Source organism: Solea senegalensis, linkage group LG1, assembly GCF_019176455.1.
Source record: "Solea senegalensis isolate Sse05_10M linkage group LG1, IFAPA_SoseM_1, whole genome shotgun sequence".
In the NCBI taxonomy this organism is placed as follows: domain Eukaryota; kingdom Metazoa; phylum Chordata; class Actinopteri; order Pleuronectiformes; family Soleidae; genus Solea; species Solea senegalensis.
Genome location: NC_058021.1, coordinates 7,619,712 through 7,743,932, shown reverse-complemented (window position 1 = coordinate 7,743,932; position 124,221 = coordinate 7,619,712). Strand labels below are relative to the sequence as shown.

General features: G+C 40.1%; 13 protein-coding genes across 21 annotated transcripts; 9 read left to right on the top strand and 4 right to left on the bottom strand.

The window, feature by feature from the left end:
• Positions 1 to 2,733: 2,733 nt before the first annotated feature.
• Positions 2,734 to 8,546, top strand: LOC122777934 (phosphatidylinositol 3-kinase regulatory subunit gamma-like). Its single transcript, XM_044039444.1, has 10 exons — positions 2,734 to 3,093; positions 4,839 to 4,950; positions 5,060 to 5,158; positions 5,270 to 5,450; positions 5,572 to 5,688; positions 5,819 to 5,961; positions 6,073 to 6,249; positions 6,342 to 6,416; positions 6,536 to 6,706; positions 6,818 to 8,546. The coding sequence occupies exons 1-10, from the start codon at positions 3,039 to 3,041 to the stop codon at positions 7,089 to 7,091; spliced, it is 1,404 nt and encodes a 467-aa protein (XP_043895379.1). The 5' UTR covers positions 2,734 to 3,038; the 3' UTR covers positions 7,092 to 8,546.
• A 5,745-nt stretch (positions 8,547 to 14,291) lies between these two features.
• Positions 14,292 to 20,260, top strand: LOC122784369 (intracisternal A particle-promoted polypeptide). 4 transcript variants are annotated; one of them, XM_044049886.1, is made up of 11 exons: positions 14,295 to 14,378; positions 14,746 to 14,752; positions 14,802 to 15,167; positions 15,263 to 15,474; positions 15,687 to 15,906; positions 16,041 to 16,196; positions 16,297 to 16,464; positions 16,551 to 16,688; positions 17,191 to 17,313; positions 17,430 to 17,650; positions 18,136 to 20,260. In XM_044049886.1, the coding sequence occupies exons 3-11, from the start codon at positions 14,819 to 14,821 to the stop codon at positions 18,358 to 18,360; spliced, it is 1,812 nt and encodes a 603-aa protein (XP_043905821.1). In that variant the 5' UTR covers positions 14,295 to 14,378; positions 14,746 to 14,752; positions 14,802 to 14,818; the 3' UTR covers positions 18,361 to 20,260. The 4 variants fall into 4 exon arrangements, with proteins under 4 accessions (XP_043905585.1, XP_043905821.1, XP_043905667.1 ...); XM_044049650.1 differs by having other exon boundaries at positions 14,292 to 14,378; positions 14,746 to 15,167; XM_044049809.1 differs by lacking the exon at positions 14,746 to 14,752 and having other exon boundaries at positions 14,296 to 14,378; positions 14,762 to 15,167.
• Positions 20,198 to 21,399, bottom strand: LOC122784910 (transmembrane protein 69-like). Of its 2 annotated transcripts, none has more exons than XM_044050465.1 (3): positions 21,232 to 21,399; positions 21,067 to 21,116; positions 20,198 to 20,950 (listed from the first exon to the last, which is right to left on the bottom strand). In XM_044050465.1, the coding sequence occupies exons 2-3, from the start codon at positions 21,103 to 21,105 to the stop codon at positions 20,258 to 20,260; spliced, it is 732 nt and encodes a 243-aa protein (XP_043906400.1). In that variant the 5' UTR covers positions 21,106 to 21,116; positions 21,232 to 21,399; the 3' UTR covers positions 20,198 to 20,257. The 2 variants fall into 2 exon arrangements, with proteins under 2 accessions (XP_043906400.1, XP_043906315.1); XM_044050380.1 differs by having other exon boundaries at positions 21,067 to 21,111; positions 21,216 to 21,398.
• Positions 21,400 to 21,616: 217 nt separating this feature from the next.
• Positions 21,617 to 35,290, top strand: gpbp1l1 (GC-rich promoter binding protein 1-like 1). Of its 3 annotated transcripts, none has more exons than XM_044050255.1 (12): positions 21,617 to 21,671; positions 23,484 to 24,820; positions 25,350 to 25,464; positions 27,632 to 27,761; positions 29,973 to 30,301; positions 30,642 to 30,717; positions 30,822 to 31,018; positions 32,297 to 32,440; positions 33,208 to 33,363; positions 34,121 to 34,245; positions 34,401 to 34,503; positions 34,661 to 35,290. In XM_044050255.1, the coding sequence occupies exons 3-12, from the start codon at positions 25,405 to 25,407 to the stop codon at positions 34,832 to 34,834; spliced, it is 1,494 nt and encodes a 497-aa protein (XP_043906190.1). In that variant the 5' UTR covers positions 21,617 to 21,671; positions 23,484 to 24,820; positions 25,350 to 25,404; the 3' UTR covers positions 34,835 to 35,290. The 3 variants fall into 3 exon arrangements, with proteins under 3 accessions (XP_043906190.1, XP_043906104.1, XP_043906024.1); XM_044050169.1 differs by lacking the exon at positions 21,617 to 21,671 and adding an exon at positions 21,678 to 21,824; XM_044050089.1 differs by lacking the exon at positions 21,617 to 21,671 and adding an exon at positions 21,860 to 21,935.
• A 1,255-nt stretch (positions 35,291 to 36,545) lies between these two features.
• On the bottom strand, positions 36,546 to 41,114 carry LOC122784634 (histone-binding protein N1/N2-like). The gene is made up of 14 exons (XM_044049974.1): positions 41,013 to 41,114; positions 40,756 to 40,862; positions 40,223 to 40,303; positions 40,000 to 40,103; positions 39,590 to 39,910; positions 39,387 to 39,469; positions 39,220 to 39,305; positions 39,052 to 39,125; positions 38,704 to 38,892; positions 38,438 to 38,610; positions 37,744 to 37,815; positions 37,590 to 37,667; positions 37,350 to 37,504; positions 36,546 to 36,812 (listed from the first exon to the last, which is right to left on the bottom strand). Exons 2-14 carry the CDS (start codon positions 40,854 to 40,856, stop codon positions 36,806 to 36,808), a joined length of 1,524 nt encoding a protein of 507 aa, XP_043905909.1. The 5' UTR covers positions 40,857 to 40,862; positions 41,013 to 41,114; the 3' UTR covers positions 36,546 to 36,805.
• A 3,260-nt stretch (positions 41,115 to 44,374) lies between these two features.
• Positions 44,375 to 48,228, top strand: prdx1 (peroxiredoxin 1). Its single transcript, XM_044033527.1, has 6 exons — positions 44,375 to 44,455; positions 45,785 to 45,906; positions 46,099 to 46,252; positions 46,525 to 46,647; positions 46,877 to 47,007; positions 47,791 to 48,228. Exons 2-6 carry the CDS (start codon positions 45,801 to 45,803, stop codon positions 47,871 to 47,873), a joined length of 597 nt encoding a protein of 198 aa, XP_043889462.1. The 5' UTR covers positions 44,375 to 44,455; positions 45,785 to 45,800; the 3' UTR covers positions 47,874 to 48,228.
• An 80-nt stretch (positions 48,229 to 48,308) lies between these two features.
• Positions 48,309 to 52,004, top strand: zte38 (zebrafish testis-expressed 38). The gene is made up of 14 exons (XM_044033542.1): positions 48,309 to 49,021; positions 49,244 to 49,388; positions 49,606 to 49,669; positions 49,751 to 49,787; positions 49,876 to 49,896; positions 49,992 to 50,018; positions 50,096 to 50,163; positions 50,253 to 50,401; positions 50,503 to 50,717; positions 50,810 to 50,878; positions 50,993 to 51,061; positions 51,145 to 51,193; positions 51,272 to 51,312; positions 51,947 to 52,004. The coding sequence occupies exons 1-14, from the start codon at positions 48,971 to 48,973 to the stop codon at positions 51,989 to 51,991; spliced, it is 1,050 nt and encodes a 349-aa protein (XP_043889477.1). The 5' UTR covers positions 48,309 to 48,970; the 3' UTR covers positions 51,992 to 52,004.
• Positions 52,005 to 52,014: 10 nt separating this feature from the next.
• aldh9a1b (aldehyde dehydrogenase 9 family, member A1b) lies at positions 52,015 to 58,865 on the bottom strand. Of its 2 annotated transcripts, none has more exons than XM_044033515.1 (12): positions 58,789 to 58,865; positions 58,375 to 58,593; positions 56,885 to 57,030; positions 56,467 to 56,596; positions 55,810 to 55,944; positions 54,949 to 55,145; positions 54,637 to 54,777; positions 54,354 to 54,542; positions 54,172 to 54,259; positions 53,858 to 53,999; positions 52,995 to 53,107; positions 52,015 to 52,752 (listed from the first exon to the last, which is right to left on the bottom strand). In XM_044033515.1, exons 2-12 carry the CDS (start codon positions 58,571 to 58,573, stop codon positions 52,658 to 52,660), a joined length of 1,575 nt encoding a protein of 524 aa, XP_043889450.1. In that variant the 5' UTR covers positions 58,574 to 58,593; positions 58,789 to 58,865; the 3' UTR covers positions 52,015 to 52,657. The 2 variants fall into 2 exon arrangements, with proteins under 2 accessions (XP_043889450.1, XP_043889441.1); XM_044033506.1 differs by lacking the exon at positions 58,789 to 58,865 and adding an exon at positions 58,717 to 58,782.
• A 203-nt stretch (positions 58,866 to 59,068) lies between these two features.
• Positions 59,069 to 64,464, top strand: uck2b (uridine-cytidine kinase 2b). The gene is made up of 7 exons (XM_044045797.1): positions 59,069 to 59,202; positions 60,984 to 61,143; positions 61,935 to 62,031; positions 62,193 to 62,335; positions 62,532 to 62,629; positions 62,801 to 62,849; positions 63,060 to 64,464. Exons 1-7 carry the CDS (start codon positions 59,098 to 59,100, stop codon positions 63,194 to 63,196), a joined length of 789 nt encoding a protein of 262 aa, XP_043901732.1. The 5' UTR covers positions 59,069 to 59,097; the 3' UTR covers positions 63,197 to 64,464.
• Positions 64,465 to 64,731: 267 nt separating this feature from the next.
• On the top strand, positions 64,732 to 66,954 carry czib (CXXC motif containing zinc binding protein). The gene is made up of 8 exons (XM_044031192.1): positions 64,732 to 64,815; positions 64,906 to 64,989; positions 65,377 to 65,433; positions 65,544 to 65,625; positions 65,704 to 65,735; positions 66,056 to 66,133; positions 66,442 to 66,507; positions 66,668 to 66,954. Exons 1-8 carry the CDS (start codon positions 64,810 to 64,812, stop codon positions 66,743 to 66,745), a joined length of 483 nt encoding a protein of 160 aa, XP_043887127.1. The 5' UTR covers positions 64,732 to 64,809; the 3' UTR covers positions 66,746 to 66,954.
• Positions 66,955 to 67,740: 786 nt separating this feature from the next.
• On the top strand, positions 67,741 to 81,493 carry scp2a (sterol carrier protein 2a). Its single transcript, XM_044031178.1, has 16 exons — positions 67,741 to 67,957; positions 69,229 to 69,286; positions 69,416 to 69,487; positions 69,576 to 69,707; positions 70,295 to 70,359; positions 70,904 to 71,030; positions 71,150 to 71,213; positions 71,314 to 71,400; positions 71,540 to 71,690; positions 72,860 to 73,007; positions 73,720 to 73,827; positions 77,094 to 77,247; positions 77,385 to 77,481; positions 77,869 to 77,998; positions 79,218 to 79,297; positions 80,912 to 81,493. The coding sequence occupies exons 1-16, from the start codon at positions 67,904 to 67,906 to the stop codon at positions 81,005 to 81,007; spliced, it is 1,623 nt and encodes a 540-aa protein (XP_043887113.1). The 5' UTR covers positions 67,741 to 67,903; the 3' UTR covers positions 81,008 to 81,493.
• A 3,870-nt stretch (positions 81,494 to 85,363) lies between these two features.
• On the bottom strand, positions 85,364 to 107,074 carry slc1a7a (solute carrier family 1 member 7a). Its single transcript, XM_044043177.1, has 11 exons — positions 106,575 to 107,074; positions 102,944 to 103,023; positions 96,382 to 96,597; positions 93,270 to 93,312; positions 92,669 to 92,900; positions 91,821 to 91,920; positions 91,182 to 91,415; positions 90,778 to 90,972; positions 87,575 to 87,709; positions 87,146 to 87,245; positions 85,364 to 86,392 (listed from the first exon to the last, which is right to left on the bottom strand). Exons 1-11 carry the CDS (start codon positions 106,713 to 106,715, stop codon positions 86,126 to 86,128), a joined length of 1,743 nt encoding a protein of 580 aa, XP_043899112.1. The 5' UTR covers positions 106,716 to 107,074; the 3' UTR covers positions 85,364 to 86,125.
• Positions 107,075 to 116,549: 9,475 nt separating this feature from the next.
• Positions 116,550 to 119,187, top strand: LOC122776377 (protein shisa-like-2A). 2 transcript variants are annotated; one of them, XM_044036881.1, is made up of 4 exons: positions 116,550 to 116,895; positions 117,906 to 118,042; positions 118,211 to 118,374; positions 118,842 to 119,187. In XM_044036881.1, exons 1-4 carry the CDS (start codon positions 116,714 to 116,716, stop codon positions 118,893 to 118,895), a joined length of 537 nt encoding a protein of 178 aa, XP_043892816.1. In that variant the 5' UTR covers positions 116,550 to 116,713; the 3' UTR covers positions 118,896 to 119,187. The 2 variants fall into 2 exon arrangements, with proteins under 2 accessions (XP_043892816.1, XP_043892826.1); XM_044036891.1 differs by having other exon boundaries at positions 118,211 to 119,187.
• The last annotated feature ends 5,034 nt before the right edge of the window (positions 119,188 to 124,221 follow it).

Below are 124,221 nucleotides of genomic sequence, written 5' to 3'. Positions count from 1 at the left end.
ACTCATCACTGAGTTCATGTTAAACAAAAGGAACGACACTGAACTAATGAATCTCTGACACAAATAAACTATCCTGGTTTGTACATGTATTCATACTTTTCCCAATTCTTTTTTTTGTTGCACTTCCTGGACAAGAGTAATTACACATATGTCCCAAAAACCAACACCTCTATATAATAGCTCCTCTTGCTTGACAGATCAGTGGCCGAAATGTTATCCTCACAGAATTAGGGTTTAATTGTTATCTGCATTTAGTGCACTAAATAATCTGTTGATTATTTTAAAACTTATGCAGAGTTTCCCAGCACTCTGCTGGTGGATATCAAGATGAGTCACATCAGCTAGCAGGCAGCTGGCAGGCCTTCAATATAAGCCTATCCTGTTAATCTTACGATTAGCCTACACTGATCCCATCAGGACTGCCTGGATCTGGGGTGCAGAGCCTACAAGCTTATCCTGCAAGTTGACCCTCCCATGCTCAGGCCACTACATGCTCCCAGCTCACATGGGGCACACAAGCAAATACGCGGCATACCCCAAACGTATCAGCTTTTTCCAAATGCAGATCATCTCGACAACTCATCCCCGAAACAAAGCCCGGAGATTGGAGCTCAACATGCCAGTGCCATGCTGTACCCCCGCTCACTAACATGTCTGGAGCCCTGACATGATGCTGTTGTGTTTCAAGAGAGTGGAGGTGGTGGTGAAATGTGTCACAGAGGTCTTACCAAGAAGTTAGGGGGGGCAGAATCCGTGCTCTTCTGACACCGGGGCAGGATTAGCTTGGGCCAAGTGACATGCCGTGACACGTCTCTAGGCTTCTTCAGGTACAAACACATGTGCAAACACAACCATATAAATACAAACATGTCATTTGGTGGATGTAATGCCTAAAAGAGACCTGTGAACATTGATTGTCTTTTGCTAAAATTGCTTATAATCTTCTTTAGTGTCTATTTCTGTAATTACCCACGCACACAGCTGAACACTAATGCCATGTTTCTATCATGGTACAGTTTGGTTTGTTACAGGACGGTACAGCCCTCGGTCAGCCTTGCGTTTCGACTGAGAACAATACCTTTACCTGGTAGGCGGGGTGTACGCTGTGCTCAACGGCCATGTCAGCGAGATACGTAGCGTGACGTTGTACCAGTGCTCCGACAGCGACAACAACAACAATGGAGGACTTTCAGTTTGCGGCTTTTTTCTCAACAAGACAAAGTCAAACTCTGTATGAGAATCTTCTTCTGTCGCAGGGGAGTGACGCTTTTTTGTCGCCCAATCTGCTGACTGTCGTGGATCTAGCTCTATTCGAACTGTACCATACGATTTCTCTGGTATTCCAAGGGAAGGGCACAGAAAAATTGAATGGTCGGGGCCATTTATTTTGGTAGTATTCCTAATGGAAACGCAAAAATATGCACGCCGTACAATACTGAAACAAACCATTGCACTCAGTGGAAACACACCATCACAATCCTTTTGCTCTCTTGCTATAGTTTGCTCCTTTGTAGCAGTTACCAAAGTACTTTTCATGGACACTGAGTGGATGCAGGAAAGACTCATCTTACTGATGAGAAAAAGGAATGCCGGAGGCAATTACATCTCCTGACTCCCTGTCCTTGGGTCAAAAGGGGAGCAGCCATAAACGCTTGGACACCAACAGAGACAGACCTCTGACCATGCAGACCTTGTTTCACTCTCCCTGCAGCCACAAATGTGAGCTGGTGGAGGAGCCGTTGGTTGTTTAAATTTACAGCACAATGCCATCCTGTCTCAAGTACTAACAATGATGCATGTATTCAATCAACATGATCATATAAGGGGGAAAAAAATGCTACTCGTGTGGCCATTTCCACCACATTTTGATGGAAAAACTATTAAATAAACATTTCTTTCTGCCCTACATTCATCTTCGAGGCGCTGATGAGTCTACAGGTGTTAACACACCTGCTATTGCCTATTGTGTCTTCAACCCGATGATCTCAGCGCTGCAATAATTATGAGTGGTGGCAGTCAAGATGTCATTTTTGTTGCTAAACATGTTAGACAAGCTCAACAAGAATTTAATACACGCTTGCCAACTCGGCAGGCTACTTTGTTGCCTCTCAAACAAAAGAGTCTATGCATGGTGCGTTCTGGGTGCCAAACACCTGAACACAGTTTAATTACCATAAAACATAAAGCATGATGTCATTTTATTGCAACCTCGTCACTCTACGGCACAGAAGAAGTGACAGGAACAGGAACGTGCTTTAACTCTTTTTTTCTACTGTTATTATTATTATTATTATTATTATTATAATTATTATTATTATTATAAATCCATGTACAGCATACAGCTAGATCGTGTTATTTTTTTATGGTGCAAGTTAATAGACCAGGTTTTTCTTTTCCATTCACGGAATTTTTCTGCTATTACTGTACAGCCAGAGGAGAGTTGAATGAAACGACCCGGAATGTACTATTATAAGTTAGGGGGGGTTCTGATGAAAGATACACGACAGAACTGTACACGAAGAAGAACAAAAATGAATGATTATTTCACATATTCAACAGATGCATTTTGTCTACGGTTCACACGTGCAATGTAAAGTTGGCTGTGTGCGCTTTACATGACAAATAATCCAAGAGGAAAAAAGAACACCCCCCCTCCCTTACTGTAGCAGCAGTTTGGACTGTACCAAGATGACGAGAACAGCCCTTTAAAGTCGCTCTACTTCCGAGATGAAGTAAAGTAGAGCTCCAGTGCAGAGACAATACACGCACTGACAATCGATGCGCCTGAAGAAGGAAAAAAAGTCATTACAATCCCCAATTATACAGGCTATGTTGAGGGGAGACATTTGGATACCGGGATTTTTTCTGGACTCGGATGCGAAGGAGTTTGCTTTGTGTCCAGATCTATGTAGGACGTGGCGTCTGCGAATGCACTGAACAGCCTAAACTAGGTCCATGTAACATACGTGCATTGTTTCTTTTTTTATTTTGTGCGCAACGACAACAACATCAACCTGGAATACTCTTGTGAAACAGGAATGGTGTTTCCTCCTGAAGGCTTATTCTACATCGAAATGGATCAAGCGCCACCAGGTAAGTTAGGGTTAAACGCAGCCATTGTCTGTTCTGTGGGGCACGGAATCTGCTTTACTTTAGAATGTAATCATTATCCCTGTGTCGTTTTTGCACATCTTTGCTGCTGGTGTCATCTTATGAACTGTCTGTGATACTAATGGAGAGGTCCTCGGCGCTGCTCTCCCCCCACTGGCAATGCCCAGGCATGCATAGCGCAATTCACTTGCCAATTACGTAATACCTTTCTGTGGATCAGGCGCAGTGGCTTTGCCTCTTTTCTTTTGTCCCGGCGCAGATGACAAAACTCGCACAGAGAAACGCACCGCGGCCGAGCACCTCCTCGCGGTGCAGGACCGGAGACAATGCGGGGCTTTGGCAGCGGTGACACGGCAGTTTGAGAGGAATATAACCGAGGCTGCGTTAATTAGCGCCGCATGAAACGAGCGCTTTGTTCTCCTCCGCAGCCAACCGTGCTTAATTTGTGCGCTAGCTCTGGAAGTAGGCTAGAGGCGAGCAGACGAGACAGCTCGTCTCATGACTTAAACTCCGGCAACTTACGTACACTTTGGTTTTATTATTGACATTTGTCATCTGACCGCGGCGTTATTACACTGTTCGCACGGTCTGTTAATACAGGGCCTGTCATGTCTCACTACAAACAACTGTCTGCGCACAATACGCAAAGTAAATTACGACACGTAAAGTCCACGTACATTAAATGCATCAAAGTAGCCTTTGATTAACTACAATTTATATGGTATTACAACAAAGTTACAACACACATGTATATATTTACATACACACACATTATGTAATGTAAAATATGCATGCCCTCACACACACACACACACCACACTATTTGTCCCTTTTCATTTCATCAGTTCTTTTCATCATTTGCATGCATGGCTCTTGTCTGTGCTGGTATGCGCAAAGTGGGCTTTGGAAGCCAGTAAGAGTTTCTTGGCAGCAGACCGAGAGGGGAAGGTGTGCAGGTTTAATTTTGCTGAGCTCAGGAACCGCAGCTTTTCGTTTTGTGCCTGCCACTGTGCTGCTACACCTGCCTTTTGTTTATTTTAAGGTCAGAAAAAGAGGAGAGCGGATGGTGGGAGAAACCCACATTTTCTCCTCTCTGAGGTGCTCTTGTATTCACTCGAACTGCCTCATGAAAGGCACTTTTGTCCTGCAGTGAAATATATCGCCCTTCACCTCCTCTTGATGCGGTTTGCCCTCCTTTTTCATTTTTAGGAAAACGCTTAGTCCTTTGGCCAGACTCAGATATTTTCTTTTACTTCAGAGGCTGATGGAAAACTTATGAGGACCTGCAAGTGGGCAATGGTTTAAAGAAAGGAGGTGTGGTGCTAAAGGTTCCAAACACACACTTATAGGCAATGTAATCCTTCTTATGCCAAGAGGGACTGTGCCAAGGGTTAGAACCTGGACTTTCTCTACTTTGTTACAGGTAGTTAAACACCTAATAATGAGAATATTTGGTCAAATTAAAACAAAAAAAAACTACCACTCACATCATGTTAATTACTCCTCAAGTGATCTCTGCGAAACATGTCTGGGCTTGTCCCTATAACTTGACAGGCTCCATCAAGTAGGTGTGACAGAGCGTGTGTGCTGGGAGGAGGGGGTTACAGAGGAATTACACCAGTTACAATACTAAACTAGATTTAAAAAAAAAAAAAAACAACTATCATCCTGGTAGTTTAAAAATATTTTTTTTTGCTTTCTTATCATTCTTTCCTTTTTGCTCACAGCTCTCCCTCCCAGGTCATCAAAGCCTTTGTCTTCCACCATGAACAACAACTGCCCCTCAACACCTGAATGTTCACTACAGGATGCTGAATGGTACTGGGGAGACGTCACCAGGTAACTTAATCTTTAAAAGTCACGTGTTTTAAAACAGCACAGTGATAAGAAAGTGTTGCTTGTTTACATATTGGTATAATGTAACTTACGTGAACTGTTTTTTTCTTAGGGATGAGGTCAATGAGAAGCTCCGAGACACACCTGATGGCTCCTTTTTAGTGCGTGACGCATCCACAAAGCTGCAAGGAGACTTTACGCTGACCCTGAGGTAAGCAGCAGGCGCAAAAGACAACCGTCGATTTAATAGCTATCATCTCAGGTTTTGATTTTATTTTACCCCATTTATTTTAATCTGATTTTGGGCGCAACTCTCTTCCAGGAAAGATGGGCACAACCGGCTGATCAAAATTTACCACCACGATGGGAAATACGGCTTCTCTGACCCCCTGACATTCACTTCGGTGGTGGAGCTAATCTTGTACTATCAGCACCATCCGCTCGTAGAATATAACGCCACACTGGATCTGATGCTCACCCATCCTGTGTCCCGCTTCCAGCAGGTGAACTATTATTTTATCTCCCTATCAGTAACATGTTTGAGGTGGGATCATTCAGATTTGTGTTAAATACAGAGCGCAATGAAATGTACCTGATCTGATGAAGTGTACTGTTTGACATCAGGTGAAAGAAGACAGTGTTGATGTCGCTGGACGAAAGCTGAAGGAGGTTCACTGTCAGTACGAAGAGAAGTCGAGGGAGTTTGACTGTCTTTACAAAGCCTTCACAAAGACCTCACAGGTAAAAACTCAGTTTTAAATGACAAAGTTGATTATCTCTGATTTATAGGAAAAATATCAGTTCTGTTTTGTAACAGAAGAATTATCAGTGGGGTTTTTTTTTCTTACTGGATGTATGTGCCATGTTGCAGGAAATACAAATGAAGAGAACGGCAATCGAGGCGTTTAACGAGACAATGCTCATCTTCGAGGAGCAGTGTCGTGAACAGGAGCGCTACGGAGAGGAGTTTGAAATGAACAATCTGTTTGAGGGAGCCGACACAGATCTGGAGAGGTAATTCATGACATCATCAAATATCTCCAAATTTAGTCGAATTTAAGATGCATGCAGACTATTTTCCCTTGAACTCTGGCCAGACTCATGACCTTTACTTTCCACCTCTAGCTTCCTGATAAATTATGATAAGCTGAAGTGTCGTCTTGGGGAGATCTACGACAGTAAAATCCATTTGGAGGAAGACTTGAGAACGCAGGTGGAGGACTACAGAGAGACAGACAGGAAGATAAACAGCCTGCGACCTGATCTCATCCAGCTACGCAACATCAGAGACCAGTATCTGAAGTAAGTGTTGTCAGAATATTGTGTGGTAAATCATTTAAGCGAATTAAAATCATGAGTAGAAATTAAGCATTCCTTTACACTTCTGTTTGCAGTTGGCTTAATCACAAAGGTGTGCGGCAGAAACGCATCAATGACTGGTTGGGGATACAGAGTGACAGCCTCGATGAGTAAGTGCTATTAAATTCTCTCCACAATCTAAGAATGACGAATGTGACCAATTACTTGAACAACAACTGCAGAGATGGCACAGAGGCATTCTTTTTATGGAGACTCTTGTCTTTTCCAGCACATATGTCCTGAAAGGGGATGAGAAGAATTTGCCGCATCAGGATGAGACGAGTTGGTTTGTTGGAGAAATGAGTCGGACGCAAGCTGAGGAGATGCTTGAAGGTAAAGCTCCTGGAACGTTCCTCATCCGCGAAAGCAGCAAACAGGGATGCTACGCCTGCTCTGTTGTGTGAGTATCATTATGGAGAGTGGAGTGAAAAGAAGTAATTGAGAGGAATATTGATCATAGTGTAACTGTGTGGCAGTCGATGACGGGATGTCTTTTTTTCATTTGCTTTAGTGTGAATAAAGAAGTGAAGCATTGCATGATCTACAGCACACCACATGGATATGGCTTTGCTGAGCCCTATGACATCCACTGCTCACTGAAAGACCTTGTCCTGCACTATCGCCTGCACTCTTTAGCGCAACACAATGACGCCCTGGATGTTCGGCTGTCACATCCAGTGCACGCCAAAGCTGCATCCTCACCTTCTCAACATGCAGAGGAACACAAACTCTTACAAACTCCAAAACACACAGCCGGACTCCCGCCTGCAGCTCCAGAAATGTAATCCAACCGAGAGACAAAAGGACATGTTTACTGTATCCTGCGAAAACGACTGCATCGAGGTGCATAGTGTAACATTTTGCACTACGGCGATTCCATCGTTTTTTGTTTTTTTTTTTGTGAATGAGATTTCACAGAATTGAAGTGGGACCGGACTTGAATGTCAGCTTGAACTTTGTTTGTTTGTTTTCAAAAGAGACTGTTTAAGCTTTCAAAAAAAATGTACTTCATTTATTGCTGTTTTGTTTAGTGGACACTTTCTTTGGGGATGTTGACAACCAGAAAATTGCTCACTAATGTCAGGTGCTGCACCTTTGTTTGACTTCAGCTTTTACAAGTTGACTTACTGTTGCTAGAGATGTCCTTTTACCTAGTTAAAATTAATACAGCTATTAAAATTTGATGGATATATACTAGGTTACTACTACTTACTGCATTCGTGAGGGGAGGTAAATGGTGCTGTACACAGGCTGATTCCATCATGGTGGACCAAACCGTTCTTGGCTAAATCCCAGGTGTGAATATGTGAAAGTCTGTGGAACACCTTGACAATTTTCCCCTTTCCTAATAAATAAATATTCATATACAGTGGATACGTATGTAGCATTAACATCCTGTAGAATACCATTGTAAGAGTATATTCAATGTTATACCCATCGACCAAAGCACTTAATAGTGAGCAAATCTACATCCCTGTTTTGTCCGATAACCGCATTTGGGCAAGGGGAGGGCAATTCATGTACACCTGCTGATGTGCTGATCAAAACATAATCTGAAGTACTGTATGTTATATTCTGTTACTCAAAGAAGTATAAGCTTTTTGTATTCTATATATATTTTTTCTATAAACATGCCACAAAATGAAAGCTTGAAGAAAGTGCAATCCAACAGTATTTCTATTGTTGCAATGTATGACGACGATGATGATGGTGGTGAAGGTAATGCTGTTATGAGAGGTTGACATTTGCCACAAAAATGCACTCTCTTTGGTGGTGTCAGTGTGATGTGGCCTCCGATGTTTGTGTGAACTGCCAGAGGTCCGGATGTATCCTGCCTCCATTACTTGAACTGTGGCATTGCTCAAGCTATGAATGTTTTTCATGACATGCAGCCTACATAGCTTAAGAGGAAAGGAATCCATGTTGAACTTGGCACATTTTTCAAGTTTGAGGACAATAGATACTCTGTACAGAGAAACTGTAAAATGTATTTCCGAAGTTGGTTTATGAAAGGAGGGTGATTAAGCCTCTTATAAAAATATAACTCCACTGGGGGACTGAGGAAACTCCTCGGGTGAAGCTAAGCAATGTGAGATCCTGACCTTTTTCTTGCTGAAAGACAATAAACTGATGAGGGTTTTGTCAACCTGCATCATTCATTGCTTTTTATTCACAGTCCAAAGCTGATACTTTGCTCTGTGTCATAATTTAGTGTCACACATAAAACATTTTAGAGGCTATTATGTGTTGTTGTCTTTTTTTTCCAGGTAGGACAAAGACAGAATGACTACCGACTTATTTTAAGGGTAACATCATTTTAGGACAAAAGACAGAATGAGTTACTTCTTTAATTGTACCTTCTCTTAACATAGAAGCACTGAACTTTGATGAGCTTGTTCTCGGAGAAGGAGAGACGGGAGGCAGCGAGGGTGGTGGAGGACAGACTGTGAACAGATGGAAGAGAAAGGAAGCCATAAAAACAATAGCAGGATATGTGCAGGCCCTGTACTCTGCTCTGTCCTGCCCCTGTTGAAGTTTAAATCTACTTCACTGGGAACATGCAAGATTTTGAAACAACTTTTTTTATGGTCCTGTGAAAGGAATGCAGCTCGACTGTAAACATTTGGTACCAGCCAGCTCGAGAGCAGCTTGAGTTTTGTCTCCCAAACTTTATCACACTGTCAGCAACTCTGATAATTTAAAAGAAAAAAGAAAAAAGTGGGTTTCCATCAGCATGTTTCTATGCACATTTTCGATTTGTGCATAAAGCTGGATGGAAATACAGAAACTATCTTGAAGTACCACATAAATGCTTTTATGCCTGAGGGAGTTTAAAAAAAAAGAGCTACCATATCAATGAAACATGAATGCAATGAAAACAGATTTAGTGAACAAAAGAAAAAAAAAAGTCACATTATTGAAACGACGCTCCAGCTTCCGCATTTCAGTGCATTGGAAAAATTGAAGAAAAGGTGGATGAGAGGAAGTATGTGTGGACTGATGAGGAAACCACAGCATTCCTCGACTTAGCGTCAGCAGCAAATGTTACTACAATAATAGACGGGAAGCAGCAGCAAAACGCGGCCATGTATCAGCAGCTACTGCCTCTTTTCTTTATTTGCTTCATCACATCGCACCTTTTTATCCTTCTGTGGTGACCCACACTTACAGATTTTGCTCCATCGTGATGAACCTACTTTCAATATTTGGAGGACAGAAGCATATCACATATTTTCTTTAACTAAAGCTTGAGTTCTATCTACAATATGAGATATGGTGGGTGCTGATGACTGTTGTAAAGATGATGATGACCCTGAGTGACATCACCACTGGCCTTCTGTGACCAGAGTAACAGGTGGCCTCTCTCAACCATCACATGAGGCCTGTGTTAGGTAGGGATTAATGAGGAACAGAAGGCAGGGATGTACTGGTGCAGAGTCTCAGTTCCAGGGCATGGATTACTCCCTCTTACCTGTGTCAGCATAGGGAGCTGGTGGCGGACAGGCGACATGCACGCTCTGCCAGGATGGACCAGATGCTGGGGAGACAGACACATAGGACAGACTGTACCAGCGCTGAGTCACCCTCTGCCTGCATAAGACAACGAGAGAGTGGGTAGAGAAAGTGTGTGGGGGTAGACAGACAGGAAAAGAGGAGGGACAGGAAAAAGTATTCAAAAAAGGGGGGGCATTACTCAAACTCCTGCACAGGATATAAAAAAAATAAAGGCTGAAAAGGTCATGCTGAGCCTTTGCTACATTTCCCTTTTTACCAGAAGCACACTCCTGCCTAGATACACCAACGCTGACACTGCTCACTCTTTTCTCTTTTCCTTTTTTAATGTTCCTTTGCTCCCTGTGTCTGAGTTTAATCTATGTAAAAACCCAACCCCCCACGCCTTTCTTTCCTTTCCCCCCCCCTGACTCATACACACACGGAAACCTTCTCAGCTTTCCTCCTTTTCTTTTTCCTTGCCAACAGGCCTCAGCCATAGAGCTCGCTCGTTTAAATTCATAGTAGTTTAGCTTCATATTTCTCATTTTAAATAAGTCCTGGGCTGGCTGGTGCTGGTGGGAGGAAGGGGGCAGAAGGGGGAGGAGGGTGGGGGACGAATTACCTTTGGAGTCACGCCTAAAACACACACACCAGTGGTTGCACACTTTCAGTAGACGACGAGGTTTTCGCTTTCAGTTTGGCTGCAACCAATCGTCTCCCTCCTTCCCTTCTGTCTCCGTCCGATTCCACCGTCTCCACGCTACGCCTCCAGCCAATGAGAGGCCGGGAATGTGCCGAGCGTCAGCCAATCAGCGGCCAGTTGCTATGTTAGGGGCAGAATCGATAAGAGAGCAATTTTTTTCCCCTCACTCTTTTACTAGTGGCTCACATTATAGCAGTTTTATAGGCTGAAGGCAAGATGCTGTTGCCTGCCAAGCAACATATATCCTACGGACTGAACCATTAAACATAGGAGGGGCACATTTCCCAGATTTTCTTTGAAGACTTTCCCTACACAACCTCATTTAAAAGTCAGTTGATGGCATTTGCTGTATGTATGTGTGTGTGTGTTTGTGTGCGCACAAAACTGAGTCCTTGAGGTCAAGAAATAGCTAATTAACCTGAGAGTGTTTCCAAGCTTGACAGTGTAATGGAAAAGGATGTACATCACCGCAGGTTCACACTGAAAAGGAAGTTTTTACATAAGTTTTTCCATTCCCGCTCCCTTCTCTTGAAGGGCCAATGTGTTAGGATTAGTGGCATCTAATGGTAAGACTGGAGAATAAAAAACAACTCACCCCTGGTGCTTCTCGTTTACCTGCTCACCCTTCGTTTTCCCTTGTATAATATTTCACCAAAATGTGAAAGAGACTGCTATAGAAACATGGTGGAGCAGCACAGGCCTTGCCCAGGGCAAAAGACACAGGGTCAGGGGTTAGGGTTAGGGTTAGAGTAGAAACATTTTTATGATAAAGCAATTATACAAAATGTAAACATGCCAATGGGTAGTAAATTCAATTTCTGCCAATAAACCCTAGTAAATAATGTTGAACATCTGTCCAAATATCTAGGATAACCTAATTATTAAGTGTCTTGGTACTGTTGGACCACACGTCCTTTGGTGACCCAGTTTAATATTGCTGGAGTTTTCTTGCTTCATAAATAAATAGAAAATTACAGTAAACTGCCAAAGCTGAATATAATAGGTGCAATGTATAAGTTGTATAAGTTACAATGATATTTATTGTGGCCTCTCTTCACGCTAATGTAGTGGATGCCTCCAAATCTAAAATGACTGGTCATTTCGTTAAACTTGGTGACAGTGATTGGAGTAAGCAGCTCAGTGAGATGAGAGGTGACACTGAGCCAGCTCTTGTGAGGTGATAACATACTACTGTTTGCTGACAAATTCAGGAGCCTTGCCAGTTAAGAGCCACATCAAAATCCGAATTGCAGCCACCAGCTCAGGCATGGGTGGAAAGTATTCCACTTGTTTGGAACATATAGGGCAACAGGAACGCATTACCACTTCAAAATAATAAATTACGTTTTGGATAAATGCCCAAAAAGTATGCATGAGTTCCTCCTAATTTAACATGAGACACCCCTTATTATGTTGTGCAACCATTCTTCAAGGGAAACATTTTTTTTGCTGTAATAGATGAAGGACCACAGTGTCTGTCAAGCTCTCAGTATCATCGTAGAAGCTCAGCTCTCAAATAGATTAAAAAAGAACCAGCAGGCATGTGGCCAGCAAGGCAATGAAGGCACAGACTCTGACACTGTCTGCAGGACAGATGGCAAGGAAGTTCAAATCAGAAACCAGCTCAGTCTGAAAGCATAATGCTGTATGTACACTGCAGGTGGTGGCCTGAGCCAAGATAAGGGTTACACCTTTCACAGGTCCTGTCAGGTGAAGCTGAAGCCTTGTTTGATTTTAACTGACATATTGCAGTCATGATAACTTTAATACTATTGTATAAGAAGGAACATGTATCATAACCAGGGTATGTAAGAGTTAAAGTTTCAAAATCCCAAACACAGTTGTTTTTTTTTAATTACCTTTGTATGATTTTTGATTTAAAGCCAATGAAAGCACTCGGCAAACTCTGAACTCTACTTATTCCATAAGAACCCTTGAGCTGTCAATTTCACCCCATAATGTTTTTCTTTCCTGGTTAAAAGCAACATATCGCCAGAGGAAAGAGCCCTGATGAAAAAGTCAGACAAACCCTACACTTAAAACAGAACGGCAATTACAGCAACCACTTTCCATAGAATGACCCTCACACCACTTACTTCTTCTGCCTCTACATGGGAGATTCTGCGAGCTACGCAAACAAGGGACGGCTTCCCATCACCATATAGGGAGACATGGTGATCAGTGAAAATAATTATCTTGCTCTTGATGAGCAAAAACATTACCTAGAGGAAAGAATTAGAGACCACAGCCATGCAAAGCAAAAATAAAATATGTCTGTGTCACTTCATTTGAGTTCATTTAAAGTCTTCACCCGCTTATTAAAACCTGTTTTACAAGTGACACCTGCCCCAGCAGTGGTGTAAAGAACAAGAGGCAATGGAAACAAATGACAAATAATTCTTATGAAGCTAGACACAAAAGATAATAACTGTGGAGAACCTGCATGTCCCTCACCAGTGTGTATCATCCCTCAATTGGATAGACATTTTTTGTTGTTGTTGAACTTTAATGAAATGGCAATGAAGCTCTGATCACCTCATGAATGCTAAAAATATGTAGCGTGATAAAAACACACTCAGTCTCTTGTGGAAAGTAAACGAGTCACAAGTGAAAAAAGAGCTTCATTTAAGAATGAATTATACATTTTAATACATCAATAATTTGTTATTCTAGTAAACTTTTGATAAGTATTATATAAAGAGGATCAGTTCTAAATGATATTGCTGTAAATGGCAACAAATATATATATATATATATATATATATATATATATATATATACATATACATATATATGTAGTTTATAAGTTTACTGATTAGGAGATTTGCAGTGAAAATCAAGTGAACAAGACACTTGATAGTGTTGCATTTGTAGTTTTATTTGAAGTGTGCGTTACTGCTTCATGTTCACAAACTACTTGAGTCTCTTTAAACTGAGTGAGCCATTTGTTCAGTTGAGGTGTCCTTCAATGAAACAAGACATACTTAATAATACAGGCCAACAAGAGGGAAATAAGGGTGTAGCTAAAATGGTGGCCAGGTTGACACATGACTATGTCTGAATTATAATGGGCCAGGGTTGGTGGCACCACACGGGTGGTTTCATTCTCATTGACACAGTGCAATTGCTAAAATTGAAAGTCAAAAGTGACAGATGTTTCGTCACGTTACGTATTTCAAGTGTATGACAGATTATCTTACTGGATGTGACATATACTCGGATATTTCAAAGTGCCTTTCAGAGGTGTGTTTCACCTCAGTGCAGTTGACCAGACTGATTTAATGAGCACGAGCAGTGCTCGAGTTCTGAATGTAATAACAGGTTTCCAACATAATATTTAAACTAATTTGATACAAAGCTACTGATTAAAACAAACCGGACTACCCATTGCCACCGTCTAAGAGTAGGCTAGGTCGCTGGCTCGACTTTGCAGCCAACACATTGGAGCTCAGCTACATCTAAAATTACCATTCTGCTGGGGGCTGACATGGTAAGAATACTATGATAATTTACATGGTAGGTTTTTGTGGTTTCTTGTCAAGGACTTCCATTTGTTAAACTGCTTGTTTAGGGTAACACTGCCACCTGCTGTTGAATGTTGTAACAAGGCATGTGTGTACTCGTAAATTATGCCCCAATAAAAACAATAATACATTTAAAAAATAAAATAAAATAAGCCGTCGTGTGAACAAAGGTTTGTGCCCCTGACAAAGTAAAACAACGGTTGATGTTGATACAAAGTTGGAATGGATGATTTCTGGGAGTCGATTAGTTGTGACTGGAGCTTCAAGGCCAGTGCAGTCGATCCAGAATGGAAGATTGACAGTGCAGGGCGACGGAAGTTGCCTGTGTGCCCACATCAGTAAACTTATGGGTAAGTTGCAGCTGGAACAAGCGAAAACACTGCATGTTTTGTATAAATTTGCATGATCTTCTATGAGTTGACAGTCGTTGTGATGGTTAGAGGAGCTGTCGACGTATGTAGTGATAGTTTACGCGTTAAATAATGTTGTCTCTGATGGTTAGCATGCCGTGCTAACGGCGACAGGAGTTGTGTTTTTATAGACAAAATAGTAACTTTGAGATGGACAGTGACTTTCATACTATTGCCGCACTGTGATTCACCACTGAGCAGTCGAGGCAGACATGTTGTATACGTGTATGATACAATATTTGCTGATAAAGTCAGAATTGTTTGTTGTCACACAACAATCAACTCTGTGGATTGTTGTTGCGGTCAGCTCCTATGTCTTTCAGGCCTGCTTTGGGCTGAGACGCTGGTCTCCATGGTAACAGAGTCCTGCCCCAGCTGCCATGTCCTCCATCTGTCTGTCAACATCCCCTGGCTGTGGTGGTGGTAGTGGTGGTGATGCAGCTGCCATGGCAACCCAGACATCGGAGCAGGCTCTGCTGGCCTCAGACCGCTATGCCAGACTCATCCTGGCCCAGATGAACAAAATGCGGCTTCGCACTGACTTCTGCGATGTGGGGCTGAAGGTCGGCAGCAAAGTCTTCAGGGTCCACAGGCTGGTGCTGGCTGCCAGCAGCCCATATTTCTCTGCCTTGTTCTCTGGTGGGATGAGCGAGGCAGATAAAGAAGAGGTGCAGATCCTCGGTGTGGAAACTGAAGTATTTGAGGTCTTGCTTGACTTCATATACACAGGTCGGCATCAATCCATCATATTCTTAAACGATATCTGTATACCTTTGTACGATTGTACCATTCTTAGTGAAAATATATACATTTCTTCCTAACAGGGATGATCAGTGTGACTGTGGAGAACGTGCAGGAGCTTATGGTCGCTGCAGACATGCTGCAGCTGAATGAGGTGGTGTCTGTTTGTGGAGAGTTTCTGAAGGGCCACATGGACCCGTCCAACTGTGTGGGCATCTTTCAATTTCTGGAGCAGATTGCCTGCATGGACATGCTGGAGTTTACTGAGAACTATATACATGTTCACTTTCTGGAGGTAAGACCCCAAAGTAACTGCTTAGCAGCAAATAAAAGTTGTAATGAGATGTCATCTTTTTCTGTCCACATTCATACCACCAACAATTTATTGTGACTTTTGTGACTATTGTGACTCCACCATATTTGTTGGTAAAAGTGCCCCTTTGCACACAGAGATATTTCAAGATGAATGCTTCTAACACATTGCCTTTTCCAACTGCCTACCTGTAGGTGTGTGTTACTGATGAGTTCAGGGGCCTGTCGAAGGATCAGTTGGTCAGACTGCTGCGAAGTGAGGAGTTGAGAATTGAGGATGAGTACCAAGTATTCACCGCAGCCATGGATTGGGTTCTCCAAGATATGGCAAAGAGAAAAAAACATGTTGTGGAGGTGCTGGAACCGGTCCGCTTCCCTTTGCTTTCCCCACAGAGACTGTTTAAGTACATTGAGGGTAAGACATTATTAAGATTTACTGTACATTTCACAGTGATATTCAACACTATTTCTACCTAAATTATTTTTAGTTTTGAAATCTAAAACAAAACTCCAACATCAAACCATTTCTGCTGTTTTCTTTCCTCAAAGGTATTACTGACTTTAGCCTGAGGGTGGCACTGCAGACTCTGCTAAAGGAATACACTGAAGTCACAAAGTCTCCCAAAGAAAATAAGATGTTCAGTCTACTACAACCAGCCAAGATGAGACCCAGACGAAAAGCCAGGAAATACCTCTATGCCATAGGTTCTCTATCAAACCTCTTATTCAGCCATGTTGAAATGTAATCTTTTTCAATTTTCCAAAACAAAATGACAGACATTTATCTCAATCTTTGACGTTTTAGGAGGTTACACTCGGTTACAGGGTGGCCGCTGGAGTGACAGCCGGGCGTTGAGCTGTGTGGAGCGTTTTGACACCTTTAACCAATACTGGACTACAGTATCTTCCCTGCACCAGGCCCGCAGTGGTCTGGGGGTTGCAGTTCTAGAGGGTATGATCTACGTGGTGGGAGGTGAGAGAGAGCTGATCTTGTGATAGCTAAATGTAACCAAAAAAGGCCTGTGTGATTATCAGTGTAACGTGTTTTTCTTTTACTAGGGGAGAAAGACTCAATGATTTTTGACTGCACAGAGAGATATGATCCAGTGACAAAGCAGTGGGCTGCTGTTGCATCTCTGAACTTTCCTCGCTGTGGAGTTGGTGTCTGCCCCTGCCATGGAGCTCTGTATGCACTCGGTAATTATTGCGGTATTACTAGTGTCTTATTTAATCCAAGCGGACTCAAGGAAGGTGGAGGTATTAATGGGATTCTCCATTGATTTCATACATTTTACTGCTAACATTGCTTGGCCTTGTATGACTTCTGATAAGTCTAACCTCAGATTTGTAGGCTATACTTTTAGTTTTAAAGGCATGGTCATATCAGTCACCAAACATCCAAACAAGGATGTTGGTTTTAGAGATAGAAGACACAGAAGAGAGTTGGATTTTTAACTGAAGCACAACAAGGGTATTATTGGAATTGATGTTAATTAAAATATACATTTTGTGTTTGAAATTAACCAGTTTACTTCAGTTTTAACCAAATCGTTGAACAGATATCGACATGTCGTGATTGTAGATTTGCATCAGGATTCTAAGCCTGATGACCTGAGTGGAAAGGTTGACTTTGAACTTACTTAAGTTCATAATTAAATCATTAATTCATAACCATTGTCCTTTCTTGACTGTACTGTAGGTGGTTGGATTGGCTCTGAGATTGGAAAAACAATGGAACGCTATGATCCAGAGGAGAACAAGTGGGAGGTAATTGGGAGCATGGCAGTTCCTCGTTACTACTTTGGATGCTGTGAGCTACAAGGTGTGTGCTTCCTTTTTATTGTATTTCTCATGTAGCAGAGAGAATGTTCTATTAACGCCTTGATCTTTCTTCTTGTATGAACTCTGCAGCTCAACTAATTTAAAGTTCTTCTCCAGGGTTCATTTATGTAATCGGAGGGATAAGTGACGAAGGGATGGAGCTGCGATCAGCTGAGGTGTATGACCCCATCTCCCACCGATGGAGTGCCCTGCCAGTTATGGTCACACGTCGAGCCTATGTGGGTGTCGCCTGTCTCAATAACTGCATCTACGCAGTAGGGGGCTGGAATGAGGCACTGGGTGCTCTGGAGACAGTGGAGAAATACTGTCCTGAAGAGGTAAAGCAACACCAAAGATGATGAAGCTTTGTGTTGTCTCATGCAGGACATGGAAGTCATATGCCCCAATGCATGTAATCAGCCAGCTGACCACAGTCTGTAAGCCATGCCACACCAAGTTGGTCCTCTTAAATAACACTCCTTCCTCATTAATTTCCTGCCACAGCAATGCTGCCTCACTCTGCTACCACTGGCAAAACTTTGCCACCTCCACCCCAGCCTCCACTTTTCTAGATTAGAGTGTAAAAGGCTCAAAAGTTTAAAATGTTACTCAGTGTCTTACTTGGGCTAGCTCAAGCATAGGGGGTTTCCGGCATTGCACTCCCTGTTTGGCTTAGCATACAAGGAGCACCTAAAGAGCGAGCCATCAGCACCAAGTCTAACTGTATTCCCATTTGTTGCAATAAATGGTTTAATAATGTTCCTGACTGAAATATCGGTATTCCTTTGATTTTAACTCTCTGTGTCTCTTTGTTGTCTTTCAGGAAAAATGGATGGAGGTGGCCCCAATGTCCACTGCACGTGCAGGCGTGTCAGTGTCAGCAGTTAACGGGCTGCTCTATGCAGTCGGGGGCAGAGCAGCCAGCAGAGACTTCTCTGCCCCAGTGACAGTGGACTCTGTGGAAATCTACGACCCTCACCTGGATACCTGGACTGAGGTTGGCAACATGATCACCAGCCGCTGTGACGGAGGACTGGCTGTGCTCTGACATACAAGAATGTTCAGATTCAGACTATAAAACATTCATGTCAGCCCAAGTCACTCCAAAATTTCATAAACCAAGACATAAACAAGGTGTGTTTTGCCTCATGTAGGCTTTCATATCATCAATTATGTAATTTATACATGAGTTAGACTTGGCTTCCCTTTTTTTATTTGTCTTTTACATTTGGGATTCATTGAAATAATCTATATGACAGCAGATCTGCAACTGGAAAGCAAACCATTAACACTGTTACATGTGTGGCTCACACTTGTTTTTCCTTTTGTGTTGGAAGTTATCCTGAACTTTCCAATGTGGCAGATTATGTTTTTGACTGATCAGAGTGAGAATACTGATCAAGGCTGAGATGTTAAAGCACTTTTGTTTAGTTGTTTTCATTATTATTTTACCTCAAAGGTACATTTGATGTGTGTGCATTGCTACTTCTTCTTTGACCACTTTGACCATATTTGATGATGGAACCAAATGAATCTTAGGTGTGTTTGAAGTTTTACAGTCAGTGATGATTTCTATACATAATGACTTGAAAACAGCACACCCCTGTTGCTATACTGCAGCAGGAATAGCCCATTTTCCACGGGGTTATTTTTGTACATATGATAGTATAAATAATTGTGTCTCTTTGTTAATTATACTCATACCCAAGCAAGTTAATACAGTTACTTAACTCACTGAAAGCATCCAATGTACATGTTAAATCATGTGTTTATTGGTGTACTGTTTATGTCCTCTTTGGAATCGGTCACATTTCTACATTTCAGATTAACGTGACAGTATTGTTCATCGTGTGCTATTGCGCCTTTGCAAAGAACATTACAAAATAGACATTATTGTTTGCTTTTCATATTTACAATAAATGTCACTCAAAGGCAGTGGCTAGGTTTGAAATGTACCCACATCCCTTCAGCATCAGCAGCATCAATAAAAAAGACTTGAAAGAGCAAACATTTATGCTTAGAGATCTTTAAAATTGTACCTTTGTGATGTACTGAGTATTGGTATGGGGTACTATGTTAGGTTTTTTTATGACAAATCAAGACATCTCACTGGATTTGTGGCTCCACAATGACTTTTTTTTTCTTTAACTAGCTTTCACATTGATGTTTAGCTAAGGTTTCTTATTGTAAAGCATCATGGTTCTTTGGTGTTAATGTGGTAACCTTGCAAGACAACGCAAAATGAAGAATCATTACACTGCAATCCTAAATTTAACCTCCAGTTAAATCCACTTTTAATTATGACAGTTTGTATTTGTGAATAATTGTAATTAAGAGTTACAATTTATTCATTTTTATCAATTTTATTTATGAACATGTAAAAAAGGACCCAATAAAAGCATTTGTAACTTATTTTTTTACAAATCTAAGGCAACATCCTCTCATCTAAGTGACAGCTCCTGCATTTGTTTATATGTTCTTCTTCTTATAATCATTTCTAACTGGCTTTTTGATTTGTATCTCTGCACAACAGTGCAAAAACATCTAAATAGCCACTGTGTCAACTTTGCACATGTACAATTGCTTTTTTCAAGTCAGGCATAGTTTGTCTCTACCTTTTCAAAGCAAAGAATGTGACTACACAAATGTTTTATTTTGTGTAGTCACTTATTTCCTTTACCTATAAGTTAGTCTTTTGCTGCATTGAATATTTTGATTTAAATATTAACAGGTTTCTGTCTTCATTTTGCAACTGTGAAAACTTCTTATCTGTTGTCTTAATTACAGTATATACCACTTGTACAGCTTTCAAGTGTCCCAAGTATTACAAAGACAAATTATGGCGGTTTGTTAAGCAACAGGTGGTAAAAAAAACCAAACACATCTTCAATCAATTATACATTTTTATTTAGTAAATAAAGATCAGAACAAACTGGTCTCTTCTTTCAGCTCTTATTCTCTTTGAACTTCTTCTCAGTGCAGAACTTTTTAATTATCAGTGTAGCCACCAGTGAGAAGGTTGCAACCAGAGTGAGGACAGTTCGCATGGCTTTGAACCAGGCAGGATAGCCAGGCAGCAGTGTCAGGTCGTAATGCAGAGACAAACCTAGTCCCATGATTACTACCAGGGCTCCCTCTGCAATATTGTCTCTGCAGAGCAGGGACAGCCAGGCCAAAAGTGAGGGGACTACACTGTTGCCCAAGTTCTTCCAGTCTGGCTGAGCAGGACTACCAATAGGTATGGCAAACCCCCAGCGGGCACCTCCAAGGAAGGACACAATAGAGGCTCCATAAATGACTTGAGCATATGCCACTTCAGGGTAGAAGGACTGGGAAGCAGCCATAAGGAGAGGGGCTGATAAGAAAGGGATAAGTCCAGAAAAACCAAGGTAGAGGGCTGGTTTGGGAGCGTGAGTGATGGTTTTTAAACTGAGGCCTTCCTTGGCATTTCCTCGGTCTGAGGTGCTTTGGGAATTGCTTTGGCAGAGACGTGAGGCATACAAGCTCACTGGCCTGATGCTCAGCAGCTTTTTGGTGGACGCCACTCTGGAGGAAAACTGCGAGCAAAACAGCAGTTGAGCTGAAGTTGAGTAATTTGCTGTTCTGGTTTTCTGCTGAAGACATCTCCAGACTGACACCTGAGAACACATTAAGAAAAGTGCAAAAAACATTATTGTTATATACAGGATCACGTGTTTTTATACTAGTATTTTAACAAGCATGGGATGGTGAACAAGTCACATTTTGATCTTACCTCATAAACTACGCGTCTACCAGTTGCAAGTCGAAACATTTTGATCTTAATTTAAGCTTTGGTACAGCTACTCTGGGCTAATGGTAATGCTATGTCAAGCTAACATACAACTTCATGTAACATAAAGCTATCTTATGCAAACCACTCACCCTGTAGTTAGCTTAACGTTACGATATCATTCAACAACTTGCCGGGTGCACTGTAGTTCAGTAATATATGGTAGCGAAACTAAAGGTCGTTTACTGAGATACCATTCGATTAGTGCTCGATTAAATGACTGTCTCTAAAACTGAATGAGACGGGATCTGACATCGACTGGTTTGGCTGACACTGGCGGGGAGGTATTGGGTTATATTCAAGTTGTCAAAACCAACTAGACATACTTCTAACATAGCTATTCAATGGTTTTATTCGAATATATGACACCATAATTTCAAGTATAGATATGACATCTCGTTCATCTAGAAGAACATTCGAAGAAGCCGTTCCGTTTCATCGGTTCACCAGTAACAACACTGTGGAACATCAATAAGTTGCATAAGCACGGCAGGTGTTGAACGCAGCACCAATGAGCCTGTTCGAAACCCCCTGTGCCAGCACCAGTGGTAAGCACTCAGAAACCCCAAACAAACGTCAATAGCCGTGTTAATGGGAGGGCTACAGTTGCTGAAAAGTTCCATCTTGTCGGTGCTTGTGGCTTTAATGTCTATTTGAACCACTGTCCACTGGAGGCTATCTTGCTCCGGAGCGGCTTCACGGTACCGTCATGAACACAGCAAGTTAGCTCGCTAGCACTTAGCAAACTGATGAATGTGTGCTGCCGCTGTTAAGGTAGCCATTTTGAAACTGTGTTGTTCCAACGAAGCCAGGTCTGTTTACCTCTATTGTATCTATGTGACAGTCGCTTAAATAGACACTGTTGGCTACCACAGCCACAACATATGCATTTTTACTTCAGCAAGCCCTCTGAATCAATCAATTAATTTCAACTACCACGCAGCTTTCGTGGACTACTACTACTACTACTACTTATACAGGCTAGGTAACGCTAGCTTTAGCTAATAGTTGCTGCGCTAACGTAAACGTCAGTTAACTTATCAGAGATTGCGAGTAGTAGAGTTGGGATATCCCACATTAGGATATTAGTCATTGCGACATGTCAATAGTATATCAATATGCGTATTGAATCGCACTAGTGCGCCAGTATGTGTAACATTGCTTAGCTAGTTAGCTTGATGAAGCGTGCGTGTAACGTTACTATGTTGGTCTGCAGCAGTATTTGCGGACATGTGTGTGTGTATTTGCGGACATGTGTAAAAATACTGAAACCTAACATGTATAAATGTAAGCTGCTCGTTGTTAGATGTGTGGGTATCGTTTGATTGTGAAGTTAATGTCTGTGTGGCACACTGTAGTTAACCTGTGTCTGTGGTAAACTCCGTGATGCTGAGCTGTTATGTAATACTTAAGTGGGGATACGACCGCGGTAGCGCCGACTTTTTGCATGCAGTTTATTTTTGTTTTGGGGTCCTGTTTTATTATTACGGGTCATGATTGAAACGTAGCATGTGAACCGCAGTTTCACCCCATCGTAGACTCACTGTCAGGCCCGTTTAGATGTGCAGCAGTTTTGACAACACGCACCGAGGTAGAACGTTTTCAAGTTATTTTTACACTGCTATAAATATTTAATTTACCAAAGCAGACTGGCTTTTATAAAGGAGACCGTTTTCAGCATGATACTATCCTTGGGTCGCAGTCGTATTTTTTCTGTTTAATTACATTTGCGTTGTCAAATGTATATAACTCGGCTGTTGAATTTAATGTTGTTTTGTTTTTAAAAATACGTATATTTCATAATGTTTGCCATATATGTATTATCAAGAACATTAGGATAGCAGTGACATTTTTTAATAATACAGCCCTGTAGATCAGTGGTAGTGGTAGTAGTAGTTCTAAATTGCTTTTTTATATTGGACTTTTCAAAACAAAGTTATTAATCCAATCATAGAAGTACCAAAAATACAGTAAAACCTGTAAATAAGTAAATAAACTGATCAGTAATGAGACCCAGGAACAGTACACCTGGGGAAACTATATCTTTACAAGAGGATGTGGAGTTTGTCAGTCTTATCTCCCCTGATAATGGGGTGCTGATTCACCTGTATCAGTACTTTGGAAACTCATTATCTAGTTGGTGCATTACATTTTGTTTATATACATATAGTGCAATATTTTGTCCAACCTGTTCATATGATGCTTGACTATATATCACAAATACTTTACACTGCAACAGCACCACAAGCTATATAAAGTTAATGAAACTGAACTAATGAATTGGTAACTATGAGAAGGTCTGTTGGCATCAGAGCCTAGACATCATTGATGTTTTTCTAAATTCTTTGTCATTGCTGCAGGTCCAGTCTGTTCCTGTGCCGATACCCATGAACCATCAGCAAGCAAACTGAAAACTGCACTGGAACTTCCTGCGTGTGGAAAAAAGTCATTCAAGAAGGAAAGGCCCACTTGACACGTGCTATTTCTCAGTCTCAATTTTCCCTGAGAAAAACAAGTTGATTGAACTGACTTAAGTCCTGTGTTTTTGTCCATCTGTTTGTCAAATGACACAAAGACCTTTTGGTTTGTGGAGGATTTTTGTTTAGGTTTTGGGCTTGTACATCTATGAAATCAAATCTACACCCTAAATCTGCTTTAATAAAAAAACGGCAGATAATTAAATGGGCATCTCACAAATGTGATAATAAAACGTGTAAAGATAAATTTGGCATTATAATGCATAATTTAGCTACACCTCTGTTTCACTAACCAGAACTGAAAACAATGGCTATGTAACATAGGGTTTTTCTTCCTTCATTGTCATGTGACTTTGACTCCATTGAGCATAATTTTCTTCTAAGTCTGACAGTCTTTCACCAGTTTAATGAGGTGAGCAGTGGTTTTCATCGATGCCCATTGCCAGTAAAAGACTGTCTCTGAACACATTTTTCTTTTCTGCCTGAGTTTAAGTGGAACTTAAAATGATTCGGTGAAAGGCAAATAGACGTAACAACATACTGGCACACAGTGTGGCAGGACAACGCTGTCTCATCTCCCATCTGGTGTCCAAGTTGAACTGCTACGTAAACCACTGTCCTTGTTTCAGGGCAGACAGCTTTCACAGACTGCTTCCATTCATTAACAATAAGACTGCCTGGCATTTTCCACTCTGCTGGGACTAATCAACCATCAAATCAATCAATTTGCCAATCAGCATAAAGTCCAATCACATTTTGAGACAGTAAGAGCAAAAACTTCAGATGCATTGGTGAAGAACTCAGTCTGCCAGGGGAAAAGGAATTACCTGGACGGGAAACAGTAACACTCAGAATTCACAAGAGACCTAACCGGCATAGGAGCTGCCTGGGAATCTCATTCAAGAAGGAATATTAGTCCCTCATAGACCTTGGCACTTCCGCTAGAAAATCTACTTCTGCTTTGCCAGTTCTCTGGATTGCCATTCCAGATCATTCCTGCAACCTTTTGACCCATTTCCCAGTGTTTCACCCTGGACAAAGGGATCTGCCTCTGGGAAAAGGGGCTGTACTGTCCTGGCGGAGGTGGAGAGGAGGTTGTTGGTGTGCTGCTCCCCATCTGTCACTGCACACACACTCTTATCAGTGCCAACGGGCCTGAGGAACCAAGCCCAGTCGGACTGAGGGAGGAGGCAGAGGACTTCAGAGCCACAGTCTCTGGGGTAATGATAAAGCTTCACCTCACTGGCTTCGGCCAAACATGCATGTATGCAATAGCTTGGGGATGAACGACTGAATGTGGTCCATTGCAAGTAATTTGTCAATGTTTTGCGGAAAGCAGGTGCCAATTTTTCTCCCAACGCACACATAATGATTTCAATTCAACATAGAGAGCCTAGTTATTTATCACATATTGCACACATTGCTAAATATTACTTGTGTTAAGCTACACAAGATATTTTTCTGCCAAGCTGTCTGACAGTTATTAGTTCCACAGACACAGCTGCAGCCTGCCGAGTTTGGATGTTTTCTGCTAATAAAAGTAAATGTTTTGCCTTGTCTTTTGGGAGACATTAACGCAATGAATTTCTAAATAACAAGACACAACATTTGCAGGAGAGAACATTAAATCGAAAATAGGTATGCATGAAAGCAGATTTGATTTAGTGTCGGACTCATGTTACTGTTACTGTAAAATGTATCTAATCTGAATGTTAAATGTTTTTTCTTGTTATTTATATCTGTCTTTAGATCCTGGCCATGAGGTTTGATGCCTCGATCCACTGACCAGAAACACTGGACCTAAATGGCGCAGCATGACTTTGTCCCTGCCTGGCTTAACTTCTCCACTCCTCAGCCTGCCAAGGTGTGTCTGTAATATACATATATGTGTATATGAGTGTGTGGTAGGTGATCACAGGAGATGAGTTGATTTAAAGCTTTAAGTATTAACCTGACAGTGACATTGTTTTGTGAATGGTATCTGCACCCGAGTCTGTATGCGTGCGAGTGACCTCAGCGACTGATGATACAGTCAGTTCAGGTTTTATGGAGGATCATTGTGTTCTGTTATGAAAAAGACCGATCACAGAAGAAAGGAAACTATAAACTCAATGAACAGCTCCAAGTTCTGACAGAGGTTTTAAAGAAACTGGTCATAGATTTTCTTGCGGCTTGTCATTCCTAAATTTGGATAGGGCACTTGATGATCATTAGTGGCAGATTGATATTAATAATCAAATGAAAGTTTAGTAGCATTGCTCAATTATCTATTAGCAGTGGCACACTTCCAAATGAATGCAAGGGAATCACCGGTCATTTTTTAGGAGATGTAGGGTTTAAATCCTGTGGCCAACATGTCGAGGACTTTTCGTTGTTTTCAGTGAAGGGGCTAGTATCAGTATTGCATGTTGCATTCCATAATGTTTGAGGAGGTGTTCTCCTATGGGAAAATACCCATTGACCCTGATAGAGGAGACTCTGCACTTTTCTCCTCTGAAGAGATACAAACAAGCATGGCTGTAGAGCAACAACATAAATGGTATTGTGCAACTCTATACCCATTTGAAAATACACTGGTCTAATACAAAAACTATGTAATATTATTATTATCACCGTAACAACATGGACACTAAGAGTTTCTGTTTAAGCAGCTGAAGGCGAATATTTTAGCCAATTTAGATGGATTGGCGTGCTCTACTTGTGTGATGTGTTTTGGTTTTTTTGTTGTTGCACATAATGTAAACGTCATGAGCTGTGATAAAACTGTACACTTAACTGACCTTTTGACCTGTGTTAGCTGTCTGACGTCATACCTCAGTGATTCTCCAACCACGGTTATTTGAACTGATTTGGTATGATTTTGAATAATGCTGCAATAAAGGTATCTGGTTTGTATTAATAATTTGCCAAAGTATCCAGAAAGCTTGGGTGCTTCAGGAATAATTAGGTACATTTTAGCCCTTTTTGTTTCTGCCTAGAGCTCAGTGTAATCTGAATGTGGAAGTTGCCCGGTTTAGTCTGTTAGTGAACTTATGAGTCAAGACAGAGAAAATGGAGCACAAGGCATTGTCCTCATTTGGATCTAGTCTGATTTTGGAATCTCGGCAGAATACGTTGAAATGAATGAGATGTCGAACACACTGCTGTGTGGGTTAGTAATGGACTATTTACAGTACATTCTGCCTTTTCCCTAATAAGACTGACCTTCATCTTCAGATTTTTATTCATTAAGTGATAAAACTATTACCTATGTTTTAAAAAAGTACCAAGAAAATAAAAAATAAACTATGTACCACACTCCAGTGTAATAGGTGGCGGCTGTGGAATTACACCGTTTATTCTTATTGCCATACGATATTAAATAACAGCAAAATGGCTACACTACAGTGGCCAAGGGATTGAGCACTCAAGCATTTGCTTCCATCCCAAAACCATCTTAAGTCATTACCATTAGAGCATTTCTGGTTTCTAGCCTGCAAAACTTGCCAAACAAAAGTTTCAAAAACATTTCAAATATGTTGCAACGTCTTCAAGATCACCATCCAGCTGCATATAATCGAGTGACAGTAATATACTCTGTAATGACTGTTAATGAATAATTACTGGCAAGTTGTTTAGTGACTCGCTGGTATAATAGTGACTCAAATATCAGTGTATAACTTAATGTCAACATAGCAGTGGTAAGTTAAGAGGTTTCTTCAGCACAATGTGAACCAACAGCACAGTGGGAAAAGGAACTTGCACCTAACACTTTCCAAAATGACATGTAATCACCAGCATATCACCTTCATAAGAGAGTATTGTTGAAAAATAACACAATTGTAATACTATCATTTCTTTCTTGGACAATAATCATGCCATCAAAATCTATAATCTTTGCATCTGTAACACCTACACTGCAGGAATGAATCAAAGTAGTACGAAAAGAGTATTTAGGCAAAATTTTATTTTTTTCAAACATGAAGTAGAGAAACTGCCCCTGTCTTTGTCTATGTGTTTATAATTGTCAACCATCTCTTGTTTACCCACAGTCCCCTGCTGTCAACCTTGACAAACAAGGTGAGCCCCACCACCACAGAGACGGTAGAGCTGCTGTGAGCCGCCGCCGCCACAACTCCTCTGATGGTTTCTTCAACAATGGCTCTCTGCGTGCTCCAGCAGGTAACAGTGTGCACCAGTGACCCATCTGTGTGTTAACTTCATCTAATAAGTAAAAGAAAATGAGCAGAATTTATGAAACCAATAGCAACGGAGTTCTGGTTGCATGTTTTATACAAATGTAATTGTTGGTTGGATTCTAGACTGAAATCAGTCAGGGTGAGTGAAATTTCTTTCTGTAAACAGATTTACAGAAGAAGATCATATATTGACTAGGGTACAAAATGGTATTTATTTTATGCAACCTCTTGTAATTCAGCCCCAGACAATTACATTTTCATAGATACAGATATTCTTCATAGAATAATAAAACGGCAGTGTAATTACAGTCTTTAGAGTTGCAGTGTTTTGGGGTATATACTGCATGAGTTGGGAGTCCACCTACAGTCTTTCAGAGCGAATCAGCACAAATAGACTTTCATCAGTCCAGTTTAACACACAATTGTAGTAAACCTGAGTTTCTGAAGGCTGGCACAAATTAAAGCAGGAAGGAAATTGTATGTAGGCTTAGGTGTGAAACTTGTAAACCTCAAGAAAAAAAAAAAGAATTCTTAGTCAGAGAGGAAATAAATCCACTATGGTAACTCAGGCTGCTGGCTAGTGTTCACTTGGACAGTGAGTTGTGTACAGAAAAATTCTTTCTTTGCTGTCCACAAAAATGCAGAGTTAAAGTTCAAAAGAAATAAAAGAACACACAACATGAGCAGGATCTGAGAAGTATCTGATATGTACATATAATAAATAAATATAGACACTGTTGACATATCATGTGCAGATGAAGAAAAGAATATTAGCTGTGCATGGTGTGCAAAAGAAACTTAATGTGTGAAATTATTGTACGGCATATTTATTGCATTTTTCCTCTTGCTGCTGTCTTCTGTTCTTTCAGCTCCTTAACACTGAAGCAATAAATAATAGTATGTGTTTTGTGCTCAGAATGTGAGTGTGTGCTTGTGCATGTCTGCTCACAGACAGACAGGCCCTTATTGTCCTTTTTCACAAGCTTATTTGTCTGGTGGAAAAAACACGTATAGGCCTTGAGGATGTGATACTGATTTCTAGACCGAAGCAGCTGAAACAGACTGTGGCTGCTGGTCTAACTCCACTTGCTAGACATACTAATGATGGTAATTCAGGAAGTTCCTAGGGAAAACATAAGCCTTGTTTATACGACACCAAACTTTTAAATGTGTAGAAATGACAGAATAAACTTGGTACTTGACGCTTTCCTCTCATGTGGCACAAGTTTGTATTCAGGACACTGTCACCCATGTGATTGGTTGTCTCTGTCTCCAGGTAGTTGTTTCATCTTCAACTGATGGACTCAGGCCAAAGCAAATTCTGCTTGTTTGTCTTGCGTTCTTGAATGTTCTTTTTTGTTGTTTTTTTTTTTAACTGATGCACTGTACCTCAGTTTCTTGCCCTCCTGTCCTCTCTTGTAAAATTAAATAAAAAATCTCTTCCTTCTCAATTAAAACAACACCTTAATTAAATTGATCTCACTTGGAAAAAGTAGCACAGATATTCAGGATTGTGCCAAAGTCTCAGGACACCACCACATTTGTTGTTTTTTATGTCAGTCAAATACTATGATCATTGGCATTTGGATTGGAATGATGCGACTGAAGGTTGGTCTTGCATATACACAGCAGTTATTTGTTGACATGAAATAGTAGGACAAACACAGATTTGACCAATTACATTAATTAGGGTTCCACTCCAGGTTTAAGAGCCAAGACACTTGATAGTGTAGGTTAGTTAGGTGTTTTTTGTTGTTATTATTCTGCCTCTGTTAGGTCTTTGACAAGAAACAATGTAACATTAGATGTATGCTGTGTCCTTCAACTGAAAACAAGCTTTGGCAAGCAAATACTGTCAGGCCTGACTGAAAGAGCATCTGTGTGTATACACTACAGCAGCTGGGGCAAAAGGCATTTATCAGAGTTGAGCAGGACAATATTTATCTTTAAGTTTTTGGTGGCCCTTTTTTTTTTTTTGCTTTCATTCATACTCCACCCTGTTTGCAGCCACCTCACTTTACTGGGGACACAAGATCTTAACACATCCACACTGACAAACAGAGAGTCGTGTTGACTTGTTCACCTTTGTGTGAGCTCATTTGGCAATGGTTTGAATGTAAGAGACATTTGTTTATAATTAAAATGTATACAATATAGTTTAAAGTTGAACCCTATACGTTTGTTGTCTTTGCAGGTGACGGATGGCAGCAGCCCTCTCTGCTTCTGAGGCATGACTCGGTGGACTCAGGGGTGGCCAAAGGAGGACATGGTGGGCTTGCAGGGGGATCGTGTTGGAAGGAAACACCAAGCTGGCATGGAGCCCCGCGGGGCACCCCGGACAGCCACCACCACCAGGGACGCCACCCCAAACGGGGAGGAGGCGACAGGGACAGGCAGGGGGGGCACCGGCAGCGCAATGGTAACTTTCATCCCCGCAAGGGCACCTCGTACCAGGACAAGTTTCCCAACGAGGAACGCAAAGACGGCAAGGACGACAAGCTTAAGTTTGTGGAAGAGGACTTTGTGAGTAGATAACACCTGATTCATTAAACAAACATAGAAACCATGCCACTGTCCTCAACATAGTTCTTAAATGACAGAGGTTTTTGAAAAGGATAAGATAATTTGAGTCAGAAGCAAAGCTATTTGAATGTTAAATAAAGAAAGCAGTGATAAATATGGCCTTCATTTAAAAAGAAGGGATTGATGACACTGCTACTGATCCCAGATAATCAAAAAACTACACAAGTGTTATTTATTACAAGAATTACCCTGTTGCAAACCAGAAGGCTTGATCTTTACTTTAACATAAAAATTCTGACTGCTAAGTTTTTAATGCAGATGCTGTATTTTTGTTTCATAGCCTTCCCTCAACCCTGAAACAACTGGAAAGCCTGGGAGTCAGATGCGAGCAGTGGCTCCTCATGCTGGAGTGTGGGGTAAGATAATTAACATTAGAAATTTGAAACTGTGTTTCTCTATTTCTTTTTTCTTTTTTTTTAAACCTCTGTAACATTTCCGTTCTGTTGTGAATGTGTTTTAGAAAACCCCCCTAGTGGCAAACAGATGGTGTCCAAAATGCTGGTGATCAAGAAGGTTTCCAAGGAAGACCCCAGCACTGCCTTCTCTGCGGGGTTTGCCACTGCTGGCATTCTGCCCACAAATGGCAACAAAGCTCCCATTGCAGGCTCCAGTGTCTACAAGAACCTGGTCCCAAAACCTGCTGTGGCCCCCACCAAAGTAGGATTCCCTGTTATGTGTTACACTTTCTTTATTTAATTTAGCAGACACACTGTTATGATAATTAACAGGGGTGTGCATCTCTCCCTTAGAGGACAATTCAATACATATCTGGATACATGGGTAACAATATGTTAATTCCAGGGAAGATACTTTTTATTATGAAACATTCAATTCTTATTTAATGAATTAAATAGGGTTAAGTTATTCCATAAAAGACCAAAGAATCCTTTGTGTATTTAAAGCACTGCAGGTTCACGGTGAAGAACATGAATTAATTCACACCCATGTAACTGTCATTGTTGGGGACTCAGTGCTTTAGCCATATCATGTCCTCTTCAGAGAGAAGGTGATATGACAGTAAAAGAAAAATGGTGTAGAAAGGAGTGGCATAGCAGCTTCATTTGATCAACCAATTACATAAAAACTAACCAGCTATTGGTTAATAGTGAGTTCAGATCTCTACAGTGCTCCTTGTGTTGATGATTTTTTTTTATGTTTTGTATGGGTTAATTTTTACACTAATCAGAAATCTAAGTATACATACTCCAGGCATGTAGGGGTGCAACGGATCAAAAAACTCGCGAATCGGATCGTTACGCGGATCAGAGTCACGGATCGGATCGTTCCACGGATCAGCAAAAAATGTCTGGCACAATATTTTTGCTTAAGTGGGTGCGCGACGGCGCACCGTCGTAACGTGGCTCAAGCACTTTCAGCATGTGTTTAAAGCCCTCGTTTTGCACATGCGAATATGGCCTCATGTCTGCACCTATAAACACACCGATTGCGTTTGTGATGGCTTTAGCCAGGTCTGATTTGCAACAAGGGGCTGCTTAAATGCCGCGGTAATAAGTGGTTGTTGAGCAGCTTCATTTTCACTCCTGTCAGTGAAACACCGGGGTGATGTCGCTTCAAATGCGTGGCCATGCTTGATGTGTTTTCACTGTCATATGGCTTTCTTGTGGCACAGTGCCGACACACCGTCACGGTTTTATCCACTAACCTCTTTCCTTCGTCATTATATTTGACAGGGAAGTCAAAATGCTCCCATACAGGGGATTTAAATGACGTGGGGCGTTCAAGCTCCTACGTTCCTCCACTCGCCATGACCACGCTGTGTGTGCGCACAACTTTTTTTTTCATAAATCAATCCGCGGATCACGTGTGTGCCGAACCGAATATATTGATCCGAACGGATCAATGATGATCCGTTGCACCACTACAGGCATGTGTGCTGTGCTGCGTTTAATAGAGAGTCACTATTGTCTCTTCCAGAGCACCCAGTGGAAATCCAGTGGTAGAGAGATCACCAAGTCTGGCCTCCACGTGCCAGGCCGAGATTCAGTCTTCACCAGCCCCGTCTCTGCAGCCAAACCCAGCACCCCAGTCAGTGCACCACAGCTTAACACCCCAAAAGAGGTGAGGGCACCAGACACGCTAGAGATTATCTATATATGTGGGGCAATATATGTGGGGCAATCGTGGCTCAAACGGAAGGTCTGGTCTACATGTCCCTGGGCAAGACACTTAACCATAAGTTCTCCTGACAGCTGTAATGCCTAAAGCGCTGCATGTACATACACTTTATGAATGAGAGGAACTGTGAATGGCAAAACTGAAGTGTGAAACACTTTGAGTGGTCATCAAGACTAGAAAAGTGCTCTATAATTACAGGCTATTTATCATTTAGTCACAACAAGACCACGTTAACAATTATTATATTACAAACATACTTGACTTCTCAGTGAGCAAAGAGAGGAAATTCCAGTGTAGCACTCTGTACTGCAACTGCACACGTGATACAGTATGTGGAGCTAACCTACCCCAGTGGGAGAAAATGACAGGTTTGGTCTAAACATAGTTGGTGTGTTAAATGTTAGTGTGGTTACTGACGGAGATGCTTACTCATCGGTGCACATCAGCAGTGTATGTGTCCTGTCCTCCTCTAGTCTGTTCAAATGTGTGATCAAAAACTTCCATATTCATCAGAAAGTATCAGTTAACTGTATCTGCTTTGTATGACATGGACCATGTGTTTTTATTATAGCATTTATTTTTTATTTCAGCCAAACACTGTGTAGTTAGAGGTTTTTTTTTTGGGAGGTTGGGGGGGGAAGGAAAAAGTTCTGACTTCCTTGTCCTGTTTGCATGGTTTCTCCTGGTGCCTTCGGTCATGACACCTCCAGCACCCTTCCAGCACAACTCCCCCCATAGACATTGCCCCATCGAGGCTGAAGCTGATGCGTCGCGGTCCAGACCGAAAGAGCGAGTTCCTGCGAGCTCTGAAGGATGAGGGCACCGGAGAGCTGACGACAAGCAGCAGCCCGGGAACATCAGGAGAGGTGCTTGTGACTGGAAATGACCCATAAGAACATGTATACATGTGAATCTGCTCAGATTTAAACCCTTATTTATACTCGCCATGGAATCATGGTGTGGACCTCCACAGATAGTGCTCTTTTTGAGCAGGCACTGAGACGTTTTTATGCTCTGAAACACTAGGCATGAACGAACAGTTAACTGAATAGAATTTTGTACAAGATGACAAAATTAGTGATGGATCTTCTGAAAACTAGTGCAATAAAAATATTTCAACACAATACTAAATAAATACAAGACATAGCAGTAAAATGTCTAAAAATACAGGGCGGGATGACACTCTACAAGACATTATTCATAGGAATGAGTTCTGTTAGCTCTGGGGAAGAAGCTGTTTATCAGTCTGTGTGTACGGATCTTGATGCAACTGTATTGCTCCTCTGGGGGCAGCAGACTGGCTAGGATGAGAAGGACTTTTCATTATTGTTCCTGCTCTGCTGAGGCAGTGAGATGTTTCAATATCACACAGAGAGTGGGAAGCAGCCAGTAATGCTCTCAGCTGTACTAATGACAACATATCTTCATCGCATGACTGCACATAGTGAGTGTAGCATGGGACTCAGTGCGATTCTCCGACTCTCTAAGGTCTCCGGTCTTTATGATTTGACTGTGTATGTAACAGACTTGTTAACCCTTACTAGACATAAAGATCCTTGGCCAGCACATTAGGACAAAAATATTTTTTTGAAACTTGTTGTCTTACTGTGTGAATTTTCTCAGGGTGAATGTAACACACCAGAGCCCAAAGCTTACGGTGAAGAAGTCTGCCATGAGAACGGTCTGTCCTACTCCCTCAGTGACTCAGACACTGAACACCTGTCCAGCTCCCTGGAGGCAGAGCACAGGTACCACACTAACAGCCTCTCTCACACACACACACACATTCACACACACACTCACAGTAAAAAATGTGTCCACAGCCTTCTACAGACGTGCACTCAGTTACACACACACACACACAGCTAAGCTAAGCTAAGCATAAGTGACTATGCTTATGTAGGTTGCTGAAGGCGATGGGCTGGCAGGAATATCCAGAGAATGACGACAACTTCCTGCCTCTGACGGAGGACGAGCTGAGAGAGTTCCAGACTAAAACTGAACAGGTGAGATCTCAGGGGAAAGAATGACTTATGACTGCTGACTGGATGCAGAATCACTTTTGTCTGTTTTTATTACTTGAACTTCACGATTGTCACATTTGTGAACAAAGTGAAAAAAAAGAATGAAATGACACCTCGTGTCTCCATTATCGGTGTCCAGCTGAAAAAGAACGGCATGCAGAGGAATGGGGTTCTTCCGAGGGCGCGGGGCGTGACCCTCCACTTCACCCCCTGGAGGAGTGTGGCGGAGGCGCACGTCGAGGAGGGCTCAGAGTCCGAAACCAGTAGCAGCAGCAGCCAGAGCTCCGATGACGACGACTGCATCAAATCCTAACGTGGCTTTATGGAACAAAAAAAACAACAACACAACAGCCAACTACACATCCCAGCAAGCAATTCCCCCTCTTCCTCTCTCATCTTTGTTTTTAGAGCACCATTTTGAATTTATTTTCTTTTGACTTTTTTTTTTGTTGTTGTTGTTCTTGCACAAGGGAAAAACCAATCATATCCCAGTGAAGGGGGAGATTCCTGCTCCGCCAGACGTTGTTTTCCCTGCGTTTCCTCCTTCACTGCAGACCCCGCCCTCTTTGACCTCCCCCTCTTCCCCTCCTTCCTTTTTTTTTTCTTCCTCGCTTTGTGGAACTGAAGTGTTCATCAAGAAAAGAAGGGCAATGAATGCACACTTGATTCTGCTTCAAACAGACTAACTCATTTCATTGATGATGCTGATGACACATTAATGATATTAATAAAAATTGGTTCCTGACAAGCTGATATGTTTCAATATGAATCTGGCTACTGTGGTGTTTTCAGTAGGGATGGGATGATGATATGATACCAATATCCCAAACTTAAGGATACCAATATTAGTCTGATTGTTATTTTAGACCACAATGTTAACACATTTGTGCTGAGTCATTTCAAAGACACAATTCTCCAACTGCGTAACAAATATTGTTCTCCTTAACGGAAGAAATAGCCCAAACATGACTCGGCTAAAATGCTTTAACTGATTGCAGTATTGGATTTAACATTTTTATCTGTCTATTTTGACCAGTATCGAACTCATCATTCCCATCCCTAGTTTTCAGTTCATTTGTGGTCAACTAACTTTATACGTATATTCTCATGTAGTACAATCAGGGATTGTACTGAAAAGTCAACACAGATCAAATTTTCCTAATGGAAAGCGTTCTCATTTTCGCTGATATAATTGGATTTTAAGCCAATTTAAATGTATTCTGTGGCCAAGGTTGTACCTACAATTCGTGTCTGGGTCAACTTTGTCTAATGTAAATGTTAGAAACAAATGTTTTCTATCTTGTCGCTGCTGAGATCTGCTTCAATGTTTTTTTTAAATGAATATTTACTAAGACATGTGATTGTAGGCAGCAAACACTGAAAACTGAGAAGAAAAGACTTAATTTTATCATTAAGATCGTTACACCACAGAATTTAGGAAGAAGTGTTAACATTTTTGTGCCCGTTACAAAAAGATCTGTGGTAAAGCTTTGTCATTAAAATCATGTCAAAATTAACGTGCAGACTTTGTGACAAAGCTGTCCAGAGAAAACGAGGCATAACGGAGCTGTTTCACTTATCTATTTTTTTGTTTTAAATAGTCAAAAGTCCTGTATTTGTTTTGAGGCTTAAGTTGAACATTGGTTGACAGATACTTTGACTTTCCACAGTATAAGCACAGGTGTCATTCATAAACAATTGGTTGCAGGTGAGAAAGCAAGAGTTTGACTCAAAACAGATTCAAAGAGATATCAGCCAAGCCGAGTGGGCTGAGAAACACCTGCTTTTGTGTGCAGGAACATTTCATCTACAATTAGAGTTAACATTGAAAGTCAAATCAACTAACTCTGGACTATTTACCTCCTCAGTTTGAATGATTCATTACAATAACTGATTAAACTTAAAATCTTAATTAACCTGTCATAATTAGGTCCACAGACCAGTTTAACTAATTAAACCATTTATAGTGAGGCGTAATTGTGTTCAGGCTCTTTCATAATAAAAAAAAAACATTTTACAGGGAAAATATTTCAAAAATTTATTTTCAAGTATTTTTTCCCTTCAGAGTTGCAGTACATATGTTAATGAATGGATCAACAAAGTGCCATTTGTTTTTTTTTCTTTATCAAATTACAACATTTTTATTCAACTTAACAGGTTACATGAAGTGACCCAACACGAACACAACAGGCATAGAAAAGAAACACATATTTACAACAAGTGTAGAACAGTAAGAACGTAGTATGGTGATGGGGGCAACAAAAATGAGGAGCCGAGTCCAACTTCACTGACTGAAAAAAAAAAAGAGAAAACTTCAGTTCGAACCACAACAGGGAGAAACGCAGCTCATTCATCTGCATTATTGACTGTTCAAGATGCACTAATTCAGTCTTTGTATGATTATATAACCCAGCATCCACATTAGAAATTGAAGTGATCAGATCCAATCTGTGTCTACACTGACATGGTCTAATCTTCCACATGGATTTCTGTAGCTACAGGCCCAACGAGAGGGCTTTTATTCTGAAATCGGGCACTTTTCAATTCTGCTGAAATGACACGTTGTGTTCAATCGTACAGCAAAAATATAACTCATATTTTCTGTGGGAGCAACCGACTGACAGAACAGTGGACCAGTGGTGAAACAATTACTCCATTAGTAAATTAATCGTCAACTATTTTGATAATCGATTTGAAGCATTGTTTCTGCTTCTTAAATGCAAGTATTTTCTGGTTTCTTTGGTATTTGAGAATATCATTGATATTATATTTGAAAGTTACGCACTTCAGTTTCAATGTGGACACAAAATACACACAGCAGCTCGTACCTCTCAACTTCCATAGTGTTCGTGTGTCCGTTCGTCTCCTTGACGTCTTTGTCTCCTCCATCAGTGGGAGGCGCCTTCACCCCGTTGGTTTGGTCGTCGACCTGCTTCACCTTCTTAACCACACCTGCCTTTACTGGACTTTCCTCTGGCTTCCTCTGGAAAAACAAAATAAACCAACACGCTTCATTCAGATCTGAATTCCATACTGTAAATCCAAAAAAAAAAAATTAACCGCCTCACCTTCTTCCTGACCAGGTGGGAGATGTCCGAGACTGGAGCTGTGGAGGCAGCATGTCCGTTGGTTGATGTGCCATATATCTGGACGTAAGACATAAATAAGTTAAAAAAAAACAACAACAACAACATTCTCATTCATTTGTGCATCGCAACTCACTTTTGAAGAGGAGGAAGTGTCACCGTTCTGTGCTGTGGTCTCAGTGAATGAAGAGGAGGTCGAGCCTTCACCCTGAGAACAAGAATAATGCAGTGAATTAAGTTCATCCATTTCTCTACTTTTCAGCAGGTGTAGCTGAGCTCACGGCAGCTCCTGATGTCAATTGTGTTTCAAGTCATCCGTCATCAGTGACCTGTGCTAAATTGACAATATCTTAAAGAATGCCTTTTCATATCTAAAAGTCAAATGTGAACTGGAACATACTCCATTTAAAACAAATGACGCTTATTAAAGCTCTTGTAATGGTCTGACACCATCTCACCTCTTTGAACGCCTTCATCTTCACACTCCGAGGTGTGAGATCTGAGGTCTCATAACAGGTCGTTTTTCGATGTGCCCTAAACCTGGGACGAGTGAGCCTTTTCTGTAGCTGCCCCTAAACTATGGAACGATTTACCAACTGAAATTAAATCTGCCTCCACCACTGGACATTTTAAATCACTTCTAAAAAGACCCAACTCTTCTCCTTTGGCCTTCACTTCAGGATGAGAACAGTCTCAATTAACCCAGACACTTCTATCTAGATGTTTACCATTTTATTATTTTACTTGACATTTCAATATCGCAAATAGGCAAATAAAACTGTTTTTAAATGACATTTGCATCGGTTTATAGCAGGTATAAGGAGACTCACCAGTACACCCTGCACAGTCTCAGAAGCAGCACTGGTCAGTTTCAGTCCCTCTGTGGCGTCCTCCACCTTCTCCTGGATCTCTGGGAGCAGAGCCTTCAGCTCCTCCATCTCCTTCCTCTCGGCGGGCAGATCCTCTGGACCCTTGACCTTGTCCAGCAGCTCATGCAGGTTGTCTGTAAATCGCAGAAGATGCATTAGCCCACGCTCCAGTTGTGATCCTACCGTGTGGCCAACCATGGTCGCCAAAGGACGATAACACGGCGTACCCAGCCTGCTCTTGATGACGGAGATTGAGCTGTTGAGCTCCTTGATGGCCTGGCTGTACTGAAGGCTCAGGCTGTAGGTGAGGCCGAGCTGGTAGTGAGTCTCGGCGAGCAGGCGGCTGTCTGAGTCCAGGTGTTTCACCTGCAGATTCAGACACTCCTGGAAATCCTCCAAGGCCTGAGTGTAATTTCCTGGGAAAAAAAATAAAATAAAAAAATGCGAGGCTTAATTTGAATGCATGTAAGATTTCCAGGACACGATACACTTATTTTCCTACAGTATCTTCATGTTCATGGTTTCGCCTTGAAATAAACCCGTCTTAAAACGTCAACAGCCGTTGTGGTTTTCACCTGATTCAGCAGAAACTTCACCCAGTTTGAGGTGAGCCTGAGCCGCCATGAGCTGATCGTCCTTCGTCTCTTTCCTTGTTCAAAAAAAAAGAAAGAAATTAAACATTAACACGGGAGCTGTGGTTCAGTGGCGGAAAACTTCACGTCACAAGTCAACAGTTAAGAAACCTTTTGTAAATGACTTTAGCCACTTCTAGCATCTCCCAGGACAGCTGCAGGTTCCCCACCTCGTCCTCCTCCTCCTCCTCACTGTCCTGAGAAGACAGCAGATTTAAAACCTGACAACTCTAAATCACCCAAGTCTTGACTTGCACTTGAACTGATTGGTCAAGTACCTTCTCAGCAGTGGCATCTCCTTCACCTTCCTCTTGTGCCTCGCCCTCCATTTCTGCATCATCACCATCTTCTTCCTCATCGTCTGGAAAAGCAAAACAAAAAACAACTTCATGTTCAGATGACCTAGGAAAAATGTCCTTAAATACATCATGGTGCTTGTGTATAGTTAAGCTCAGTATTTAAATGGAGAGAGGAAAGACACCTTCTTCTTCCTCTGGTTTGTCCACCGCTGCTCCTTCCTCTGTTTTTTTGTCCGCTGCTGCTTCTTCCTCCGTTTTTTTGTCCACCGACGCTTCCTCTCCTTCCTTCTTGCCTTCCTTTTCCTTTACATCTTCCTTTTCAGCAGATTTCTTCTCCTCATCTTTCTTCTCCTTCTCTGCTTCAGCAGCAGCCTCTCCCAGTTCTTCATCACCGTTCTTCTCTGCTTCTTTGCTCTGCTTGCCTTCAACCTTCTCAGCAGCTTCACTTTTCTTCTCCGCCATGGCGTCGTACACTTGGACCCTCAGCTCGTCTCTGGTCTTCTCTGTTGGGATTAGAATGGATCATTCAATGCAAATATGAGCCTTAAAAAAATATGAGCCTTAAAAAAAAAACCATTGAACCATTTCCTACCATCGATGTTTTCAGTGCCCTCAACGTTTGAGTCTTTGGGTTTCTCTTCATCGTCCTCCTCAGGCACGCCCTCCAGAGCGTTACCCAGGACAGAGTTTTCCATCCTTTGAAAAACACCAGTCATGTTAGTTCTTCAGACTTTCACTAGTTTCTACAAACGAACAACAATTCTCCTTTTTCTAAAAAGAAAAAGTCTGAACTGGATGAAGATTCATGAACTCACCGAGCCAAATCCAGCAGTGCTTTACCGCACCAGAAGAAAGCCTCTCCACACTCGTCTGCTGTGTCTCCGTATGTTTTAGCTCTGAAACAAAAGAATATATACATTACACTGTTACTTGGGGAACTATTGGCACTTTTCCACTACACAGTTCCCACACAGCACGGCACGGCACAGCGCGGTTGTTTTTTTGCTTTTCGGCAGCGTGTGAATTGGTATGAAAGATGAGTGATAGAAAATGTAGAGTCGTGCCGTGCTTGACCTGCATCGTGCCATTTGTCACAGATAAAAAACGTCCTTTCATGCAAACCAATATTTGAGTAGAAACCAAACAAAGTTTAGTTCACATTTAAATACAACACACTTCATTAAATTACTACCTTTGAATTAGTTCTAACCTGTGACACAATTTCTTATCATGCATTTTTTTTGTTTATCTTTGTGTCCTTTAACAGCCAGCAAGACAATACAGTAAAACTATTGTCTGCTAGTGCATACATAGTGTGATGATGATGATGATGATGATGGACACTCACAGCATGCCGCAGGCCTCCTGCAGGACGCTCACCGCCTCCACCACCTTCCCCATCACCAGGTGCTTCTTACCGGTGCCGATGAGCTTGTTGGCCTCCTCCATGTTAACCTACACAGAACAGCACTTTCAGCCCAACTCTGTGACTAAAACATGTGAAACTGCGAGCACACTTCTTTCTGCTGCTCCACACTGTGGTGAACGCTTCATCACACCGGCGAAAATAAGTCAAAACAAATAAATAAGTAAGTAAACACGTACCTTTGAGTGGTGGGGGGGAAAAAATCACGTGAAAGACTGCGAGTGATGTCCGGCGGTGGCTCGTGGCTCTGCTGCTCCTCCTCCACTGACACGGCTGTTGTTTCAATTTGGCGCGAAATGTTCCTGCGTTTTCCGGCTGACTTCCGTGCTCGTGAACTTGCGCGGGAGAATTCTTAAAGGGACAGAGTACTAGATAGATAGATAGACAGACAGATAGATAGATAGATAGATAGATAGATAGATATTATGACAATACTTGTGCAGCACTAATAGATAAAACGATTGTTGATCTGAATGACCAGACAGACAATCACATTACTCTGTTTTCTTTATAACATATAAGAGAAAATACTATAATATTTAGGTAATATCACATTTATACACGCAGAGTGTATGTGTGTGTTCGTGTGTGTGTGTCCAGGTATTACTAATGTTGTGGGGACCTAAACCTGTGTACACGGTCACATTATAGGGACTTGTCTTCCTTGTGAGGACAAAAAGCAAGTCCCCATAACGAAAATTACTACATTTTAAGGTGAAGATATGCTTTAAGGTTAGGATTAGGGTCATGGTTAGGATTAGACCAGGAGTAATTGTGGTTAAGGTTAGAGTAAGTCTCCAGGAAATGAATGTAAGTCAATGCAATGTCCCCTCAAGTCATGAATGTCGAACATATGTGTGTGTGTGTGTGTGATGTGCAATTACATGCTACTGTCATGTCCTGCTGTGAGGGACAGGGATGGTCCCGCTCCCCTCTGAGCTCCTCCTGCTGATTTCACTCTGTTGCTGCCTGATTCAGACAAGTCTGGACGTGGCACCCAATCAACCTCACACTGAGACACAGTCCCGCACAACCCTCCACACACACTGTCATCACTTAGGGACACCACTTTAACAGGTGTAATTTGCCCGCTTAATTATACAAGACCACAACACAGTTTTTACTGAGTCACACCCTTCATTCTCAGTTTCATCAAACACTCTGAGTGGAAATACTCTGAGGGAGTTTATTTACAGTAAACAAAGCTGAATGCTGTTTTTCATCGTGTGTCATAAGAAAAGGCAACACTCACCCGGACTTCTAATGTAAACTAGTACATTTTTCTAAAATATACTTTTAGAGTAACTTCATTGGTAATTAATATTAATTAGGTAGTGGATCCTTTAAAAGCAGCAAAGTGTATGCATCCATCAATAACACATGGAATAACTGGATCAAAGATTAGTCTTTTAATCCACCACATCCATGAAAAACAGTGGCATTTTGCAGGACTGAATGTGACCAGCATTTTGGAAACACAAGTGCCCTTCAAACATCTATTTGCATTGGGATCAGCAGTGGCGCAGATGCACTAATTATTGGCATATTGTAAAACAGTGGATGAAGGCAGGGCAACATTTGATCAATAGCTCACCGCAGTGTTTCTAAAAGGAGGTTATTATGTGTTCCTCCTCTTATCTGGCCCTTGATGCTGTGCCCATAGCAACAGCACGCAAGACATTGCTCAGTGTCAGTGGAGAAAAGAGGACACGGTGGACGGGCTGTCTGAGCTGACAACAGCCTCTGTCTGTCCATGTCACCCAGACTCAGGTGAATTCTTGTCACATGATAACTTGGAAACATATAGAGCATAATTTTTTGGACTTCAGATACAACATTTCATAATAGTACAGAGTAAGATCCGGTTGTTAAATTGTATTTTTTTTTTTTTTAGCTAAGAGTTTGGTACCAGGTTGAGGCTCACTAAATGTTGGTAAAATATATAATCTTGTTTGCCTTGGTCTACCTTCAAATAATCTGACATAAAACTTATGCCAGTGTAATTTGAGACCTGTACAGTATCAGACTCACAAAAATGACCAAATACAAGGATTATTGGCACTTAGACTGGGCCTGGATTAAATGCTTCCCTATGCTTTTGTGCTGCAGATTGAGGTATAGAATCAAATATAGTCAATGAAACATCCGATGTCACACATGGGGAAAGAAACACAAATAAAACCAAGTCCAGATTTGACTTAGTATTAGAATTGGCACAAATGATAAAACAAGGGTCTTAATAATGGAACCGCTTTATCTTAAAAACTATTCTTTGGAGTCAACAGATATGACATCATGCTTACATGGAATAACCACTCATAACTCACTAAATAACCTACTACCTCCCACACCCAGCAGATCCCTCCAGTGTGAGTCCACAGGAGTGCTATTTCATCATTTGTGGATTTGTATGTAAAAACAGAGTTTTATGCACCTTAAAAGACTCAACTGGGAGTAAAAGTTTTGCCTGGGTGGAGATATACACAGAGAGGGTGTTGTTGTACGTCAGCCTGGTCAATGTGCAAGTAAGTGACACCGTGGTCATGAGGAAGTGAGAATAAATTCTGCAGCCCACAAGATGTTGCAACAGTGCACGGCCCATCCCAGAAAATAGTTTGCAGGTGAGTGACAATGCAGGAAATGTGGAGGAAGTGTCTCACAGTTTTTAAACACCAAATCCTTCAAATGAGTTACTGTTTACATTGTAAATGTATTTGTAATTTATATTACAATAGAATTCAAATATCTTTCAAGCTCTTTGTTGTTGGTTTAAAAAAAAGCAACTGTTTATTCTAAATAAAAGTGCTTGTTTGATATAGATTGATTTGTTGTTCACAATAAAAACATTTTTATGATGCAAAATGAATCTCTAACTTAATATTAAATAGTGGGCCGTCTGAAATCAATAAGGGGCCATGAGTTTGAGACCTCTGCTCTAATTATTATACGGTTTATGGGTGTGCACCGCCATACTGTCTCAATTTATATTTAAATTGTTGCGGTCTACAAGCAGTGGGCTGTGTTACTCATTTATCTCAGCCTTAGTTTGACGTCAGTTTACACAAACCCTGAATGAAAGTCTGATGCTAAATGCTGCCAATGCCTTATGTCCCAAAAATGAATAAGTAAATCACACAAGGATAAGAGGCTGCAGGGGTATAGCAGCCATGTGAATGAATGAATGTGACTCCACATACACAAAGACACTTGAGTCATATGATCAAACCTCACACATAGCTGGATTAGGACTCGTCATGGAAATGAGGATCTGCCCTTTTTGTTTTAATTTCAGATGAACAGTGCATTAAAATGGTTGCTGAACTAATTCATTAACAATGAATTAGTCATTAATTCATTAACAATGAATTAGTACAAGGATCCTGTTTGACCGACACCTTCTTCCTCATTCCTTTATCCGATAAAATGTCACGAGCGTGAACATTACCAGAACATGGATAAGGAAAACTGCCAAGTCATGCTGTGTAGTGACCAAAAGCGGCTGATATCACGTTCTGAGCAGTCTTATCGCGAGAATTGAGTCGCAGTATAAATCCCCCACCAGCGAGCACTGTCAACTTGTGCACTCCGCTCTCCTGCGTTGACTGTTGTATTCGAGAAAGAGGTAAGTCAAACAGAATTCACTTAATTATGTTTTCCCTGCTTTTGCGCCACAGTTATCTTAGTTTTAGTTGTTTACATGTGCTCAGTTGTTCCGTGTATTGAAGTTGTATGTGGCCTTGCTGTAGCTGAATCCAGTGAATTCAACAAGTGGTTTTTCCCAAAGTGAAAATCTCGTCCATCTTCTCAAAACCAGTATGGTATTTTAGAGTAAAAAGAAGTCCGTTGTTGTTAATCAGCATTTTTAAGCATGTTAAGGCATACGTTGCGAATTTCTTTCTTAAATCAAGTAAAATATCATTTTTTGCTGCTTCATTTGAACACAACCCACCAAAGTGACATGAAATGTTAAAAAAGCGGAAACACTTGTCAAACAAGCACTTGAATGAGAAGTATGACTCTTTCTGCGGTTTCCATTGTTTCCAGTTTTAGAACCAGTGACAGTGTTTGGTGCATCAGTAAACTAAAGGCTGTGGGCTGAGATTTAATGTTAATGTCTTTCAGATAATCTAGACCCAGACAGTGAGTACAGCCTCCGCAGAAAATGAAACAACAATTGAATTCATATAATAATTATTTCCATTTCAACAAATTAATATATGTATATATGTATGTATATATATATGTATATATGTATATTTATTTTTTTAAAACATCTTAATGCCTTGCACTTTCTGCTTTCCTAGAAAAACCACACAATGTATTACAACAATGTATTATTTAATAAATACATAAATAAACAAATCAATAAATAAAAAGTTAAATAATGGTAAACATTATATTTTCAATCCAACTGTAAGGTCTCTGTGTACAATTATTGAAGAGTAATGTAAAGCACAATAACGTGTGCTTGGCTGCCACACTGGGAAAAAATAATCAAATGAAATAAAATGGTTATCTACCTTTGTGGCTTAACAAAAAACCAGATCAAGGAACAATTTACATTTATTGCAGTTCAAGCAGTCTTCATAGTATGGAAAATGTACACGTTTTGTATTGCTCTGTAGCCCGATGGAGTAATCGAACCTTTTATATTTATCTATCCCCAGCTTCTTAAATGTGAGGGTTCACTTTTCCTTACTCTTATGAAGCTGTACACAATATGTTTGCTTTAAAATGTAAATGTAGACTTTTATAAACCAAACAATCATTTAACTAATAAAGATAATTGTCATAAGATTACAGATAATGAAAATGATTACTAGTTGTTGTGTGTAAAATATATAATTGGTGGTGATTGATAAATTAATAATGAGTGAATACTTTATCTGTCATTTCACATTTGATTTTGAGTAGAGGCTGTGTAACACTTTGTGATCTCCTTCTTGTGCAGACAAATCAAACAGAAGATGGCAGCAGGCAACGCTAAAATTGGAAAGCTGGCCCCAGATTTCACAGCCAAAGCAGTAATGCCAAATGGACAGTTCCAGGATGTGAAGCTCTCAGACTACAGAGGTACAACTAAACCCGTGTCTCAGGTTCTGTTGTTCGGAGGCTTTGATCCTATGTGGAACAATGATTGAGTGTTTATTATCCTTGCTCTGCATTTACGTGACAAAAGGGAGGAATTAATGACACTGTAATTACCACAGGAGCATTGTCACATGGCAAACTCAATTGATTTATTTTGTCTTTCCACTGGTGCAGGGAAATATGTTGTCTTTTTCTTCTATCCACTGGACTTCACCTTTGTGTGTCCAACTGAAATCATCGCTTTCAGTGATGCTGCTGAACAATTTAGAAAAATCGACTGCGAGGTCATTGCCGCGTCTGTGGACTCACACTTTTCCCATTTCGCGTGGTAGGTACAAAGCCTCTTTCACACTCAAATTTGGGATTTTTTTTTAATATAAAAAAGCTGCTAAACAAAAGGTGATTAGCACTATCTGCCCTTCTATGTTTTATTTTCACACCTGCATCAACTGTGTGTGAAATGTCATGTGACGAAAACAACAACACAATGGAGTGCAATGTTACCGTTTGTGAAAAGTAAAGTTTGCTGAAGGATCGGTAGGATTAGGGTATGAAGTGTGTGAATTCAATGTTCTTAGGTTTTTGGTTATATTTTCAAAGGACTAACACACCACGTAAGCAGGGAGGCCTGGGACCCATGAAGATTCCTATGGTTTCTGATACATGCCGCACCATCTCCACAGATTATGGCGTCTTGAAGGAAGACGAGGGAATTGCCTACAGGTGAGTTCAAAAACATGGACTTGGAGTTAACAGTTAAAACAAGTGAAGCCAGTTTTTGTCACTCTTCCTTCTTCCTGTATGAGTTAGGGCATATTTTGAAACCTATGATTACATTTTTCAATTGAGGGATATTTCAGGCAGGGAATAGGAAAAACACACAAGACTGCCATGTTGTAATTTTCTTCTCTTTTCTGGGGATAATCTGTGTGCCGCTCTCTCTCTTTTGCAGAGGTCTGTTCATCATTGATGACAAGGGCATCCTGAGACAGATTACCATCAATGACCTGCCAGTTGGACGGTCTGTTGAGGAAACCTTGCGTTTGGTCCAAGCTTTTCAGTTCACTGACAAAAATGGAGAAGGTCAGTTACTGCTACAGTTCTGTGGCACTGTTACAAACTTGCAAGTGATGTAATTAGATATGTTCATTTTAATAGTTTAACATTTGCCTTTATAATCACATTATATTATTGGAACACTGTTTTGCAATATAAATCATAAAGGACAATGGCTATAAAGGCTTTGAACAAACCTGTATAGCTGCATTACAGGTTCAAATTAAAGCTCCAGTGTTTAACGTCCACCAAAACACTACTAGGACTCTGCAGATAAGGAGGAAACTTTGTTTGTGGGTGCTGCTAGAGGTTTTTATCCATGGAGAAAGGCAGTGGCATCAAACTTTGGCCACTTTCTGAAGGGATGAGTCTCTAGGTCCATATTCCTACCCGTTTGCTCAGCTATTATGCTTCAACCTTCCCTCCATCAGTCGTGAGGTAAAATGCATCACTCTGTGTATAGTGGAAATGTAATTCACTACAGCATAAGTCTGTATGCACAGTTTACAAGCAGACAGTAAGAACTAGAACTTTGAAGTGCAATAACAGATTGAGTTTACACCATAGAAGAAAGACTGTCAGTCTTATCTCAAACCTGGGACAGTCACCTCTTATCTCTTAACATGAATCATACTGACTCCCAAACTCACTTCCCAAACCTTAGTTTGACATGAGCTGTACTTCATACACAATACAGGGGTATAAAAATATGTATTAAGTCACAAATTGTCGTAACATTGTGTATCATATTAGTGTATCAATATTGTTTGATCTGTTGGACCAGGATTTATGACAGGCTTGTCTTTTCAGTCTGCCCAGCCGGATGGAAACCAGGAAAGGACACCATCAAGCCTGACGTCCAGAAGAGCAAAGACTTCTTCTCCAAGCAGTAATAAGCACAAGGCCAAAGTCCATTGTATGCTGTAGGAGATTTCATATAGAGATTACATTTCCAGAGAGCAACAGTTGTGCCTGTGGGAGGAGTTAACATGTTGTGTGTCTTCTATTGTCAGTAGAGCAGATACTTGTTGTGCACTTATATTACTTATAAGTATATTATTTTGTTACTGTTCTGTTAATGTATTCACTGTCTGACTAGGCTAAATGTTCTTTAATGTCAGTCTTAACTATTGTTCGATATTATGGGACCATACAAACATGTATGTTCTTTATGTTGACCCTTTTTTTTTTAAGTTGAATAACAAATGTTCTGTCATCAAAATAAAGTATATGCTTTATGACTCTCTATTTAAAGGACACTTTTACTTACCTAACCAGATTAGGGTGTATTAGAGTGTATTTAGATAACATGCGACGAGACAACACATGTCTCGTTAAATGTCATTGAGTCAGGTAAATGTAGTTAAATGTTGGTGTTTTTAAATGTTGACATTATCAGATGGAGCTAATATTTTTCTTGCATCAGAAAGCAGTACTGCAAACACTGTATGTCATAAATGGTAAGAGGTTAACTTGTGTATCCTTAGGAAGATTGGAGGCATTGCTACTTGAAAAAAAAACTGAATTGCAGATATCTGAAACAAATCGTCACTTCATACTTACATACATTAGGACTAGTCAAAATGACGTATAACTGTAATAGTAACTCCATTCAAAATTGCTGATTAAATGATAAATAGACTTGCCATATAATAATACAGTAACATTTATTACACTATTATTAGTTTGTAATATTAGTAGTACAATATTGTTAGTGAGGACTTATTTTTTTGCGCAGGAAACATCTCTGGTTCTGTTCAATATTTCAGCGTCTTAAATGTTTGACTAACTTATTAGCAATAGACTTCAGAGACCACATTCAGAAAGTTACATATTTATATTTATATGGCTTGAACTGTGAACCGGCATTCATATCTATTACCATTAGTGTAGTGAAGTTGGAATCAGCAGAGTTTAAATGGTTGTTAGCTTAGTTTTGCAAAATTAGCCAGTTTAGTCATTAGCATTAGCCAAAGTAAGCTAGCAAAAAATGGCAGCTGGAAAGATGTGTCTCAGGAAGAACAAGGGGGAAACAACAGAGGTTTGAACACACCACAAATCAAATATAATATTTTTGGGTTATTTAATAAAACATTGTTGTATATTTACAAGTGTATTCTTGATTTAATCTTTCTGGCTGTGCTTTTTATCTATTCATTAAGGTGGTGATTCACACCATCATAAGATAATGCCCAAACTTTCAGCTTAAGCTAACTTGAAATGTTTTCCTTGTGAAAAAAATAATATTCTCATGATTTTCAAGTGGACAGGGTTGTTCCTGTGTGACCTAAAAAGCAAGCAAGAGTCTCTTGTGTTTGCCAAGAGAATGATGGCGTTGGCAGTTTCCTCCATCACTTATCTCAGAGGGATTTTCCCAGAGGATGCCTACATATCCAGATATGTGGAAGGTGAACACATAAAACAAGTCTTAAAATATTAAGTATAGGAAATCGTTCATTTCTCTTTTGCTTATTCAGCTAATATTGCTGTTTCTGAAAACTAAATAGACACAGACACTGCAAAGCATTCTAGAAAACTTGTGAATGTAAAAAATATGATTATCAAGGACCCATTTTTCTGTCTGTAAATGTGCATTTTTACATTTGGTGTTTGCCATTTTACCAGATCTGTGCGTTAAGGTTTTGCGTGAGGACTGCGTCAGGCCTGGTGCCAGCAAAGTTGTGAAATGGTAATTATGATAATGTTTAAGTGCAAGCAGAGTTAAGTACAGTAGTACTTAACTCTGTATCTGGTATCTGGTTTGTTTCAGGATGATGGGCTGCTTTGATGCCTTAGAGAAGCAGTATGTAAGTAAACCAGTGAGATTTTTGTTAAGATTTATCCGGTCTGCCATTTTGATGAGTCTTAAATAATTTAATAATGTCCTCTTAACAGCTCCAGATTGTATTCATTGGGGTATGTCAATCAGCAGCATCTAAATTTTATGTGACATAATATTTGCATATAAAAATGTACATTCACCAACATTACTTTATGTCATTTCATTCTAGGTGTACACCAATCCAGAGGAACCAAATGTAAGTGCTGAAAAACAGATTCAAATGCAAGAAGGATAAACATCAGGGAACATCTATGTTTAATTTTCTTCCTGCAGTGCATTATTGAGTCCTACCAGTTCAAATTCAAATACACAGAAAAGGGACCAGAAATCGACATGCTCAGGTTTGGTTAGATGTACTATACTTGCACTTGTGCACTGGTGATTTACCTGTGGGTGAATTAAATGTGATATAATCTTCATCAAACTGCAGGAACGATGACATGGAGATGCAGATGACACTGGAGGACACCAAGAGAGCATCAGTGCTCCTCATCAGGAAGCTCTTCCTGCTCATGCAGAACCTGGACACCCTTCCTAACAATGTCTGCCTCACCATGAAGCTCTACTACTATGATGACAGTAAGAAGAGTCACTATTGCATTGATTTCACAGCTAGTCTTTTAAAAATACCTTAATTTTATGGATTGAACAAATACTAATTCCCACTTTTCCTTTTAAAGTCACTCCTGCTGAATATCAACCGCCAGGCTTCAAGGAAGGGGAATGTGACAGTCTGTGGTTTGAAGGCATGGCTGTGCACTTCAGAGTGGGTGAGGTGCAGACGCCATTCCACAGTTTGAGAGTCCGTGTGTCAGCTGAACAAGGACGGATGAAGAAACTTCAGGAAGAGAACCAGCTGAAGGAAACCAATCAGGTTTCTCAGAGAAATCCTCCAGTGAGGAAAATCATCAAGACGAGTCCAAAAAGGTTTTCTAAAAAAAATCCCTTCTCTCTTCTTATTACAACATTTCATTCACCTTGTTATAGGCTCCTCTTACGAAAAAGTACAATGACGATGACCTGCCCTCTGAAGATGGTAAAAAACCTATGGCAAAGGTAAGTGTTTACAAACACATACAAAACTACCCAGCCTCGATTCTCGTGAATTGCAGTAGGGGATAATAAAAACCAGACAAGTGTAAAATATCAGTGTTCATGTCATAATTTCAGGAAGTCAACCAGCTGAAGGAGATCAAGCAGGTTTCTCAGGGAAATCGTCCAGTGAGGAAAATCATCAAGGTGAGTCCAAAAATGTCTTCTAAAAAAATGTCAGTTTCCTCTTCTCTCTTCTTATTATTACATTTTTATTTACCTTGTTATAGGCTCCTCTTACAAAAAAGTACAATGACGATGACCTACCTTCTGAAGATGGTAAGAAAATGTTCTGGTGCTGTTTCAAAGCTCTACATTTTGTCTGAGGTGATTCAATGTAAACTTTCTTTTAAACAGAATCAGCACAGTTCAAGAAAGCCAAGAAACCTGTGGCAAAGGTAAGTGTTTACAAAGCCATGACTTAGCAGGTTATAGAAAAAAACAATTATATAGTCAGGCTGGGCAGTGGGCAATATATAGATATTTTATCTATATTGAACTTGTCTCATGTCATATCATCATATCATTTTAGATTTTGGATATTATCATATCTGATAAGGTATCTGTGATGAATTTCCTGATTTTAAAGGCTGTTGCACTGATAATTGTCAAATTATTGCCTAATTATTTGTGTCACAGCAAAATGTATTTATAGGCAATTTCATTGTTTCTAACACACGTAAATATCCTTCAATTAATATTCAACAGCCAAAGAAATAAACCAGGTATTATCTGACATGAAAGGTAATAACTATTAGTATTTTAAGCATGTAATACAGCTTATAAACAGAAGTATGTATTTTTATTGAGTGTATTTTCAGTGTATGGTCCTTTGAGAAGTGCAAACATTTCAAAAGAAAAACAGAAAAACAACCAGTGTGCAGCTTTATATCCCCACATATACAAGATATATGGGGATGTAGCCTAATATCTATAATAGCCTGATATTATTTATAAACCATATCACCCAGCTTTGGTTCTCGTGAATTGCAGTAGGGAATAATGAAACTATTTTAATTTTGTCTCTCTTAGAGACGTACAGCTGCCAAAAATCTGTCCAGGAAGAAAAGAATCTAATCAACAAGACAACAGCTGTGACATCAGTTTGTACACATGTTGCCATTTTATTGTAAAATATACAATGTTCATGTCACACATAAGCAAATGTGTTTAAGAAGTTCCTTTAGTAATTTACTTACAAAGACAAAATGTTTTCACTGTTCACATGTACACAAAGCTGTGGTGTAAAGTGTTTCAATGAAATGTACAAACCAGACAACACAGTGTTCAAAAGGGCTTTATTTTTTTAGCACTGTCTGTGTTCATAATATACTGTTGTGTATTGCCTAAGAAATAAAATGTTATTGTTAACTCTTCGGTTGCAAATTATGTAAAATAAGTAGAATTATTGAAATGTGATTGATCAACACAAAGTGCAATTTATAGGTAGAGGTACCTGTAAGCGATCACATTTTTTTTTTTTTCAGATACAAAAGTTTTTTATTTGCATTTTGGTAGTTACCACAACAAAGTTACATTTTAAGTCAGTTCACAAAATATTGAAAAACGTGTCTCACACCAGGATGGACTACATGAGCCTCATTGATCCAGACCTGTGTCTCTTCACCTCTGAACACTGGTGGTGTTTTCCCTGAGTGGAGAAGATGTCCTGGTACAAATCATCTGCTAGTGCTTCAGTCTATGGCTCAGTTGCTGCTTCATCATTCTCTCTGTGTGTGTTTTCTAGAAGAGACTGTCTACATCGCCCATCTCCACAAACACAGTCTTCAGCTGGGTGTAGTACTCAATGGTCACCTGGCCATTCTCCCGCCCTATGCCTGGAGAATGTAAAGAAAATAGGTTTACTTTCATTTCTACTCTACTTTGACTGGGTGATAGTGAAACTACTTTATAAAATTAATAAATACATATAAATTAATTTCCGCAGGGATCAGATGAGCCACTTTCAGTTTTACTTTAAGGCAATCGAGACTGGTGAAGTCTTGCCAGCTGTGACCTGGTGATGCAAGTCACAAAATAACCTTATAGCACTGCATACGGACTGAAATAATGTGACTACCTGACATTTTGAAGCCTCCAAATGGCACCTCAACTGGAGTGATGTTGTAGTTGTTGATGAAACAGGAACCAGCCTTAAGGTGTTCGACCACACGATGGGCTCGTCTCACATCCCTTCAGAGGCAAAAGAAATTTAAAGTTAAAAAAGTCTCAGTTTCGGCATTGGCACATTAGTTTGAAATAAAACAAGAGAAACTACAAGAGCAGTCGAGTGATTAACCTATTAGGGGTTTCCAACTAAATAATCAACTACAGTATTTTGATAATCAATCCGTTTGTGTGTATGTTTGGATAAAGTTCCCCGGTTTCTTTTCACCTCTACAGATATTTTTAATGGTGGACATTTTGACAGGTCAAATTAGGAAAAACACAGGTGCAACCAATAGAATTAATGATGGCTGAGGTCCATCAAGCTTCCTCATTTTACAAGTGCACGCTTGTTTCCTGCCAGTCTGTCTGGGCTCACAAGAAACAAACAGAGAGAGCAACATAAATATAAAGCAATACATGTGAAAAATGTAAGCAGTGAAAATGTCTATTACAGTGAACGTGTGTTTAATGGACAGAACAAGACATTTGAGGATGTCATTTTTACTTTGCCAGAGACAGTGCATGATAATAATGAATAATAATTGATTTGATTGAAAATAATTGACAAATCAATAAGGAAAATAATTATTGGTTGAATCCTAGATGAGACTCAGGTTACAGCATCACAACAGCAAAAGTACTTGTTTCAACTTGAGCTCCTGCATGAAAGTTGAAACCACACTGTGAAGAGTTGCTTCTTGTATCGAGGTGGATCTGTACACAATGTGGCTTCAGATTCTTTATTGGCGGACGTTGAGTTTAATCCAAATCTACCTGGTGAAAACTCCTGCAGCCAGACCCATGGTTGTGTTATTGGCTCTCTGTAGCACTTCCTCCTCCGTTTCAAAGGACAACACAGACATGACTGGACCAAAGATCTCCTCCTTCACACAGGTCATCTCATCTGTGCAGTCACCTACACAGTGTGTGGCGGACAAAATACAGAACATGTGATGATGTGGAATCACTTGTATTTAGATAGAGCTGAATACACTACAGTAAAGAGTAAAAGAAAAATGGCTGTACATCTTCCTGAATGTGTTAATATTCATGCGGCCTCTCTACGGAAGAGTGTACTGAACTCTTACCCAACACACATGGAGTCATGAAGTATCCATCTTTGAGTTTGGGGTCAGAAGGGACAAAAGGTTCACCTCCACACAACACTGTGGCTCCCTAGAAAAAAAGCAATTTACAACAAAGTCCAAACTGAGGCTGCTGCACAACCATAACCCCAACCCTGCACACATGCTTGCTGACAGAGGTTTACCTCTTTCTTTGCCTGGTCCACAAAGGAGAGAACTTTTTCCAGATGTGGCTGGCTGACCAGCGCTCCCATTCTTGTGCTATCTAATAATGGGTCTCCGATTTCTATCGCCTGCGTCCTCTTCACCACCTCCTCCACAAACTCAGGCAGAATATCCTTCTGAACAAAGACCCTTGTGCCATTGCTACAGACCTGCGATATATATATTCAGTTACAGGACAAGACTTCACATGAAGACTGGATATGAAGTTAAAATTTGCCAGAAGGAAAAAAAATGTCACACTACCTGGCCTTGAGACAGAAAATTAGCCATGAGAGCTCCTCTTACAGCATTCTCCAAATCACTGTCCTCGAATATGAGCAGAGGAGATTTCCCCCCAAGCTCCAAAGTCACTGGTTTCACCCCCTTAGATGCCATTTCCATAATCTGTTTATCAAAGTCACATTGAAGAATATCAGTTATTCAGATCTCATTGCACATTAGATATATAAAACCACATCTACAAATCTTAAATCTTTATAATCACAAAAGCATAAAAAAGTGAATAAAATAAATCGTGAATATGAAGTTAATAGATTTATTAAACCTTTTACTGACCTTCTTGCCTGTAGGGACACTCCCGGTGAAAGAGACCTTTGCCACATCAGGGTGATGGCAGAGTAAAGTCCCAGTGTCCTGGCTGCCCTGCACTACGTTGAACAGTCCCTCTGGAGCTCCGGCCTTAGCGTAGATCTCTGCCAGCATGACCGCCGTCACAGGTGTCACCGGTGATGGCTTGAACACCATGGAGTTCCCTGGTTTGTGGCAGAGACAGGTGATTTTTTTTTTAATAATATGAATAGGTGCAACTCAGAGCTGACTTTTTTAATTAAATACACAAATACAGTTCAATAGTACCTCAAAGGAGAACGTGAATAATTAAGTGAAGAGATTCTCCACTATTTAAATTCATCATGTTGCTGTAGTGCCATCTAGAGGCCAATAGTCATTACATGTCTACAAGGATTGTTCTGTGTAGACGTGTACAGTGTATATATAATTTTAATTTACAATAACACAAAATATTGAGTTGTTGTAAAACCTAAAGCTAGAAGTGCTAAAGAGCACACATACATACATGATGTACCACATTTGGAAAGCACATATATAAGTTTAGTTTTGGCAGATTTTGTGTTAAAATTATAGTGTTAAAGTGTAAAGGAGGGAAGACAATCTGCAAAGAACCAGAACCTGGACTGCAGCCTCTATATATAGGGCACCAGCTCTACCATTTGAGCTACCGGGCTCCCCAGAAAATAAAAGTTCTCCCATCTTGAAGCATTACTACTTGGTTGTAAGTAGTCCTGAGTTTTTTATGAGCCAATCTGTACCACTGATCCACCATCGCCTCAGACTAGATCAGGTGTGTTTAGGCCAGTATGGTGGTGAGTAAGTGATATCTTTAGAATAATCCCATACCACAGGCGAGGGCTGGAGCTGATTTCCAGGCAGCAATCTGAAAAGGATAATTCCAAGCACCAATGCCAGCACAGACTCCCAGAGGCTCCCTGCGAGTGTAGGCAAAAGATCCTCCAGGCAACTGTACATGCTGACCTACTCAAGATAAAACAGAAGCATGGATATATAAAAACAAAACAAAAAAATAATGGATTAAAACATAGAGTGTATATAAAAATGGTTGTGGTCTTTCTACCAGTAAAGTTAAAAGTGAAGCCCAGGAAGTAGAAGAGAAGTAGTAGTTAGCCACATAAAAAATAAAATAAATACATTTGAAAGAAAGTCACTAGTTCCAGATCTCGTTCAATAGAACATAATGTCAGTTTTGGAAATGATGTTCCCATTGTGAGGAAAATGATAAAATACTACACACATGAGTGGACACCAATGTAATTGAGAGCTGGTATCATCCAATAGGAGGCTGGTTGCAGGACGTTTATGAATTTCTGTCATGGTGAAGGTCAAATCGTGAATGCTGGGGATGTTTATTTGCAAGTGGAGGACTACATCCATTTATATACACAGAGACTATGGGTTAAAACAATTGATTCCAAACAATGCAACTGCATGTGTGTGTGTCTTATATTTTTGGCATATATATGACATATGAAAACCAACCTGCCAGGGTGCAAGCCAGCCCTGCATAGTACTCTATACACAGTCTGCCAGAGTCCACATCCAGACGAGCCTCTGTGATGGACTTCCCATTGTTAACCACCTCTATTTCAGCTATCTCCTCTCTCCTGCTCTGTGCATGAAAAAAAAAAGCAAATTAAATAACCTCAGGTTTTGTGTTACCAGTCATACATGTGAAAACATTGGTATTACCATATAATACCATGGTTTACCATATAATATTTTATGTATTTATTTTTTCTTTCTGATTTTTTTTTCTATGTTCATTATTTTAGACCTTGAGTCTAGCAACAAACTCAAGTGAACTGTTTACTGTCATGGAAATCTTTTCATTGCACACTAGATTTGAATAACTCACCATAACAACTTGGCACAGAAACAGTAAAGAGAGAATAAACACCTCAATGATGTGAGCTGCTTCTATCATGATTCTCGCCCTCTCCATCCCAGACATTTTGCTCCAGTGGCCAAAAGCTGACTTTGCAGCATTCACAGCCTGATCGACATCAACAGCACCACATGACTCCAAAAGGCACAAGACTTGTCCTTCATTGAGGAAACATATCAAGGTCACAACAGAAAAATACATACAGCTACTTAAAAGGTCAACATGTTTCTGTTTGGATGGGCCATGCTGTTTAACTTGTTTATTTAATTAGTTTTCACTCAATGTTATGCAAGTCATCCTTCAACTAGGAAGGCATTTAAGGCTTAGCCACAGGGTGTGGCACAACACATTTAGCTTCATATTTGGATTGAAGATTTAATTTCCAATTATGTTTGTGATAAAATAAGCATCATAATCATCATCATAACGCCTACTGAATATTGTGTGGGCTGCATGCAGGCTGTGTGTGAGCTTCAACCGAGTTAACATATTCAAAACAAAGCTCGTAAACCAACAAGTAGTCACGACCATCCCAAAATGAATACGACCTGTTAAATCTAATAGACAGGCATTAGAGGCTGAGGGTGTGGACACACTGTGTGTCTTGGCTCCACCGTAGAAGCCATAACACGGGTGTGTTATTGTTGCTGAAGCTAATTTGAAGATGTTTCATCTCGCATCCAAGAGAGTTCTGATGTTCAAAACTGAATAAACTTTTCAGATCAGAGTTCAAATGTCTTCATATTAACTTAAGCAAGTCCATTTTCCTACTGCAAACTACTGTAGGTGATTTGAGTGACATTGAACATGGCATGGTTGTTAGTGCTAGTTCATGCATAAGATCATCTCTGTATGCAAAACATGCCAAGCTTTGGAGCAGATGATGGGCTGGAGCAGCAGAAGACCACACCAGCTTAATTAGGTCTCCTATCTACCTTATAAAGTGGCTAGTGAGTGTACTTTAAATACATTTGGCTTTGCTGTAGGGCTGGGTGACATCAGATAATCAAATACTAGGATTTGCTCTTTGGTGAAAGGTGAAAAAAAAGTAAATTGTCGTTGTTGTTTAACACTTATTAAACAGATAATATTTCATAAAGCTGAGACATCTAATGACAAGATAAATGTGTGACTGTTGTGTTATTATCTTGCCTGTTCTGTTATTCTGTTATTATTTGCTGTTGTGTTTATGAACTGCGTGCTATGTGCAAATGAACCGAAGTAAACCTGTGTCATTAGTGACTGGATCAGCAGTAAAAGGCAACCCAGTTTAGTTTATATAACTTTCGTTACATAACTGTAAAATGTTGAAAATCGATTATGAAGGAAGACAATAGAGGGTTTATAGAATCTGTGGAATATTGTTTCACTGTGGGACATTTTCCCCAGACAGACTTCTTAACACATACATGTCCAAAGTCCAGTTGGGAGACTAGGTCAGTCATGTCAATAACAGATGGACACCTTTTCTTGCAGTATTAATATTTGCATTTTTTTTTTACCTGTAGCTGGTTCATAAACGTTTTCCTGTGTGTGCTTCTCGTGACTCGTTCTTCTCTTTCCAGCCCAAAAGTTCAGCGGGACTGACACGTTCACGGAGCCCGAAGAGGCGCATCGTGTCCCCGTAGCTGAAACACGAGGGGCAGCAGCAGAGGGCCGCCCGAGGGGCCGCAGCAGTGACACAGTCAGCGTCCTTAACATAGCCACAGTGGTCTTCTCTTCTGGCAGACGAATGCAAAATACACGTTATATCAATAAAGTCAACTTAACGCTAGCTACATTTCTACGACATGTCATATCATATGTTTGTTCCACGTGTCACTTTAATGTTTGGTAAAACATACCTACAAGAGGTTTCACGTTATATATACGTCTAAAGATAACAATTTATGAAACGTAACGTTCGTCAAACTTACTATTTTTGCTGCGGTTCCGATAGGAGGTGGGGCTAAACTATCCACAGTGGTAGCCGTCAAAGCGTAACATGTCATTGGATAGTTTTACTGTCAATCCTAAAACAAACCTTATTTTAAAACTTTTTTTACAAGTGAGGAAATGTATCAGATACCAGGCAGATGCTCATGAAAACAGAGTTATGTTAAAAATAAACTGCAAATACATTTGCCAGATCGTAATGCGAGAAAATAAAGTGACGTCAGCGCCATGGGCGGAGTTTCACCGCAGTGATATTCACGGCACTGCAGCTGCAACGCCACATTGCAAGTATGGCCGGCGACAGCGAGGCACATCTGAGGGACCAGGGCGAGAATACCGACGTCATTCGACAACCTTTTTTAATAGGTGTCTCCGGAGGCACCGCCAGCGGCAAGGTTGGCACCTCGGCTCGCTAATCAGATAGTTCTCGCGAAATGTCACGTTGAGATTTTGAGCTAAATACCGGTCGGTAACCGTGTGCTAGTTGACCGCGTGGCTCCTGCGCCACTGTGTTGGGCTTGATTGACAGCTCTAGCATCTGTTTCACTGCCTTAGCTCCCCATTAGCGTCGGTCTGTTTTCACGTGCTTGTATATCGCTTTGTTGTATTGAGCACATTTTGTTCATTGGCAGTTCACCTCTAGGACGGCGCACATTACACGGGCCGGCTGACTTAAGACAACGTGGACATGGCCGATATTAACCTAGCTAGCCTAGCTACATTATATGACATACTAGCCCAGCAATGCCGGGTGCGCTAGCTAGACAATAGCAAATGCTAGCCACTGATGGCAGCTTGCCCCCAGGGTAGACAGCCTGTTTGTAAACATTGCCAACCACGTTTTCTGCCCTCAATTTTTTATTTTTTTATTTTTTTTTAGAAATACGACGATGACATTATGTAGTTTTCAAAATCAATTGCTTTTGTGTGACGCTTAATGTTTTGTTTCTATGTAACCTGGGAAAGCCACCAACGTTGAATAATGAGTATAACCTACGTGTTGTTATGAATGGCAACGGACGTACGCGCCAGCGGGGAATAACAGCCCTGAATGTTGCATTGAAGCCCTCGCACCCACGTCCTATTGTTTGTACGCAGATTAGCCTTAGACAATAGGCAGAACATTGTGTTGCCCATATTTAGTGCAGTGTAAATAGAACTAAAGATACATTTAAAACACGATTCGATATGTATAATAGAACCACAAAAACTATATCTATTGATATACGTGGTTGAATGGATATGAAGGCGGTGGCTCTGGTCCTGGGAATAAGCTAAATACGTCACGATGTTTCTTTGTTTGATCTGTTTATTAAACCGGGAGTGTTGGGCTGCGATCTGCGATAGGCTAATCCCGTTAACCCGAGATAAGTACGACTGGTTATATTCACAATGAACGTGAAACTGAAAAGAACACGAGGAAGCCGCGATTTCCGTCTACTTTCATCACGTCACATAAATCTGTTATTTAGAGCCCGCTCGTGTTTTGCTTTCTGTGAACACCGTAAGATGATGTGTTCTTGCCAGGTTATTCCAGTTTTATTAGATTTCCTGATTGTGACGTCGCTATCTTAGTCATGAATTAGGTGATGAGGTTTTAGCCCTTTTTGATTCACGACACCTTTCTCAGCTCAGTTAGGCAGCGTCATATTGCTTTGAATTAGCTGTTTTGGACTTGGCAAAAGCTTTGTCAAATGATTAATCTTAAATATATCTCAAGACCAATAAAGTAAAGTAAACCTGAGTGTATAGTCAACAGTCCAATCCCTGTAATTGTTAAGTTAGAATGATATTCAAGAAAATAGCGATTTGAATATTTTTGTAACTTTCTTTTAAACTAAATGGCCAATCAGGTCATTATTGCGTTTAGTAGTAGCCTCTATGGCTCAAAAATGCTGCATTTGCTTGTGCTGACTCAAACAGCGCTCCCTAGTGGGGGCGTCTGAATTCACTGCAGCACAGAGTTTCATGAAGACAAAAGCAGCAAGGCCTTGTACAGATGAGGAATGTCCACTCAGCACTGGGTGTGAGGTTTGTGTAGTTGGTCAGGTCAGTGAGGACAAACTAGGTTGTTGCTTTAGATTACCTCATTGGTAGGGAGTTGCTCCCCGCCCTAATTTTTATGGTAAACCTATGTATATAACACCCAATTCCTCCCCTTTTCCTGTTTATGTAGTCGTCTGTATGCGAGAAGATCATGGAGCTGCTGGGCCAGAACAAGATTGACCACCATCAGCGGCAGGTGGCGATCCTCAGCCAGGACAGTTTCTACAAGGTGCTGACGCCAGAGCAGAAAGCCAAGGCACTAAAGGGCCAGTTCAACTTTGATCATCCAGGTAAAAAAAAAACCCACTTATCTGGTGGTACAATGCTGTACCTTGCTCCGGACACATGTGTACTATTCATAGGTTTCAGTAGCCTCAAGTAGAATTATTTTTTTTCTAGTAGTGTAATGAGACTTGGTAAACAGACAATATTAAGTGGCATTTATGTTAATTATTGAGCCTCTAAAGCCACACAGTATACAACCAAGATGGTAACATTAATATTGGCAAATAACCAAAGTGCTGAGATGATCAAAACATTTATAACAGGGTGTTCCACAGCATCCTCTGATACTCTCACAGTGTGCTTGCCGGAGGAATACACTCCATTTTTGGCATCTGACTTTGTCCCCCCCACAACGACTCCTTTCTCGGCTCACTTCTAAATCCCCACTGTCAGCAGGCCTCTCTTGGAGGCAGCTGCTCTCTGACTCAGACTTAACCAAACATGTGTTCCAGAAGAGTTTCCTGCGTTGCCAAAAGTGCAGTGTGTGGGTTCCACGTTACTAGCTGCACAGCCAGAATCATCCACTTTATAGCTGGAATTTACATCCAAATTATTATTTGAATGCAAAATGTTCATTTGTTAAAAACCCTAAATGTATACTACCCATGAAAAAGAATAGTATGGAAAAAAAATGTGTTCATAGATTATATGTAACATTTGCAGTAGAAGCCATGAGAATTTAAAACCATGCTAAATCAGGACCACCTGACTGCTCACTATGCTAGTCTCCTTTGTGTTAAATAATACTAACAAGTCATCACATTAGATTCACAGCTTTGTGTTGTCTTTTCCACAGATGCCTTTGACAATGAGCTGATATTGCAAACACTCAGACAGATCCTGCAGGGCAAGACTGTCCAGATCCCCGTTTATGACTTTGTTACTCATTCCAGGTAAGCATGACTTTTAAGTTGATGTTCAGCAGCCATTATGTATTCCTGCAGATTCACTTGTGCTCTAGAATTAAATTGCTTGATTGTGTAATCAATTATAATTTATTTATATGGTTGAATGTAGTGACTGACAGGAGGGCACTTTTTTTGTGTATTTTCAGGAAGGAGGAGTTTGTTACTGTGTACCCAGCTGATGTGGTCCTGTTTGAGGGCATCCTAATGTTCTACTCACAGGAAATCAGGGACTTGTTCCAGATGAAGCTGTTTGTTGACACAGATCCAGATACCAGACTCTCACGTCGAGGTGTGTAGTCAGAACTAGGCCGTTGGGAAGAAGCACACCCCTTACTTAAACCTTAAACTGTCAGCACACAAACTGATTTTCAGACACAAATTAATTTGTGTGCCACAGGAAAACACTGACAACAGTGTAGGTTGAGTTAGTTCTTTGCAGTGAGCGTTGCTTGTATTTTTGTTGTTCATATATCTTTCTGTTTTAGTCCTAAGAGACATCAGTGAGCGTGGAAGAGAGCTTGAGCAGGTGCTGGCTCAGTACATCACTTTTGTGAAACCTGCCTTTGAGGAATTCTGTCTACCAGTGAGTACATTTCTTTTAACCATCATCAGGTCTGTGGTTTAGTTTCTTTCGTCTTGATATATTGCAGTGGCTAATTGTATTACCAGCTAATTGTTATTGTGCAGCACACATGTGACTAGGACAAAAATGTTTATTAGCGTGAGCACTGGTTGACCTTTTTATTTCTATTAGACAAAGAAGTATGCAGATGTGATAATTCCACGAGGAGCAGATAACCTTGGTAAGAGCAAAGTGTTCTTGAATGTCTCTGTCTAGCTCTCAGTAGCATTAAAAATAGTAAACATTATGTATAAATATGCTCTATAGTTTCACATTGATAATGTAGACAACAGTTTTTAAATGTGTGGGATAGATAGAAATGCAGCTAGTTGTTCTTAAATGTACTCCTAACTATGTCCCTAAATGTACTCCCTCTATTGTTCTCCTGCAGTGGCAATCAACTTGATAGTGCAGCACATCCAAGACATTCTGAATGGTGGGCCAAACAAGCGCCACAACGGCTGCTTGAATGGCCACAGCACCCCACGGCAGCGACGGGTATCGGAGTCCAGCAGCCGGCCTCATTGACCTCGCTATCCCTCTCTTCATAGAACGGAGAGGGGTGTGGGGTTGTGCTGTAAATAATGTCTGTTAAGAAATCACTGTATTTAAGAGAAGGAGAGAAAAAAAGATGCAAAAAAAGAATCAAAATGCCTTTTATTGTTATGACTACTCTTATTAGTTACTTTAAATGTGATTGACGTTAGGTTTGAGACTTTTCAGGAGGGTCAAAGAAAAGGTCTTGAAATGTGATCGTGGGTTAACATTGACCCCATGTATTTTCCTCCCAGATTGCATCATGTTTTTTGTGCCCCTTGCTGCTCCATGGAAGTTCATGCTGATGATGAATAAAAGAGGGGAATGTTTTTTTTTTTAATTTTATTTTGTAATGTCTGATAAAACTTGAATCCCATATTGCTGGGGAGTCTGACAAATATTTGGGTGAGTTCCAAAAGAGAAGGATATGGATTAGAAGACAAGCTGAACAAACCAGGATTGCACTCTGTATTTGTACTGACAATCTTGGTTAAGGATCCTGTCCTTTTTTCTGTTAACATTCAAGCAACATTCTATCATTGTGTTGTTCTACTACTAGTTTGTTTACCAGGATCCACCTCATTAACGATGTGCTATGTCTGCAGCAGCAGAAATACACCACATAAATTCTCAGTGTGATATCGCATGCAGAATAATGCGACTACCAATCAAATAAAGCCAAAGGCTCAAATATTCCGCTAATAACTGACTTCAGTGTTGTAGGTATTTTGAAAGATTTTTGGACTCTTGTCTCTAATGTTTTTTTTGTGTATTGACTGTATTTATCTGTATTCTGGATCTTGATGAATAGAATACTTCCATTTTATGAATAAGGGAAGTAATTAAGGTATATTATTTAAGTGGTTTTTCCACATGACATGTATGCACTCAGGTTCCTGGCATCCTTTTGCTTTGAAATGACAAAGGTGTGAGGAGAGTGTTCAGTGCCACAGCAATATCATGTATTCCAGGTGTGTGGCCATTGACCACCAAGACCCACCAGAATGCCTCTGCAAATTTGCCTCAGGTTTAGTTGTACAGCCACAATCCACACTAGTGACCAGTTTCCATTCTAACATTGTCAATAAAAACAATTTGATCATGTTATTTGTATTCCATGTACTGTATTTGCTGTGAATAATGCTGAAGAATGAATGATTTGTACTACGTTTTTGTACTGTATGACTGCTGAACTGATTTAAGACTGATTTGTATAATGTTTGTTGCTTAATGGTCAATAAACTGGTACTTGAATATTATTCAGTGGTCATTCAGTATGTTTACAGTGTCCACCAGAGGGCGCAATAGACTTGTGTTTGTTCAAGGTACACGTTGAGACAGTTACACCTTGTTTTTCTCTGAATAAAAAGCACAAATCGCTTGCTTTTAACAGTTGATGTTACAGATGGTGGAGTTTGAATGAGAAGATCTTCCAAGTAGCAAAATAATAGTCACTCTAAATGTGGACAGTGAACATTTTGTCAGCATGCTACCTTATTTAATAAATTATAATGATGGTAAAAGTACATTCGTACTCAAACGCCTGGCCTAAACGAGCAGTCCCTGAACGCAGCACAGGAAGTGATACGTGGGAGCGATTCAATATGGTGGTATGTATGGCTGCTTCTTGATTCTTGGCGTAAAAAGGGAATGAACATTGTTTTAAACTTAATTTTTCTCCTTTGAAATATGCACGATAGAAGTTTGGGCTCCAGTTTAAAGCCACGTTGGAGAATGTCACCAACGTGAGACCGTTGGGCGACGACTTTCGCTGGTTTCTGAAGGTACGACTGCTTGTCAAGCTAGCGTGCTAGCTCAGTTCTAACATGTTAATACACAGTTAATGCCCAACATTTAAATGAACATTTACACTGCGCAATTGCCATGTATTATGAGATTTGAAAAAAAATATTGACATAATTTATAACATAACACAAGTAAAAACTGAGCCACCAAAAACAATACTTCACTCCCACTCCGTGGGGTAAAACGTAAGTGGTGTGTACCTTCATTTCTCCTGATGTGACTTTACATAATTTCCAGGGGAGCCGTAGCCGTGTGTGCTCTGGTGTTGTCACCTTGTATTGCTTTTTGCTATTTAAATTATGCTGCAGTCATCTTTCCTCTCTGTGTCATACACAGGCAAGATGTGTTCTGTGTCTTTCTTTTAGCTGAAGTGTGGGAACTGTGGCGAAATCCCAGAAAAGTGGCAGTATGTGACCCTAGTGGTAAGAATAGAATCATCCACGTGTGTCCATTCAGTTAACCAGACTTTCTTTTTTTAAATAAAAAGAAAGAAAAAAGAGCAGCACCCATGTGTTTTTTAATGTCTCCTTAGGAAAGTGTGCCGCTAAAAGGAGGAAGAGGTAGTGCCAGCATGGTGCAGAAATGTAAACTTTGTGCCAGGGAAAATTCAATTGGTAAGGGCTGGTATTTGACTTGCTTCATCTGCCTAATCGGAAGTGTGAATATGTAATATGTCAACTGTTCCTATACAGACATCCTGGGAGACACAATCACACCATATAATGTAAGCAAACCTCCTATACTTCTGCCCTAATTAACAGCCTGGACGTTTCTTTTGTAGTTTGTAGTTGCCAGTCCACAGCATGATAAATAGGGCAGAGAGTAAATGTTCCCTTTTTTAAATGGCTTGTATGATTTGAAGAGTTATTCACACCAATATGCAAGTACTGGTGTTAAAATTAAAATTGAAGTTAAATTAAAAAGAAATCAGAACCATTTAGAAATTACATGTTGTTATTAATTAACTTTATCTTAATTCTCCAGCTAGTAGCTCCATGATTATCATTGTGTTTGTGTGTCAAATGTTTGTTTAATGGGTTGCAGACAGAGGACAATGAACGCTTCAAAACAATGGTGCAGTTTGAGTGTCGGGGCTTGGAGCCCATTGACTTTCAGCCACAAGTAAGTGTGTGCAGATACTGTTTGTGATTCCAGATAGTTGGAAAAAAAACTGTTGTTGATCAAAATAAATAGATATCTAAAAAATGTAATCTAATTTAGCATAGACAGGTATGAAGCAAATGTGAACCCCCAAAATAAGTGACGCTGATGTGAAGAGAATTAGGAAAACAAACACTGCTTCTTGCTCAAAGGAAGATTTGTACCAGATGTAATGTTGTTTTCTGCATGACATGTGTTCCCTCTTCCAGATTCAGTAACTTGGATATGATGATGCCTTGTGTCTGACCTTTCTAAATTTGCTCTTCCAGACTGGCTTTGCTGCACAGGGAGCAGAGACAGGGACGCCGTTTCCTGAAGTTAACCTTCTAGAAAAAGTAAGAGTACACATGCAATGTTTACAGTATTTTACAACGGCTAACATTTGGAAAATGGAATTCTAATGTCATGTCATGAGTGAATTTTTGTTGGTACTTATCTATGCTTCATCCAGTGAATTCTCAGGTGTTCTGAAAGTTAATTTAAATATCATTTCAGGACTGGACAGACTATGATGAGAAAGCCAAGGAGTCGGTGGGAATATATGAAGTCACCCACAAGTTCATCAAGTGCTGATGTTGTCATGATGAACCCTAGTGTTGGGTGAATGAACACCAGTCATCATCACAAATCTGTTTTTTGGCAACACAGACTCTTGAGATACTGAGGTAAACTGGTTTGGATGATGGTAAACATTAAAAGGTGTGGATTACCAACACAATGCCAATGCTCTAAAGATACTTTTTTTTCACTGCCTCAATAAAATTGAAGGGTGAAAATTTTAAGTTGATGTATTTTTTTTTCTTTTCAGTCCCTCAATTGCATGAATTAACATTTTCAACATGATTTCTATGAACTATCGTAGTACTTTATAGCTTATAAGGGTACCATGAAAAAATACAATCTGGGCTATCTCCACATTTCTCCAGACATTGAACTGGGAACCATATTAGAAGAGTCATTGCCAAGGATGTTACACTTTTGTTAATAGAAATTGCATTGTTGAAACCTATTGCATTAAAAATAATTGAATTCTCTTTTTAGGAACTCTACACAAAATAATTTGTACCATGTCATTACTCAATACATGCATAATAGCACATTTTTACTTTCTAGTCTTGTTTTGTGTTTTGTGGAACATTGAAAGGGGGAGAGCGTAGTGAAGAAATTCCCAAACTTTCTATCTGAGGACTGGGGATTTTTTTTTTTACAGATGACAAACTATCATGACAAATTTGTGCATAATGTAGCTACTAATTTTCAACTATATCTTAAATGCCTAATGTCATATTGAATTGGTCAACAAATTATTTTCTGAAGATGTTTGATCCATAAAAAAAAAAACGAATGTGTACATTTGTAAATTTGCAAATTTGTTTGGAGATAGAAACACCCCCCCAAAAACCTGTCTATGTAATAATATGAATAGAATGAGGATTACACATGTTGCTTATGTAAAGAACCATAGGTAAATAACATGTGATGTAAATGTGTGATGTTTAAGACACACGCACACACGCATACGCACACACACCCCTATTGACTCAAGGCATTGTATTTTCGCCACCGAGTCAGTCATCTTGTCAGAGTGGGACATAGACGATCTTTGCTGTGTTGTATTCAGAGCCTGTAGCAGCAAACTGTTGTCATCGGTGCTACTGCCCTTGCTGCTGCAACGACCCTCTACCCCTTCCTCCTGTCTGTGTGTGGACCAGCTACTGCAGAGAAGCGACCATGGCTCCTGGAAATGAGAACAGAGTGTTTGTCGTCGGTGTGGGCATGACAAAGGTAACATACTCACAAATCCACAAACATGATCACAGTTAGCATTGGCTGCTAACTCCACGTTACCTTGCATTGAAAATGTTTCAAAAACTTATACTCTTAAACGTTGGAGTGTCATGAAAGTACAGTGTGTCTGTGGCTTACGTGGTGAGTTTGTCAAACTTAAATTGCGAACTTAAGACGTCAGTCACATCTTAAGAATACACGCTGTGTAAACTTGTGTATATATGGTTAGCCTAAACAAGGGGAATAGTTGCCACATATTTGACACATGCCACATAAACCTACAGCATATTACACAAGTTGAAGCATGTGTTAAACAACATGGTAAGTATTTAAATGAAATGCAAAGGGTCATTTTTGTACTTAACTGTTACACAACAGTATCACGCACAAACAAATGGCACCCACATTTTACACTGTGTCATTCATTTTAATGTAATTACATGGAACAGTTTGTCTCTCTCACTTATTGTTATATGTTCTAAATAGAAGGATTACATTCAAAATGTACCTGGAACTACTTTGGGATAACTAACGGATTTTGATTTGTTACTTTTAATTCTGTGTATTTCTCTTGTCTCCTTTTTCAGTCCATAGTTCATGACCAACAGTCACAATACAAACTGTGGCAAGGGTCATAACTAGTGGTATGAATGTGTAACTCAGTCTCAGACAGGTTGTAAGGGATTTTAAGCGCTGGTGACTGAAATTTACGAAGTGAACTTGAATGAAAGTCTGTGTTTATAGGAAACATTTGATTATTCAAGTTTGAGGCCACTGTTGAACAACCTTTCTGGACTAAAAACTAAAGTCTGTAAACTGCTCACTCCCCATTCCAAAGTCCATAAAGGAAATAAGCAATTAATGACTTCAGCCCCCCTGTCCTTGTATGCTAAAATTATTTTCAGTTTTTATTACAGAAGAGTGAGTTGTTACAAACTTCAGTTTCCACTCATGAAAGTCTGTCTAACTATTGCGTTATGCAGTAGTAGAGGCTGTAAGTCCAGAGGAGGCACATAACCTTTGCTGTTACCTACAAAGTGCAGCTCCAATTTTACGCTGTATTGAAAAGCCTCCTTTCTATGAGATTTCTGCGTGGTGAAAAACTCTGATGTATGTGAGCTCTTGTCTTGCACATTTACATGTTGAGCTTCACCCATCAGCATCTTTACAGTAAATTTACCTTACTTCATTTAAAAAAAAAAATGTTTAAAGTCAAAATATGTGCAAGTGGAATAGCACTAATCTGGATTCTCTTTATTTTGTTGCAGTTTGACAAGCCTGGAACCCGAGAAAACTGTGACTACCCTGACCTGGCCCAGGAAGCAGGTGTTTATCTTCTCTGAATATGGACATTGTTCTGTCATTGAAAATATATCTTATCTAAACATCTGAAATGGATCTTGTTCTCTATCACTTACTTAAGTGTTTTTTTTAACTATTTGTTGCATATTTTAGGTCAAAAGGCCTTAGCAGATGCAGGAATCCCATATTCTGCCATCGAGCAAGCATGTGTAGGATATGTCTATGGTAAGACGTTGTTGTTAATTCTTTAAAGTGTGTGTTGCCTGTGTCGCAAAAAGGAATTATCATCTTATTCCTCATCTTACGCCCTCAGGGGATTCTACATGCGGGCAGAGGGCCATTTATCACAGCCTGGGCATGACTGGAATCCCCATTATCAATGTCAACAATAACTGCTCCACAGGATCCACTGCTCTCTACATGGCCCGGCAGCTGATCCGGGGAGGTGAGTCTTGAAAGTGACAAATCTCTGAAAATCTATATTTTATATCCTCCAGGGTGTTACTACTGTCACCTTTCCTGAGATATTATGAGTAATGAAATAAAAAAGCAGTGAGTGCAGCAGTGAGGAAATGTCCCCAGGCAAGATCTAAAACTCTGCTATACTGACACAGAGAGTCACGTGAAGCGGACCAATCTGCGTTGTGTGAACTCATTTGGCAAGGGTCGAACATGAGGACCATCAGGTTACTATGTCTGACATCTGTTGTCAGTCGCACCGTAGCCACTCCTTACATCATACTGTTATATACATCTGTTGCATATTTTCTCTTAAAAGGACTTTAAAAACAAAAAAACACTGTACAGAATAAGACCTGAAACCTGTGATTAGAACAAAAACTCCTCAAGAAAATGTTTATAGACTTCATGATCTGTATTTATATAGTGCTTTTCTAGTCACGGTACCATTTACCCATTACAGGTGGTTTTATTGTCTTTTAGACTTGGATACAGGCAACCTCCCAATGGTCTTTAAAGAGAATACAGGTTTTACACACTTTGCATTACATTTTTATTCATCTCCTCCTGTAGGTCTTGCTGACTGTGTGCTGGCCCTTGGGTTTGAGAAAATGGAGAGGGGTTCTTTGACCTCAAAGGTACAGAAGTATATTTTGTTTTCCTGGATTTAATGGAAAAGAACAAATTGACATGAGCCGATTGTCCTTTCTTAAACAAAATAAGTTTCTGGATCCTCTTCTCCTGTGAAACAGAGGGCTACATCTTCATTGATTAACATTTAGAAAAAAATGGTCACAGCAGATGGTAAAGGAATAATTGTTGTCTTTTATGAACTGAACTGAGTGTTGTTTGTGTGTTTTTTAAACAGCAGTCGCTAACAGTTAATATTAATTATTTAATTTATGGACTGATTATTACTTACACTGGCTAAATGCATGAAAACTACATCCTGAAAGTTTATTTGACAATGTTTTTTTTGTTTGATTGCCTATTTCATATATTTGTGCCCTACAGTGCAGACATAAATTTCAGATTGGAGAGACGATCCATAATTCTAATTTAAACTAATACCCATCTAAATAAATCTCTACCTGTGCCAACGTAAATGTTTAACTACATCAAATTATGTAAAAAGGAATTAATTAAAGCAGGAAGTAACATGTGGGAAATACTCGCTTCTAGTTTATGGACAGGGTCAATCCCATGGACAAGCACATGCTGGTTCTGGACAACCGTTACGGGATTACGGCAGCACCAGGAGCTCCACAGTTGTTTGGCAGTGCTGGCAGGGAGCACATGGAGAAATATGGTACAAACCAAATATTGTAGAGCTTAACTGTTAACATGACGGTTGAATCTTGCATTGTTTCACAATTTTAACCATGTCCAATATGTCAGTAATTGTGTCAACGGTTTAATCTCTTTAAGGCACAAAACCAGAACACTTTGCTAAAATTGCTTGGAAAAACCACAAGCATTCTGTCAACAACCCGTAAGATGCAGCTTCCACCTTTTTCATGAAAATGGATCACTGCTTTTTGATTAAAACCATTTTTTTTAAGTCTGCGTGTGTCTGTGCATTTTTCATGCAGGAATTCCCAGTTCCAAGTGGAGTACAGTTTGGACCAAATTGTAAACTCCAGAAAGGTGTATGATTACCTGACCATGCTTCAGTGTTGGTAAGAGCCTCAACCATTTTGATGTTTGTGATAAATGGAAAAAGAAGAACAGCTTCAGAAATGCTGATTCCCACCACCAACATAATTAATAATGGTCTACAATGATGCCCAATCCACCTGCTGTGTCTTCTCTTGACAGCCCAACATCAGATGGTGCTGGAGCAGCAGTTGTAGCCAGTGAGGCCTTTGTCAGGAAACACCATCTGGAGAGCCAGGCAGTAGAGATATTGGCTCAAGAAATGACGACCGATCTCCCCACCACATTTAACGAAAACAGCTGCATCAAGATGGTAGGAAATGTGTTATGCTTTTTAATATCTTTTTGTGACACGGTCCAGTTACCATAGCTGTGAATCAATTCTGTATTGAAGTGTTTACTGGTCCTTGATATTTTCCCGTGTAGTGAGAGTAAAGCTTTTAAACCCAAAATACAACAGATGATAGGTAAGAAAATGTTCATGGAAAGACACTCAGTGTTTACATAACATTGAAAAGGATCGTTTGGAGCTGGAGGTAAAAACATATCCTACATCCTAATGATGAATGAGGATGTTGATATAGTTTACAGTAAATAGATTTGCTATGGTTGCTTGTGTATATAGTATTAAATGATATAATATATGTATATATACGTATATATGTAATATATGTATATGTATATATAAAAAGGATACTTAGTTATATTGCATCATTGGCATTTATATTGGAATGATGTGACTGAAACTTGGTCTTGTATATTAGCGAGCTGTCAGTGAGTTTAACTCAAATAACAAATGTAATGCTCATGCACGTCTTCAATAAATCTGAAAATGTTTGATTGCACACACGTGTCCCATACTTTCTGGATATGTTCCATTAAATTGATAGAGGAATAATTATATTGTGTAGTCATTATAACCACAATCATTAACTGAAACCATTAACTGTGTGGGAGGATGAAGCGACGGAAACTTAATTTGTTTGTGGATGGCAGCGTTGCACCTATGGTCTGCAACCTTTTTTCCTCTGCGAGCTACTTTGACAATATGAAAATGGCTGAGAGCTACTCATGTATCCTCATAGCTTATTTAAACCCAAACAAACTGGAAAAGCTCATTTTGCCTGAAATATTTATAAAATTTTCACATTTTGCAAAATAGTATCTAATCAGCTCCATGTGCATTTTGTATGCACATGGAGCTACTTGGAAAGACACTGGAAAGACAAGCTACTTGGAAAGACACTGGGAGCTACTGGTAGCTCGCAAGCTCCTCGAGACCCCTGGTGTACAGTGTACAGCCTGTTACAAATTATTATTAGAAGTGTGTGCATGTGTCCTTATAAGAAATTGATGCTGATTTGAAGGGAAAGGTGTTGTGACACCAACACTTGCTAAACTGCAGTTTTCTGTTGCCCATTTGTGGGAAATAAGTAATGTAAATTATTCCTAAACATACTTTCCTTGTTTTTTTCTGTGCAGGTAGGATATGACATGTCTCAGTTGGCAGCTAAAAGGTGTTACGAGGCTGCAGGTCTGACACCCAGTGATGTTGACGTGATTGAGTTGCATGATTGCTTCTCGCCGAATGAGCTCATCACATATGAAGCCCTGGGCCTCTGTGAACCAGGTAAGACTGATCAATTTTTTTATATAGGATTACTAAATTGCACTGATGGAAATTAGCTACAGGCATACTCTGGTCGAATTATTTATCATTGCATCCGAGACCTCATTAACATTACAGTAACAGTATACAGCCTCAATGTATATTAATACTCCCTTTATAGTATTTACGAAGTAATTACGAAAGACACAAAACATTGCAAATATCTCAAATTATGAAATAAATGACCTCTGAGTGACAGTTCTTGGTTGATGTAATCACTTTCCCCGCATTGCATTAACAAATATGAGTTCATGATGATACAGTCCAGTCATTTCTGCGGCCTCACTGCCCAGGCTGTCACATCTGCTGATCCGTTTGACAAACATATACAAGATGGTGCGATCAAAATTGGCCGTGTGCACATGCCATGAATCTCATGATGATTATGCGTCCTCTTGTGAGGACATTTTTGCACACATTAGTGAATATATTGTGAAATAAATAAAACAAAACAAAACATCAACAAAAGACCAAACTAAGTTCTTCATGTTCAAAAGGGAGTGGGAAGAAGTGGAAACCTATCTAGCCCCACCCCATCTCCCAATACAATTAAACAATAAATAAATAAGAAGAAACAATAAATAAATGCATTTAAACGTTGTGACTTCGTAAATACTATATGTCACCATGCATTTAATAGTGATGTTCTCTTTCTTTTTTTTCTTCCCTCCAGGTAAAGCTGGAGAGCTGATCGACAGGGGAGACAACACTTACGGAGGCAAGTTTGTGATCAACCCCAGCGGTGGTCTCATCTCTAAAGGACATCCTCTGGGTGCCACAGGTTTGTTGAGCTGCAGACTTCATTCTATATTCATAATCCTGTCTGGTTTAGTGGTCATTTGAGATTGAGGTCTTATAGGACCTGCATCTGATACTTATCCAATTTATTGTTTTTTAGGTTGTTTGGGACTTACCTAATCATAAGGCTTATTACACTCTACACCAGATGCTGCGTTGACTGTATACTGCTTATGTCAAGTGAAAGGTGACCTAACTTGTGCAGTCATTTTCACAATGACCACCAGATGGCATGTGTCTCATAGGATTGGCCACATGCTTTGTTACACGATAGAAGCAATCTCACGCCTGCACTTACCTGTGAGAGGGCAGTAGGCTGTGGCTTTGGCAAGATTCCCATGTAATCTCTCAATTTATTAAACCGTTGAGGGGTTAGTCAGAGCAAACATTGCAGCTGGCAATAACGGGACTCCTCTTCCTCCTTACAATTGTAATATTTTTTGTACACGTACCATTAGTTATAGCTGCTTCGGACTGTGTGTGCTCAAACACACCCACACCCACACATCCTGTCCTTAGGGATGACGAAGTGAAACGCTGCCGTGCATTTGGTCCAGATCCATTACCAGATTTATTTACCATCTTTATTGCCTTTGTTTTTTTCCTATTTCCTTCATTTTTGTTGCCTAGACTTCAATCCCCCTCTACCTCATTATTTTTGCAAGGATTTTCTTCAGCCATGTCACCAATACCCCCTCTATATCTCCTGGGTCACTTCTTCATGTGCCCTAGTCGGCTAAGCTGTGTCTGAGCCATGGTTTTGCTTATAAAGCTCAGACCTCTTCCTGCAGGAAGACTTTGAGTAGCTGAATGACCCTTACAGGGACCTGTTTGCTAGTAGTATCGTGAGCAACCTCAGAAGGATGTGAATTTCAAGATTTTTTTAATGTATTTGGTGCATCACTGTATACCGTATTCTTGTCATCATCCTTTCACTGTAGAAATATTAATTAGAGCCACAGGATAGGGTGTTTTCCAGTTGTAGTGCAGCAAGTGTTTATCTGTGAATTAGAATTTTGGTGCAGATACAAATGACAAATTGTATTTTAATGATCTGTATTTTCCCTAAAGTACTAGGCACTTTGGAGTTGTGTATAAATTCTGCCTGAGATGATTTCCACTGGCTATTTTTGATAAATTGCCTGGTGAACTCAACAGTAATTTTTCAGTCGCCATTCAAAAACTCCCTCACATAAACAAGCCCCAGTGGAAATAATTACTATTGTACTGCAGAATGAGTGAGACCCACCATGAAGAGGTCTTAACTGTAAGGTCCTTTTGCTTATTGGGATAATGGAGAAATGGAAAAGCTTGTTAAGCAGATGGGGAGAAATGCTAAGCTGTAATGCTAATGCAGGAGCTGACCCTGGACAGATTAGGGAGTGACTTGTCAGATTAGGAGTCAACTTGTCACCCTTCCCAGTGAGGGCATTGTGCTTTACAAATGCTACAGTTGTACATATAAAGTTATTGAAGGCATTTTCAGCTTAGCTTTTTATTTATTTATTTATTTATTTATTTATTTTCTTTTTTAATTATTATTATACGGAAAAGTGGATTGGAGTGTAATGACAAAACCTGTCTTTTACTATCACACACACAGAACACACAAGTATGAAAAGTATTTAATTAGTGTTATACTTGAATTTAAGATATGTTCTGTTTTTCAATCAATCGGTATACATTTGTGATTTGATATATCTGAAAATGACAAGACTGGTGTCAGTGAGTATGGACATTTGCGGTCCTATGAGTTAGTCAGTGTGTTGGCTTTCTTTTTTCTTTTTTCTTTTGTTGTGTTTAATTGTCACTAATGGCTCATGAGTACTCATTGTTGTTTGCTGCATGTTTTGCCACTGTAGCTGTCCCCATAAAGCACAAACACACACAAAACAAAGAAGACACACTGCTTCCCAACATTATTACATTTTTTATTGAGAGACCACTAGCTGCAGAAAACATACTGCATCAGCCACATACATGGTCATTTTCACAATCACATGTTCCCGGGTCATTTCCCTGTTACTCTGTATTCTAAGAATAATCACTGCGGGATTGGGAGTGGTCATAAACACTAGAAAAGTACCATGGTAATGCAGGAAATTTACCTTTCTAGTAATGGTAATAACACTTTTCCTGAGGCAGGTCTTGCTGCACGCTTTTTACAAAATAGGCTGCTCACTAGGGTTGGTTAAAATAAAGCGCAGATTTGTATCGATCTTTGAAGATCTGATGACGATTCATAAAATCCTCGGATCAAGCTTTTAATATGTGCCATTTCCTATATTGTCTGTACAAATTAATTTCATAACATTATTATTTGTGACCTCTTGCTCTTTGCTTCCCTGTGCCAGACAGTCTTGGGTTGCTCAGACATTTGAGGTCTAACAACTGAGGCCGCAGATTTGTTAGATTCTTATCATCTATGGTGTGAAACTAGAAATATTTACACTTACAGCTATTCAGCTGCTTTGGTGTCGAGATTCAACAAAACCAATTGTGGGTGTGTAGCAGTCTGAGGTAAAGTGTAGTTGGCCATGAACACCAGCTGTTTCAATTAACTCAACTGAAAACTGCTTTTATGAGCCAACTCCACGCCTCCACTTCCTGCCACAACTGACTGCTAACCCACGTCCATAGACGATTTTCAGATTACCACCCACATTGGTCAAATTTAATTCATTACAGATCACATTTGAAGGTTCACATTCACAACTACTAAGTGTCTTGCATCTGAATGGGGCTGCCCTCTCAAGTGGCACATGTGCACACAAATATCTTTTTTGCATGTTCCATTGTTATGTTCAAGAGCAAGAGATAGGTGCCTTATATTGATGTCCCATCAGGGAAATTCAGAAATGTCAGTTATCGCAGCAGATTTAGCTCTGGAGGACGACACTCGCCTCCATTGCTGATTGCTGATTTACAATCACACATAATGCTCATTTTCCAACAACACTGAGGGATTGCCAACTTTTGCAACTTCACATTGTTGTCCTGTTATTTGGTTAAATGTTTTGTTTTGACTGGGCAAAAAGATATAGTATGTAGATAACTTACTTGTTATCTCGTTATTAGCCCTACGTCAGCTGAGATTGGCACAGCACCCCCCGTGACCCTCATGTGGAGGATAAAGTGGTTGAAACGGATGGATGGATGGATTAGCATTTAATCCTACTGCAATCATGTAGCCCCTCATGCTGACTCGCATCACCTTCTGTTCTTTGCTCCCTCTCTGTGCCCCCTTAGGTTTGGCCCAGTGTGCTGAGCTCTGCTGGCAGCTGCGTGGGCAGGCTGATAAGAGGCAGGTCCCAGGAGCTAAAGTGGCCTTGCAACACAACATTGGCCTGGGAGGAGCTGTGGTCGTTGCTCTCTACAGGATGGGATTTCCGCAGGAATCCAGGTTGGCAGTACATTGCATCATCCTCTCTTTCTACTTTCCGTCAAAACAACTAAATTAAAAAGGAAATTGTTTTTTATCAAACTTCTAGTCTTGCTTATTTACACATGTGTGTTTTGTCTCTGTTTTTTTTTCCACAGCTCCCACTTAGGTGTGACTCCCACCATGTTGGGCAGCACCCTGGAGGGTTTCAAGACTTACCCTGTCTTCAAAGAGATTGAAAAACATTTACAGGAGGTATACGTCATTGTCACAATTTAAATGTAGTGTCATGTCGCAATTCTCAAGCTGTATGTCTTTGTAATGGGATATTATACCAGGATTTGCTGTAATGACTAACAGTCATGTGAGATTACATCCTTTGTAATGTTCCCTGACGTTCCCTGGTTGTACTCTGTGTTCAGAGAACACTGATGAGGCTGCTTTCTCCTTTTTTAATTGTAGAAAACCTTTAAAAGGAAGCAGAGAATTATATACTATATTTTCTGAGAATAAAGCAGATTGAATTTACTTCATGTATTTAATATGCCACTCAGCAATAACTGATTCTGATTCACTACCTGTCCTTAGCAATTACATCAAGGGTTATATCTTGGAACTCAAAAGCCTCTCCATTATCTGCAGGAAGGAGAGCAGCTTGTCAAGAAGATTGGTGGAGTGTTTGCGTTTAAAGTGATGGATGGACCACATGGGAACGAGGCGACTTGGGTCGTGGATGTCAAAAATGGCCAAGGTTGTGTTACCAATGATCCAGGTAGGTATCTGAACAGAGACCATTAGTTGCAGACAGTGTTTTTCTGTGGCAGCAGTGAGGGTTTAAACTACGTAGTTTCACCTTTGGCTGTATTCTCATATTTTCTATCTCATTTGTGACAAAGCTACACAGTTTCTGTTATTGTGCCTCTGCACAATTCTATAATCAATTAAAAAGAAATCAAACCAGATTTAATTTAAGTATAGAGTTTCAGTTTCATGTACAGTTAAGATGTACGTTAGCCATTTACGAATGAAGCCACTTTGAGCATTGTTTATTACTTCTAGACGTTCAACAGTCATTGAAAGAACATCATTACATCACATTATTAATGTAAGCATTAACCTGAAGACATGATTTCAGTCAGTTTGGTTTTGATTTATTTGCTTTTGCTAGAAGTTTGATGGAACTCGCAGGATGTAAAAATGGAAAAACCTACTGTGCAATAAAAGATCTACTCGATGTATAGAACTGGGATCAGCTTTTAGTTGCTGTGGGAAAGAAAGCCCACCCACGAGCAAGCGGCATAAGGCAGCTGCAGTAGTTATGAGCTTAGCAAGTATAGCAAGATGCTTCAAAAACTACATTTTTGAATGATGGACTCATGCCATAATTTTCTGACCACACTTAACTACACTTCTTCAGAAGTACTGATTTATTAAGAGCACTTTTCTGATCAATAAATGATGAATCAAGACCAAAAAACGTTCAAACTACTAATGCATCTACAGCAGCCTACATGTTCCTTGATATATTAACTGACTGATGATCTGATGTCTGTGCTTCTTTTCTGGCCGACAGGCAACTGTTTTATCTTTAATATTAAGCTTGTAAATTTGGCATTCATTACAACCAGTGCTTGTCGGCGACCGTAGTAAAAAGCTAATATTTAGTGCAGACCAGCTTTTTTGTCGGGTTATAGGAAACATTAGTCATAAAGCTTTGTGAAATGTTTGCCTCAGTGAAAGAGTGCTTTGAACTTTGTGTGCTGAAAACATGTATTTTCGCTAATGGAAAGTAAAAGTGCTTTCCATTTTCAGCATTAATGGTCCTCAACGTTTGTCCTTCAGATGCAGAGATGTTTGTCTTTTGAGGAAGTGGAAAGTGTGCTCCCTTAATCTGTGTGCCAGTTGATGCAATTATGAATGTTTGAATGTGAGGTGACGTATTGTGACAATTAGTTTTAATAAGCCTTAATTGCTTAATTACTTTTACTTAGATAAAGAGGCAGACTGCACCCTGACCATTAGTGATAAAGATCTTCTGGATTTGATGACAGGAAAACTGCAACCAGAAACGGTATGTATTTTTTGTTTTTGTTTTGATTAAAACATTCAGTTGAATATGAAAAAGATTTACATTTACATTTGAAAATAATGTGCCATTTTATTTGTGTTTTTGTGTCTTTCTGCTGTCAAAAAAAGCAATAAATACACAGAAAACTGAATGTTAGGCTTAACACGTCACCATGGTTAGACAGTTATCCAGTGCAGTATATAATCTGTATTGACCATAGATTATACAGATTGTGTGACGTTTACTTACTAAATTAAATGTCAACTTTTTTAATAATCAATTTATTTACTATTTTAATCAAACCCCTTTTTCTAATAGTTACTACACGTTCTCTGAGTTTTCAGTTTCTTAAATGTGGATATTTTCCAGTTTGTTTGAGAACATCATCATTTTGAGTTTTGGAAAATGCCCACAATTTTCAACATTCAGTTAATCTAAATACTGAGTGCTCTCCCAAGTTGAAAAAAGGAAGGCTCGCCACAACTATTCATGGCTAACGGCTATGCTCGGGCAGAAAATGAAAACCGTTGTTGCATTGCCCAGGAAATTACACAAGAAAGAAATGAATGTATTCACCTGGGTCTTCCACTTTTAGTTTCCACTAATGTCAATTAGAGCAGAAGCCAATAAAAATGAGTAATGAGTCATTTGACCCAGTAGTTAAAACCCATTCCCACTGGTCAAAAACTGTCACAACCTAGGATTGAATGGATTTCCACCTGTAAGAATGGAATATAATTAAGTAAATCAATGTCAGTTAACAGCAACAACACTGAGATTTTGATGATTGCTAAATAATGTATTCCATTAATAATAAGTCTTGTTTGCGCAGGATAGGTCGTAAAGTAAGCTAAAGTGTACCTTGGCTGTCACGGTCGTTGTAGTCGTTGTTTACGGTTGCAGCAAACATCATAGCTCCATTAACACGGATACACACAAGTCACCTACCTCGTGAGTTATCGCCAGCACTCAAAATTTTAGACTCACCGTTAATGACAATCTAAATAAACTCCTCTATGTAACTGTGCTGTGAACTATATTTGGAGCTGTTGTGGAGGTGAAGGACAGCCTCCATTTTGTTTCGTGCTCTATGTGCTGTCGTAAATTGTTAACCCTGCATCTAAGCAGATATTTTATTTTTTCTTGTTATACAGTACTCTGCAAAGGCCTTAGGCCACCATTAGAATCAGGTTTGTTTTTTTAGCAATACCTTTAGCATGACAATGCCTCAAACCCAAATTCATTTTACCGGTAAAACCTGTACTATTTCATGTATATTCAAGCATATTTGCTGTGAATTTTGTTTTGTTTATCCAAGACATGCTTGAGCAGTACATTCACATGTTGCATGAGTTAAACAATTAAACAGTTTGCTAATACATAAGACGTTTTCAAATCCAAATGCCCAATGATCCCAGAATTTAACAGTACTAAGAACAATAAGCTGGAGACTTTGGCACAGAACTGAACATGTGTTGATTAAATGTTTACATCACATTTTCAATAAAATATATTTAAAATGTTTCACCCCAAGTATTTTGAATTACAATGTCAATTCACGTGACCAAACCCAGCAATCAAATATCCATGATCTTTTACTTTGATCTCTCTTCTCAGGCGTTCTTAAGAGGAGTGCTGAAGGTCACTGGAAACCTAAGCGTCGCTATGAAGCTGCACAACCTCAAAATTGCACCAGGCGGCGCCAAGCTGTGAGACCCAGGGTTGGTTATTTGTCTTCTCAGCAACAATTCAAGGGCAAACTAAACTCTTAATTTTGCCAATCAATAAACTCTCGTGGTACATTCCTAACGTGCTTTAATTATGGAGTCGTCTGTCAAGGTGTCAACACCATATTTCACTTTGATATCTGTGCCTGCTGTGAATTACTAAGTGACATTGTTGGATGTAGATGCATCATTTTTAAGCAACCAGTGACACTAAATATACATCTACGGCGTATGTAGATTAACCAGTCATCCATTAGTTATTATGAAAGGGCATTATTAGAATATACATTTTTATATTGATGTATGCAGGGTGTGTATCTGCTGATGTTTTTTCAGTTCATATACAGTAACACAAGGGCTGTGATCATTTTTAAACTTCTATTTGTAATTCTCAACTGTTTGTAAGTCCATAGTGACAATGTAAATTGACTCTAACCAGTATGTCTTTGGGAATTAAATGAATGCAAACAAATGTTACTGTATGAGCTTGACTTTTAGATTTATTTGATCATTTTGCATTTAAAGAAGTGCAATAATGCTGAGGTACCACAGTGTCTACTTCAGAAATGTTAATGCAACATCATTTGCACTTTGCTGGAGTTACAGTTTAGTTGCCCACTCTGTTTTCACGCAGGCTGTGCATTAGGTTGTTTTGACAGATGAATGAACCAGGCAGCATTTATCTATTTGAATACATTCATTCATTTATTTATTCCACTTCCCGACTAAGTGATTGATCTGCAGTCTTTTTTCAAAAGTTGCGTTATATTCTGTTTTTGTAGTTGCAGTTACTCATGAGCTGTTTTTAAAAGTTTGATCCCAACTGATTCTCCCTCTATTTTTCTCTCTGTTGCTTTGCTTTGACACAATCCATGATGTGCAAGATACTACACACTATATACTGTATATCTAATTTAAATTGAAAAAAAAAAAAATGCTTTAAAGGTAGGGTTGGAGTTCCTGGAAAAAGAGGCAGGCTTAGGGCAGGCAACATTTTGAATTCAAAAGTCCAAGCCCCTTTTCTTTAGACTTCCCTTCCCAGGACCGAACACGGATCCACGAGCACTGCGTAGCATCGGTAGGTTTTTGGATACATTTTTGGAAAATGACACATACTCTCAAAAGATCACAAAGACATAAAGTAGAACCAGAGCCACCACTTTGCAGCCATTTCTTGGCTTTCAGTTGTCGCCAACTTTCAGCAGCAACGCAGCACTGATGTTCACTCTGGTCTTGAATCGCTCTGCATCAGCCTTTTTCGTGGCAGTAGTTTTCCCGAAAAGTGTTGTTTGCGACCAACACCTGTTGTTGGCACCTGCAGATGGCAGTTATTTTGTTCGGGCTATTCCATATGATTAAATGCTCCATAAAATGATCTTCCTCCCTACCATGGCCATATATTAATTGCCGCAAAACTAAATGTACTGTATCTAAAAGGAACTTAATTTGTGTAATAACATCAGTGCATATTGTACACCTACCTCATATCCCAACCATATACTACAGCATAAAAACAGTAATCTGTGCAACTTAAAAAGTATTAAACAAGAGTGTGGTAGCAGAAAATTCACATTATTTTATAATAAACAATAAGAAGCCCTGCCAAAATCTCATGTTAGAGTGAGATAATGACTTTGAGCACACACACACACACACACACGCTCTTGCACAGCTTGTCCTCCTAATTGCTCCGATCTGGCCAACTCCTCATATCCTGTGGCCAGCTGGCCAAATGGCAATATACAGTGGCCGCACAGGCTGCATGACTCCTGGCCTTCACACTGGCCATTAGCAGTGAGCTAATGAGTCTTTAGCAGATAAACTATAACAAGTGCAGTACTATGAGGTGGCGTGAGGTGAAGTGGAGTGGAGTTAGCTGCAGATTTCCAGCCTGGTTCATGTCATGTCACCCTAAGAATCTCAGCCTCCGCTCAAAGAAGCAACCCTGGCTCAACGTAAAGTTTTCTATTCTGAAAAGACCCGTTCCATAAATTGACTTCAGTTTTCACTGTTCGTGTAGACATATGATGGTATGATTGCTTGCAAATGCTTTGGTTGAGTGAATGTAAGAAAAACCAGTACAGCAACAATTGTGTAACTTTTTAAATTATGTAAATCGTGAAATTATTTCTGTTTCAATGTCAATCTCTATGCACTGTATCTTTTTCCCACTTCTTTATTTTCTTTTGGTCCATGCACTCCCTCTATAAAAAGTCAAATAATCTTATTCTGCAAAGTGCCTTGAGATAAATGGATTTAAAGCACTCAATTTAAGATTCCCCCACCATTGAGCTATTTCCCACATAAAGGACACAATCTCTGTGTCCATAAAGGAGAAACAAAATGTTGGAAGTAACAAACAAGGTATACCTTCACTTGACAGAACCATATCCAGTTTAATTAAATTAAAATGTACTTAATTCAGATGTATTTGCGTGCAATAAATGTCTTTCTTCTGATCATTCGGACAGGGAAGGTGACTGTCATTTTCTCTGGAGGGTTGTCTTGGCGACGGTGTGACATTTATGACCCAATCTTGTTCCAAGATTGTTCCTGTTGCTTCATGTCTAAGCCATTTGGTTTCAGCAGAGTAACAAATGAAATGACGTCTTGTGTAATCAAGATTTATATTCTGTATAGTATCTGTTTTAGGCCATTTTTTTCCCCGTATTAAATGCACTTAGTGGATATAACAGCATTTATTTAACAGAATTGTTGTATTCTTATTGTAACTGCTGTAAGAAAGCACGCACATTCAAATACATGATATGATATTGTGTTGTATTGTATGTTTATATCGAACAATTTTAAGACTATTTGTTAACTCCCGTTACAATAACCTCATCCCCACTAACCACTCACAACATGTCAGGTCCCAACACTGTTCTTTACCCATGTGATTGTCTTGTGTCTGTTATATTTAATCTCACTGTCCATCCATTCATCCTCCACATGAGGGTCATGGGGGACACTAGTTCTAATCCCAGCTGACATAGGGCGAAAGGTGGGGTCACACTCTTGGACAGGTCACCAGTCCATCACAGAGAACCCAGAGAAAACCCACACACACACACACACACACACACACACACAGGGACAACATGTTAAAGGGACCTTGTTCCAACCAGTGCTAACCACTACACTAACCGTTTGGCTCCACTATCTCACCAATAGTGTTTTTTTAAAAAAGTATCTAGTAAATCCTGTGCAAGATAGAAACACAAATAAATGTACTTGTATGTACAGCAGCTTCCCTGCAGGAGTGGGATTGCCAACTTTTGCACTTGCAAACCTTTCCACCGTCTGTTTTCCTTTCATCAACAACAAATCTATTTGGGATAATTTGGGCAAATAAGTAAGGTGTTGGCAACAAGCGGAGCGTGAGAGTGCAGGTGTGTGCTTCGGAGCCACAGCGGAGAATTATCACATGATGAGAGGAGGTGACAAGGAGACAATAACAGACTGTGAAATCATTATTTACGTATAGTGTGTGTATGAGTGAGCGAGACTGTCAGCGAATCTTGGCTGTTTTGCTTCCCTGCTACGGAGAAAATGATCCACACCTGCAACGTCTGTCATGAACACCCTCTCCTTTTATAGCCAGCTATATTTTAACATTTCCACCGCAGATCTTTCTTTTTTTTCCCCCTACTTCTCCCATGGTTGAGCCGTTTTTGAGAGGGGTAGGGAGGCTTTTTAGGTGTGGTAACTTTCTGATGCATGGTAGGCATCTTGTCTGCTGACGTGCTTGGAGCAGTGGTGCAAACAGACCAAAACACAAACCAAAATTTAACATTTTTTGCGACTCACAAATGAAAGCATTAACGTGTTTTTATAGTCTCTGATGGCACATTATGGTCATTTGATGTCTTAAAATGTCATGGCTTTAAATACTACTTTGATTCTTCTCCTCTCATATCTCCCAATACAACTTTACAAATAACACAAACCGAACGGCATTTGTATGTTTTGATATGTTTTTCATTTCTCTGAGTTTTCTTATTTTACAGTGCTGGTACATGATTTTTCTTCTTAAATATAAATTTTAGACTACACGCTAATGTTTCTTGATACAAATACAGGATGGCAGCTTTTGATACATACTGACATGGTATTAAACTGTGCTGTACATTATTATTATTTTTTTTTTAAACATTTGAAATATACACTTGAACAGCTTATATCACATACATATGGACAGAGTTCAGAGTATCAACCTGTTAGTGTTGAGTGTCTGCAGCAGTATTAATGCTCTGGTCCCACGTGTTTCTGCTTTGGTTGTTTAAGGCAAAGAGGGAATTCAATGGGCTTCAGAGACGACTCGACATGACTTCAACACAAGTACAAACACTCATCTTCATTTTTATTATGATATTGAGCATCGTTTATATCTTCATTTTACCTTCATTGTGGCAATGACCATACAGTACTGCAGTATCCCCTTGGATTCAGGACAGCAAGGCAGTGAAAACGAGTGTGAGGGAAAGTTGTTGCTGAGAGAAAACTGGGGAAATTGTAAAGAATGCAATTTTTTCTCCCCCCAAAATTGAGCCAGTTGTTTCTTAAAAAACCAAACTGTTCCATATGCTTGCCTAAATACATGTTCACAATTCACTTTTATTGCTTCTTGCCTTTTTGTGTCTGTTGTGTGCTTCTTTGAGTCAGAGAATCTACTGGAAAAAAATATTCCAAGCAGGCAAAGATTGATTTTGAGGACAAAAAACCCTGAAACCAATAAAAAAAAAGATTATATATATATTTGTAGTCCACAAAGGGAAATGTTCCTTTTAGTACATCTGTTTTTGACTAATGTGCTTTCCTTTTTCTCTCCTCTGAGAGACTCGCAGTTTCCAAGAAGATGTGAAACCTTGATCAGGATTAGATCCCTGGTTTAAAATGTTGGCCAGCCAGAGCAGCACACTTCTGACAAATATGTACACTCATAACATACACAATCAAATGTGGGTCACTGTATTCACTCATTCTTGGCGGCTCTCCGATAAAACGTGTGAACCTGATCACATCAGTTCTCCAGTTTCTCTTTCTCTCCTGCGGCTTCTGTGGCTCTGGATGTGCCATTCACTTATTAGGAGGGCAGCAGCTTTTATACATTAGTCTCCAGCCCATTCATGTCAACTGAACAGTGGTCCTTGTCCCTGTGATCCCTCTTATGATGAGAGGAGTGAGCGTGCTTTTTCTTCTCCGTCGGCCGAATCCCCTCCTCCAGCTGGATCAGGCGAGCCACATCCGGGGAGAGGTGGTCGTGTTTGCTGCCCGGTGGAGGCGGCTGGTAGCAGCCGTTCTTTTGGTTCTGGTAGGTCATCATCTGCTGGATGCTTATCATGGGTTTGGTCTCGCAGATCAGTGGCACCTGGTCGATGAGGAAGAAGAAGAAGAAGAAGAGAAAGTCAGCTTTTCAATTCACACAGGATTTTTATTGGCCTAAATTAAATATACTACCCATAAGTATTATAGTATTTGTGAATAATTCAGCAACACTCAAAACGGTGCCAAGCGGCGTGCTAAACCGAACAGGAAGTGCCAAACAGGAAAACCTCTGAACATAAATGATCTCAAGCTAAACACGAGCTGTGGCTGTAGCTTGACTTAAGACAGACAATTGGACAACTTGCCGAGTACGAGCATACATATGGAGGAGAAAATCTATTTTTTTGGCCGTGTGCGTCTGACTCCGCCTCCGTAGGTGGTGCTGTATCTCTCTATAAGCTTGTGTGTATTGAAACTGTTTCCTGTTACCTTTCTGGGAGAGTTTCCAGGTCAGACTCCAGTCCGACTAAGCGTATACATGCAGGAGTAATCAGACTACGAATCACATTTTCTGGGTATGTTAGTCCGACTAAGACTAGCTTGAAAATAGTCAGACTAACTGACAGACATTGAGAAAACCAAATTGTTGTCTTAGTTGGATTTTTAACATGCATGTTAACACACTGGCTGAATAAAAAGCCTGTTTGTGACTGATCTAGAACGGCGAAGGCTGGGTGGTGACAGCAAAGCTTTGCCATGATCGGCAGTGTGGGGCAGCATTGGCATAGCAAGAAATGAGAAAGGAAGAAGTTTTTGCCAACTCAGAATCCATTCATTTGCTCTTTGATGCTCTCACCTGCTCGCCCTCTTTGACAAAGTCTTTTCTGCAGATGTGAGCCATGATGCCTGTGGCCAGAGCGTCACCCATTACATTAACCATGGTCCTGAATCGATCCCTAGACAATCAAAATAAGTCATTTGAGCTATTAATGATTAAGGGTTACACAACATATAAGCTTACAATATAGATTTCCAGATACATAAATATAGCGTACACAAGATGGGGACCAGGGATAAAATGAAAAGAGATAGATTTTTTTATAAGCCTTTGGGGAATAGAGTTGAATCAGAGGAAACCTAGGTGCATTTAGCTGAATGCATGTAACGTCTATAACATCCAGGTTAGAGACATCAACTAAACCTTACTGCTACATGTCATACACATCCTCCAGTGTGATTTGATTGAGTTGACCTGTTCATGGTGGAAAGACTAATCCTTACTTACAAAGCCCAGTCAACAGCAATGATGAGAGTGATGTCATCAGTAGGCAGACCCACAGAGGTCAGCACGATCACCATGGTTACAAGTCCAGCCTGTGGGATTCCTGCTGCACCAATACTGGCTGCAGTGGCAGTGATGCTGGGAGAACACACAGAAGAGCAGAGTGCTATTATTTTTCTTATAATAAACAGGAAGAAGTTTTCAAAAAAGGTCAAATCCCCTCTCAACTCTTAACCAAAAATAATCCCCTATGAAGGACTGGCTAGGCCGCTGAGGAAGTTGAATGTATTTAATTTATTTTATGGACTTCATTTTTATGGCTGCGTTGTCCTGTGTCTGAGTTTGTCTTATGTCTGTCTAGTATGGCTGTGCAAGACAATTTTAAGTCTCATCTGATCTTGTTTTGTCTTCTTATATCTGTGGATTAAATATGAAAGGGGTAGAATTTAATGATTAAAAAAACAGCTGAGAAGTCAATTCCCATTAAAGGACCTTTCTGAAGGTGCTTCCATTAATACATGCTATACTTACACTTGTACTTCTCTATAAATTTAATGTAACTTGCACTCAAATGACAGCAAAAAAAAAAGATTTCACAAAAGCATATGAGCAGCCTACACGATCCACAATTTTTTCATCCCAATTGTCCTTCTATAATTTGGTGACATTGTGACTCAGAGATACTGTAGTCCTTTAAGTGGTGGGTGGTGACGATGAGCTGAATGCCTTGACAGTGTTGACCTATATGTTCGAGGAGGATACCTGACGCACGTACATGACACAATTAATTTCTTGGTCTTCGTGCCTGTCAAGGTTGTCTACAGCTGTAAATGACACACAAGTGAACACCACTCTTTGAAGTCCCAGGTTCCAGATTTTGAACATATGAGCTAAAAAAGTGTTTAAAGATAGGCTGTTTTATTTTTGTCGAATGTAGCCTGTTACACAACAGACTAAGGAAGAATCATAGCATGCCCCTTTGACAATATATGCTGTTAAATTCATCACATTTGTATTTCTGGTTTGGGGAAGACAAGAAAGACGCAATTACCTAAAATAATTAGAAACCAAACATTCATCTTAGCGGTTGTTCACACGCAGCATCTTTTGGACACACAAATGCATTCTTTTCAAAGGAGCCGTGTGCACAAACGAGCGGAAGGCGATGCAGTCTGTTGCAACGCACCTGTTTTCTGGGCCCTTCCAATATTTTAACTTTGAAGGAGGTCAAACTGGTCTTTGTCCAGGAGAGGATGCACACTGACATTGCTTTTTTTTTTTTTTTCCACACATGCATCAAGCAGCAAAGCTGCTGTGAGGGAAACATGGTCTTTCTTTGGATTGTTTTTCTCAGTTTAGTGTGTTAATAAATTGACCCCAGGGTTTTGCTGGCTTGGTAATGACGGAGCCTGGCTTCTTTCATGTATCTAGGCACTGTATGTGAACATCTCCTTTCACAGATGACAGTCTAATGCTCATGCATTCATTGTCTGCGGCTTTATCCTCCACATGAGGGTCGCGGGGCTGCTGGTGCCAATCCCAGCTGACACTGGAAGGTGGGTGCACCCTGGACAGGTCGCCAGTCCATCGCAGGGCCAACATATAGAGACTAACAACCAGCAACCTTCTTGCAGTGCGTCACTGTCTGACACAGGCTGCCCACACTCATTTAAATTTAGACTCTTTAATGAGAAACTCAAGAACTACTTTTTAGCTGAGCATGTTCTTATATTTTCATTCTTTCTTCTGGATGTTCTCTCTGAACAACGTGATTTCAGGTACAACCGACAACTTACACAACAAAGGCCAACTTGCTACCACCTGAGCCACAATTGCACCCCTTGTTCTATCGTTATTATTCATGTTTTTAGTGATTTATCTATTTGGTACATCATCGTTTCCTCGCAGCCCATGAAACAAATGTTGCCTTAAACAGTCTGAAGGCCGACAACCTTCAGCTTGTAGGAACGGCAAATAAGTATGAGGATGGAAGTAGGTTGAGCATGCAGATGGAGCAGCTCCATGGTCATCGGCCAAACAGCGCGGGAACAGGATGCAGAGAGGAAAAATTATTATAATTCTGCGTGACAAGGGAGATGAGTAATGCAGGTCATATGGGTCTTACCGCCAAGGGATTACGAGGGAATGTGCACAGACTGCAGCCACAAGGAGAGGTCTACTTAATGTTATCACAGTAGTAAATCAAATCAGGAGGAACATGGATTTTTTTTCTTGACCTGGGAGTGCTTGTTTTACCTGTGGCTGACAGTTGTAGTGTAGTTGTGTTAGTGCGACGGGGGCTGTTTGTGTTTTTGTTGGTCTATCAGTCTGTCTGTGTTTCTGTCTGTGTTCCTGGGGCTTCCAGACTGATTTAGCATAAATCAGATCAGACTAAGAAGCTCATATGAGGCGTAATCTGTGTGACATTTACATATATGTGTATTGAGTAAATCCCATAATAGTTTTGTATTAATTCAGAATTAAACTGAACGTGTGATGTTAGATAAATTCACATGTGGCTCACCACAAGTGTGCCGCTGCCATTTTTGACCCGGATGAAATTTGCTCATATTGTCTCACACTAGGACGAGTTGTTCTCAAATTTGCTAGTAAGAAGACCCAAATCCGAAATATTAGGAATAAAGATTTAATAAAGAATTAAAACCTAGTGACTAGAGATTCAATGAAGTTATTCCAGATCATAGAAGAGTAGAATTAAATTACATTTAGCTTTACTTACAGTGCATATTCTCATCCAAATAATAAGACATTTTAATGGCACTTTAAAATGATATTCCATGATTAATGTATGGTCTTTAATAGAGTATTGGAAATTACAGGAAATTGTTCAATAAACAAAGTTTAGATGTGTACTTGAAGAACTCAAGGAAAGGTCAATCCCGCTAAATATTGCACTGCATTTCCCACACTGCAGCCCTCTGGAAACGTCCAATAGCATCTACTCCTGCAGAAAATCTTCAGCATCACTAAAGCACTGCTTTAACAAGATGAACATTACACCGTGTGACTAACTGGACATGATGTCTCTGAAGTTTGTGGGATGTCTCTTTAACCCCTGCCCTTTACTACATTTCAGTAAAATCCTCCTATACACTCAATAACATTTTAGTTATTTATTTTTACTCAGGAGAATGCCGTGCATTTTTAACCTCCGTTTCCTGCTGACATTCATTCGAGAGTCTTACCTGATCGTGATGATCTGCCCAAAGTCAAGCTCATAATTATTCACTTGGGCAATGAAAATGGCCGCCACGGCCTCATAGAGCGCTGTGCCGTCCATGTTGATAGTGGCCCCCACAGGCAGCACAAAGCGGATGATGCGTCTGTCGATGTGGTTGTTCTCGAGGAGGCACTTGAAGGTGATAGGCAGCGTGGCAGAGCTGCAGCAGCAAAACATAATGTTAACACGCCTTCAGAGACAAGAGCCAGTCCTGGGTTTCTTCATTTTCTTTAGAGGACTATTCTTTAAAATGCAAATTACAACCTTGAGGTGGAATATACATGATTGAAAACAGTCACAAAACATTTATTATTATCACTTTTACTACTACTACTACCCAAAAGTCAAAAATCAGATGCTTCACTTTACCTGGAGGAAGTGGCCAATGAGATGAGCAGGGCCTGGAGAATGCCTCTGATGTAAACAATGGGACTCTTCTTAGTGATGAAGAAGTACATGGCTGGGAGGATGAACAGGCCGTGCAACACCAAGCCCATTACCACCGTGATGGCATAAAAGCCCAGCTTCTTCCCCATGGCCGAAGGGTCGTCCATCTCCAGGATCTTCCCAGCAACCAGGAACACAATACCGAAGGGGAAATACCTGTGAGGGACAGAAGAGTCCTTACTATTCACACACCACTCGTCATGTCAGCAGTAAGAAAAGAAAAGCCATCAATAAATGACTGATTACTCAATGTGGTTACAGCTCTGTGGCGCTGTGTTTAAGTCCAGCAAAGTTTACATACAGTATGCTTTTTAGGTTTTCCTGATGATGTTCACTTTGGGTCAAGTACAATTTGACTGAAGGAAAACATTCATTCATTCATTCATTCATCCATCCATTCATTTTCTACTGCTTTATCCTCCACATGAGGGTGGCGGGGATCTGACGTCAAGATCTAATCTCCTCTGTGACTATAGGCTTTATCAACATTGTGTGAACTCATTTGACAATGGTTTTAATCTATACATACGTGTTGTTTACATTTAATCATACAACACTTACCAGATGACAATGGCAACAATCTTCAACACTGCTTCATTCAAACTCTGGCAGAAGTTGACCAAAGCGCTCCCATTGGGCCCCATTCTTCCCAACATTATTCCTGGATTAAAAAACAAAAACAAACTAGAGAAAGGCCACCAATAATTTGTTATGTCAGAGTACGTATAGCAAATGTAGACCTCACCCTGAAAGCTTCATATAAATTAAACTATGTTTGTTACTTGAGGTCTACTTCCTGTTGCCAGTAGGTGGCCCAATGACTAGCTTTACGGTGTATTGTTGTGGACCAATAGACACTCAAAAGACACTTTTGGCCCCTACAAGGGTTGCCATAGTAACCTGCATAAAGTTTAATGGGAGATGAGGGTGGCATCTGTCTGGGTGGAACACAAAATGTGAAAACTATACTTCCTGCAATATTCATCGGATAGCCCTAAAACTCAGATTGCAATTTTCGTGAATGTTCGTGCATTGCAAGGCCTCAAAGAGTAAGTGAAAGGAATCGAAAAAATATGTTTAAAATAAAGTATAATCAGAGTGGATACAATCGAAAAAACAGCAACAACATAAACAACATGTAGGGAGTAAAATCTGCAATGTTTTATTCATGCAGGCATGAATAAAACATTGCGTATTTTCTGTGATGAATGCAGATGGAAAGCTACAATAATGTCAACTCACATGGAGAATATATTTGTGTTATTTGCCTTTCTCATGGGAGTGTAACACAATGTGCCAAGACTTAAACCAGACAATTACACATCGACCCACACGTGCACCTATCTACACATATGTGTTTTATATGTTATTCTGTGCAGACATGTGTCACCTCCATGTCAACCACTTACCCATTGTTGCGGAGAAAATCACAATCCCCAGCACATTCATGCCTTCACTGGTGCCCGGTGATGTTTTCATGATGACATCAGGCGGCGGTGTAAGGTCCAGTGAGAAGTTCTGCACGTCCGTGCCATTGTCGTCCTGGATGCCGTAGATGTAGAGCCTACGCGTGGTGGTCTCATCCAGGAGCTGAGCCAATGTTGGTTTGGGGATGAGTTCGGGGACTCTCTGCGTTCGGTACTGAAAAAAAAAAAAGAGAAAAGAAACAAACATCAGGTCATTGAATTAACATCGACATTAAAAAACAACAACACAGCAGCAAAACAAATGTGTCAAACTCTAATGATGACACCTATGAGCTCAGAGGTGATTAATATTTAATTGGAAGAATCACATTACAGTCGTGTGTTTTTTAAATACCAACATCTCAGTTGTTTATGTTGTATTGACTAGTGATGAAAAGTATAGTAAATAGAGCAAGCATGCTTACATTATTGTCAACATGTTCTAAATTCTAAAACAATCTTAGCATAAATTTTCCTTCCTCAACATTAATACCACTCATATGGGTGCAGGTATGTATGTACGCTACATATTTTTTCAGCTCACCTGTTGAAATGTAGCTTGCACCAGGTTTGCGGGAAACATGTTGCTGTGGAGCAGAAAGACGAGAAACGCATTAGACTCACTTACTGAGTGGATGGCTGTATAGTTACTATGTAAATAGTGACAAAGCAAAAAAGAATATTAAAAATGTCCTTCATGGTCGCAGAAACTAAGTCACTTTAAGTGGCATGTTGTGTATTTGATGTAGTGCTTCATTCAGTTTCGTCTTGGGGATTTTGCAAAAATATTAACAACTCCGATGAAGATCCCTGACAGATAAGATGCTATTCTCCATTTTGGACTATTCACATATTGTATCTTCCTTTTTTCTTTGTCAAATTACATGTCAAATCCCATCTTGTCCCTAATGGTTTTAGCGCTGTTGACCTAGTTTTTCTCTATTTGAAAGCAGCTGAGATTGTGTGAGAATGAAACATAGTCACTTGTATTTCACCCAAACAAAGGTGCACTAATTAAGTGTATCATCTTGCTCTGTTAGGGTTCTGTTCCATGTTCTTCTGTAGTTAGGTGTAGGCGACTGGACTTGCTTGTTGTTTGCTTGAGTTAAGTTTGAAGAGGCTTCTTCATTTTCTATAAAATGATTTCATCTTTGGATCACAGGTCCTCCATGTGTGAACATGTATGGAGCTCAGCATTGTGAAACACAATAATTCATTTGACAGAATGTGATATCAATTCATGCTTCAATGCTTCAGTTTCCATAGCAATTTTGCTGGGCTAGGAAAGAGATTTAAAAATAAAATGCTGAACATTGTAAAGAATTTGGAGCTCTGTAACCTGGAGCATCATTAAAATTATTATTATTTTCTATTTAACATGACCACACAGTGTAACTCTACAGTTTTAGTTAATATCTAAAATTCAAACCTTAAAGTCACATATACACATATTCAAAATATACAGCCTGGAAGCGCAGCAGGCAGTTTGAAGGCCTTTTCTTTTAGAATAGAAGGCCTATTTTTTTTTTAAATACAAGAAGAAACAAATGAAAGATGTTTGATAAAAATCTCAATCTAAATTAATTCATTCATATACTGTAGCACCTTTCATCCTCGCTCATCAAAAATCACAGTCCCCCAAAATCATACAAGATTAACAGAAATTAAACATGCACCAGAGATGAGAAATTGAGGAAAATGAAGATGAAACGATGAATAATATTGCATTTTATTATTAATTATTAAAATTATTAAATGTGTTACGCTGATGAGGTAAAGTGGACTAAGATAAAAGAATGTGTCAATCTGTAGAATAAAATAAAAGCTTCAGTTAAATGTCATGAAATGCTGCCCTCACCACATGTTTTTGCCCTGACCTAAAGGTTTAAAAGGTTCAAAGTTTATATATATTATATCAAAAGCAAATCTGATCAATATTGAGCCATTTTCTATGTATTATGCTTACCAGGCATTCATTTTGACATCAATGATTCTCTAAAAGTATGCACATTAATGTCTCTCTCTGGCTCTCGTGACCAATAACTAAAACCTTGACACAGTAATGTAAAGCTGAGTGTCCTCAGCATAACCCTGGATACTTATGCAATGCCTCCATTACTGAGTGGTAAAGTGAAGCAATTAAAAAAGCGTGGGACCTAAAATTGAACCTTGCAGAATGCCGCAGTTTAATTTTAAATGTTTTGACCAGGATTCATCCATGTTTACCAATAATCCCTTTAAATCATCAGATGTCGATGAAATTGTTTCGCTCGAGGCAAATTGTTTATAAAATGGAGCAATCCATTTATTTACTGTCATCCTTTTAGATAGGACTAAATAATGCCATCGGCATGTAGTGTTATATGTCCGTGATTTGATATGTAGATTACATTTTAACCAACACACACTGCACTGTAGTGTCCGTCAGTCTGTCTGGGTCAGGGTCAGAGCTTGCTGACAGTAAATCTCACATCAACACAGAACACAATCAAAATTCAGACAGCACATTGCACATGCAGAGAGATTAAAGGGCATATTGTATTTTCCAGTATGTGAACTCAACGCGGTGACGTACAATAAACATATGGCAAAGACAGAGTATCCCGTTCAGCCGATGACAAAGCAGGCTAATGAACTATTCTGACCCCTTCGAATAAATCCAAGTATTCATATATATATATATATATATATATATATATATATATATATATATATATATATAAATACTGTGCTCATTATGAATACTTATCACACACAGAAATAAAACCTACGGCCATAGAGGGGGGGAGAGTCAAGCTTGTGTGTGTGTGTGTTCCACTACAGTATGGCTGCATGATAGATGAAGGCTGTAAAGAAGCTTTGTGAGATAAATCCAAAGCACAGCTGTCCTCCGTCACACACACACACGCACACACACGCACACACACACACACACACACTTTGCCATTGCCTCATGATCAGTACAGAGTGGTTTCCTGAGCTTGGCGAGTTTGAGTTTATTACTTTTTTTCTTCGTGTACAATTTGATTGCATTTTTTTTTTCACCACTATGTGATCTGATTCTGTTAAAAATCTCATACGTATTATACCAGACTGAAAAAAATATGAAAACGTTTACTTTTGACTGACAAAAACCTGAGCTCACCTTTGAATTCAAAACACATGGTCTCTTTATATTCCTTTATATTTAGGAGGAACCGTCGTCATGAGTGGAAATATTCTGGCGGTGGAGTCAGATGTTGAGCAGCACTCGGCGTTAAAGCCTGTTGTCTTTATCCCTGTGACCAACTGTCACAGTGACACACTGTTTTCCCGCTGTGGCACTGACCGAGGTTCACCTTTAACCTATGCCTCAAACACAGCACCTACATCCTTCAGCAGCTCTAATTAGCTCAGCACACTAACCCACTGGCACACGAGGCTACAGGCTTTACAGTGTGACCTCAGGCTTTTTCATTTCAGTCCACATGGAACCATGTGCAGGACCGGAGACCTAAATTATACACGCATGCACATTTGCACAGCTATTCTTCTTAGGACTCTTGTGTTAATGCCAGAAAAGGTCTTGAAGAGGTATCAAATACACTGAAATAGAGACATTTCACTGCTTATTTTCTGTGTACCATTTCGTTTAATTACTGCTGACATTCTCCTACCGAATGAGATCCAGTAAAGCATCAGCAGAGCTGGTCATTGGCTTCTTGCTTTCCTCAGAGTCCTCCTTCTGAGCCGCTCCTCCTGGGTGAATGATGTACACCATGACGATGCCCACGACCACGGCAACAAAGGTGGTCCAGAGGTAATAGGAGATGGTCATGATGCCCAGGCGGCTGGAGCACTTGGCGTCCAGCGCAGCTAGACCTGACATCAAACTGACCAACAGAGACAGACACAGGGAAGGAGACAAAGAGTCAGAGAGGCATGCAGACAAAAGATCTTATTAGAAATTGAGACTTTGTGAGTCAATTCAAAAATCTTTGGGGCCTCAGGCAAAAGAGATCTGAGGGCCCTGCATCAAACTGACAGTGGCACTGCGCTCAGTTTCAACCCAATTAATATTCTGCTATCATATCGTCCTTCATCTGAAAACAGGCTCAGCAAGGAGCATTTATCCCATCACACTTGGTTCTTGGAGCAGAAGAATTGACTTATCAAACTTTTTTTTATTGGCACTGCTTTGTGTTTTCAGTCAAACGCTATCCTGTTTGCGGCCATCTCGTTTCATGTTGCTGTCAGCACTGGTTGTTCTTATTTAATGGATTGCTTAGATGGTAGAGCTGAAGCCACCTGCGGTGACCCAGATTCACTTCCACCTGTGGTCTCTCACTCACCCCCCTCTCCCCCCTTTCATGCATGCTGACCTGTCTAATAAAGGCAACAATATCTTTAAAAAAAAACAAATGTTATGTACTGCAGTTTTAATTATGTTCTTACAAATTTGTTGTCCTCTCCTTTGGGTATATTTAGACATACAGTGTGTGTTTTACTGGGTAAATCCTATAAAATAATAAATGTGCCTGTCTCTCTTTGACTTTGCTTCTCTTCTCCTCTCCTCAGTGTGGTCACATGGAGATTTGTGTGCCTCCTTTTCTACCAGAAAAACGTAAGTAAATCATGACACAAGTGTGCAATTTAAAATTTGAATGGGAAGCTTTAAAACAGTTTCACTGCACCAGCATTCACTGCAAAGCGAGCTCAGCGCTGTTTGCAGCACGTACAGGTGTGATGCAACAAATGTGGGAGGTGTGTGGAAGGTAGAAGAGAAGTAAGAAGAGAGTAAACACATGGTTGTGGAGCTCTCCATTCTCTTGAGCTGGGCTCACAACATTCTCTCCATGTCAACTGTGCAATTTGTCTTGACTACGTGAATGCGTGTCTGTCATTTGTCTCTTTATCGCCTGGGGAACGTCTGACACAAGGTTTCCACCCCTCCGTGATTGTCCTATTGTCACATGTTGGAGAGAATCCGCACAGTGATGTAAATGTTCAGTCAGTCCGAGACTACCCGTGCAGTTTAGACGCAAGGATAGTGATTGTGTGCCCTGTCCTGATGAGATTCACCTCTGCGTTGTTTGGTTATTTAGTCTCTTTGTTGGTTGTGCAGTGAAACCGAGTGTCTTGGCTTTGCAGGCTTTGCCGTGTCTAAAGCTTTTCATAAGCGCTTGTTGGTGTTTTCAGCCACAGTCAAACTGCATGTCTGGCACTATGTAACTGTTGTGCCTCGCCTCTGTCATCTGAGGCACAAAATGCATCATCACACTGTGGGAGTGACACCAAATCAATGCACCGTTACACTGAGAAACACACAGAGAGTTGTGTGGAGCTGATTGGCTTGGACTCAATAGTTTGATGTAACATAACAGACATTTGATATGTATAAAAAGTTAGATATTTTGGATTTTCGGCTTCTTTTTTTCCCATTCCTGCCTTAATTTGATTTAGCCACTTTTTGTTTAGTTTTGATTTATTTAAGACTCTTTTTGGTTTACTACTCAGTAACTGTTGCAAGATTGTATGTTTTACAAATTTCTTCCGGGTCTCATTTTGAAGGGCTGGTAGACATTTTGTGATATACATATATCAATATGCCCTACCAGTATTTGATCTGCAGTATCTGGTTTATACAAGAATGCTATGCTTCGTAAATAAAGTAGTTATTTTATTCTGGGGCTACATTCAGATTACAAGCCATAATGTTCAACCGATTTTCTAATCAGATTTGATGGTTGACAGTCATTATTACAAGACTTTTGCATATAAGTTGGTGTAGGTACTGCAGGTAACATAAAATAGAACCTTTACTACCTTTACTAAACACTGAACCCCCACGGGGTAAATGGCAGCCATGAGTGTTGCACGGCTCAGCACATACAGCACATGCTGCCAGTGCAGTTCAAAGACCAACGCACAGTGCATTTGTATATATAGGCAAAAATGACATAATGAATATGTGATATTTTTCTGATCTAGGAACACATTCTGAAGAGAAAGCTGATAAGAAAATCAGAAATGACAGTCAGTTTTCTGTCCTCTGTCCTCGAGCCATTTCTGATAAGTGACGACGTTCTCCACCTACTGTGCTCCCTGATCTGAATCAATGGAATAAACCGCTGATAGCAGCCGTTTAATCCTACTTAAGGCAGCTCCCTACACGTGTGTGCTGATTACATGCGCTAAGTGGTTTGCTAACAGTCAAATGGAGTGCACACACACCCCCCCAACTGCTTCTCACATTGATAGAAAAGAAAGAGAAGATGTCAGGTAACTGATTAAGTAATGATGATCATCTACAGGGAACATATCAGGGTTTATTTACCTGCTGTCCCTCCTCGTTGATGAGTAAATAAAAATAGTAATTTTTATTAGAAGGAGAAGAAGGAGAGACTTTCTGTGCCTCAAGTGGTGAATAATGGCTCATGAATGAAAGATCACGCCCATGCATTACCAGTCAGTGAGTTATTTCATGTAATGATGGTGTATGAATCCTGTATTGTATATATGGTAATGCACATTAATGTCTATAATGGTGGGCCATTAGGGCACCAGTCAGTAACAAAGGCAAAGTGTGATGTAGCAAGAATGTGATTATAAATCCATATCACAGACACTACAGACACTACAGACAAATTGCATGGACAGCGCAATCCTTTCTGTCTATCTATCTATCTATCTATCTATCTATCTATCTATCTATCTATCTATCTATCTATCTATCTATCTATCTATCTCAGCCTTTCTCCTGGACTTGTAGGTCAGTTCTTGCCAAGGAGAAAATCATGCAATCACCTTTAAATAGAGTAAAAACTGTGTTACAATAATCTTAGGGTTAACAGACTTTATCCGTGAAGTAACCCCAATCATTGGTGCTGCACCATCCGCACAAACAGCCATACATTTCTTTCCCATGCAGCTCAGTCATGAAAGCATTCCAAAGTCCATTTCCTCACTTGTTGGCTGTTATTTATTGCTAATAATTTTTGCGTAACCCCAAGCTACAGGTCATGGACTCTAAGGCGTCCCTGGAATCCACTTTGAGAACCACTGTCGCAACCTAACGCATACCTTATATGTCCGGCCATAAGAATGTGCAATACAGACTTATATCCTTTTTTTCAGCCCAACCTAGAGAATCTAATGAACCAACTATATCAACACGCTGCAGCAAAAAGTACTAATAAATGTTTAAAAGTGGATTGAACTTTGGTCCACTTTGTTCGCTTTTATGAAAAAAAAAGAAAAGAAGAAAGGTCTATTTTTGTGGCTTCTGCACAATTATTGCTACGTCATATACACACGAAAAAAAACACATTTTTTAAAGCCTGAATATGTGGGAGGAGTTGTGTATTATTTACCATATAAATTACTTATTGGCAGAAATTCAATATACTACGCATGTGTCTTATCTTATATCTTTACGTAGCTTTGTACAAGTGTTTCAGTGACTTCAAAAACAAAAGCTTGGTTGCAGTTCCTTGAGAACAAGCCTTTTATGTGTACTTGAGGCACTTGAGTCCCCCATCGCGTGTGTAACCGTGTTTCTACTGCAAGTCAAACATAAAAACGGACAGCAGTGTAAATGGGATTTGAAGCAGAAGCTTATAATTATAATAAAAACGAAGAAGAATGAGTCCGCCCCCATAAACTGGCTGTATGAAATGACACCTTGTCAGCTGACAAACAACTCCTCAGCGTCCTTTCTTATGTGCGAGGGCCACCGTGTTTCCTGAACAAGCTTGGAAACAGGAGGGCTGAGCGGAGACATCCTTGAAGCATTAAATGTCATTTTAAGATGTCCATCTGATGTCTGATAGACCATGTAACTGCTGCAGTTCAGGCTGCCTATTACTCACACACCGCTGCAACACAATGTCCAGGCGGAGGAAATATGGCACGTTTGATGAGTCACAATCATTTGACTTTTTTTTCTTTTTTCCTTCCATGACTTCCCGAGCATGTGACATGCGCCCAAATCCAAACGCGTCACCTTGGAAATGTGAATCTGTGACACACATGGCTGCAGAATTACATACATCTGAGAGGCAAACACATATGGTGACTTCACATACGAACAACGTATGTCTCCGGGATATACAGTATGTGCTTTCTTTAATCTTTTAAACCACACACAGGACACACTCCTGTGTGCTGTGCTGCATCCTCACCACTCTAACTAGTCAATATGACTCCACGATGCATTGCTTCCTACATTTCTACACATGTGCTTGGCGACCACAGTCAACATATATGGTTAGATTGTCATGGAAATGAAATCTTCCGTCCCTGTAAGTGAATATTCGGTTTAAAACTGTCGTCACAGTATGCTCGTGCAGAGGCTGCTTATTAAAGTGCTCTTCACTTCGATCCTCAGCTCACAACAAAAGCACTGATGAAAAGCGTCCAAGGGCTTCATTAAAATATGAATGCTGTCAGTAACCAGGAAAAGCAAAAACTGAATATTGTTCTATTCAAAACATTGTTGTAATGAAATAAAAGATGTGTACCGCATAAGGACGCAGTTAGTGGACTGGCCCTTTATGCTGCATGCCACGTTCATGGGATAATCTGGTTTCTGCTTTTTCTGCCGGCGCAGATGGTCCTTGGGAGGGAAGTGAAGGGAACAGGCAGGCTGTACTGACGGGCTGTGGCAGATATTTACCCCGAGATAAGCCCTGCCGTACCATGCACTGTGTGAACTAATCAGGGAACTAACCAGGTAAGACAAGAAACACATGAACTCGGACGGTGTACCAACCAGCTGGATACTGGTGTGGTGCTGTTTAAATGACACCACTGATTACAGCTCCGACAACTCTCATTTGTGAACTAATGAGCTCGAGCTTTTTCCCTCAACTAGTGCATTTTGTATTATACGCTCAGTCGTCGCTCCTGCAGCTCACGCCAATTGTCACAGTGTTGAATGCTTGTGCCTTGAGTGCTTTTATATTTCCATGTTCTGAATTGAAGTGTTGCTGCAGTCTGCCTGCCTGCATGCGCCCTTTCAGATTAGATGTAAGTAACATGTCTTTGCCTTCACGTTTTGAATCATCGTCTGTTCTGTGGGGTGGGGGCGTTGAAGGGTTGGTGGGGTAGGGACAGGAACACACATAAATACACAAATAATAATCTTGTGGCCCTCCGGCCTTTGCCTCCAATATGAAACACCCAAGAGAGAGCCACGGTCCGCACCAGCAGAGATACAGACGGAGAGAGAGAGAGAGAGACAGCAGTGAGAGGCAGGGAGGATTAACTTCTCATCCAGTCTTTGCTGTTGCATAGATTGTAAGTAGCTTATTGCACAAAGCAGCCGGCATGTAACCAGTGCGTTTGCATGGTGTGTTTTGGGAGTTCTTTTGCATGTTTGACATCACTGACCTCATGCAGGCAACTAAAAGCTTTGGGCCTAAAATAGTCAAACTGGAGAATCTGGCGTCCTGCGTTCTTCTAAGAGTGCATCCAAAACAATATTTCTAAGGTAACTGGGTGTGGTCTTGTTTAGATTTTGCTTTTCATCCACATACCCAACTAATTCTGTGGCGAAGCATAAAGAGCTATGACGTCAAATAGAAAATAAACTCTGTGACCTGAGGCTTCTGTCCTCCAAAACGTCCATCTCTTCTTTTTTAAATGACAGGTAAAATGATTATTTTATTTCATTCATTCGAATCCATTGCTTTGTTTCGTTTGCGTTTGCCTCAAAGCCATATTATGTCTTTCAATACGGCATTTGGAACTTTCGTAAATACACCGCCACTAAGATAAATTCAAACAACATGAGCCTGATGGCAGAAACATTTGTCCTTGACTGAAGGGTGAGATTTGTTCTTTCTTTGCCAGCTAATGTTCATATCTCTTATACTTCACAATTATGTGGGTTGGAGGAAGCGTCCAAGAAAAAAAAAAAAAGGAATTACTCAAAGCAAAAATATTCCAAGGCTTATATTCCAAATATAAGCCTTGAATGTGCACAGGAGGATTTTGAAATGTATTCTGTGCAGCTGCTGTAGAACTGGGGGTGATGTGATGAAATGAGGGGCTGAATTCTGGACCATCTGAAATGTATGGAGTGATTTAATTGTGTGTCCATAAAGGAAGGAAGAGAACACTTATATATGTGATTTATATGTGATTCATTGACGTGACCTGTTCTTGAGCACATTTCTTCTACTCCAGTAGGTGTGTGTGTGTGTGTGTGTGTGTGTGAAGCTGTGTTGTTCTCACCTGGAAACGACAAGTGGCAAAATCAACATCTTCAACATCCTCATCAGCAACTCTCCAGGAAACTGGAAGTACTTCACCTCCTACAAGCAGAAAGAGAAAAACACTGTTTGTACCTCATGAATACAAAGCACCAGGAAACTGATATAATAATCTCTCTGCAGTGAGCTGCTGTACATTCCTCCTCACACGTTCACATACAAGATCCTTAAGAAACTTGTGTTTACTTCAGTTTTACCTTGTAAATTCCACAGATGTGCAGGATGTTTCTTTTTGGTGTGTGTGTGTGTGTGTGTCTGCTTTGCTTATACAGTACTATATACTATATATATATAGTTCAGTGTACATGAAGATGTGTTAGAAGGACAAGACATGTTACATCGCTGATCAACATGTTGGAGTTTCTGGTTTAGTGTAAATAAACAAAGGCTGTAATTGCAATACAGAAAAGCTAATATAGAGAATAGAATAGAATAGAATAGAATGAATCACACTTATTACACTATAAGACCTCAAACCACAATAAAAGTACACTGAAAAAGTATAAAACAACATTCACTTTTAAAATAAGAGTAAAAAGGGAAAAGTGGAGTTGCTGACAGCTGTTTCTGAGTTTTGCAGTTTCGTGAACACAGTATACACCATCTATTTTTAAGACGTCTCACGGCCTGTGCCACTTTATAATGAGTTATTTATGGATTTTTTTGGTATCATAAATATATTTATATTGTAAACTTTGTGAACTATCATCATAAATATTATTATTTTGGTGTCTTTTTTCCCCCTAATGACCAAACGAGACACTCAGTGGCCCCCAGGTCAAATTAAATGAATGTGAGACCCCTGCTTTAATGGCTAGTGCATGGATATTTCAGATTGCTCTCCCAGAAAAACATTAGCATTTTACTTTTTTGCAAAACCGTGGGAAAGGTTGCATTTGTACATTCTATACATTGTGCATTTTACATTTGAACACATTTATATTAATCTTTTTACGGTCTCTCCGCAGAGGCGTTTGTGACAGGTTGAGACCAGGCCTTCCAGTGCCGTCCATGTGCGTTTTAAAGCGCCATGTTTCGAAAATGATTGTGTGTCCTTGTCGAGATGATGTTATCTGTCTTTCATGCAAACCCAGTTGACGTGTGCACTTGCTTTGATCAAAAGACACAATGAAGAAAACAGTAACCATGGAAATGTGAAGTGAAGAGTAGAATATTCGATAAAAAATGTGCTTTCACAGGCAATTCATTTCTTCTTATAGTCAAGTTATTCTGGAGTGTTGTTGACAACCTGCTAAACAACCTGCTAAGGAGTAAGAACAAGCACAGCCAGTCACAGCTTTTATATTTGTGACGGAGAGACAGAAACATGATTTTTCTCTCTGTTAATCACCACGTCAACTCATATGTCATGTATATGTGATACATCTTTTTTTTTTATTTATTTATTTATTAATTGTTTTTTTTTTTAATGTACTTCTCTGCAACAATTTGCTGATTATTATTATACTAGTAACCAGGGGTGTTTTTTGTTTAATGGTTAAATTCCAGTCTGTTCACACAGTAACTTATTATAAATTTAAAGGTCATAAAATTGTAAAATAAACGAGCTGTGTGAGTGCTCGGGCCCTAATTAAAGCAATATCAGTACCGTTTACACTTATTCAACAACACATGCATGCACAAACATTATTTGGCAACGGCTAAACGTCTTACATACACTTCTCCTTCCTGCCTCAGTCAACCCTAATTATTTTTCTTCTTCTTCTTTAAAGCCACATTTGACAAAATTACTTTTTTAGCACTTAGGACTTTTAAGATTAGCGTACCCGTCAATGAAGCAGTCTGTTCTTTCTTACGTTCATTTAAATGAATTTAAACCTAAAAAGGCTTTGGGAAGTAATCACACGGCTGCCTGCAAAATGGTGGTCCACATTTATCAGCAGTGTCTAATTCCTGAATTACAACAATTTAATTCCACTTTCGATTCAGCCAGTGTGACTACTGAGGGTAACTTTGTGACTGTGAGCGACTAATCTCTAATCTGCCCTATGGCAGTTCATTTCCATGGATACAGTACATTTCTGAGACTATGAGCAATCCTGACGAGACACTTCTGCATTGATTAAAAAGACCGAAGTAAATATTCCCTTTGCACCTAAAGGTCCATGTGTGCTGTAGCAGACGAACCGTGCAGATGTTTTGCATTATATTTTTTCATTCTCTCGGGAAATGTGGAGCATGCGTGCGCACGTATACATGCAATAGCAATCACATTATCTTTGGACTCATTTCTCTGAGCAGACTGACAATAACCATCAACCGTCATGGTGCAGTAATCCATGTGCAATATAGTCAGTCATCATCTAACCGCTTTATCCTCCACCAGAGGGTCGCGGGGGGTGCTGTGCCAATCTCAGCTACATCGGGCGATAGGCGGGGTACACCCTGGACAGTTCGCCAGTCCATCGCAGGGCCACACACACAACTAGAGAAAAACAACCATTCACTCTCACACTCACTCCTACGGTCAATTTAGAGTGTCTAATTCACCTAATCCCCACATTGCATGTTTTTGGACTGTGGGAGGAAGCCGGAGAACCCGGAGAGAACCCACGCACACACGGGGAGAACATGCAAACTCCATGCAGAAAGGCCCTTGTTCCAACCGGGGCTCGAACCTGGGTCTTCTCGCTGCAAGGCGAGAGTGCTAACCACTACCCCGCCGTGTGAACCATGTGCAATATAGCCGGTGCAAAAATTATTTGCTGCTACTGTGAACTATGCTGTTATCAGGACTGTGCGAAAATTATATTTTAAACTGTTTTCTATTTTTTATTCACTTTTTTCCCCCTGTACATATGTTAAATTCACACATTCTGGTCATTGTTTAGTTACATTTATATGTCATAGAATTTAAAGGGTCATATGTTGTACTTAGCACTCATGTCTTCACATGTTAAAATTTCATGTTAAATCATGAAATTTCATTTCATCTCTGAGGGAGCAAATGTAAAACCCATTTAATATCCCTGTGGGTATAATTGCAGTATTCTATGATTGTGAAAATCTGGATGTCCAACTCTGACAAACAGACGTTTTTGTCCTCCTGGAAGTACATAAGTGCACTTCAGTGTTTTATTCATATTTGTTATAATAACAGTTTACTAGATGGGAATAAAAAAAATGAAATTGGGAAAACATGTCAGCCACCAGTCAGAGGACAGGTGATTTCCAAAGATTGGCATCACCACCAGCCATAGAAAACCCTATATTAGTCGAGCTCTAATATCATGATAGATGTGTTGTTCAATGGTAGTACTGTGTGTACTGCGAAAATATGGTTTCGGGATTCATATGGCGTTGACCTCTGGCTTTAAGGTTAAATTAGAGGTCGCAGAGGAGTAAGTGAATATCTGTGAGTCTGTGTGACATTTGGGGCACAGAGGCCGAAGCAGGGAAAGGGCAACTGGGTTATCTTTTGTATTGAGGTCCGTGGTGTGGGAATTCCTCTTAGTGTAGGAAGATAGGGGCTCCCACACTTGAAGGGGTCAAGTTAGGGGCAGGTGAGTGTGTGGGTAGACTGGTGGTGGTGGGGCAGGTTGAAGGGTTGGAGGGTCATGTTACTCACTGACCTGTTCAGAGAGTTGCTTGCCTCTGAGGAAAAAACCCAGCAGACAGCCAATGACCACGGCCAGCACAGAGAGGATGAGAAGTCCGTTCTGCTTGCAGACATTCTTCACTCGCCCCCACACTTCCTTCAGAGCCACTGCCATCCTCACCACTGCCTCCTGCTCCTCCTGGTCCTGACTGCAACTTTGCAACCCCCCCCCTTCCCCCCAAAGAAAAACCGACCCTTTTACCCTTATTCAGCCATACAAAACCAGCGCAGAGCCAACAGCTGCCGCCACACCGGGAGAATCTGAGGGTTGAGGAAGCAGCAGGTGAAGCAGGATGGACGGATGAGGGCCAAAGAGGCAGAATAAAAGGATTGTTCAAGAAGAAAGAAGAAAAAACTAAGGGAATAGGATGGGATTTGGTTGGTGGAGAAAGCAAAAAGGTAAAAGAAAGAGGTAGTTGTCCAAAAGTAGAGGAGTTTCTGCTCTGTCATGCGTCCTTGGTTATTCCACCAGACTAAAAGCATCACACTGTCACACTATCTATCAGTCAGTCAGGCAGTCACCTCCCCTCTTGGTCTTTCAACCCCCCCACACACACCCACACACACACTACACATTACCACTGGTGGCCAACAGGGGGCTCCCCGACAGCTGGTGGTATTGTCATCAGGGTTAAGACTAAGATCCTATTAGGCCGCAGTGCACGACTCAGATCTGAGGCTGGATTAGTGAGCTCTCTGAACAATTGGACAGTGGATTGTTCCAGATGCAGAGAGGGAGAGAGAGAGAATGTGATAACTGTGACAAAAGTGACATGAGGTAAAAACAAATGCAAAAAAAAAACAAAAACAAAAACTGGGTCTCACAGTCCTGGTGAATTGTTATGTTTCACTTAGATATTGCACAACTGCCCTCCCTCCCTCCCTCCCTCCCTCCCTCCGCTCTGTCCCCACATGCTTTAAATCAACCACCATCGCCAAGTGACCAGCCTAGAAATAACCCCTGACCCCCATAGACAGCAAGTTCTAGAGAGGCTGGTTAAGTCTCTTATCTAGTCCATGATGTCCCGAAGACACACCTGTGGCCCCGGCGGTGCAGAAGCATAAAACACACATTATAGCGGACTCAGAAATATAGCTCCTTTCTCCAGGTCAAAAGACTGCTCAATAATGAACTCACCCAGTGTACATGCTACTCTTTTCACAGATACACTCGTTATAAACGTCTCATTTCCATTTAGATCCGCTGAAATCGCCTCCGGCTGAAAGCCTGGATGGTACACTGTTCGGTAAAAATGGAAATTTTACCAGAAGCCACAGGTAATAGAAAAAGAGAAAAGAATATCAGGTTCTGAGAGAAGATAATTGAATTTGCACTTGAGATTCTCGCATTCTCTCTGAATCCAATGGTGTAGCAGCAAGTCTCTTGCACGAGAGAAAGACTCTACAAACCACCGTCAGGCACATTCGTTTTCCTTCAGTGTTTTTATCCTGATTTTATATTGTTTCCTGAATAATGAGCAGTGTAACGATTACAAACCACATGTATATTTCATACTGGCACTGTCCAGTGATGGAGCATGGCAACATATCGTGGCTGCATGTAAAAAGGAGACATATAGTCCTCCTAATCCAAGAAACAACTCCGTTTCAATGGCAGTGATTGACAGCTCGCATCGTACAGTAGGAGCCCGGTTGCAGGCAAACATCAACAGGGCAATAAGTAAGATGTTTATCTCAGTTCAGATTCTTCTCAGATTCTCAGATGCCATCTTTTTGAGACTGTGCAACCTTGGAACCTTTTTCGTCTAAGTGCTGCTCAGACTCTCAACCAATTTAAAATGCTTTTATCGTAGCCCTAGTGTATGTTGTAGGAATTGCTGTTCATTTGTATTTTTAGACTTTGTCAGGTCAAATGTGCTGTAGAGATACAGTTTGACATGATTACTCTCAGTCAGACACAGCTGTGAAGAAGCTGGCAGGCAGAAGCTTCATCCTTGTCTTTGTGTTTCTGATCAGAAGAAGGTTAACCGTGACAAAGTGGAAATACTGCAACCTCCGGGCAGAACAAACAAATGTTAATTGTGTTATGTTAGATTTGCAGCATGTGTGTTTTTGTGTTTCTCCCCTTTCTGATAAAATCTCAGACCTGCCTGCAAATAACTAGCTATAATTCAGTGAAAAAATAAATGCCCAAAAAAACTGGTCATTCATATCAATAGAGAGAAGGCAGATGATAAAACAATGACGCTATCAATGGAGTCAAGCAACCAAGTCAGTGAAATGGAACACAACTGTAACATCATAGTCAATGACATAACAAAAAAAACAGATTCATACACAACAGACAATGTCAATTAGTCAATCAACTAAAGTAAAATAAGGAAAAGCTCTTTGATCAAAATGAACTTTTATGGACAGATTGAATTCTGTTGACGTCTTTCAGCCTCCACCTTCCTCGATCAGAGTCTAACAGTGTATCCAGAGAGTATGATAAAAAAAAATACCCTTTTGACTGACTATTTATTAATGTACACTGCCCCTGTTTCTCAAAACCAATATATCAATCAATCAATCAATCTTTATGACATGACCTATCGTTTGCTATCACAAGACTAAGATGAATTTTTTGATTATTACAAGTCTTAATTCAGATGAGTCTCTCAAACCTTATCATATGTGGAGATATTGTGGAAAAAAACCTTGACCTGCGACTGTGACGTCAAACACTGGCATAGAGAATGTGAAAAGAGACGACGTCCTTGCTGCCCACTACAGCTTTTATTAAAAGCTAAATAAAAAGAAAAGAAGAGGGGATTGTATTAAGCGCAGACCACGTGTGTTTGTATCCTGTTTGGTCACTATTGTAAAGACATGGCCAGATGTACGCAAGAGGATAAGAAAACAAAAAACAGAATTAAAAAAAGAACCAACCTGAATTCATAAGCGTGTTCCAAACAAATGTGATCCCTTTATTGTACAGATGCCATTTAAAATGCATAGCTATTTGGAAGTTATAATTACCACTCTTTGGTAAAAAAATAAAAAAACGGTGACACATGACACATGAACAGCATGGAATAACAGTTTATTTGTGCCATAAATCAGTATTTTATTCTGTACTGTTTTATACTGTACTCGCTCACGTCATGTAGTGGGTGGGGTAATTAGTGGGTTTGGTGGGGTGGGTTGTTGTTGGATTGCTTTGTGTGAAAGGTGCTATATAAATAAAGTCTGATTGATTGACTGGAGTGCTACAATTGTTGATGGCAGCAGAGAGGTGGTAAATAATTGCTTTGTGTCTCATGTCATAGTGAACAGTATACTTTTAAATCTCTTTGTGAATATAAAACATGACGTTATGCCTTAACCCCTCAAAAGGTCTGTCTGGACGTCTTTTTTTTGTGTGCTGTGAGTAAGTGTTTTTGCCATTTTTCCAGAAAAACTTCAAATATCTGGCAGTTATCTACAATTTAAAATGAAGAAAAACAAAAGCAACTGATTTTGCGAGTTGAATTAGAATTTTGAACAGTATAAAACATATTTATGATAAAAAAAACTATTCACAGGCGTTTTTCCAACTCTCTCCTCTCTGGACGCCAATCCTCTGGCGTCCTGCAAAAGTGCCAGTGAAATGACCATAATAACCACATTTTGGCTTGAATGTGCAACTTCTCAGTTTTCAGACACCCTTGGAACTTCTCCATTAGCACAAACTGTCACCTACAGTAAATACTGCAATGCAAAGTGCACTTGCACAAAAGTGTCGTCGGCGATAGGCTCGGTCTTAAGGGGATAAATCCTTACATAGAGTTGGAACAGAAAGTTGACTTCAAGAAGAAAAAATATGAAAGATCAGTATTGTTTTATTAGATGTGTAATAAAACAATAAAAGTGCTGTCCCAAGTGTCACCTTTAGGTCTGATATGAGTCTGTCAACCCTGACCTCAGACCTCCATCATCTTGATTTCACTTTAGTCCTGCACCATGCTGCACAACAGCTTATTTAATTCCTATTAACAACAATGGCCCACGTGTGACACAGGGGGGGAAAAACCACGGGTTTTCTCCTGCTATGTTAACATAACATGCTTCCGACGATAGATGATATTAATCTAATTGTAATCCCAGATGCAACATCTGCTCTATAATCCCTGACTGACTGCAGCTAAAGATGTGAGATAGGATGCAGACAGGCGACAGAATCAACCTGGGAATGTCTGGACTTATACTCACTGTGAAAGAAGTATGCACGGTGCGATGTGATCCAAAACCCCCGTAATATCATGCAAATTGTTCTTCAAGAACGGGCGGGAAAAACGTATGCCACCAATGTCATGTGACCAGAATGTGAGGGAGCAATGGCGCGACCCTGTGGATCCATGTGGATTTATTTTCAAGAAAAAAGCAAAACACATGTGTAAGGTTATAAGGTTGACATTAGTTTGTTCTCAGGGTTGTGATATTAATATGAGTATGAGTACGAGTATATGAATAAACACTGGTATGGAGCCATGCAGCATTATAATAAGCCTCTTCTATGTACTTAAGACCAGGGTCTTGCCTGAAGGAGGTCGTCGTTTTGTGCCACCATGTTATTGCAGCAGCTTGAATCGATGTGTGTTTCGTGTTTCGAAGCAGATGCCCTCAACACAAATAAAGAAGTGCTTCACCTATATACTGTACGTAAACCAACAAAGAAGAGCGAGAAAACGGAGGCGAGAGTTATGAAAGACATTATTTCTGGTATGTAAGGGCCCCTGCGTTTACCTGGCGCACTTGAGAAATGCAGAGGCGAGTGGAAGGGAAAGTGTCTTCCATTTCTTGCAATCTGCAGCGTCCTCCTTAGATTTCCCTGATGGCAAGTCATTCAAAGATGGCTGACGAGCGCTGCCCCACGCTGTCATGAAGCCTCTGTTGCTGCTAAAACTGCAGTTGTTGCAGCTCAAACCCAGAGGACACAAGGACCTAACTCAAACCCAAGCAAGGCACAGAGGATCATAATGTTGCTGGTCTCAGAACTCTGTTGTCATAGTGAGAGATTCTATTTTAGTGAATAATGTGGTTGTTGTGACTGTCCAAAGCTTGCGTTTCGACTGAGAACAGAATCGTTACTTGGTAGGCGGAGTGTGCGCTGTGTTCGACAGATTGGAATTAGGGTCATAAGAACGTGATTTTCCTTCAACATACTTAAGTAATAAGAACTATAAAAAACAGGTACCAATAAATAAATAAATAAATAAAGGTTTGAAAATTCTAAGGAAACACAGTGACTGACTGATGTTGTCTTCCTCAGGCCCCTCCCTCTCTGCTGACCTTTTGGCTTTTAATTTCCAGTATATTTGATCCTTTTTTCATGCATATTGTTGAAAATGCGTTTAAGTGTTTTCTTTTTTGATTTTTTTTAGTCCACTGTAAAGAATGTTAACTAAAATACTCACACTATCATATCTACGTACAAAAATGTCCTCACTGAAACCCATTCAAATCACTATTTTTGATGCGTCGTGACAAAAAACTCTAATTTAAGGGTTAAAAACTTTCAATAAATATTTGAAATAAAGGACTGATGTAAAATTTAAAAAAAATTAAATGTATACAATTTTTGTAGCTTAATTTTTTATGAACACATTTAGGTACTCTAGGTGTTTTAACGTAACTTATTTGAAGGCACATCTGAGGGTTAATATACAACATGTAATGTTTCCCAACTTTCAAGATTACATGTGAGCATTATCTTCAAACATCGTTGTGATATTAAAGGTGATGCACTTTTGTTTTACATGTGAATAAAATACCAAAGAGGAAGCACATACTCATCTGGCAGTGCAGGGATTTGCAGTGCGCTCGAGGACAGTCAAAACGATCTGTCATTTATCTGAACACAGTGATGGAGGTTGTTTACCAGCAGAAGCCTATATACAATGTAACAGAGGACGGGGGGTAATAATGGAGCCAGAGTGTGGTGGATGGTAAGAATCGTGCCTTTGCATTGAACATGTTTATGAAAGAGCAAAAAGGCAGAGATCTCTGATCAAATGAAACAAGCTTCACATGTTACTGTGTCCGTTTGAGAGTGATGTTTATGAAGAAGTAGGTGTGCATTTTAACCCCCACATTGCTCCACAATCCCCCACCACTGGTAAATAATCTCCTTTTCTTCTGCCAGTTTTTTTCCCCCTCAGTTTCTGGATCGGACTGGCAGAGATAATCTGGGATTAGAGCGAGCAGTTAGGCCTGCTGTGCCACTCATTCATTCTGATGGAACAGACATGTTTAACACCCACAGGTCATTGGCTGTGCATCAACATATTCATTATAAATCATAAAATGCGTACTGTAGAGCTGCAATAAATAAATAAAGATGTGACTTGTGTGACTTGACAGGCAAGAGATCTGAATACTTTTCTGACCCTCTGTCACAGTCTTTCCTCATTTATGTGCTGAAATCCAGATTATTCCTGCATCACTCGCTGTTTTTATACTTTTTTTTTACACCTTTTTTTTTTATCTCAACCGACAACCACGGCCAGCAATCATGTTCCCGGTGATTAGGTGGAATTATTTTTTCATTATAATAATCTTGTTTTGTGTTATTTCATTAGAATAGGATTACATTGTGTACGTATGTACATTATGTATGTTACTTATCATGAGACCTTTCTGCCGTGGATCACATGATGTGTTACATGTGTAAAGCAGGATTAATGAGCCTCACTCTGAATGTAAGGAACTATAATCATCCTCCTTTTTTTTTTTTTCTTCTAGTTGATGAAGGAAAAAGCCTTATTTAATGTGAAGCCTGCTCACAGGAGGAACATCCTGTGCCTTGTTACTCCATCTGAAGCTCCTGGTCTGAGGGCTAGTGTCCTCATTAAATGTCTTCATATACGTATTTCACTGCTCATCTTGGAAATAATTACATCTCATGTCAACATTTTACCTCATACAGGAAAACTGTCGATTTAATTTTTCTTGAATCCACTTGGAGCAGAAAATAGTGAGAAAAAAAACCTTCCGATCAGAATACTTAGAGTTCTACCCAAATTTTGTTCAGTACTGTGCACACAGGCAAAATCTTCAGAACAAACTTGTTTGGTAATGACATTTAGAGAAGATGAAGCACCTCAGATCAATTAAAAGTCACCCTTTCATGCAAAAGACATCAGAGTTAATGTCAAATGATTATTGATAACTGATAACTTGGCCACAGGGCAGCCTGTGGCCAAGGGGAAAGGGAACTTGACTTGTAACCGGAGGGTCGCCGGTTCAAATCCCCACCTGGCCAAAAAGGGCTGGGGTACCCCTGAGCTTTATCTGCTCAACCCCCAATGCTCCCCGGGCGCCACTCAGTGTGGCAGCCCACTGCTCCTAATTCTAGGATGGGTCAAAATGCAGAGGAATACTTTCCCTAAGGGGATTAATAAAAACAAACAAATAATGTGCCATTTGTTAATGATGCAGAAAATAATGGCGTATTTCCCCCGGCCCTACTCGCCTTGTTTAGGTCGCATCGTCAACGTAGGCGGAGTCATCACTGCACAGCTGTGTGAAACTGCGGTGACTTCCTTTTATACACGACACACACACACACACACAAACGAGTGACTAGTGACTTTACACCAGACTCCTGGTAGTTGTTGGAGATTAACTCACATTTTTCGGATTGTTAAGTATTATTAACTGATCCACAGTTCGGCGCTGTTCGGCTTGATTTGTGTGGGACGTCTTTTCCTGTGACAGCAGCCTGACCAATCATCGCATAGTACTTACTCAGCACGCTTTTGGAACCTCGCTGGAGCAGGAACTAAAAATAGTACTATGCTAGTGGAGGGGAGACGAGGCAAGTAGAGCCCAGTGGAAATACGCCATAAGTAGTTACATTAGTTCTGTCCATGAAGGCTTAACAGAGGCAGAAATAATAACAAAAATCACCCAAATGTATACGTACTGTGACTTTAAATTAGAGGTAGGCACAGGAATAGCGCTATGGTTTTAGTGCTTATGGATACTTGAGGTGAACATATACTTTCGATTGTAAATTACACCTCCATTTCCACTGATAGCACCTGGTACTTTTTTTGGTAAGTACCTGCTCTGACGAGGTTCCAAGCAAGCTGAGGCGATACCATGCGTGGCGTCTGATTGGTCACTGATTGGTCAGAGTGCTGTCACTGGAAGAGGCCTGAGAAAGACGTCAGACACAAGAATCAAACTGGACTATGCCGTATGTAGATTAGTTAAAAAGACTTAAAAATGAATCACTGATGTATATATATATATACATATATATATATAAATGTGTGTGTGTGTGTGTGTATTCCTTATGTTGTGGGGACATAAATCTGTTTAAGCAGTCACATTATGGCGATTTCAAGTCCCCTAAAATCAAGTCCCCATAACGTAAATTACGGCATTTTAGGGTGAGAACACAGGTTAAGGTTAGGATTAGGATAGGACAGTAGTAGTTATGGTTTATGTTATAGGGTAAGTCTCCAGGAAATGTGTGTGCGTGTGTATTTAGGGACCGCAGTGCTGAAAGCCTGCGATCGTGAGCGACGAGCCGCATCACAACCCCTGCCTCTGTATTTCAGTCTGTGCTCCGGTCATACAGGAGGTACTGAACAAATCTTTTTAACTAACTGATTCTAATGACTCAATATACTGAAAACAACTGCTTTACAAGTCACTAGACACCAGTTTACAGTATATGTGACTCGTGTAAAACAAGGCAACCGGACTTCACCCCATTCACGCAACAAGCCTCTGTCGGCCTCCGTTGGTCATATTGGCGGATAAGTGCGGATACACAAACAGACAGACAGACACACAGAGCCACTAAAAGCATTACTTCACTCTCACTCTGTGGGGTGAAATAACAAAGTCACGGCAGTTCCATGCAGCCACGCTGTGCTGACTCCGCCCATGTTGAGGAGATACTACAGTAATGGAAAAGGAACTAAACCGTGACATTAGAGACCCTTTTTTCTGGCTCTTTCAGCATCTGAGCTCCAATAACTTGCATGTTGCATAACTTTCCTGTGTAACACTGTCTCTGTCAGAATGTGGTCTTAAATCTTCTTGCTTAGCACACAACTCCACTGAACACACCAACCAAAACATTTGTCATTGTAACTTATCTTACACAGCTGTTTCTGACTGAATCAAAGCTGAGCCTTGCCTTTCTCTTCACAGCAAGTACGTCCAACCCAACAACTGCAAAGTGAACCGTTGTCTGTGCTTTATTCAGACAGTTAAATAAGTTTATGATGCAAATTGAATCCATTAATAAAAAATAAAAACAACCCATACAGAAATAACTCATAACTTAAAATTAAATGTTGGGCCACATTGAAGTGATCGGGGCTGCCGCACATGGCCCACTACCTCTGACAGTATTAGATTAGTCATATATTATAATATATAATAATATATTATAAGGTGAGTTGCAGAGTTGAGTATATATTGTGTGCTAAATATGAGATCTTTTCTAATGATGATACATCAGGACAACAACCAACTGTCACAGACTGTCACAATAAATAACAATCCAAATTAATAAATGCATGTTCCTTGTCTGATTGCTGTGTCGACCAAGGAAATTGTCTCTTTCTGACCTTCAATCAGTCACTGCAACAAGAGACGTCTTTGTGCCAAAGTGTAGCTGCTGAATAAAAAAAAAAAAGGAAAATGATTTCAGGTATGAAGTTAATTTCATGTAATTTGGTTTGGAGGTTGACCTAACTAATAGGTAGCCTATATAATATATGAGGGGGTTATAATGCAGGGTCGGTAATGGTTGAAGCTTGTCAAGGGACACGTTGTAAGTAAGTCACCAGGAAATTAATGTAAGTCAATGCAATGTCCTCGTAAGTCATGGAAACCAATGTGTGTGTGTGTATGTGAGAGAGAGCCAGTCTTCTGCAGATTCGAAGTTCTCTCTCTCCCTCTATCTCCCCCTCTCTCTCCTCCCTGCGCATGGAGACACGCGCACTGTGCCCGATCCATCTATCCAAAGAGCGCGTGCCATGGTTGAGGATACTGATGCTGTGATCTTCCTCTTCTCTTCAGCCCACGAGACACAGAAGTGCTGCTGTTTTTCTCCTTCTTCTGCTTCTTGTTCTTCTGTGTATCTGTGTTTGCCGCTGCTGCACCATGAGCTCTGAATGCAGCAGTTACTACAGCAGTGACGGTCTGTTTTTGGACGGGTTTTCTTGCCCCAGAACGGGAAGCGCTGCCGCCGCTGTCTACTGCTGCGGGTTTAATGACGTGAAATATTGCTGCGACGATCCCAACAGTTTCTTCCCGTACGACTACAGTTACATGTGGTGGCTGAGGTAAGGGGAAGTTTTTTTTCCCTCCTATAATTGGTGAATAATAATAATAATAATAATTTCTTATATGTTTTCGGGAGTTTTGAATATCTTTTAAGACTTGTTAGTCCTAATAGTAATGATATGATTTGTGCTCAGTGTTTTTGCAACTTTACAAAAGGAAAATAGCAATGAAAATACAAAATAAAGTGTGATTGTCTCTGAAGCTCTTGATGCTGGTGCTGATGCTGAGCCAGGAGCGTGAAGAGATCTTGGGTATAGCTGGGGTCAGAGGACAGGGTCCGTTGTGCCTTCCTCTGTGAAAGGGGTACATCTTAATGAGCTCTCTCTTATTTATGAATGGAAGCAGCAGCTTTTTATTAAAGTCCAGCCTCGCACACACTCCCCTGTGAATCCTCCCTGACACAAAATCATTATAATTAAATATGTACTTCATGCTGGTGACCTTTGCACTAATACCTCCCATAGCTCATTCACAACCAAGAGCTGCTTTAGTCCAGTCAGCTCCCATTAACTAGACTATTATTATTTTTACTTTGTGTGTGTGTATGTGCTCGTATTTGTCTAATTTTTCTGCCATAAACACTGTGCTTGTGTTTAGATCCACATTGTTTCAGGCTCTGGTACAGTAGATTGTGGCTAGGTTAAAGTTAGGGTTAGACATCATGGTTGTGGTTAAGGTTAGGTGTATCTGACTCTAAGTTATTGATTGAGGTCATAGGTCACCAATGGGCTATGGTTAAATGAATAGAAGTTAATCCAGGACCAACAAAACCTGCATTGTATGTGTGTGTTTTTCTTTATCCCAGAGCTGATCAAACTTGAGAGGTTTGCAAAACTTCCAAAGTGGACAGCCAGACATTTATATGAGCAAGAATGCAGCACATTGAAGTATTTTATATATACAATGTGTTTGTATATACAACTCTCCAACAACCACAGCTGACACTTGAGTTATATGACTTAGTGTTCTCATATCATTCCTCAACTCTTCTTTCGTCTCCTTCCTTCAGTATCGGTGCCCTGGTTGGTCTGTCCATTGCAGCAGTGGTCCTTCTTGCCTTCCTCATCACAGTATGTGTCCTCTGTTATCTCTTCATTGCCTCCAAACCCCACCGTCTGGACAACGGCCTACCCCTCAGAGTGCCAGGTAAGTGTGTCTGTGCAGACACTGATAAGGACATTGCATGGCACTGCAGAGGTATTTTCACTTCAGCTTAATCACTCATTTTCCCTTCCTGTTTAGTTCATCCACTGTGTATTTGTGAGGTGTTTTTGTCAGACTTTTTAACCGTGTGATTTTCGGCGTGCTTTTCAGAGGCGAATCCTCCCGAGGGATTCAGTCGCGTGACACCGACCGGCGTCTCTGGTCCGCAGGGTTTCAGGAAGCACTTCAGCAGAAAGCTTGACTGTGATAACCAGCCGCCAGACCCTGAGCGCCTGTTTCAGAGATGCTTCACCGCAACGGTCACCAGTGTGAAGGTAGAAAGTCCTGCATAGGCCAGTGAGATACTTTTTGTTCATAAATGGGACCCACAGTCTGGAGGTCAGGAGACCCAGTAAACCAGGAGGAAGACAATGTGGCCAGGCAGTGACCCTGACACTGGGAGGAACACAAGCTGACATACTGTGGTGTGCAATGGAGTCTATATTAAGTGATGTCAAGCACACTGTCACACAAAGGCTCTGAAAAGATTTCACCTTGATAATCCTAGCTTTATGCGCAGCAGTAATTGAAAGCACAAGTTTTCCATTTTCTTTGATGAGATGGGATATAATTGTTTTTCTTTAAAGCAAAAAAAAAAGATGAATAATTGTACATTTGTTATTAAAGTATAAGGAAGAGTATAAAGGGTTGAGAGTTCAGCATGGACAGCAACTGCCTTTTATAATTTAGCTACGTTTTACTCAGGGACTGACAGCATCAATGTTTTTTCATCTCTTTCAAGGCCCCAGTGGGCGGAGTCTGGGCTGGATTTTTGGACATGTTCGACAATGGATGATTATTATGTCGGCGAAGTCATTCAGGGTGGATGTGGTGAAGGAGATGGTTGTGTCAGCAAACAGTTTAGGAATACTGTGACTTTATTATGACTATTATGACTAGATCAAAAGTCATAATGGTTTCACTGCTGATGTTAGTCAGCTAAGGTCAGTTTTAAAGAGCCAGTGTGTATGTATAAATGATGAGACAACAGTTTACAACAAATGTAAAACTCCCCTTTCCCAAGCACTTCATGGAACCTTTGGAACTTAAGGTGTCCACAGATAATCTGGCTGGTTTAAAAATCCCAACCCCCCCCCGGCCAAAACAGCAAACTTTTGCAACAGATTTAATTCACCAGTTGATGGTCATGTGATGAGATGTTTGGTATAGATGTTTGCCACTGGCCAAGAACAATCCATGACTGTGCACACCTTTGGTTTGACAGGTAACCTGGAAACATCACAGCGTATGAACCCTCTCACTGTCAGAGAAATGTTATGTTGAGTAGAAGCTGTAATGGGTCAAAATCATTCATCTTTTTTTTTTAATAAACTGTGCGCAGCAAACTTGTGTGCTCATGGAGCTTTTTTGTGACCGTGACTTAGTGGTGTAACTGTTGTTTACAAAAAACCCCAGTCATTCAGTAGTTTGACAGGATAGACACTAATTGCCTCTGTGCTGCTGGTGTGCTGATAGTATTGCTTGACTGTGCTCATTTTCACATGACATATGCAGCATACAAATAATGTTACATTGTTTTTCTTCACAAAGACCGAACAGAGGAATAATAACATCAACAACAAATATCGCCAAAAGTTGTGCAGCTACACTGCAGCTTTAAACTAACCATCAAGGTTACAGAGCAAGAAGTGAAAAATGCTTTTGTTCCGTGTGATGAGAACAAGAACAACCAGGTTTTCGTGCATCTGCATTTCCTCTAAAAGCAAACCTTACAAACCAGTTTCTACAAAGCTGTTGCTTCTTAATAGCGAAATGCATAGAGCCCGCACACAATATATGCTGGTACAACCAATATACTAGTATGGCTATACACTGCATGTGTGGCTACAAGTGGGAGCAAGCTGGAAATCAAGAAGCATACCTACAAAGCTTTCAGATCAGTTATTAAAATGAATAAGGATGGAGTTGTAGACTAAAGTGTTCTGCAGAAATGTCATAAAATCGACATTTCAAAGTCGACTGACAAACTGAGTTTATGATAATTACATATTGACAAACTGAGTTTGTTCAGCAAATTAACATTCACGGCTGTTATGTAGGAAATGAGCCTTCTAAAATGTGCATTACGTTTCAAAAGGTCTGTTAAAATGTGAAAACACTTTAGAAGTGAAACCTCATTCAACAGTATGGTCTTTGAAGCTTGTGCTGAGCTGCATTCAATATAAATATTTCATTTCCAAATGTCAGCACAGACATGTGTGCAGTTGATCACACGTACCGTAATCTGCACTGTGAATTTCAAAGAATCCAGACTTTCCATATGATGTGTCTCATTATTGTTTGATGGTAAACATGCCCCTATAGTGATTTATTCACAGTTCAGTCAATAAATAAGCACCAATAAAATTAGAATCAACGGATTCACCATTATTAATATGCAGTGATGTTTTCGGTCAACGATATACAGTATATATATATATATATATATATATATATATGTGTGTACTGTATATACGGTGCATCAAAGAGTCAGTTGTTATTGCTTTAGTGCTGCACCAACTCTGAGGTGTGTGATTTAAACCCACATCCCTTGGCACAGGTTTTGTGGCCTTCATGTCTTTTGGTATATGACCTTCCCCCAAGTGCTACCATGGTTGCTGTGGTAACCATTTCTAGAAGTGAAAGGGACTATGCTGAAGATATATCATTGACATCATTGATATATCATTTTTTTTTTTTTTTTAAACAGACTAAATTAAAAACACTAATTAGGAGAAAAGGCATTCACCTACACATTGAAAACTGATTTTTATCTGATTGGATTTTTTGTCCACTTATCCCGTGTTACTCTCTAAAGGATGGATTCAGTCAGAACTGTCAGCCACCAGCAGGATAATGTGAACCTACCTGTTTTCATGTATCCATGTCACTGATTTCTGAAGAGTCGTTTGTTTTTACGTGAACACGTAATCAGACAAGCACAGAACTTAAGAATAATGAGTGAGTTACAGAAGATATGATCTCCACATTCAGCAGAGCAACTCTGACCGTGATGGCTCCTTGAATTCAGAGTGTCACAGTGATGAAATCTTCATGACAGTCAGCATCAAACAATCAAACCATCTCCAGTCCCAGGATGAGATGGAAGAAATTGCCTGAGTGAAGAATATTTTAACCTCAAATCCTCCATCAGCATTTGAATGAGTTATATGGTGATGCAACTTTTAAATTAATATGGTCAAGTGCAAAGTTTGAACAATCTATAATAAGCCTTTTACAGATAGTTGACAAAGTTCTGGTCTGTCCCAACGTGAGCTCATCCAAACTGACCAGTTCAATACTTTTTACACGGTTTCCACAGCACTTAATATATGTGATCAAACAAAAGACATTTCTAATTCATTTTTTACAAGGTGATAATAATAGAATGTAAGATCTGATGCATTGAATACTGAACAGATTGTCAGCATTTGATCTAAGGCAAAAACAATGAATTCATTAAAGCATAATTTGAACACACACATTTGAAGAACAGATGCGGTTTTAGCTGATTGAAAAGTATTATGATATGCTCCATAATCTTTTGATGGATTGTAGTGCTGAAGATGGGGTAGTAATGAAGTGCAGAAACAGGCCAGGAGTGTTTTTCTCATTTTCACATTTTAAAATCAGCCTCTTAAGATGTTCGTCTTCAGTTTGGAAAAGGTATAATTTGACTTCTAATAAATGGAGTGAGCACAGTGAGCCGCCGAGCGATGACAGTCCATCTGTGAACAAAGTCAGTGTCTTCTAAAGGTGCATTATCTCCACGGATGTCTCATGGTTCAACGTGCGTTGACAATTACTGAAAGTGGGGCCACTTGTATTAGTGATTTGTGACAGAAAAAAAAGCCTTATTACAATGAGAAAAGCTGGATCTTCTGTTTTAAGCACACTGATTTTCTGTAAAACCCGTATAGCAACGCAAAGCCAAGTATGCACATGAATTTTATTGAAGGGTTTTTCTACATCATGTCTCATGTGATTACAGTGCCATCATCTGGCCTCACAGCACAAATGCAACACCTGTCAAGTGTGAACAGTCAAAGCTCACGTTTTCCCCCCATTAAAGGGACATTTATGAAGAGATCATCACCATCTCTTGATGAATGTAACTGAAATAAAGATATTCATTCATTCGTTCATTCATGCTTATTTCCAATCCTCGGTGAATGGCAGTGGAAAAAAAATGACAAATCTCATAGTTACTCATTAACATCTCTGTCTTGAGGCCATGGCACAGGAAATGTGACATTACGGCTTCTTGTCATGTAACCTTTGATCGGGACGTCTCTTTATGTTTTATGTTTTACGAAAGGGGCTGAAGACAAAACACCAGAACTCAGATACAGATACAGCTGCCGTGTCTTTGGTCCTGTAATATCCAGGTAACTCTTTTTCATGTTTTCTGTGCTTTTTGTTGTGGATTTTTAAAACCTGGGTTATTGTGAGTTGTCATTTGACTTCAGACGCAGCTATCTCACATCGCTCTGATACCTTATTTAAAAAACAACAACAACCTGTATACTGCAGTCTAGAGTGCTCTACACAGCCAATACACACAGTGTTGCATTCTGTATTAAAGATGATCTACGTGTGTGTCAATGTTATGTTTTGAGTTACTGTGTAAGTGGTTTATGACTCTAACAGTGTTCAAGACCTCCCAAACATCATGTGACAGTTTCTCTGTGAAAGAAGACACACATGTTTTCAAACTTTCAAGAGTATTTTCCTTCTTTCTGGTGGCACAAAATGTGTTCGAGACACATTGTTTTTTTCTTCTACCTCATGTAATTCTAATTCTAACAATCTCTGTTATGGTTTGGGTAAACTGAAGCATTTTTTCAGCATTATGCACTTGAAATTGAAGTTTAAGAGCTTAAAACTTAAAAATGAAATGAGGAAACACTTGGCAGCGACAAAGAAAGTCTTTGATCAGGATGGGAAATGTGGTAAAAAGTAGATAATGACATGCTGGTGTGATTTAAATGTATAATATTTTCTATCTTAAAGGCAGAGAAGATGTCAGGCAACTTGTCTCCGTGGAAATGACTTTTCTATTAGAAAAAGAAGTTGGGATAATTGCACCTTTCAAGTTTAAATAGCCTGAAACTATGTAACTTAGCAATTAGATTCTGGGAGAGAGGGAGTGCATCATTTTACCAACTGTTCACAGGCTTAAATGTGACATATCAATGTATAAAAACCAGGTTCTCTTGATGTTGTAACTGGACTATAGCTCTGTGGTGGATCTGTGGTACAATTAAAGAAGCAACGAGAGAAATAAAGATTAAATTGTATGTTTAGCATCCGTTCTAACCTTTATTGTGATGGTTTTCTCGCCAATTTCGATTGTGTCATATGTTTTTCTTCCAGCACAACCATTTTCCGTGTAAACCTTGATGTGTGAAACAGTAACACCGAAAGGAATCATGACCCTCCGTAAACAAATTTGCTGATATTTTTTTTTTTTTGTAGGTTTTTGAAGAGCTTGACATGGATCAGTGGAGCTGCTGCATTCGTGTGGCGCTTCTTCTATGTGGAGCTTTTATCACAGAAGCACATCCCGCTTTTATATTGGATGGGGAACACAGAGGCTCTCAGAGGCATCTTCTAATGGAAGGAGATCACACCACCAAGAACATGACAGGAAGTGAGCGTAAGTAGGGGAATCTTTTACCATCACCTCACTCTCAACCAGGTGTGTCTGAGGAACTTTGAGCTCTGCTGTCAGGATTTACAGGAAAACATAACAAGTGCTATGGCATTGACCTTGCTGTCTTTAGAGTAACAGATGCAATTTGTTGTTTTTCCTGCTGTTTTTTTCCAGGAGCAGCTGATCCAGAAGAGAGCAGGAAGTCAGTAGAATGGTCATATCTGGCCGCAGCTCTGGGCACAGTCCTCACCGTCACCCTGCTCATCGTGGGGGCCGTGAAGTTCCGCGTCTTCCACCGCTTCCTGGCCAGCTACAGACACTCCCTGCTCCACGAGACTGATGGCGTCAGCCAGTACGGTCAAGAGGAAGTGTCTTTCCCCAGCAGCGTGTCAGGGAGAATAGGAATGGGTAGAGGGACTGTGAGTGGGCTGGATGAAGATGATGATGATGGCTTCATTGAGGACAA

What these genes read in the sequence shown, in the direction of transcription:
- czib (XM_044031192.1), top strand. An exon ending in ACACAATCACACCATATAAT is followed by an intron (nt 65,736 to 66,055) that starts GTAAGCAAACCT and finishes AATGGGTTGCAG; the next exon opens with ACAGAGGACAATGAACGCTT. An exon ending in CCATTGACTTTCAGCCACAA is followed by an intron (nt 66,134 to 66,441) that starts GTAAGTGTGTGC and finishes TTGCTCTTCCAG; the next exon opens with ACTGGCTTTGCTGCACAGGG.
- gpbp1l1 (XM_044050255.1), top strand. Translation starts at nt 25,405, where the DNA reads ATGGCGCAGCATGACTTTGTCCCTGCCTGGCTTAACTTCTCCACTCCT. An exon ending in AGTTTGTGGAAGAGGACTTT is followed by an intron (nt 30,302 to 30,641) that starts GTGAGTAGATAA and finishes TTTGTTTCATAG; the next exon opens with CCTTCCCTCAACCCTGAAAC. An exon ending in TCCCTGGAGGCAGAGCACAG is followed by an intron (nt 34,246 to 34,400) that starts GTACCACACTAA and finishes ATGCTTATGTAG; the next exon opens with GTTGCTGAAGGCGATGGGCT.
- LOC122784910 (XM_044050465.1), bottom strand. Translation starts at nt 21,105, where the DNA reads ATGTTTCGACTTGCAACTGGTAGACGCGTAGTTTATGAG. An exon ending in GTAGACGCGTAGTTTATGAG is followed by an intron (nt 20,951 to 21,066) that starts GTAAGATCAAAA and finishes ATGTGTTCTCAG; the next exon opens with GTGTCAGTCTGGAGATGTCT.
- uck2b (XM_044045797.1), top strand. Translation starts at nt 59,098, where the DNA reads ATGGCCGGCGACAGCGAGGCACATCTGAGGGACCAGGGCGAGAATACC. An exon ending in GAGGCACCGCCAGCGGCAAG is followed by an intron (nt 59,203 to 60,983) that starts GTTGGCACCTCG and finishes CTGTTTATGTAG; the next exon opens with TCGTCTGTATGCGAGAAGAT. An exon ending in TACCAGACTCTCACGTCGAG is followed by an intron (nt 62,336 to 62,531) that starts GTGTGTAGTCAG and finishes TTTCTGTTTTAG; the next exon opens with TCCTAAGAGACATCAGTGAG.
- aldh9a1b (XM_044033515.1), bottom strand. Translation starts at nt 58,573, where the DNA reads ATGTTAAGGACGCTGACTGTGTCACTGCTGCGGCCCCTCGGGCGGCCC. An exon ending in GTGTCCCTACAGGCAAGAAG is followed by an intron (nt 54,778 to 54,948) that starts GTCAGTAAAAGG and finishes TTTGATAAACAG; the next exon opens with ATTATGGAAATGGCATCTAA. An exon ending in ATTTTCTGTCTCAAGGCCAG is followed by an intron (nt 54,543 to 54,636) that starts GTAGTGTGACAT and finishes TATATATCGCAG; the next exon opens with GTCTGTAGCAATGGCACAAG.
- LOC122776377 (XM_044036881.1), top strand. Translation starts at nt 116,714, where the DNA reads ATGAGCTCTGAATGCAGCAGTTACTACAGCAGTGACGGTCTGTTTTTG. An exon ending in AGTTACATGTGGTGGCTGAG is followed by an intron (nt 116,896 to 117,905) that starts GTAAGGGGAAGT and finishes TCCTTCCTTCAG; the next exon opens with TATCGGTGCCCTGGTTGGTC. An exon ending in CCTACCCCTCAGAGTGCCAG is followed by an intron (nt 118,043 to 118,210) that starts GTAAGTGTGTCT and finishes CGTGCTTTTCAG; the next exon opens with AGGCGAATCCTCCCGAGGGA.
- LOC122784369 (XM_044049650.1), top strand. Translation starts at nt 14,819, where the DNA reads ATGTCCTCCATCTGTCTGTCAACATCCCCTGGCTGTGGTGGTGGTAGT. An exon ending in TATGATCTACGTGGTGGGAG is followed by an intron (nt 16,465 to 16,550) that starts GTGAGAGAGAGC and finishes TTCTTTTACTAG; the next exon opens with GGGAGAAAGACTCAATGATT. An exon ending in AGAAATACTGTCCTGAAGAG is followed by an intron (nt 17,651 to 18,135) that starts GTAAAGCAACAC and finishes GTTGTCTTTCAG; the next exon opens with GAAAAATGGATGGAGGTGGC.
- scp2a (XM_044031178.1), top strand. Translation starts at nt 67,904, where the DNA reads ATGGCTCCTGGAAATGAGAACAGAGTGTTTGTCGTCGGTGTGGGCATG. An exon ending in AAGCATTCTGTCAACAACCC is followed by an intron (nt 71,214 to 71,313) that starts GTAAGATGCAGC and finishes TTTTTCATGCAG; the next exon opens with GAATTCCCAGTTCCAAGTGG. An exon ending in ACATCCTCTGGGTGCCACAG is followed by an intron (nt 73,828 to 77,093) that starts GTTTGTTGAGCT and finishes GTGCCCCCTTAG; the next exon opens with GTTTGGCCCAGTGTGCTGAG.
- LOC122784634 (XM_044049974.1), bottom strand. Translation starts at nt 40,856, where the DNA reads ATGGAGGAGGCCAACAAGCTCATCGGCACCGGTAAGAAGCACCTGGTG. An exon ending in GCACTGCTGGATTTGGCTCG is followed by an intron (nt 40,104 to 40,222) that starts GTGAGTTCATGA and finishes TGTTTTTCAAAG; the next exon opens with GATGGAAAACTCTGTCCTGG. An exon ending in GGGCACTGAAAACATCGATG is followed by an intron (nt 39,911 to 39,999) that starts GTAGGAAATGGT and finishes TAATCCCAACAG; the next exon opens with AGAAGACCAGAGACGAGCTG.
- zte38 (XM_044033542.1), top strand. Translation starts at nt 48,971, where the DNA reads ATGGCAGCTGGAAAGATGTGTCTCAGGAAGAACAAGGGGGAAACAACA. An exon ending in CCAGAAATCGACATGCTCAG is followed by an intron (nt 50,164 to 50,252) that starts GTTTGGTTAGAT and finishes ATCAAACTGCAG; the next exon opens with GAACGATGACATGGAGATGC. An exon ending in CCAAGAAACCTGTGGCAAAG is followed by an intron (nt 51,313 to 51,946) that starts GTAAGTGTTTAC and finishes TGTCTCTCTTAG; the next exon opens with AGACGTACAGCTGCCAAAAA.
- LOC122777934 (XM_044039444.1), top strand. Translation starts at nt 3,039, where the DNA reads ATGGTGTTTCCTCCTGAAGGCTTATTCTACATCGAAATGGATCAAGCG. An exon ending in TACTGGGGAGACGTCACCAG is followed by an intron (nt 4,951 to 5,059) that starts GTAACTTAATCT and finishes TTTTTTTCTTAG; the next exon opens with GGATGAGGTCAATGAGAAGC. An exon ending in CCTTCACAAAGACCTCACAG is followed by an intron (nt 5,689 to 5,818) that starts GTAAAAACTCAG and finishes GCCATGTTGCAG; the next exon opens with GAAATACAAATGAAGAGAAC.
- slc1a7a (XM_044043177.1), bottom strand. Translation starts at nt 106,715, where the DNA reads ATGGCAGTGGCTCTGAAGGAAGTGTGGGGGCGAGTGAAGAATGTCTGC. An exon ending in TGCAAGCTACATTTCAACAG is followed by an intron (nt 92,901 to 93,269) that starts GTGAGCTGAAAA and finishes TTTTTTTTTCAG; the next exon opens with TACCGAACGCAGAGAGTCCC. An exon ending in ATTGTTGCCATTGTCATCTG is followed by an intron (nt 91,416 to 91,820) that starts GTAAGTGTTGTA and finishes TGTCCCTCACAG; the next exon opens with GTATTTCCCCTTCGGTATTG.
- prdx1 (XM_044033527.1), top strand. Translation starts at nt 45,801, where the DNA reads ATGGCAGCAGGCAACGCTAAAATTGGAAAGCTGGCCCCAGATTTCACA. An exon ending in GAAGCTCTCAGACTACAGAG is followed by an intron (nt 45,907 to 46,098) that starts GTACAACTAAAC and finishes CCACTGGTGCAG; the next exon opens with GGAAATATGTTGTCTTTTTC. An exon ending in CACTTTTCCCATTTCGCGTG is followed by an intron (nt 46,253 to 46,524) that starts GTAGGTACAAAG and finishes ATATTTTCAAAG; the next exon opens with GACTAACACACCACGTAAGC.